This window comes from Abramis brama (genome assembly GCF_963993115.1).
Source record: "Abramis brama genome assembly, chromosome: 16".
NCBI classification, from domain to species: domain Eukaryota; kingdom Metazoa; phylum Chordata; class Actinopteri; order Cypriniformes; family Leuciscidae; genus Abramis; species Abramis brama.
This window is the reverse complement of record NC_139978.1, coordinates 4,585,893-4,694,083: the sequence shown is the minus strand read 5'-3', so window position 1 is coordinate 4,694,083 and position 108,191 is coordinate 4,585,893. Positions and strand designations below refer to the sequence as shown.

The 108,191-nt window shown below is 38.5% G+C and overlaps 3 protein-coding genes across 9 annotated transcripts; 2 read left to right on the top strand and 1 right to left on the bottom strand.

The window, feature by feature from the left end:
* Nucleotides 1-38,563: 38,563 nt before the first annotated feature.
* Nucleotides 38,564-48,614, top strand: fgf17 (fibroblast growth factor 17). Of its 4 annotated transcripts, none has more exons than XR_014603026.1 (6): nt 38,564-38,930; nt 39,409-39,445; nt 40,182-40,362; nt 42,012-42,118; nt 47,693-48,038; nt 48,253-48,614. XR_014603026.1 is itself a non-coding variant. In XM_084087137.1 (5 exons), the coding sequence occupies exons 1-5, from the start codon at nt 38,899-38,901 to the stop codon at nt 47,972-47,974; spliced, it is 603 nt and encodes a 200-aa protein (XP_083943263.1). In that variant the 5' UTR covers nt 38,564-38,898; the 3' UTR covers nt 47,975-48,614. The 4 variants fall into 4 exon arrangements, 2 of the variants coding, with proteins under 2 accessions (XP_083943263.1, XP_083943262.1); XR_014603027.1 differs by having other exon boundaries at nt 40,218-40,362; nt 48,253-48,613; XM_084087137.1 differs by having other exon boundaries at nt 40,218-40,362; nt 47,693-48,614.
* A 2,895-nt stretch (nt 48,615-51,509) lies between these two features.
* Nucleotides 51,510-81,991, bottom strand: b3galt4 (UDP-Gal:betaGlcNAc beta 1,3-galactosyltransferase, polypeptide 4). Of its 2 annotated transcripts, none has more exons than XM_084087112.1 (2): nt 81,720-81,991; nt 51,510-56,383 (listed from the first exon to the last, which is right to left on the bottom strand). In XM_084087112.1, the coding sequence occupies exon 2, from the start codon at nt 56,251-56,253 to the stop codon at nt 55,141-55,143; it is 1,113 nt and encodes a 370-aa protein (XP_083943238.1). In that variant the 5' UTR covers nt 56,254-56,383; nt 81,720-81,991; the 3' UTR covers nt 51,510-55,140. The 2 variants fall into 2 exon arrangements, with proteins under 2 accessions (XP_083943238.1, XP_083943239.1); XM_084087113.1 differs by lacking the exon at nt 81,720-81,991 and adding an exon at nt 59,475-59,677.
* A 2,334-nt stretch (nt 81,992-84,325) lies between these two features.
* Nucleotides 84,326-94,644, top strand: LOC311065795 (uncharacterized protein). 3 transcript variants are annotated; one of them, XM_084086544.1, is made up of 11 exons: nt 84,326-84,656; nt 84,963-85,088; nt 85,252-85,407; nt 85,557-85,644; nt 85,721-86,295; nt 86,503-88,149; nt 88,906-89,062; nt 89,774-90,756; nt 91,790-91,889; nt 92,267-92,382; nt 92,481-94,644. In XM_084086544.1, exons 8-11 carry the CDS (start codon nt 90,514-90,516, stop codon nt 93,255-93,257), a joined length of 1,236 nt encoding a protein of 411 aa, XP_083942670.1. In that variant the 5' UTR covers nt 84,326-84,656; nt 84,963-85,088; nt 85,252-85,407; nt 85,557-85,644; nt 85,721-86,295; nt 86,503-88,149; nt 88,906-89,062; nt 89,774-90,513; the 3' UTR covers nt 93,258-94,644. The 3 variants fall into 3 exon arrangements, with proteins under 3 accessions (XP_083942670.1, XP_083942669.1, XP_083942668.1); XM_084086543.1 differs by having other exon boundaries at nt 88,586-89,062; XM_084086542.1 differs by having other exon boundaries at nt 86,503-89,062.
* The last annotated feature ends 13,547 nt before the right edge of the window (nt 94,645-108,191 follow it).

The window sequence follows — 108,191 nt, the reverse complement described above, 5'->3', positions numbered from 1 at the left end:
TTTTTTTCTTAGCGTGAAGAACATTAATAATCTGAAGAACCTTTTTCCACAATAAAAAAAGGTCTTCTAAGGATGTTAAAGGTTCTTCATGGAACCGATAAAGAACCTTTATTTTTAAGAGTGTAATGAATTGAATATTAAGAGATTTGACTTGTGGTCAACTTGGTGTATTTGTAATGGCACTTTCTGCTTGTTATAAACTTTTCCATGTTTTATTTGTTAAATCTGACTTTATAACAAAATAAAATAAAATATCACCCCTTCATGGAAAAGATCATTTCTGCCACTGATTCACATATTTGTTTATTTGTATATAATTAGAAAAAAAAACATGCCTCCCAAAATGTGAAAAAAAACAAAAACAATTGTAAATATATACAAAACAAATATTAATTTCTGACATGTTAACTATGAATGATTAGAAACGTTTGCTGTTGTTTTACTTTTGATCCTCCACAGCCATTAGAAATTAAGATTTAAATATTTTTATGTTTTAAGTTGTTTCCTTCAAAACTACTTCAGACAGGCATTCAGAAACCCAGCAGAATTCCCCTTTGCACATAATGTATGATTCCCCTGGGCCTCAACAAAAGCTCTCACACCGCAGTGACCACACACTCGGCCTCTGAATGCCGGCACCGTGCCACAGAGTCAGAGTTATGTGCCAAGCAGAGAGAAAAATGGAGGACTAGTTACTAATGCAGTCAGGAACACGTAGAACAATACAAATATCCCAGGAGGTAATTAAGGTTTTGTGTTTGGTTGACCTTTATGAAGAACCTTGGTTCAAAGTTGTAACACCTACAGCTGGCAGCCATACTGGATAGAGTAACTTAAGTCACAGCAATGAATCCTGGCTCATAAAATGCAGCACATGAGTATTACAGCCTTAGAGGAAGGAGGAGAAGATCAGGCATTTTCCAAAGGAAACCCAGAGCAACAGACAACCGCAGTGTGAATAAAAGCGAAGAAGTACCTTTTAAACACTTGCTTTGTCATGGCAGATGCTCAATCATTCACTAAACAGCTGATTAGTGCTTTTCTAAAATGACTCAGACTGACCCCTTTCTAGCTAAAAGGGTTCAAAAGAAAGCTTGGGAATCCCGGTTAACAGGGAACGTTCTCAAAACGTTCGGGCAAGGTTCTCTCAAAGGTTATTTTATTAACATTAAAAGGTTAGTTCCCCCCTAAAATGATAATTCTGTAATTATTTGCACACCCTCCTGTCAGTCCAAACCCATAAGACTTTTGTTCATCTTCGGAAAACAAATGAAGATCTTTTTGATGAAATCTGAGAGATTTCTGTCCCTGCACAACTACACTATTGACGCTTCAAAAAGTGAATAAAAAGATTGTGAAACTAATTCATATGAATTGAGCGAATTAGTCCAAAATTTCTTAAAAGACACAATTGCTTTATATAATGAAAAGACTCTTTTTTTTTAAAAAAATTTTTATTACAGAGTAAATAACAAGACAAGCTTCAAACCCCCCACCCACCTCCCCATGCATTCATTCCACAACCACAATCATCCACACATTCATAGTGTTATGACAAGAAAGCAAAGTAAAAGGAAGCACAAAGCAAACAAAGTTAATAACATAAGAAAATGAAAAATAAAATAAATCAATACTACTGATCAAAAAAAATCAATAAACAAAAAACACAATAGAATTAGCAAAACATTTATGCCATAACACATGGCACACCTTTAAGAACGTACACCTAATATTTATATCTCTAACTCAAATAAGCAGACATTCCATTTATTTTCATGCTCAGTTATTCTGTTGTTATTTGTTGCAATAATTGTTTCTAGCATATACTGATAAAACACTCTATTCTTAAAGTGTTTTATACATAAATTTGCTAAAGTTTTAGCTTTAAAAATAAAAATTGTACCCATCAAAATAATCATATTCAAAAAGTGTATGCATTTTCCCTCAAAGACACATAACAAAATATTCTGAGGTGTGATTTGCAAAACAATATCCATAGACCTTAACCATAACTGTATACTGACCCAAAACTTAGCCACATGTGGGCAAAAATAAAACAAATGCATCAGGTCCTCCTCCTCATCCCCACAGAACCTGCAACAGGGATCCTTTTCTATCTGCCATTTAAACAGAGATTTTTTTGTTGCAATAATTTTATAAAAGATTTTAAGTTGAAATATTCTGGAATATGAATCGATTGTAGTTCTATAAATTGTTCTAAAGTAATCTTTCCACAAAATTGGATCATTAAATTCATCTTCCCAAAACAGGCAGGTTCTGGCTTTTTTTTTAGGCTTTTATTCACATATAAACATTAATCTACTCATGGTAAACAGAAACTCAAGCATGTTTGCTTGACGTGCGAGAACCAATGAGGTTCATTCTCGTGTTACGCAGCATGTTTGAGCTTCTGCAAGGACCAATGAGGTTCATTCTCATGTTACGCAGCACGTTTGAGCTTCAGAAAGGACCAATGAGGTTCATTCTCATGTTACGTAGCACGTTTGAGCTTCAGCAAGAACCAATCAGGTTCATTCTCGTGTTACGCAGCACGTTTGAGCTTCAGCAAGAACCAATGAGGTTCATTCTCGTGTTACGCAGCACATTTGAGCTTCTGCAAGAACCAATGAGGTTCATTCTCGTGTTACGCAGCACGTTTGAGCTTCAGCAAGAACCAATCAGGTTCATTCTCGTGTTACGCATCACGTTTGAGCTTCAGCAAGAACCAATCAGGTTCATTCTCGTATTTCGCAGCACGTTTGAGCTTCAGCAAGAACCAATCAGGTTCATTCTCGTATTACGCAGCACGTTTGAGCTTCAGCAAGAACCAATCAGGTTCATTCTCGTATTACGCAGCACGTTTGAGCTTCAGCAAGAACCAATCAGGTTCATTCTCGTATTACGCAGCACGTTTGAGCTTCAGCAAGAACCAATCAGGTTCATTCTCGTATTACGCAGCACGTTTGAGCTTCAGCAAGAACCAATCAGGTTCATTCTCATGTTACGCAGCACGTTTGAGCTTCAGCAAGAACCAATCAGGTTCATTCTCGTGTTACGCAGCACGTTTGAGCTTCAGCAAGAACCAATCAGGTTCATTCTCGTATTACGCAGCACGTTTGAGCTTCAGCAAGAACCAATCAGGTTCATTCTCGTATTACGCAGCACGTTTGAGCTTCAGCAAGAACCAATCAGGTTCATTCTCGTATTACGCAGCACGTTTGAGCTTCAGCAAGAACCAATCAGGTTCATTCTCATGTTACGCAGCACGTTTGAGCTTCAGCAAGAACCAATCAGGTTCATTCTCGTGTTACGCAGCACGTTTGAGCTTCAGCAAGAACCAATCAGGTTCATTCTCGTATTACGCAGCACGTTTGAGCTTCAGCAAGAACCAATCAGGTTCATTCTCGTGTTACGCAGCACGTTTGAGCTTCAGCAAGAACCAATGAGGTTCATTCTCGTGTTACGCAGCACATTTGAGCTTCTGCAAGAACCAATGAGGTTCATTCTCGTGTTACGCAGCACGTTTGAGCTTCTGCAAGAACCAATCAGGTTCATTCTCGTGTTACGCAGCACGTTTGAGCTTCAGCAAGAACCAATCAGGTTCATTCTCGTGTTACGCAGCACGTTTGAGCTTCTGCAAGAACCAATGAGGTTCATTCTCGTGTTACGCAGCACATTTGAGCTTCTGCAAGAACCAATCAGGTTCATTCTCGTGTTACGCAGCACGTTTGAGCTTCAGCAAGAACCAATCAGGTTCATTCTCGTGTTACGCAGCACGTTTGAGCTTCAGCAAGAACCAATCAGGTTCATTCTCGTATTACGCAGCACGTTTGAGCTTCAGCAAGAACCAATCAGGTTCATTCTCGTGTTACGCAGCACATTTGAGCTTCAGCAAGAACCAATCAGGTTCATTCTCGTATTACGCAGCACGTTTGAGCTTCAGCAAGAACCAATCAGGTTCATTCTCGTATTACGCAGCACGTTTGAGCTTCAGCAAGAACCAATCAGGTTCATTCTCCTGTTACGCAGCACGTTTGAGCTTCAGCAAGAACCAATCAGGTTCATTCTCGTGTTACGCAGCACGTTTGAGCTTCAGCAAGAACCAATCAGGTTCATTCTCCTGTTACGCAGCACGTTTGAGCTTCAGCAAGAACCAATCAGGTTCAATCTTGTGTTATGTTTTATGATTTTTTTGAAGCATCAAAGTGGTAGTTGCATGAATTCAATAGAGGAACAGAAATCTCTCAGATTTCATTAAAAATATCTTAATTTGTGTTTCGAAGATAAATGAAAGTCTTACAGGTTTGGAACAACATGAGGGAGAGTAATTAATGACAGAATTTGAATTTTTGGGTAAACTAAACCTTTAATAGAATGTCCGTTGAAAGTTATCTGGTCTTTAAAAATGTTCTTAAAACATCAGCACAAAAACTTTATTCATATATTTTTTATACAATGTTTTTTCCGAAACATTTTATTTGGACGTTTGTCTAACATTTAAAAAAAGTTCAGAGAACATTCAAAAGTAATATTTGCAAATTGATATAATGGAATGTTTCTTTACCATTTGTGTAACCAAGAATTTTTTTTTTTTACATGTTCAGAGGACATTCAGAAATAATGTTTTCATAACTTAATAAGAACATTATTAAAAGGTTCTTAGAACATATTTTGGGGATGTTGGGGAAATTGTAAAATTTTCAGTTCATCTAGAAAAATAACAGATTTATTAACAGATTTATTCATTTATTAAGTAACAAATTCTCAAAAAAGGCTATAAAAGGCTCAGAGTAATGTTTTTAAAATGAATTCAGTTTCATTGAGAGTGTTTCATATTTGCATGAACATTTACAGCCTTAAGCAGACGACCTCTTTTATATTTCATATGCTGTTCATGTTAAACCTCAAGAGGATTGAGTGGGACCTAAAACAACAAAACGACAAATCACGTCTCATCTTCCAGTAAGTCTCTCCCCCTTTTCGTTTAGGATCATCCACATGCCGAATGCAGCCAGCTGCTCCTTTTAATCAGCCTTGACCCATCATGCATCCAGAGCGAACAAAAGCATACAGGCATTTATCTTCCTTCCCTCAACATTACTTCAGTTCACTGACAAGCCCTTTTCTCTTCCCCTTCCCTCCTTCACATCCACTGTAGCCCACCACCACCATCGCTTGTTACACATTTCCATGGCAACATTAGCTTTCTATGAATGGCATGGCAACGTCAAATAGTATCTTGCCCTAGAACAGGAGAGACAAAAGAAGGATGACCTACATGTGGAGAGAGGAAGGAGATCTTCCCAGAAGAACCCGCAAATCTCCATCGGAAACATACAGCTGAGCTTCATGAGGGTTTCGCATCAGCATCTGTGGTGAACGAGACAGAGTTTTAACATCATGGAGAGAAAGATGCAACATGATCTAAAAACAAGCTTGTGGAAACATTTCCTTCTTAATCTCTCTAATTGTTTAATGGATTCTTAAACCATTAAGTTTGCCTTTGGAAATTATTAATGGAACTTTTAAGAAACATGAATTCATTTTTATCAAAGACGAAAGGGGTGACGGTCAGGGGGAGTCAGCTTTAGGAGGTGTGGGGTAAGATGTGCCAGTCTCATCATCTAGCAAACTGTGCCTGCACACGACTGAAGTTTCTAAAACCAAAACTTTTTGTGAATTTTTTATGACGGGTGGGACTTTTCCAGATGGACCGGTGGTGAAACTAAATGCCTTAAATAATAATGCCTTAGTTTATTCAGTCTTATTTATGAAATGACACAAGCTCATGATTTAAAAAAAAAAAAAAAAAGCAATCCAAAAATAATGCTAAAAAAAAATTTGTTTTATTTAATTTATCTATCTATCTATCTATCTATCTATCTATCTATCTATCTATCTATCTATCTATCTATCTATCTATCTATCTTTAGTTTCATTGGACAAGTAAACCCAAGCTCTGTGTGTATGACGACAGAACTAAGTGTAATTTTACAGTGCAGAAGCAATTACGTAAAACCATCATTCACAGCAGAAAGCCTTTGGTGTCATAAAACACCTCCTTATCAAGACATAAAGTGGACAGCACAAAAAAAATATCCTCACTTTTATACAAACTATGACCACTGTATTATTTGGATTAGATAAAATCCATTAGCATTGATTTGTGTACATTTTTTGAATGGTAAAATAATGGAATGTTTTCTCGTGAGCAAACATTCCTATCAGACACTTTGTTGGCAGCATGTTTGTCAAACCCTATCAGACTACAGCAGACACGCTTTATGACCGTTCTCCCTCTCCACCATCAGTACGGCCAACAAATCACCATAGAGACGCTCTTTAAGGTCTGCCATAAATGCTGAGGGTGTCAGTGGTGAAACAAAGAGGTGCGAGAGAGAAGAAAAAATGGACCAATCAGAGGATGCAATCAGTGTTAGGTGTGCAGGGTTTGGAACGTCACATGACCAATTTGTCCTAACTGACCCCAGGATTCAGACCGTCATGATGAGCCAGTGGGAGGACACATGTTTGATGGGGAGGGTTGGAGTGGTTTCAGCTTTCATTTGGTCATTCGTACGCATCGTCTATGAAGAGAATAAAAATAAAATGGTAAACAACACTACAGAAGCTTAAAATGAATGTAATCTATTAAAGTTTTTCAAAATAGATGTTTGGCACAGTATGCATGACTGGCTGACCAAATGTGTTAACTTTCCTTTTGACATATACTGACACCTTGTGGTCATTTGGTGCAGTGCAACATCGAAACTAGGCTAATATTATTAGTTCAGATTATCAGGCAATGACTTTAGTTTGTAAGCAGCTTTTGAGCACGCAGCCTAGGGCAGGCTAGCTTATTTATTTAGGGCACGAATGAGACCTAGGTATGCAACTAATTAAACTATTCAAATAAGTTTTAAAGCATCACAAAATAAAAATCAAACAATAAAACATTGAACAATAGCCCTAGGCTAGCATAAATTATTTGCTCGTGTTTGCTTTACGTTATCCATTAGGCCTACCTGAATGCCTGTAATCAATCAGGCATAAATGCTCAGACGATTTATCATATTACACAAATTATGCATTGTTTTAACCATGTGAATTATTGCAGTTTATGCTTATGCGATTTGAAGAGCATACACTATTTTCAGTTCCATTCTTCTGCTCGTTGTCTCAAGGTCACGCCCACAATATGAGTATATCATGACGGCGCCATCCAGTGGAACCGAATATTTTAGGAACTGAATTTATTGAAACACCTGTGCGCATTTAATAAATTATTCAGACGTCGTGCAAGTTTACTGCAACAGGTGCCGCGAACTTCAAATACCTTTGGAAATCAAGCAAGCTGGCTTTCCTCTTCCATGAGGGGGTTTGGTGGCACGACCGTAGATGATTTCTACGCTACACATGTCGATACATCCGCCATCTTGAAACGGTCAACACTTCAGATGCTGTCTTCACTCCGTAAAAATGAACAGTTTTTCCATGATGCCACAACACTGCGCAGTCTCTGGTCCAAATTTTCTGAAGAGACATAATCGCTTATACGCTAAACAGATTAAATTCGGGCTTTTATTCACATATAAACATTTATCAACTCACACATTAGTTGTGGTTTAAACAGAAGTTCAAGCATGTTTGCCTGACGTGCAATAACCAATGAGGTTCATTCTGGTGTTACGCATCAAGTTTGATCTTCTTCAAGACTTTTGTTCTTGCATGTCGAGCAGGTTCGGTTGAGCTTTATGTTCGCTGATCAAAGTTTATATGGGTGAATAGAAGCCTAGATAAATCTGTTCATCATATAAAATTAGGACTAAACTACTCAATGCATATGGATTAGTTTTATGATCTCTTTATGAACTTTTTGAAGCATTAAAATGGTAGTTGCATAGCTTTCAATGGAGGAACGGAAATTTATCAGATTTCATAAAAAAATATCTTTATTTGTGTTCTGAAGATGAACGAAAGTCTTACGGGTTTGGAACGACATGAGGGTGAGTAAATGATCGCAGAATTTTTTGTTTTTGGGTGAACTATCAGTTTCTATCAGTTTATCAGTTTGACAGAATGTTCTACTTTAAATTGCCATGGGAAGTAAAATGAACTTTACTTAACATTTTCCCTTACTGAAAATGTCTATATCATACTCCTTCATCATTCATCATGCCCTTACTGATGTATATGTCATACTTGGAATATCTGAAGGCCAGGTTTTCCTCATCAGTCATCATTAGGACAGAACACAGTTTACACATGGGGAAAATGGATAGCTTAGTCAATAAATCATGAAGGTCCAAACTTTAAAGCTATTGATTCTACTTTTGTCTACTTTTCCCTTATGAAAATGTAACATAGTTATTGTTATTGTTATAGCATTTGTTACAATAAGGCTATATAAGTAAAGGTAAGACCATTGATAATGCTTAGGCCACTGTAGATGTGTTTTTTATTCTTTTATTTTTTTATGTATAACGTCTTGTAGTTCGCGAGCAGCCAATGAAGACCTATGTGCTGGGATTATGCAAATTTGTATTTAAAATATTAAATAATACTAATAATACATTGTCACTCCACATGGACAAGTTTTGATAATAATTTAGGGTGCAATACATTGTCTGTCCACAAGAGGCCATTGCTGAACAACTACTCTCTTTACCATTTGACATGCTGCACTTACTTGGTTGAAATCAGTCAGAAACAGTAACCTAATTGTTACCTCTGTTTTATTTACTACCACAGGTGAATAATATTGATCTTTAACTCTAAAACATTTGATATTAATCTCATTCTAAATACTGCCAAGTCCAACCCATAAATTCGCATCAATCTGGTTCCCTCGATTAAAAACCCAATAGGATTTTCCATTGGCTTTTGGATTATTGGAGAAAATAAGCTCTACGACCAGCAAAAGTTTATGATTCTTACATGTTTTGTTCATCATGATAACTTTACAAATTAACACTATGAATTTTGAAGCATCAATCGGCTGAAGTAAAAAGCTAATAACGTAAAAAGCTAAAAACTGGTCACATGACTTCAGCATCACACTAATCGGTGAAAGCGACTATAGTGAGTAGATGAGTTCAGTTTAAAAGCTTTAAAAATCTCAAGAGGGTGTTACTGATGTATTTTATGTTGTAGAATAAAACGTGAAAGTGTCTTGAGCTTGTTCACCACAGACCTTATTTTAAAAACGCATTCAAAAAACCCATTGACTTTTGGACGATGAAACCAGAAGTGCTAAAATGCAACTCGTTTAAAAAATATGTAATTCCTGTAGCAATCTATTGATAATTGAGTGAATTCCGATAGAGATAAATCACATATTAAAAATAATTTGAACCCATTACATTTCACATTCCATTTTTTGTGTGGCAAAACTGTAACATGAAAAATGAACATTACAAGATTGAATGTCAATGCAAATATTTCTGATGGCTAAACTGTTTTGACTGACTGTGTTTTCATGGCATCTCTCTTTTGATCAGGTGAGGGTGTTCACACACTCCGTGTGGGGTCACCGTGTGCTTTCAAACAGGTCCCAGGATGATCCATAAAGAAGCAAGTGACGTCTTTGAGTAAGTCATTGAATCATTTAAATCACATTTCAACCCCTTTAACCATTGTTTAAGAAAAAGGGATGAGTCAGTATTATTATTATCCAAATTATTTTGATTTTTAGAATGCACATTAGCTTCTCTTTCCCATAAAACTGGATTCACCTTTAAACATAGATGTGTTTAATAATTGTTGATTTTCAATGCACTGAGCTGAGGTTCACCATCCAAACCTTTTTAAAGTTTTTTTTTTTTAACCTGAGGACAAATGTTTTTTTGTGTACCCTGTTAAATTCTGACAAATATGCAGATTCCTACACCAAGTATATACAATGCATAAGACCATCAAATATAATTTCTGGTTTCTTTATTTCACATTGTGCCAACAGTCATTTTAAAACAGTATCTATGGATATAATGTTACATTTGTAGTGCCTTGTTTTCGGGTTTGTCAGGACACCGGCCCCATCTTCGGTGCTCGTGTCAAAACTGTGTCTACAATAATCCGGATGCATTTGAAAAAGGTGTTTTTGTTTCAAAATGCTCTCTGTCCACACTGAAACATCTGAAAACGCTCAAATCATCTGACCTCACATGTGTAAAACACAATAAAAGCTCACTGAGATGATACGAGAGACCAGACATGATAAAGTTCTGCCATTCTTCTGCCATGTCTGGTCTAAAACACAATCACTCTCATGTTTTGACGCAGGTCATTTTTCTGTCGTCTTTGCAGGAATGTAATATGAAATAAAACATTTGTCTTTAGCAACACTGTGAAAGTGAACAGCACATTCTGGTCTAAACGGATATCTGTGTATATGCATCACATGACCAAACACGCGCCATCGTTTCCAAATACCCTAGTTTTCACAGTCCTCAACGTTTTCAAAATGTATCTCCAAAAAGCTCAGTTTCGCAGAACAGAAATGCCGTCTCAGTGTGAACGCAAGGCCAAAACGCAGATGCTTCTCAAACAGACTTCAATAGGTCCGAACATCAAATGTCCTGCGACATTAATGAAGTATTTCTCCTGTGAGAAGTGATGGCGTCATCAGTCATCAAAAGTCTTTAAAACGCTCATTGATCAGCGTAATAACCCCATTAACATTTCTCAGCGCTGATTCATGCTTTCACGGCTGATCAATCTCGCCTGCTCCTTTTGTGTGCAGAGTCTCGTGTCTGTGTCGTGGCTTCCAGTTTCAAAGCGTGTGTTGGGGAAGGGAGAGAGGTGTTTTCTCTGTCCTGAAATGCACGGTTCGGGTCGGGGAACCGGACGTTGAACTGTGGGTGACACCGGGGCAGGGGTAACGCTCTGGAGGTGGGCAGGGGGGTGCAGAAACATGCTTGTTTTATGGCCTGAACAGAGCGGGGGGAACAACACAAATGGCACTGAGGTGAAGAGGTCGGGAACATAATTCTGAAATGCACAGATAAATCAGTGTGTGCAAGCACAGACAGAGCTGCTTCAAACACCTGATGTTGCAGCACAATCTCATGAAAGGGCGTATCTATTGCACGAATTGTATTTATTGTGCAATTTATATGCAAAAAAGAGTTTTTACGTGCATATGATACGCAGTTTTCGCGTGCATATGATAGGCACTTTATGGAGTGTAATACGCACAGACTCCACACCACTAATCCTACCCAAGGGGTTTACAGTGTGTATCATATGCACATAAAAACTCTTTTATAAATTGCACGATAAATATAATTCGTGCTATAGATATGCATTTTCATGAGATCGTGTTGCTTTACATTTGCCCCCCACCCAGAGCCGTCAGCTTTCTCATACGCAACCTCGCACGCACAAAACACAAAAATGCACACATTCCAAAAACAGCAAACCTCACTTGTGTCAGGGCAACATGAGGACGTTCACACCTTGTTAAGTTTTACTACTTGTGCATTTGTTTGGCCCAGGTCTCTATTGCCCCCTTTGAAGTGAACGGCTGCTGGAGCCGCAGGGAAACGGACTGAAGATCAGTCGTGCCGAATGCACTGGAACAGGACCGAGTGGAAGGGATTGCAAAAGTTTGCATGCATCTGAACTGGTGCGTCGGTTTAGAATCCCACTTCCTGGATTTGAATTGAAGGAAATAGAATTGAAATTAAAGAAATGTATACAACTGCTTTTAATTCTAGATTATATTTTTGATATTAACCATTAATCAATCAATAACCACTACCATTTCAAAAGTTTTAATTAATACTTTTATTTAGCAAGGACACATTAAATTGATCAAAAGTGGGGCATCAGTTTTGAATCCCGGCTCCTGGATATCAGTCGATAGCAACAGGCTGAAGAATTTGAATGGAAGGAAATAGAATTCAATTCAATTCAATTCAATTCAATTCACATTTATTTGTATAGTGGTTTTCACAATGCACATCGTTTCAAAGCAGCTTTATAGAATTTAAAGTATATTAAATTAAAAGAAATTCATATAACGGCTATAAGTAGTTTTTAATTCTAGATTATATTATTGATATTAACCATTAATCAATTAATAACCACTACCATTTCAGAAGTTTTTGTTTTTTTAAATTAATGCTTTTATTTAGCAAAGACGCATTACATTGATCAAAAGTGACTTGTAAAGATATTTATGATTTCCATTTCAAATTAATTCTGTTTTGAGCTTTCTATGCATCAAAGAATCCTATAAGCGCAGCATGGTTTCCATAAAAATATTAAGCACCGCAACTACATAATATATAAGATATCATAAATGTTTCTTGAACATCAAATCATCATATTAGAATGATTTCTGAAGGATCATGTGACACTGAAGACTGGAGTTATGATGCTGAAAATTCAGCTTTGCCATCATAGATAATAATAATAATATTGTCACCAGATGAAGAAGACAGATTCCAAATATATAAAAGGTTTAATCCAAAAGCAGGTGCAAAAACGTAACAGTGTGTCCAACAGAAACACATACAACAACTCTGATAACAGAGGAATTAAATACACATAGAAAATGAAATAACGAACAGGTGTGATGATTAGATGAGTGTCCATGGCAACGGATGACTGGCGGGAAACTAGACGGAAACACATGTGACTGATGAAGACAAACTGAAAGTCCATGAAAACAGAAACTAAGAACATGCGTGTGGCAAATATATTAAAATATTATTTTTACTGTATTGTTTTTTTAATCAAATAAACACAGACAAAAGAGACTCCTTTCAAACACATTAACAACTCTTGAATGGTAGTGTATTGTTATCAAATCAGAATTTAGCCAATTCTGGAAAAAAAATGGCAATTGAATCAGCCCTTTAAAAATCTGGTTCTTGTTTTTTTTTTTTTTTTTTTTTTTTATTAATTTTTTTTGATCAATTATGTGATTAAAAAAAATACCTGTGAATTTTTTTTTAAAGCAAAAATATGCAAGTCCAGACGCAATAAAACAATGTCAGTTGTGTCACTCTTGAGTTTAGAGACAAAACGATGGCAGTGCAGAGAGGATTGTGCCGAGGACCTGATGTCAGCTGTGGCTTGCGTGGATTGCTTCACTTTTTTTGTTTTGGAAATTCTTTCCTTCTACCTGTACACGAAAGGCTTTCCTAAATTGCATGAAGGAATGCAAAGTCAAGTGATTAAAGGAGCAGAGAGCAGGTGATATTTCAGTGTAAGGGGTACTTAGTATGTGAAGCCTGACTAGAGGAGAGAGAGAGAGAGAGAGCGAGAGAGAGAGCGAGAGAGAGAGAGAGCGAGAGAGAGAGAGAGAGCGAGAGAGAGAGAGAGAGAGAGATTTCTGCTATAGGTGAAGCTGTAAGATCAGGTTCTGTGAAACACAGACACACATCTTTCTGTGTTCGGGTTTGTATGAATGGGTATTTAGTCAGCGTCCAAAAAGTGTGATAAGAGTGAGCATGAAGGAGCCAGCTCAGGTTTCCCTTCACAACGCCAGTGAAGAGAGGAGAAAACACCTGGCCTGTTCTAGTAAAAAATATTTCAAGTATCTGTACTTTATCAGAGTATTTTACTCCTCTGCATTCCAAAGCGTAATATTGCCATTTTTACTGAATTCCATAAAACATGTCGTTCCTCGTGAAGAAATGTCCACTGAGACGCAAGAGTGATGTTTGATTGATGAAGGATTTGAACCTGTTGATCCTGAAGGATTCGTTGGTGAATCTGACTGATCTCGAGTCAGCAACTCACTGATTCGCTGATGAAGAAAATTAATGCAATAGAGTCCCTCTTAAAATGTTTTTTGACAGCATTTTAACCTGTGACGTCTGTATTTTTACACTATTGTCACCACATATTTACACAAATTGTGTTTCCCTCCATTTTTAAAATATGGTAGCATATATTATTAGCACACTTGAATATTAAGAATTTTAAATGATTTTTTTAGTATATTAAAGTTTATTGTTTTGATAGTGTATAATAAGCGTTGGTAATACAATAAAAAGTTTGGGTTACAAGGTGTTACAGTGTAATTATACATTTGAGTACTGAGTAATAATTAACTACATGTACTTACTATAGGATTAAGGTTAGTTGGATGTAGTTATGCATAATCAATAGTTATTACTGTAGCAAGTAATGTACCAAAATAAAGTACCAAAAATAGCTTATTTGCGATACACATTAATTGCATGCACTAATCCTTATTAGTGTTGAACCCTAGTGCTGGCTAGAATAAATATATGGTGCATCGATCAATACTTTTTACTTTTAATACTCAAGTACATTAAAAATCAAAGTATTTTTTTACTTTTTCTTAAGTAAAACGTGTACTTTTTAAAGTAATATCTTAATAAGATATCTGTACTTTTCATCCACCACTGAGAATAATTATAGTTACAGCTTTTGTAAGACAAATTGTATTGCTATTCCTCAAACATTGTGGTTAGGGTTCGCTTTATATATATATATGTGTATATATATATATAATTCGTACACAACTTTGGTTGTGCTGAGTAGCCCCTCCCACACTGAAATTTCATTGGTCCAAAATCTTCCTCCACATAACTGTACTTTAACCATCAAACATCAGATGCCTTCTGATTGGCTGTGCTTGTGTGTATGATTGTCCATTCAGCGTGGACCAAAATTTTTTCTTGTCGCTGGAAACTGTAACGTGTCTTGTTAGGACACAGTGTTATACTTTTTGAGAAATGTTAGAAAATCTGACAATGCCAGGAATTTTAACTAGAATGAAACATGTTGTTATATTTGCATACTAAATTGTCAGTGGATTTCTTTCTTACTTGTGCTGGTAATATGAAACTTTCAAACCCGAGTTTTACAGAGGTACCCTCTGACCTCCTCACACATCCAGTGTTGTTTCTAGCTTCATATTCTGTTGTTTTTAATATTCTTCTTTGACTAATTTCTCAAATGAAAGGCACAGTTGCCAGTTAATCGACCCAGCGATTAGTGCAGTCAGGCTCATGCACAGACAAGTTCAGACACTAGAAGATTTAGCCTGCAAGCGAATAGTGCCCTTGTGGACCACTATATTTCTGCCTTTCCATATGCTGTTCCCGGCTTTGTTCTGAACAGATCAATTGCATGCGAAAAAAATAAAGTTCATAACCACAGTTATGAACGCCATCGGTTTAATACTCCCAAACACATAGCCTTTCAAAGTATCCTCCACTTGAGTATATAGCGTGTGCGAACACAGAAGCTCAACACATGCTGACTAGGAAGCTTCATGCTTGTTCAGTTTCTGCGCTATTTCTCTCCAGAAGTCATGAGGGAAATTTTTTTATTTTTACTCGTTTAAACTAGAGTTGCAGGCATGATGCACAGAACAAACACTGCGGTTTCCTTCAGGAAATACTAATGCCTTACGTCCCTGATATACTTCAAGCTAAATTGAAGAGCTTGTTTCTGGAGTTTCGAAACAGCTTGACAAAGCGAACCTTCCAGAAAAGTTCACTCCGGCTGTTAAACACCTTCGATCTATCATTGGTCGGTGTGGTGATGATGTAATAGGTGGGCGTGGCTCTGAGGCTCCGCCTTCTTTGAGGTGTAAATCTTCTCAGATTAATTTCTTCTGTTCAGTCCGTCGAGGACAGACGCGAGTGAAGACATGAACACACTGAGAGCCGCTTTATAGCAGAAACTGAAGCTGTAATTGTATTTGAAAGAGACGCTGATACTGTTTTTTCATGTTTAATACTGTAAAGCTGCTGCTTTAAAGCAATCTACTGTATAAAGTGCTTTATAAATAAACGGGCCGTGACTTTACCGGAGTGCTGAATCTCACATCCACATCTCTATGATCAGATGCTTTCTGAACGGCTGTTTTCTCACCGCTGGCCTGTTAGTTGTGTGTTTATTGTGTTATTGAGAGTATTCACATATTCATCTAAACGCCGCTCTCATCAATGTGGACTCAAAACAGAATCTGTTTACAGTAATCTCAAAACAGTGCATCACTGCAAAGGTGTTTCAAACTTCTTTTTACCCCTAAGCGAAGAACAAAAAAGAATTTCTCTGTGGGTTTATCGGGGCTTTGAGGACATAGTTTTTCAGTCTGGTGAGATGAAAACGTAGGCTTAGGTGTAGAGTGAGAGAACATACCTAAAACACAAGCGCTCCACCTCTCCTGTGTGAAAGGCCTCTCTTGTCCTGCCAGGGGTCTGAATGCGGGATTAACTCTTTTGAGATACCTGCTTTGTGGCACCTGAATGTGAAAGAAAGGCAGGCATTGTGAAGGCCTGACTCCATCTCTTAGCTCTCGCCCGTGCCGGAGTCTCTCGCCCGCCTCTGACTGGCAATTAACCAGCTCAATGGGGAAATCATTGTTTCTAACCGTGCTTTTGTAAAGAACGACATGCTGTTTCCTTGTTGCCCATTCAGAGTGGATTGTTTGGCTCAGCGTGTGTGAGATTTGGGAAGGAATACCTCGTTCTGCTGGGTTAAGATGGAGATAAACCAAACCCGTAATGATGCCCCTCACCCCAGAGCTCATTCCTGCTCCAGGCGAGGTGTGTTTGTGTGTTAAAACACAGTCGAGTGACAGAGAAAGACCGAACCAAAGCTGCCACACAAGATGACGGTGGCATTCAGCCCGTCTTTCATCATGGTTTGAATTGCTCTGCGTTTGTATAGTTGCATGAAAATACTTCTTTGTGCTGATAACTATCTAAAACAACTTACTTTTGTAAGAAAGACTCTTTTCAATAATTATTGTTGAATAGAGAGGAGCAACAGTTCATATTATATATATTTCTGATTATATTATAAAAGGTTGAAAATGTTTCCACTATATGAAAATATTCTGAATGCTATACTTTCCTTTCTGGTTTGTGGAATGTGAATTATTAATAGTTTTTTTGTTTTTATTATACAGTATTTTTTACATACTCGTGTATTTGAATTGAAAAATAAAATAAATAATTAATAGGCATGACAAAATATTTCCAAGAACATTTTGACCCATCACACACTCACACACACACACACACACACACACTCACACTCACACAGGAATAATCACTAACGGATGAGCTCTCATGGCTGATTTCTTCATGACAAGTTTATCATTTTGTGTACATGCAGCAGTAAAAGTGATCTGAAGTTTTTTTTTTTTTTTTTTTTTTGTGCATCAAGACACTGCCGGAGTGTGTAACGCTGTCGTCCTGGTGGAGAAAGACGCATGAACTTGCGCACACACACACACACACACCTCTGAATGGTCAATGGTTACGTGTCAGTCCTCTGTGACAAGAACATTCCAGAGAAATATCAGTCTCTCACATTGTTTTTGTCTACATGTCTTGCACTTTCTCTGTGTGTGTGTGTGTGTGTGTGTGTGTGTGTGTGTGTGTGTGTGTGTAGCACTGTGATACAGGGTAAAATCTTAGCTGTCCATCATACAGTCCTGTTGTTCTTTGTGTTCTGTCACACTCGGTTTCAAACACACAGAGACAGAGACTGTCGAACTGCGGATTCTCTTCATACTGCATATCTCTGATACTCCTGCATGCTGATATCAGCTATTACAGTTTTTGCCCATTGTTTACGCACTAAAAACGAATGCTTAGACCAAAGCCTCAATACCTAAACTTCTTGTAGCATACCTTAAACACAGTGTAACCATAGCATAAACACATTGTCAACTTTGCACTTTGTTTGCAATTCTGTAACACACTTATTGCGAAACACTACAAACGTTTTCGTACATATTGTTGATGTTGACGAACAAGCATGTCTAAAGTTCATTATTTTAATTTGAATATTGAGATAATATATTTTAAATGTACTAAATTGCAACTTCATCGTTTAATTACTAATCTATCTAAATACATGACATTCAAGTTTCAATAGAAATTACATTAAAGTATATTATAGTTTATCATAAATGCTTGTCAGTACATTCTGCAGTCCACTTTAACCATATTTCAATGAAAATAGAAGTAATAATGAAATTACATATAAGATGAACTTGAGTCCAACTTAACTGGATACATAAAACACTGTATTTAATATAAATTTAAACTAGTAAATGTTTATTCAATTGCAAATAACTTGCAATTAAGTGTCCGAAAACATTACATTTAGTACTTTCACACTTAAGATAAGCCTTTTAAAGTACATTATTTACATAATAATTACTCTTTTTAAAAGTATGCTAAAGTGCACTTTTTCACAAGTGCTGTGCTGCTTTTTCTCTGTTTTCCTCTGTAAACGTGCTCATTTGTACTAAATTTGTTATAATTTCAGGCAAGGTAATACAACATAAATATACCACACTTCAGAGGCTAATTTGTCGTAAATTTACCCTAGTGAAAAAAAAATATTTGAAATACAATTATTTCATGCTAAGTATACTAGAAAAACATTTACATATTTATGTACTAAATAGCCTGCAATTGTACTGCTGGTGTACTAAACTGATATACTAAAGTCTGCTAAACTGGAACAACTAATTTTGTACTTAATAGTTATAGTGCTGAAGTTCATCTAAAGATATACTGAAGTGTATTTGATTGTGCTAAAGTGCATTTTTGTGCATTTTTTTTTTCATCATACTATCCTTTTTAATAGTGAAATTAATTTGTTTGTGCAATAAAGAAGTACTCCAAATAAAGTTGATTTATAATATTTATATCAGTAAGTCTCAAGCGATATGTCAGTAAATATTTTAATGGATTTGGTGTATACTGTACTTAGTATGAAATAAATGTATTTAAACACATTTTGTTATAGTTTTTTTTCACTAGGGTATGTATCTCTTCGAGCTCATCAGCAGTAGGTAACCTCTCTCTCTCTCTCTCTCTCTCTCTGTCTCTCTCTGTCTCTCTCTCTGTCAGGATGAGTGTGGCCCCTGCACCGTCACTGTTGGGGGTCCTGTAGAAACTTGCAGAGCTCTCCTCCACACACACACATCCACACAGGTGACTGAAACAGGAGCTGAGAGAGTGTCTCTCGCTGAGTGTTTAAGTGCTGTCTGCAGTGGTGTACTGTTACCCTGCTCTCTGTCCGACCTCACACACACACACACACACACACACACACACACACACACACACACGCGCACACACACACACACACACAGGCACACAAGGACACACACACAGGCACACAAGGACACACACACTCAAATAATGTGTTAAAATTAATGCAACAATTTGCATACATTATTTTGAGTTATGACAACTTTGAGTGAATTTACGTTTACAAGCTACATTGAGTTAGAGGAACTTAATCATTTGTAGCATAAACACAAATTTTTAAGTTGATTACTCAAGAAAATTAAGTCGCTCCAACTACCAGAATTGTAGCCGTGGAACCAATTAATCTTGTCAATTTCAGTACACACACACACACACACACACACACACACACACACACACACACAAACTCACACACACTCACTCTCTCTCTCTCTCTCTCTCTCTCTCTCTCTTTCTCAAAATGACAATTTGGTTGTCACGAAAAATAAAATTGAATGATGGTGGATCAACTGATGTGACATGAAGTCAAATGCTAACGTTTACATCTTTCTCACATTTCAAATAGAACCTATCACCTAGAACCTCCGCGTCCCACCCAGGGACCAGACATGGAGTTTCCAGAGGTCTGGACGCAGGTGCCATACGGTGCCCCGTCTCTGAGAGAGAAGGTCCTCCCTCAGAGGAATGAGCCAGGGAGGGGCTGTCGAGAGGAGCATCAGTTCGAGAAACCAGGTCCGGTTGGGCCAATAAGGGGCAACTAGCAAGACCTGCTCCTCTTCCTCCCTGACTTTGCACAGTGTCTGTGTGAGAAGGCTCACTGGGGGGAACGCATACTTGCAGAGGCCCCAGGGCCATCTGTGTGCCAGTGCATCCGTGCAGAGGGTCCCCTCGGTCAGGGAGTAAAACAACTGGCAATGGGACGAGTCCGGAGAGGCAAACAGATCTCTCTGTGCGGCCCCGAAGTGGTCCCAAATCAGCTGGACCGCCTGGGGATGGAGTCTCTAGTCTCCCGGGGCCACAGGCTGTCGTGAGAGCTCGTCGGCGGCACGATTGAGCAGGCCGGGGATATAAGTGGCACGAAGCGACCTCAGATGCTTCTGACTCCATAGGAGGAGATGGCGGGCGAGTTGCGACATGCGACGGGAGCATAGACCACCTTGTGGGTTGATGTACGCAACGGTCGCAGTGTTGTCCATACGGACCAGTACATGCTTGTCGAGCAGTGGCGTTTTGAGGCGTCTCAGAGCAAGGTGTACTGCTAGCAACTTGAGGCAGTTGATGTGCCAATGCAGTTGGGGGCCCGTCCAGACCCCCGCTACTGCATTAGCATTAGCAGCCAGTGTTGGAGGCATCTGTGGAGACCACAGCATACCTGGACACTTGTTCTAGGGGCACTCCGGCCCGGAGAAACGAAGGGTCTGACCACGGGCTGAGGGTTTGGCGGCAGGCAGGGGTGATAGTCACACGGAGTGTGCCGCTCTGCCATGCCCATCTCGGGACTCGGCCGTGAAGCCAGTGCTGAAGCAGTCTCATATGATGCAATCCGAGCGGCGTTACTGCGGCTGCGGATGTCATATGCCCCAGGAGCCTCTGAAAAAGTTTCAGTGAGACCACTGTTCTGTTCTTAACAGTGTTCAAGCAGTTCAGCTCCAACCAGACACGATCCACTGCGAGGCGTGCCGTCTGGTGGACCGAGTCCAGCTCCATACCGAGAAAAGAGATCCTCTGCATGGGGGCAAGTTTGCTCTTTTCCTAGTTGACCCGAAGACCCAACTGACTGATATGCCGGAGTAGCAAGTCCCTGTGCTCACACACCTGCTCACGAGACTGAGCTAGTATCAGTATCATCGAGATCGTTGAGGACACGAACATCACGCTCTCTCATCGGAGCAATGGCCGCCTCCGCGATCTTCGAAGTGGGATCTGAGTGTGCAGTGCAACACTTACCCGTCTCCACAGGTCGGCAGGAGGTGCGTGAAAAGGCGTAATCTGGTTCTCGAACCGCACCTGGCTGTCGGCTGGCGATACAAGAGGGGGCTGAGGGTGGCCAGGCTTTACAGGAGGGGGCTGAGGGTGGCCAGGCTTTACAGGGTCGCACATCGCCAGTCTGGCCCTCTTGGGACCCAGGAACAGAGGAATTTTCTCTTTCTTTGAATATTTGGGTGCCGCTGGACTCTGGGGAGCAAGATTCACAACCATCCACAAAAGCTGCTTCAGCGTGCTGAATGCCCAAACACGTGATGCATCTATTGTGACCGTCAGCTGAGGATAGGGAATGACGCATCCAGAAACGCACAGGTGGAATGACATCTTGAAAATGACGCAGACACACCTGTGTTGCTATTTCAGGAAATGGGACTCACCAGTGCCGGAGCACACAGGGGAATGACCGTGGCAACACTGACAGGAGATGGTGCAGCCTGTACCAGTGAAGCACTCACCTTCTTCGCCCTCTAACCAACCATCAGAACAAACAAACACAAAGAATGCTGTTAAAACAGCAGTTGAGGGCTCAGAAGGTTTGTGATCACCGCTGCACTCGCACTGTAAACACACCAGCACCGGGAGAGACTTCCAGAAGAAGCACCAGCACACTCGCTCATTGGACATCGACATCCGATCGGCTCCGAAGCGAAAGACAAGTGGTGCGTGCATCCGCTTCCGTATTTATACCCGCGCTGCGGGGCGGAGCACGAGATGCAAATCTCACACGCCAATGTGCATTGGCTTGTTTTTTCAATCCTAGAAGATGACAGGCTCCCTAAGCGTGATCCCAATCGGTACGGGACGTCCGACTACGTCGAACGTGACCGAACTGAAAGGGAACCATGACAGAACAGTTCCAGAAATACCAAGAGCGAGAAATTGTGAGATGAGAATATTGTGAGAAATAGTATTAAATGCAGTGGAGATGACAAGAAGAATTAAAGTGCAGATGAATCCCAAATCAAAAGTCATGAGAAGGTCATTATCTACCACTGTTTCAGTGCTGTGAAGAGTGCGAAAACCTGACTGGAAGCATTCATAAAGGTTGTGCGATGACAAATAGCTTGAGCAGCGACCACTTTCTCTTGTAGCTTTGAGAGAAACGGAAGATGTGAAATGGTCTATAATTAGCCATGTCAGAAGGGTCAAGACCAGGTTTTTTTAAGATAGGGGTGACCACCACAGTTTTTAATTCTCGAGGAACAAAACCAGCACTAAGTAGTTGGGAGATGAGAAATGAAATGGGCAATGAAATTACAGAAGCACACATTTAAAGGGCTGATAGCCCTTGAGAACCACAAGGGGGATCTTCATCACAGACTATTGTCATTCTCTTACGGACTTCATTCCCCATCTGAGTTGGGATTGGTAGCAATCATTGAGTTCATAACAATAAAAGTCAATAAGGGCAAAATAAGGAAAGTCTGTGAGATACTCAAGGTCTAGGAAATCTCGGGTGTGGTCCTCGAGTGATCTGTTACCTTGCCGCAAAAAAGTCACGAAGGTTGAGGATCCAAACGCAGTATTTATTAGAAGGGTAATCCATGATCATAATCCACACAAACAGGCAAAGGTCAAAGCACAGATAAACAGTCCAAACAATAACAGAGTCCAGGGGAGAGGCAGAACAGACAAATCCAGGGCAACCGGCAGAGAATCCAAAAACCAAGAGACATGAAACCAGGGAGTGAAACCAGGGAGGGAATGCCTAGAAATGCAGTACAGACACATACAAGACTTCGCAATGAATGGCAGAACTGACCAGGCTTATATAGGGTGAACAAACAAGGTAAATGAGACACAGCTGAAAACAATGAGTGCTGATTAGTCCAGGCAATGGATTATGGGAAATTAAGTCCGTAACCCCTTATTTACGTTTCAGAAGCGGCCCAGAAGCGACTCTCCGCGCCGCTTCGCTAAAGATAGGCGTCTAGGCTATTTTTGACGGACGCCGCATCCAAGCCGCGTCCAAAAGCCAGTGTTCTCCTCCTGCTCACAGGCACTGTATATGAAATATAGATACAAGATCATTGAGGATGTATTTTAAAAGACTAAAACACACAAATCTTTTATCCTTGTCGTTCATAACGGTAAAGTTTAAGTGTATTAACTTTGTCTGTAGGCTACAGTACAACAAAGTAGGACATAGCAATAAACACTACAATAAACACAATTAAACCAGGCAAAACATAACAATTAAGCCGACTTAACCATAGTAGAACCCCAAAAATCAAGAAAAAACTACATCGGACATGCGAATCACGTGGTCTCGCGGATCCAGTCGCATCGCTTCTGAAATGCTCCTGGTGTGAGTTGGCACCGCGTGGAGGACGGAACAAAACCTGGGCGGAGTCGTAATGTGTCGCAGACGTGTGCAGTGTAAGTAAGGGGTCAGAGAATGACAATAGTCTGTGATGGGTTGCCCCCTGGTGGCTCTCAAGGGCACTCCAGCTGGTGATCGGGACAGTATCAGAGTATGTGAATTCTCTGTTTGCATGGACTGACCTACTAGATTTGTGCACAACAAAGGACAGTATTGCACACAGTGGCTGAATACTATATGTCATTTAAAATATGGCAGAAATAGTGTGATTGGTATGGTGGTATGTTATTCCAAATTCATCCACTGTGAATACTGTAATGCAATGCACTTGAGTTGACCTTAGTTTTTCCAGATAAAGATTGATCTGACTTTGAAACATTTCTATTTTTGTAAAAGTCTAAAACTCTATTAAAATGTAAAACAACCAGTTTTAAAATGTCTATTATAATATTTAATATTCTTATTAGTTAGTAATATTTTTTTCAGAATTTCATTTCTCAGTGAATATGATCCTATTGTTTTGGATCCACATTTTGATTCCAATAAGAGAAAAGATACATTTCCAATAAATCCATGTTTATTTAATTTGTATTATTTTTTTAAATTGGGGAAGTCTAATTTCATATGTGAGTAACGCAACATCACACAAAAAAAAGCAGGTGTGATTGAGAGGTCACTGCAGTGAGAGATGCGGCTTTAGATTGTGGAGGTAAAGGAAGAAGGAATGAGAGAAAAGGAAGGTGAAGAGAGATTGACGGGGAGTTCAGGGGTCGGGGACAGGTAAGAGGGCATGCTGAATGACCCGAATAAAACCACACAATTCCCACGCTAAAGGACCTCCTCAGGACAAGATACTTCACTGTCAAAAATCACCTGAACAATTAGCAAAAAATAAAGTAATATCTCTATACTTATCTCTATCCTATTATTTGGAAGAACCTCTTAAATGATATATATGCTGCTTTTTTAAATGAAGGGCTGGTGTGTTCTGGTGGTTTGTTAGAGAGAGTGAACACATTTGTCTTTGTGGCGGCTGTAGGGGCCGTTGGGGGTGGAAGGAGGGGCGGGACGAGCTGCAAGAGAAAATAGAAAATGGAAAATTCCTGTGTGAAGTGCAGTGGTTCGGGATCAGGTGTGAACTACAGAGAGATCAGACGGAGACAGAGTCAAAGGCTAGACAGACAGCTGCCCCCGATACACAAGCCTGAGGCTCTTGCCTGCGTGATTGTGGGTGGTTGCCAAGGTGTTGCTATGCAGTTGCTAAGGTGTTTTTTAACGTGGCCATCAGTTTCTTAAGTGCTCAGGATGGTTACTATGGTGTTTCAATCTGGTTGTTAATGCATTTGACGCTATTTTCAGTGTGTTTCTATACATTACTAGGGTGTTATGGTGGTTGCTAAGGTGTTGCTATGCAGTTGCTAAGGTGTTTTTTAACATGTGTACATCAGTTTCTAATGTGCTCAGGGTGGTTACTATGGCATCTCAGTGTGGTTGATAACGTGGACCACTATCCTCAAATACGACTGACAATTAGCATACAGTTAGGATTGACGGTATGGTTCTGTTCAGGACAAGAATTCCCTCCGCATCCATGCAGTCTAGCATAGATAAGATCAGGAAGAGCAGAAATACCCCCCCCAAGAGACATGAAACCAGGGAGTGAAACCAGGGAGGGAATGCCTAGAAATGCAGTACAGACACATACAAGACTTCGCAATGAATGGCGGAACTGACCAGGCTTATATAGGGTGAACAAACAAGGTAAATGAGACACAACCCCCCCCCACCCCCCCCCCCCCCCCTTAGGGTAAACAGAACAAAACCAACATTAATGTACTGGTTTACTATGGCATCTCACTCTGGTTGCCAATGTGTTTGAAGCTATTTTCATTGTGTTTTTATACATTACTAGGGTGTGTTGTGAGTGGTTGCTAAGGTGTTGCTATGCAGTTGCTAAGGTGTTTCTTAACTTGTGGCTCTCAGTTTCTAAGGTGCTCAGGATGGTTACTTGGGTATTTCAATGTGGTTGCTAAGGTGTTCTAAGTGATTTTAGTGTGTTGCTATGCGTTTGCTAGAGTGTTGTGGGTGGTTGCCAAGGCATTGATGAAGTAGTTGTTAAGGTGTTCTGAGTGTTGGTTTAGCTGTCAGTTTCTAAGCTGTTCATCATGGTTACCATTGCATTTCAATGTGGTTGCTAATGTGTTTGTGGTTGCTAATGCAGTTACTATGGAGTTGTGGATGGCTGCCAGTGTGTTGCTATGTAGATGCTAAGATGATTTTAGTGTTTTTTCTAATGTGTGGCCATCAGTTTCTAAGGTGCTCATGATGGTTACTATGGAATTTCAATGTAGTTGCTAAGGTGGTCAAAGTTATTTTTAGTGTGTTGCCATGCATTTGCTAGGGTGTGGTTTGGGTGGTTGCCAAGGTGTTGCTATGCAGTTGCTAAGGTGTTTTTTAACCTGTGGCCATCAGTTTCTAAGGTGCTCAGGATGGTTAATATGCCATTTCAACGTATTTGCTGAGGTGTTGTGGGTGGTTTCCAAGGTATTGCTATGCATTTTCCTAATAGTGTTTTTTAATGTATGACTATCAGTTTCTTTTCAGTTTTCAGGATGGTTACTATGGTATTTCAATGTGGTTGCTAAGGTGTTGCAAGTGATTTTTAGTGTGTTGCTATGCAGTTGCCAAGGTACTGCTACAGTATGCAGTTGTTCTGAGTGGCTATCCATTTCTAAGGTCTTCAGGATGGGTACAGTTACTAGGATGTTGCATTGTGGTTGCAAAGCGGGTGATTTTTAGTGTGTTGCTGTGTGGTTGCTAGGGGTTTGGGGGTGGTTGCCAAGGTGTAAGTGAATGCTTACTGGCTCACTTCAAAAGAGCCCACCTCTCAAGTCTCTGCACTATTTTGGTCTCTAGAGTTGATTTCCTTCAGTGTAAATCAATGGGATTTTTTCCTGCAGTTTTATTGTCCACCAGGTTAAAACATGTATTTAGAAAAGTAAAAGTTTCTCCTCAACATGCTGCATTGTTTGAGGTAGCATATTAAAAACAAAGCCTGCAAAAATTCTTTGCGAATCATTACTGATCGTCAACCATGTCAATTTGAGTCTCATTTATCTTTCTTGCTTTAAAGCACTGCTTACGTTCTCTATCAATTTTGGGGTTTATATATGGCATGTTCTCCTGCTGGATCAGTAACTAATGTGTTAATGTGTGAGCAATATGATGAGATGCTTCACAGGCTAATTTTACCAGATACAGCTATAGGTCCACTTGCTACTTGCTGAAGAAAGAAATGGACTCCCTTGGAGTAAAAGTACTAGCACTCTTCAAAAGCACAGAATCAGGAACTTTAAGTGGCTCTATAGAGCGGAATAGAACTGTTAATGGAGAGGAGTGTTGAGCTGTGGGTTTGTGAGTGTCTGTGTGTATGTGTGATATGAATGTGATGAAGTGTTTGTGTTGGCTGACGACAACATGAGTCCTCAGTATGACCGCTGACGAGACCCTGAAACCGCAGACTAGACTAGTGATATAAACGGATGCATGTCTCTATTGGGACACAGAGGTCACGTCAGTCTGTATCCAGAACCAACCGTTAATAAATGCTAATTTATTATAAAGCTGTTGCGGCTTTATCAACATCTAAGCTAATCAAAAAGTATATATATATATCTCGATTAATTGTATCTAACAAAAGTTTATTTATATATGCCCGTGCTGGAAAAATTAGTTGCAATGAGCACATTTTCAAAAATTAGTTGTTGTTATTTTCATAAATGAGTCAGCAAAGTAAAATTTGAGAAAAATCGAGTTAAAGTGTTTTGAAGGTTCCAAAACCAAATCACCTAAAAACCATACCTTAAAATCACTGGTAATGACACCAAATTTGGCACACACCAAGTCAAAACCAAATATTTCCTACATATCTATAGGAAAAATATATATTCAATATTTTTTCCAGCATTGGGATTGATAGACGAAGGCTTAATTAACTAATTTTTGTGAAAACTTCAAAATCTACCTTTTTCACTTGCATTGTCTGTAGCTCTAAATTATCCCATGTGCATTCCAACTCCTTTTGCCACCACGAGTCACACACACATACATATATATATATTAATCGCAATTAATTGCATCCAGAGGTGCAAGTTAGGACAATTCTAGGGGCACAGACACTTTTGGGGCCCCCAGAGATCGATTTTATTAATTGAATGGGTGTGGTAAAGGGGCCCAAACTCATATTCTTTCATATGGCCCAAAATTTCTAGTGGCGCCCCTGACTGCATCTAACAAAAGTTTATGTATACCCGGTGTACCCGAAGGGAAGGAGGAGCCCACTGTAGCCGTAGTGACGACTGACCAAGGGGGAGCCGGTGGGACGAGGGAACCCGGTGGAACCACAAGGCCAGGGGTTCTCAGGTGGAGCCGAAGGTGGGAGGAGCCAAGGCAGAGCCGTCAGGTCGACGGGCCGAGATGGAGCGAAGGCATCAGAGGCAGGAGGCGGAGCCACAGGATCCTCTCGCTCGGGTGAGGCTGTTGGTTAGACAACCTTAGGCTTAACGTCACAACAAGCCGTACCCAGAGGAGAAGGACTGCAAGTATCCAGCAGAGGCGGGGCTGGAGGACTGGCTGAGCTCTGTGGTGATGGTGATAATGGGAAGCCTGGCGGGATCAATGTAGGCAAGACACAGTCCATGCAGGTCAATGAAACAGTTTCAGTGCTGTCCATAAACAAGTCAAGTCACGCTTTTAACAATATAGATTATTTCAAAGCAGCTTTACAGTGATAATAGTAATTAAAGTAACAGAGATTGTTTTGGCTTTACAGCAGCTCTAGAATAAAGTTATTGTCCAGCTAAAGTTAGTTTTGATTGATTCACTTCCATTGCAAAGATCATTAGTTATTAACTTAGGGGTCGTGAACATGACAACAGTGCCTGGCGGCTCGAGAACGCAAACCTTGAAATAGGTTCCAAGGTGCAAGCGCTGAACATTTTTTGAAAAGCGTTATCATCTCTGCGCAAACTTCAAAAACGTGAATCCGTGAAAACGCTGACGGCGTGCTCATGCGTATTACATGTCTAGCCTATAGGTATGCGTGTTTGAACATATATGTGTGCAGGTGTGTAGTCTTTCTATACAAATTGACCTCACCAAATTACTTGTCCGGCCTTAAAAATTCATAATACAGAATTTTTTGTCGCTTCCGCGTAACCATATGAATTGGAATCATTTTGACAACGTTTTATTTGTAAACTTTTTAAACAGCGAAGGTTCAGAACAAAATACCAGGTGGTAGATGATATATCTGAATTGAAATCAATCAGCCAGTCCTCAGTGCCCATCTTGACCAGTCTTCCTTCAGCTGCTGGTGTCGTGGGCTCACACCCCGGTTAGACTCACTCTGGGGTTCACTCATCGCGGTAATTTGCCCCGATCCAGAACAGTGACTTCAGGGTCTCGTCGTCGAAGGGGCAGGCGATGGCAAGACGGCAGAAACTTTCAGTGGAAGTCAGAAAATCAAAGCTCTTTTGGGCAACTGCAATAAAGTTGGCAGTATAATCCATTTTTGGAGGTCCGGTCATTTATCACGGGTGTTTGCACAGACAGAAGACAAAACTGATGAATAAAGTTCCACACGATGCTTTAATAATAATTCACAGGAAAACGATGGCAGCAAAAATACTAAACACAAACGTGACCAGACATCAAACAGAGGAAAAGGAGGAACTTAGAACTTATGTACTTGTTTACACGTACATGGTTATTTTGAAAAACGGAGACATTTCCCTTCGGTTGTGCCCCTCGTTTACACGCAAACGGAGAATTCGCCTCTGAAAACGATTCTTTCTAAAAACTCCAGCCAGAGTGGAGATTTTGGAAAACTCTGTTTGCACGTTTGCATGTAAACTGAGAAAAACTGAGTTTTAGGCAGTCGATGTCACAGTATGCGACAGAACTTGCACTGCGTCAAAGGTACGACTTATATTTTCGGGGTTCTGATTGGCTAACATGGGCTTGAGCTTCTCGTTACACTGCCACCTACAGGTTTGGCATGCTCTTGACGGCATATACACGGGTTTGTGTAAATGAACACTTTTCTGAAAACGGAGAGGGTGAAATGTCCGTTTATGAAAATAACCGGCCATGTGTAAACGTAGCCTCAAGTACAAGCCAAATTAATGAAATAATGATATACACCTGTGCTGATTAAATTAATTACTATGACAACAAAAGTGTGACGGGAAACATAAATAAGGTGCACGTGACTGAAAATAACAAACTAGAAGTTTATGAACACAGAAATTAACTGAACATAACTGTGACAATATGTGTGTGTATATATACACACACACACACATATTATTATTATTTTTTACAAACTTTTATGTTAGACTATAAATCGATTTGACAGCACTAATATATACACGACCTTTCAAAAGTTTGGGGTCAGTAATATTTTTTAATGTTTTTGAAAGAAATCTCTAATGTTCTGCATTTATTTGATCAAAATACAGTAAAAACAGTAATAATATGAAATATTATTACAATTTAAAACAGCTGTTTTCTATGTGAATATGAAGTCAACTGTAATTTATTCCTGTGATCAAAGCTGAATTTTCAGCATCATTACTCCAGTCTTCAGTGTCACATGATCCTTCAGAAATCATTCTAATATGATGATTTGATGCTCAAGAAACATTTATGATTATTATCAATGATGTTATCCATGATAAACCTTTTCAGGATCCTTTGATCATGAGTTAGCAATGTAGCAATATAGGGGTGAATTCAGGATGAATGGGACACTTTTTGCCATTGATATTACTTGGAAAAGGTGTCCCAATCAACCTGAATTCTCCCAGTCTTTACTGTCACTGTCACTCCCGTTATGTTTCCTAGTGTTGGTCACTCCAGTCCGGAGATAAGGCTTTGACCGGCCCCGGTTTCAGCCACACATGGTCCATCTTTCCGCCTGTTCACTGCACGCTGACATTTTGCCTCTTAAAAATAACACAGATGTTGGAGAGCTCCTGGACAAAGGCTTGTCAACCCCCTCCTCACTGTCCAGCAGGCGGATATTTTAACCAGCCGTGCGAGAACGACCCGAGACTGAGCGACGTGACCGGATTCAGGCAAATGAAGCAATAGATCCTGGGTGTTCATTGAGCTGCACAAACTGACATTCAGAGCATCACACGCATACTTTAATTCATGCATATCATAATTCAGTGAAGTACTAATGTAAATAACTGAGGTGCTTTGAATCTGGCATGTAAAAATTATATTATTAAAAATGTCCAAGCTTCTGCTTTCCATAAAGGAAATTGGATGGTTTACACTGACATACTCGGAAAAATTAATCCATATGACTATCCATGTGCATTATTAAAAACCACTTCTTCAGAATCTAAAACAAAACGAGTTTGACACGAAAGTAGGGAAATTATGAAGAAAAGAAAAAACATTTACAAGAAATATTTGTGCAGTTATGTGAGAACATATACAATTTTTGCTATAATTCTATCTATAAAAAATGTATAATAGCAAAAATTATTTATTTTAATATTAATTATTAATCAAAATATATAAAATAGAGTAGAGAATACCATCATAACTTTATGCTTATTACTCCTGTCATTAAAAATGGCTTGCAAAATGATTGTTGTACAAAAATAATATACAATAGACAAGTCTCACAACTATTCATAACACTGAACATTCAAGAGACAAAGAATATTGATTGATAGAACTTTCGGTAAGACTTTATTTTAATGGTCCCATTTAGACATTCTACTAACTGTAAGTAACTTTGCAACTACATGTCAACTAACTCTCATTATAGTATTAGTAGACTGTCTGCTTAATATCTGCTTTATTTTGATGTTATTATTACTATAAGCTTTCCTGTAGCTCAAACAGTAGAGCGTTGGCGCTTGCAACACCAAGGTCATGTGTTCGATTCCGACGGAAAGCAAGAACTGATAAGAATGTAAAATGTGAACCCTGCAATGTAAGTCTGCCAAATATGTAAATGTCAACTTATTCTACTAACCTGAACTCTTAACAGTCTATTAATACTCTAATTAGAGTTAGTTGACATGTAGTTGCAAAGTTACTTATAATCAACATTGTTCACAATCAAAATAAAGTGTAACCAAACTCATGTGCAAAATGGTCATGTGACTGGACCCTCTGTCAGTGAACTGGTCACATGATCTCCACTCTGGGAAAATCCAACCGCAGTTTGATTCAGTTTTACCAGATTTCCAGTCATTAATTCCAACAGCCAGAAAGTGCGATGCGCTCTTAAATGTTGGAGTGCATCCTAACCGGAGTAATGTGAAGTAGTGTGCTTGTTGTGAGGGTGAGGGGCCGCAGATCAAGGGGGAGGTGGAACTAGTTCAAATTTATTGCCTGTGTCAGCTGTGTCAAATTTGGCAAGCTCAAATGGTCAGCTTGCAAATGGCTGGGGTAAAACTAAGGGTCAGCGGACAGTGTAATAATTAGCCATTAATCCACACTAAACACTGCATTCTGCATGAGTTTCTGCTCTCCAGATTCTTGTTGTTCGGGTCTCCTGATCGTGTGTCTCAGTTGGTCAGGCCAGGTGTTTTAGACACCAGAACGCTACCTTTTTTTTCATAGAGAGCGGACCACCCACTTCCCAAAGCTTTGTCTCTATTTTTGTGGCGTCAGAACCGAGTAGCCAGTTGTTCTTTATGGTCCAGTTTTTTTTACGATGTGGTTTAAGCTGTTAGGGAGACCACCAATCGACCTTTCACTTGCAGCCCACAGTACACTAACACGCAGCTAAAGGCTAATGTTGTTGACAAAAAAAACTGAGAGCAACTGAGGTCATTCGTTCATTTTAGGGTCAGTGACATGTATTGTATCAATACAGTATTGATTATAAATGTAATTCATATGGGAATACAGCTAGTTTTGCATAATTAGGAGTGCTTGCCGTAAGGCAAAGCACGCTATTATTATCTCATATATTTACTCACATATTTATTTCTTGCATACTTATTATTATTCTTCTGGACAAAACTTCAGCACGTAACTCGTCCCGCACTGTTTGTCGTAGACCTATGAATGATTTTCAAATCATGTGGATTATTGGGGAGAGCTAATCATGTCAGTATCTTGCTTAGCATCATGCTAAATGTGTAAGCATCATGCTAATAGCATGTTAATTATGTTAGGATTGTGTTAGCAACATGCTAATTATGTTAGCATCTTGTTGATCATCATGCTAGCAAAATGCTAATCATACTAGCAACATGTTAGAAATTAAATGCTAAATCATTGAAGTAGAATGTTAATCATGTTAGGTTAATCCCAGACAGCAACATAGTGTCGGCCCAGATCGGGCCCTTATCTTGTACACGTGGATTCCACACATACCAGATGTGGGGCGGATCTGGGCCAACACTATGTTGCTGTCTAGGATGGTAGCAACATGCTAATCATGTTATCATCTTGTTAAAAACATGGTGTCAACATGCTAATCGTGTTAGCATGATCTAGCAACATGCTAAATGTGTTCGCATTATAACAAATTATTGAACGTGTTAGCATCATGCTAGCAACATGTTAATAGTGCATCATGCTAATCATGTTAGCATCTTGTTAAAACATGCTAATCATGCTCTCAGAATATCGTAAAGACATGGGTGTGAGCTTTTTTTACTTGAGGCAGTTGCACATGGCAAGCACCACTCACATGGTCTTCAGAAAATGTACGTCTAGTATTTCTATTATTATTATTTCTTATTTCTGCTTATTAATACTTGTCTGCCAATCATAGTCATGCAGAACAATCTTAATTATCATAGAGACCCTGCAGACCCTCATCACTGTGTGTCAAGGTCAATAATTATTTTAAAATATCAGATGATTTGACCTTTTTATGACAAGGCAAGGCTAGTTCATGTAGTTAAATGTCATGTGGTGCAACTCCCAAAAAATGTATATTTATGGATTAATAATTCATAATAATTAAAAAAAAAATACAAAATACATTTTAAAACGTTTTTAATAAATTGACTAAAATGCATACAATTAAAAGTATAAAATTTTTTTATCACTTTTTATTTGACGGTTACACCACATGACATCATTAAGATCAAATCACGTTTTTGGAAAATGGTTTAAACGTGTTTGAAAGCAATAAAAAACTACAAAGAGTACATTTGGCACGTGTTTTAAACATTATTATTAAAAAAATGTCATCATGGTCACTATCAATGGCGATGATGTCTCCAATGAATCCTGAAATGACATGAACGCAAGTAAAGAATGAAGTGCTCTATAAATCCCACATGCTCTAATAATACAAGGATGACCAAACAACATGTGGTTCTTACACACAACATATGCATTGTCAATTAATAATCACTCAATAAATAGATTAATGTGTTATGTTTTATAAGTAGTTAATTTTAGAGCCTGCTTATGTTGGATCTGATCCATTCGGACACAGAAATGAATGGCTCAACACGTCTGTGCGCTGTCATCACATGTCAGCACTTTGACATTGAAGCTCTGAACCCAAACAAGATCTCACTCACGTCCACTTGTCATCTGTGACTCTCCGGGTCTTTATTTAACGGGATATCCGTGTGTATATTCTGGGATGGGGCTGTGGTTGGGTTATTTCCATCACAAAGCTCGAGATGTGAATCAATAAGATCATGTTTCAGGCCCTCAGATCTCACCGCCACTTCGCAGGGGAGGGAAGAAAAGTGTGAGAGGGTCGTGGGGGTGCTAGACGTGTGGCGTTTCATTAGGACACACACATCCCTCTTGCTCTGAGCCGCCCGATCCCAGAAAAATGTGGCCGACACCCATGGCATCCCACTGGGCCGATGGGAATCCGGTCTGGGGAGAAGATCCACTGCTTAAGCCCTCTCATGCTTGGCATTCTCACACACACACACACACACGCACACACATATATATATACACACACACACACATACGCGCACACATACACGTTTTATGAGGACATTCCACAGACGTAATGGTTTTTATACTGTACAAACTGTATATTCTCTCCCCTTACACTTAACCATCACAGAAAACTTTCAGTTATTATAGATTTTCAAAAAATATAATTCTGTGTGATTTATAAGCTTGTTTCCTCATGGGGACCAAAAAAATGTCCCCACAAATTCAAAATTTACTTGTATTTCTATACTTGTGGGGACGTTTGGTCCCCATAATATAGGGAATACCAGGACACACACACACACACAAACACACATTCACACACACACACACACACACACACACACACACACACACACACACACTAATCCAACCCCTAAACCTACCCATCACACACACACACACACACACACACACACAGACTAACCCTACCCCTAAACCTACCCATCACACACACACACACACACACTAACCCGACCCCTAAACCTACCCATCACACACACACACTAACCCGACCCCTAAACCTACCCATCACACACACACACACACACACACACACACACACACTAACCCGACCCCTAAACCTACCCAACACACACACACACACACACACAATAACCCGACCCCTAAACCTACCCATCACTCTCACACACAAACACATACACACACACTAACCCGACCCCAAAACCTACCCATCACACACACACACACACACACACACACTAACCCGACCCCTAAACCTACCCATCACACACACACACACACACACAAACCCAACCCCTAAACCTACCCATCTAACACACACACACACACATACACACACACACACACACACACACACACACTAACCCGACCCCTAAACCTACCCATCACACACACACACACACACACACACACACACACACACACACACACACACACACACACACTCACACACTTACACACACACATTACCTCTGTGTGTCTTCAGTTCAGGCTTTTAGGGTGTGTCTGCTTAAATGTCCAGCACATGTCAAACAGTTCTTAGGTTCAAATCACACTTAATAGACATCTGTCTTCCCTCGGTTGTGTTCACATGGACCCTAATAATCCGTTTGTAATCGGACAAGTAGTGCAGTCTGAATAAAAAAGTCACGTCAATCGAAATGAATTGGTCAAATCCAGTATAAATTTTATCCGGATTATAGGGGTTGGTTTACACTGTTCGACAGGACATGTAAACACTTGATTGGATTGAAAACCAAAACAAGATCTGCACATGTGCAATGACGTTGAACGGTGTAATGGAACGAGCTTTGGTTGAATAGTTTTGGCCGTGATTGCGCAGGTTTTGAATAGTAAGTCAATAGTAATTGAATAGGAATTGGTTTTGGTTTGTTGGTTTTGTTACACAAACCTGGCAACCATGTTCCCAGCAGTCCTTGATTCAGACTTTCATCCACAGATGCCTTGATTTGGTCGCGGGAAGCTGGATGATAAATATAAGCAGCAGTACGGCACAAAGCTTTTGCTTGTTGTCTCATTAGGAGAAATAGATCAATATTAAATCTGAACAATGTAAAGGAGGATGGCAATGCAACAACAGAGGGAAACTCTGTATATTTATGCGCATGTCAAAAGATCAAATCCAATTTGAAGATTGTGACATTGAGGCCACATTTACACTGCAAGTCTTGATGCACAATTCCGATTTGTTGATTATATCAGATTTTTTTAGACGACCGTTGGTGAAACAACCCAAGCTAGATGTACTGACCCGGAAAAGCTTAGGCCGGAAAGGAAAATTTCATGATTTGCAATGGATGCAAATGAAATGATAATACAAGGTTTTTCTGTCTGTACCATCTTTAAAGGTCAAGAAAGCTTTGGGTTGAGACTTCGTCCTCCATTGCACCATTGAAAAGAGTCATGTGACTCTTGGTGTCCACCCGAGTTTACATCATTCGCCACCGTGGCTTTTTCAGTGACGTAAGACTGATGAGAATGTCTGATCTGTCCGCTTACATGGCAGACGCAAATGCATATATCCCATTAATTTATTTCCACAAATGAATGAGGCCTTAAACCCGATCTGAGAATATCGGCTTAATAATTTTATCCCTTAAAACTAATCTTTTATCACCAAAATTACATATTTAAATGTTTTTTTCCTTGAAAATAAATTCATGTCTTAAAATATCTTGAATGTAACTCAACACCCTCGACTCATTTAGTATACGCGGTTCTATGAATATGCAAATGAGCCCCGCCTCCACTCACTCACTCAGCTCAGAGATCCACTCGCTGACGATCACACGTTGATCTGATTGGTTACAAGGTAGTTTGTGACGTCAGAAACACCAGCGATTTCAAAGCGTGTTTTTGAGACTGTCTTTGGTTCACTGCAGTTTTAAGGAGAAAATACTCAGCAATGGCATATTTAAAGCATATTAAACACAACACAAATACATATAAACAACATTAAAAGCTTGATTTCCACCTCAGGGGGACTTTAAATATTTTGCCTAATTTGATGCATCCAGCTTCCAATGCTCAGTATCTTAAAATCCAGTTCACAGATTTCTCCTTCCAAAATTAAAGCAGAAACAAAGTTATGTCTGGACTTGCCCATGAGCAACAAAAACAAGCAACACCAGAAAAAGAAAAAAAAGAAAACAGACTAGATTATAATACATATAATAATCTTATTAGTTACATTTTGAAAATCTTAAATTAAGAATTCAGTGGATAAAACTTGTGCAGATTTTGGACTCCTGCAAAGACTTGAGCTATTCAGTCTTCCAGTTATATTGACTTCAAACACACACCTGTCTCGCTCATCTTTATCGCCAATAACTATTCACACCCTTCTGACTATCTGTCCGTCGTTAGCAAAATACAAACTGATGGGTGGAGAACACTTTGCAATAAACGCCAAGAGTCAAGTCCACGTCTGTCACCATCCTGACCAGTCAGATGGACGGTTCACAAATTTAAATTCATTCAACAAGTGAGACAATTCATAAACTGAATAAAAAATGGCCTAGATGTGATAAAATAGAAGTATCTAAAATTCTATACACCTTTTATAAAAATCATTATATGCAACTAGGAAAGCAAAATAATTAGGATCATTGACTTTTAAAAGAGAAGAAAAAAAATTTCTTTCCATATCATTTATTTTTGAAATGCAAGGTGTGCATCCAATAAAAGACACACTTCAGCATATTGTGGCACAAACTTGGATTTTGGTGCATCCAATCAAACTTGTATTTTCACAGTATTTTTCATTTGTTAACCCTGTTGACAAATGATATGCCAACATGAGCAGGTTGTGAGACAAAAACAAAAAAAACAAAAAAAAAACATGACATTCTACATTAAATATAGGGTTTGGCCTTGTGTCCCGATGTGCAACATGTTCCTGGATCAACTTTCCAATCAATCAATCAATCAATCAATCATGTTTGAGTTTACAGTTTATATCACGTTTAGGCTTACAATCAGGGTTTGGTGCTTCATCATCAGTGTTATTCACCCATAATTCCCTTATTTTAGGGATAATTAAGGTTTAGGACAGGAATGTTGTTCCAGGATCAACAATCATGGAACATGTTGCACTTGGTAAATCACGGTGACGGTATAATCCTTGAGTTTCACTCTTCTAGGTGTGGAAAAAGTTCACACAAATTTTGATTTGAGGGAACCAAGTGGCTCTGCTATGGTCACACTTGCAAGACAGCACTAATTGCCCCGATGCGACTGAACTATGCGTGGGAAAGCGAGCATCCTGTTGACGTTATATCGTTAGTGCTTGATGTGGATTCTGCAGGAGCGAACAAAAGCCCGCTGGAGGCCTGTGATTAAAGGACACCATTGTTATCTCATTAGAGCCGCCAGGTTAGCAAAAGGTGTGAGCCGTGGCCCCTTCGTGGGGATAGACCAACACTGAGATGGGCCCTAACACACACACCCCTTTCTGAAGAGCCTCAAAGCTTTAAATACAGAGGATGATCTGAATACATCACAGTTCTTTTGGAAAGATTAATCATCCGTTAGATGGGAGTTTGAGTGAAACTGGGAGACATCAGGAGAGGCTTGCTTTTTGCCATGTGGATAGTCACATGGTCTCTTGGTGAAGTTAGTGATTTGATTCATTTACATGGATGTTAGAAACACCTCCAGGTGTGCATCTAACAGAACACAGCAAGGCTTGAGGGTTTTTTTTTTTAAAGTGCATGAGTCTGTAAAGGGGAAAAGGGAGGGATCTTGACGTCTATCCCTGTGGCGCAGTGAATGATCCAGACGCACAAGTGACAGTGCCAACACAACATCAAGACCACACTGCACCCTTACAATCAAATGATCGCATTGCTATAAAACATATGATGGAACTCCATACTCTTCTGGACTATATGTGGATCGTTTTTTTCCCAGTGGGATTTATCCGCGTGTGTGTTTGCCAAGACGCGCATCTGAGGGGCTTTTGAAGATCTCGCGCTCCTGAAGTCGCGTATATATTTATATATTTATACTGGCATATGGATTTGACTCTGTTCATTTAATCAGGAGATCACAGCGAGCTGGATTATCATTCTGGAGAACCCTGGATAAAACTTTTGACTTTGCGTTTCCACAATGTATGGAATAAATCAGCGCTGCTTGTACATGTGAGTAGGCTACTGATATTTGGCGATATTTAGATCGTTAATCTTCCAAATTAATGTTGCAGATGGACATTTTACAGTTTGATGCTTTATAAGAAGAATGTGCAAAAAACAACAACTTTATTTTCTAGTTCTTTGGAAAATGTTTTGTTTTGGTGCTTCGGAGAAAAAAGGTCTTTTAATCCCCAAAGAACCATACAAGCAACGCAATAATTATATTAGCCTAGTGAACATATGTGTATTTGTTTGATAAGAAAACGGTCTTTGCTGAACTGAAAGTAATGCAAGAGAACGATAGAATTACATTTTATGTGTGTATTATGTAGCCTACATTATGTGATACAGGCATTAATCAAATGTACATTATACAATGCTATTATATGTTGCCTATTACCTAATTATATTATGCTATTATATCTAATATATCATTATATAATGCATTATAATGATTTTCTCACTTTTGATTTGTTTTATTTTGTAGCTCTTTTCACTTCTTCGTGGTGTGGTGTCACGCGCAGGTAAATAGCTGTTTATTACATTTTATTTTGTTTGTGTTTTTACTGGCCTAATAAGCATTAGTATTTCATTTAAACTGCATGCATATGTCAATTACATTTAGTTTAAATTTGATACTTTGAAACTTGTGTAGTAAGCAAGGTTATAGCCTATGTCAAGCTTCAAAATCGATCAAAAGTTTTTTAATAACTGTAGCCTGTGATCTTGATGGGGCATCTAGTTTACATGTCTAACGATTTTTAGCATCGATTACTTTATTGTAACTCATTTGAAATCATTGTAAGTTTGCTGAGGCCCTCTAGTGGGCCCCAGGCCCTAGCTGGAATAGATGAGCCTAAATCAAATCTAACTCTGTTGAGTTCAAATCAACACGAACTCAGCAGCCTACGAATTGTATTTATCGTGCAATTTATAGGCCTACGCAAAAAAAAAAGTTAACAGTTTTAAAAGTTTTTACGTGCATATGATACACACTGTAAACCCTTTGGGTAGGATTAGTGGTGTGGAGTATTACACGCCATAAAGTGCGTATCATGTGCACGCGAAAACTGCGTATCATGTGCACGTAAAATCTCCTTTTTGCGTCTAAATTGCACGATAAACACATGAGATCGGGCTGCAGAGTTAGATCAGTGCTCTTGCTGGCATTTACAAAAACGAAACAGGTTTTCTATTCCAGCATTAGAGAGAGAAAGAGAGATCATATATGTGATCTTATTTTCCCTTTGCACCGAAAAGGGGGAGAAGAATCACCCTTCTCCTAATTTTAAGCAGTATGTGAGGGAACAGGGCTCGCTGACGGACCAGCTGAGCCGGCGGCAGGTTCGGGTGTATCAGTTGTACAGCAGGACCAGCGGGAGACACGTGCAGATCCCGGGCCGCAGAGTCAGCGCCACCGCGGAGGACGGGAACGCTTTCGGTGAGTCCGCGTCAAATATTCATCCGCGCCACGGTGATCCACTCACGGGGAGTTTCGGTGCAGATTATAGGGCTGTTTCGAGGCTGATTGCTTTATTGGCTGAAAAGGGACTTGCTGATATAGTTCAAAAGACATTTCTTTGCTTAATCGTTTCCTCTTTGTGTTGATTAGGATGTGATAATTTCCTTCAAACAGCAAAGGGAAATGAGACTGATTTGACTTGTGAGAGTCATCTTGAACATCATGATACTGCACTATGCATTTGAACTTAATATACCTGAAATCTTAAAAATATTGACCTATCACACATTACACACACTCCAATGCTTTGTGACTGCTTGGCATTTCTTTCTTTCTTTCTTTCTTTCTTTCTTTCTTTCTTTCTTTCTTTCTTTCTTTCCAAAAATGTATTTCATATTAACATTAAACAAATAATAATAAACGTCACAATTCTAATTCTCGCACTAAACATTTGGACTTTTTTAACCATTCCTAGGATATGAATTCTTGTCAACAAATATCAACAAATACATTTTTACTAGTTAAAATGTTAATTCTTAATATCAGGAGTTAAATTTCTAGTAACAATGGCAAGTTTTGATATCAACGATTCAATTTCCACTAGTAAAAATTTCAATTCTTGATATCAACAATGATGTCATCACTTGCAGAAATGCAAATTCCTGATATCAATAATACAAATTTGAACTATTCTTGATATCTGTAAATGTATTTTCAATAGGCTGCCATTAAAATTCAATTGTTGATATCAAGAACTCAATTTTCACTAGTTGAAATGTTAATTGTTGATATCTTTAAATGTATTTCAACATGTTACATTTGTTATATCCGATATCTGAAAATGTATTTCTGATATCAATAATTAGGAGCGTAATTTCAGATATCTAAAATGGCTCTTACTAGTAACAATCACATTCATGATATCAGAAATTAACATTGCCACTAGTGACAGTCGAATTATTGATTTCAAAATTTTTCTTTTTTTACTTTTCAATTGTTATATATTATAATTATATTTATATTTATTTATATATATATATTATAAATATATTTATATATTTATAATTACTGATATCAACAATTATGATTGTTACTAGTAAAAAAAAAGAAATTCTGATATGTTAAATTGGAATTTTAACTATAAGAAATCAATTCTTGATATCAACAACTGAATTTGAATGGCAGACATTTAACTGCCGAAAATACAATTTCAAAATTTGTATTTCTGCGACATCATTGTTGATATCAAGGATAAACATTTTTACTAGTGGAAATTGAATCGTTTGAAATAAAAAAAATTGCCATTTTTACTAGAATACTAATTCCTGATATCAAGAATTAACATTTTAACTAGTAAAAATGTAATTTTTGATATTTGTTGACAAGAATTCATATTCTGGGGATGATTAAAAGTCAAAATGCCTTGCCATATCATCTAAGTGTAACAGGACTGAATCAGCTTAATTTCATTGATCAAAAGTGTAGAATTACTTTTACTCTGCTCTCAATAATGTTGAGCTAAATTTGGTGTGTTTTCATTATGATTTCGGTATAGTTTTATATGACATTGATAGATGGCTGGATCTATGCAGTATTTTGTTTGGTAAAACACTTGTCCTGCATTACAGCCAGACTGTATGTGGAGACGGACACCTTCGGGAGTCGAGTTCGGATCAAAGGAGCGGAGACTGGCAGATACCTGTGTATGAACCGCAGGGGGAAACTAGTGGGCAAGGTACGTATCCTATCCATCATCCTGCTCGGAGATTCCTCGGGGAAGCATGTTTTATTTTTGTTGGGGCAAGTGTATTTTGAACTTCACAAAAAAATGGATCTTTGATAATTAGGTTGCATGACTTAAAACATGAGATCATCCAATAGAAAACAACAACCATCCAATCAAATCCCCACGGACAAAATCACAGTTTCACTCGGATATACAGTAGTGAGCGAGGGGATATTTGTTGTTATCATCCCATCCTTCCTTCGCACTTTATAACACATCTTTCCCTCGCGGGACACAATGACCTGAAGCCAGAAGAGTTATACTTAATGTTTTTTTGTTTTGTTTTTCCAGAATGCTTATGTTATTTCATTTTGATAATATTTTTAAAAAAATGTATGCAATTATTTTGGAGATTTTTTGTTCGTTTTTTTTCTTTTTTCTTTAAATTACTAGATTTGATCAATAAATAATAAATAAATAGTAATTTAGTCATTTCAGCACATTCTTTCAACTTAAATTAAAGATAACTCACAATTTCATGCATAACCCTTTTAATTCAGCTCAAAATATCTTACATTGGGTGTCTTTGTCGACCTCTTGTGGAAAACAAATAATATAACATGATCTTTCATGACTTTTGCCTCTAGATGGCCTTATAGTTCTATGGAGGAACGAGGTGTTCCGCTGGGTCCTAAAGTCCGTTCCACAGCATTCAGACACACATGTAGACATTATAAAATCATTTTTTTGGTAAAGTTTTCGCATTTTTAGATTGAATTTTGAGCGTTTTTAGGTTTTTTATTGTGTACTGAAGCATTCTTCGCTTTCCATTCATTCCTAAGGGGGTCAAATTGACCCGCAAGGGAAGGATTTGATCATTTTTTTAAATTTCAACCATAAAACTCCTCAAATCCATTCAATTCTTTTTGTGTGTATTCATGGTTTAAGTGCGACAAAAATCCTGGGGTCTTGGACTCCTCTTATGAACACTCAATGTTTAACTTTTTTTTATGATTTTTTATGATTTTTGAGGTTAATGACCCAAGAAGTTCAATTAAAACATTAAAATATGTGGAAAATATTTTATATTTTTTAATATTTTAAACATGATGGTAGAACAAAACACTTTATTTAATATTTTGTATTCTTAGGGGATTTTTTATACTAAATTATATTTACTCTGTATTTATAATCCATTTATTCACTTTTTGAGCATATAGACCTGCAAATTAAATTTCCAACTTAAACTGTCGTAAATCTGTTTTCTAAGACGACACTTGGCAGATTATTACTGAAGTGAAAAAAGTTTTAAAAAGTAAACTTTAAAAAAGAAGCAGAATTTTACATGTATTGTTATGAAAAATGCACAAAAATACTATTTTCAATTTTGACATATATTTGAAATATATATTTTCTAAATCACGTTTTAATCTAAAACTGCAACAAAATCTAAACAAGTTGTGTTCCAAATTTAAGCCTGATATCTCAAAATATGAGCTTTCAGTAGAAATTTTCTAGATGAAATTCGTCTCATTCATTTCCAATGCGCTCGTTTTTGACCGCGAGGACCACAAGTGTTTCTATTTTTTACAGGACCATTTAACCTGTTCGAATCATGTCCATGTTTTTTGTTTTGTTTTGTTTTGTTCACATAGCAAGTGCCAAAACCTTTCGCACCATTCCAATGAAGTAACAAATTCTAAACATAAACAAAATGTAAAAAACGCCAGTGGGTTAAAATACAAATCTGCACCCCCCCCACCCTTAAGTCGCTCCAGACTCATATGTTTGTTTCATGGGAAAGACAAAAAGAGATATCAAAATTCTTTCACACATGCACATAGTCAGATGTCAAGCACTTCTTCCTTCACGGAAGTGGAAAAAATGTCTTCAGCGCGATGAGTTTGCCATGAGACAAAGTGCTGGGACAGATGGAGACAGTGAGAGCATCGGGGCCGTGTTGAGAGACGAGGACTCGAACAATGCTGGAGACAGGGCTGCCAACTTTTGAGTTTAGCTTGGAGTGAGATTTTTTTTTTTGGCGAGGGTGGTGGGCGGGGGGGGGGGGGGGGGGGTATGTAAAAACAAATATTGCATCACAATAAGTGTAATTGTGATTGTCAAAACATTTGGTAACTAAATAGAATTTTATGAAGTTTAGTGACAACATGTTACAATGTTTACATTGTACAATGACTGGTATAGGATACAGTTTTTATTATTGCTTGACAAAAATTTCAAGATTTCAATTCCATTCTTGTGATTTGATTCCGATTTTGATTCAATATTGACTATTTTGGATACATGTTTATTTTAAATTTTATTTTAAAAAATAATCTCACCTAATGCTGTAAACATAGAGGGCCCAATCTGCTGGTATTATTAAAGGTTAACAATAATATTAAATTAAATATAATGCAGTTTTTGTTATAATAACAATTATTTAATGACATAAGTAAAAATATAATAAATGTGTAATATAGTGCTCAGCAAAATCTCCTCTCTAGCTATTTTTTCTATTTAATTAACATGCTATGGTCGTTAAATGGCTTTCCTGAGGTAAATGTAACGTTATGTGACATAAATAATTGTTCTCCTGCTGTTATATTGACCTCTTTCCGTGGTTGAAAAACACTAATTGGTCGATATTATGTATACTTTCGGTAAGTTGTACTGCATCTTTAAATAAAAAAGTAACAGGTGATCGGTTCACGTGCACTTGAACTGAGGCGCTCAGCGATCTGTCACGTCACATTTACAAGCGCCAAACGTATTTTTGTCTAAATTTCGTAATAAAATTGACGGAATCTAAGAGCTGAGAATTAGTTTAATATTAAAAGTACCTCTTTGCTCCACAATTTTTCTGTGCGTGAGAAAATGGATGTGTGGCGTGAGAGCGTGTGAAAAGTGTCAATTGCGTGAGTCTCACGCTCAATGCGTGAGAGTTGGCAGCCCTGTGAGATCACACTAGATCAGATACAAACCATTAAAAGCACTTTCAATTCCTTTTGGAATTATGAAACAAAGTCTGTCATTTAAATAATAAAAGCTGGTTTATTCTGCAGGAACAGAGGTCACATGCTGTTCAACTGAGATAATAAACATAAACGTCATATTCATCCGTAGGTATCAGTGTGAAGTCCATATAAAAAAATCTGTACTTGCAAATGTTTCCTAACACACTTAAGGAACTTAAACTTGAGTAAAAAAATGCACTTTGAATTAATGTCAAATGAAAAGACAATTTTAAATAATGTTTTAATGCTCTAAAGAAGTGCACTTATTTTGGTAGGTAAGGCTTTACCAACACACTAAAGCACATGTGAAATACTTTTAACTGTAGTGTGTTATTTAAAGTTAATATATTTTAAATGTACTAAATTGCATCTTCATCATTACAAATGTGCAATTACAAATATATTTAAATACAAGCTCCAATCCAAATTACTTCTTGGTACATTTGTCAGTACACTTTAAATATATTTTAAAGACTAGAATTATGCAGTTACATATAAAGAGGAACTTAAGTCAGATTTAAGTATGTCAAAAACACTCTAAACTAATTGAATTACATATAAATTTAAACTATACACTATATAAAAAAGTCAGTAAAAATAGGGCACAACGTACTGTAGAAATATTCTTTTTTTCCAGGTGTTTTACCTGTATTTTGAATTATGCATTGCATTGTGTTGCATTTTAGTGTTAGTGGAAATTTCCTTAAAATTACTGTCATTTTTATTTTTTACAGTGCAATACAATTTAATTTAATTGCAAATACCATGCAATTAAGTGTATCAAAATATCTTGACTGTAACTCGACACCCTTGCCTCATTTAGTATACATGGTTCTATATGCAAATGAGCCCCGCCTCCACTCACTCACTCAGCTCAGAGATCCACTGGTTGACGATCACACATTGATCTGATACAAGGTAGTTTGTGACGTCAGAAACACCAGCGATTTCAAAGCGTGTTTTTGAGACTGTCTTTGGTTCACTGCAGTTTTAAGGAGAAAATACTCAGCAATGGTGTCGACTTATGAATTTACACATGGTTTGTCTTAAAGCATATTAAAAACACCACATAGACACATAAACAACATAAAAGCTGGATTTTCACCACAGGGGGACTTTAATTTCACAGTTATTTTCCTGTTTTAAGTCTAAAGTCGGCATGAAACAGAAGTTGCAATAAGCTGAAATATTCCATAAAAAAAGAAAGAAAAAAAAGAGCTGCCCATTTTGATTTCATGGTGACTTTATGACATTGGTGTATTTTTATTTATAAAGTCCTGTTAGGTCTATTACCCAAATATCTGCTAGAGTTGCTGCAACCACATGTTAGTACATATTCAACCCAATCATCTAATCATATTCGTTTGATTATCCCTAAAAAAAAACTGTCTATGGTCGCTCTGCTTTTAGTTTCGCTGCTCCGAGTGATTGGAATGTGCTACAAAAGTCATTTATTTCAATCTCTGTATTTAAAGCAACACTAAGTAAGATTTTTTACCTTCAAATAATGTTTCCAAAATCGTTTCAGTGGTTCATCAAGTCGTGACAGGGTGAACGGCACTTCTTCCTCCGCTTTGCGGTCCTTTATCTGGTATATCCATGCTCTGTAAGATTACCAGATCGGGTCGCGTTTCTGTAGTTCTAATGAGACATAAGAAAACTACAAATTTGACTTGCTTTACGGCAAGCGTTACAATTGCTGATTCCAAAGCCGGTGCTGGATAAACAGCGAGCGTGCGCGAGCGACAGTAGGATGCGCTAGGCTAAATTATTTACGACAGCGGTAATGGACAATTCCGCTTCCAACCTGTAGGGCGACCGCAGAGGAAAAGTTCCTTAGTGTTGCTTTAAAAAACTGTTAGGGAGTGTTTTTATCACAGCTTGTGAATGTTTTAAATGAGTGTGTGTGTGTGTGTTGTAATATGTTAGTAGGCCTAACTAATGTATGTAGAACTAATGATCTTTGCAACGGAAGTGACTCAATCAAAACTATCTTTAGCTGGACAATAACTTTATTCTAGAGCTGCTGTAAAGCCAAAACAATCTCTGTTACTGTAATCTCCTATTATCACTGTAAAGCTGCTGTGAAACAATCTATATTGTTAAAATCGCTGTATAAATGAAGGTGAATATGTCTTTCTGGAGATCTTGATTCTCCTGCCAGGCTGTTGTTGAAAAGAAGAACTTGTTCTTAAAGTGATAGTTCACACAAATATGAAAATTAGCCCATGATTTACTCACCCTCAAGCCATCCTAGGTGTATATGACATTCTTCTTTCAGATGAATACAATCAGAGTTATATTAAAAAATGTCCTGGCTCTTCCAAGCTTTATAATGGGAGTGAATGGGTATATTTTTTTGGAAGTATATCAAAGCCTCTCCATCCGTGATAAAAGGGTTAATAAAGGCCTTCTGAAGTGAAGCGAGGTGTTCGTGTTCGAAAAATATCCATATTTAAAACTTTATCAACTAAAAGGTGAACTATCCCTTTAAGGGACTTGCCATAGTTAAATAAAGGTTGATGTAATAATGTAATAACCCGTGATTCTTCTCTCTGTGTCCCAGACTAACGGCAGGGGACGGGACTGCATCTTCACGGAGATCGTTCTGGAGAACAACTACACCGCGTTCCAGAACGCTCGATACGAAGGCTGGTTCGTGGCCTTCAGCAGAAAGGGTCGACCCATCAAGGCCTCCAGAACCAGGGAGAACCAGCGGGAAGTTCACTTCATCAAACGCCTCCACCAAGGCCCTCTTCCCTTCCCCAACTCAGACCAACCCAAACACTTCGAGTTCATCAGCTTCCCTCCGACCCGACGGGCCAAACGCAACAGAAAACCTTCCTAACACCGACACTTACACACACTCAGCGGACTATTCCCCCAACCGGTCACTCTAAATGCGTTCTATAGCACGCATTGTGTTTATCGTGTAATTTATACGCGAAAATGAGGTTTTTTTACGTGCATATGGGTAGATTTAGTAGTGGTGTGGGGTGCGTGTGTATTACACGCAATAAAGTGCGTGCACGCGAATTAATCATGCACGCGAAAACTGCGTATCATATGCACGTAAAAACTCATTTTCGCGTATAAATTGCACGATAAACACAATGCGTGCTATAGCGACGCATTTTCACGAGATCGGACTGATTTCCCTGTTTATACTAAGAAGAGGCTGCTTTATTTTTATATCTTTTCGTACTTAATGGACTTGAACACTGAACGGATGCTCGTTGTAAAGGGTGACCTGTAAATATGGTAAGATAGTAAAAGAGAATGTATATATTTAATTAAGGTGGTATTTGTATGTGTGTTGTGTGGGCGTTTTTAGACAATATGCTCAATATTAAACACAATAAAAGAGACATTTTCCTTTAAGGGGAATGTAAATGTAAAATAAAATATAAATCCACGTCGGTTTCAGCTGAAGATGTTTTACATTATACCTCATGTGAAATGGAAAGAAAAATAAATATGAGTCTCCGATTGATTCTCATTTTTAGCAACAAATGAGAAGAAATTAATACTTTTTATTCAGCAACAGAAGTGGACAGTAACAAAGTACATTTACTTGAGTACTGTACTTAAGTACACTTTTTGAGTATCTGTACTTTACTTGAGTATAATTTTTTCTGGAAAATGTTACTTTAACTTCACTACATTTGAAAGACAAATATCATACTTTTTACTCCACTACAATTCTGTCAAGGTCCTTGAGTAGAAAGTAACATCAGTCAGTGAATGATTTTGGTTGCAGGGGTTGCATTGTGGTTGGAAATGAAAGTCGGGTTGACATCAGAACCCGACATCAGATTGACGTTGGATATTGATTGAAAATAAAAGTCGGGTTGACGTCAGAACCCGACTGATGTTGGTTTCTGACGTCAACCCGATTTTCATTTTCAACCACAATACAACGTCTGTCCAACGTTGGAGATCAACGTCAATCTGACATTGGATTCTGACATAAACCTGATTTTCATTTTCAACGTTGGGTTTGGTCTTATAAATGCGACTTTTGTCACTTTTTTGGAGCACACTAGCTTATAGATAACAGTAAGGCTGACATATTCATACTAAAAGCCAAAAAACTTTAAATAGGGCAATATTTGAGGGAACAGCCATTTGTGTGTCCGAAACCATTGTGGACGTTATTGAGTGACTTATTCAATCTCACATTCAATCCCACTACTGGAACTGTGCTCTAGAAATAAATGTGATATTGCTATGAGGGTAGGAAGGCAGGCATAGATTCAGAGGCATACGGCACTTTAAGTATTACATACAACAATAATAAAACAATGCACTGACATTTACTTTTTACTTTTGATACTTAAGTATTTTTAAAAACGAGTACTTCTGTACTTTTACTTAAGTAAGAATCAGTCTTTACAACTTTTACTTGTAACGGAGTAATATTTGACCAGTAGTATCTATACTTTCACTCAAGTAAGGAAGTTGTGTACTTCGTCCACCTCTGTTCAGCAAGGATGCATTTAATTGATTTAAAAAAAAAAGAAAAGTAAAGACATTTATAATGTTCCGAAAGATTCCCATTTTAAATAAATAGCTATAATAAAATACATTTTATTCATAAAATAATTCGGGGAAAATGTATTTCAGTTTCCACAAAAATATGAAGCAGCACAACTGTTCTTTAACACTGATAAAAATCATAAATGTTTCTTAAACAGCAAATCAGCACACACACTATCTCTCTCTCTCTCTCTCTCTCTCTCTCTCTCTCACGTCACACACACCATCTCTCTCTCTCTCTCTCTCTCACACACACACACACACACACACACACACGTCACACACACACACACCATCTCTCTCTCTCTCTTTCTCACACACGCACACACACGCACACGCACACACACACTATCTCTCTCACACACACACACACACACACACACACACACACACACACACACACTATCTCTCTCTCTCTCGCTCTCTCTCTCTCTCACTCACACACACACACACACACACACACAAATCATAAATGTTTCTTGATCATCAAATCATCATGATTTCTGAAGGATCATGTGACACTGAAGACTGGAGTAATGATCACAGGAATAAACACGTATTCTCTGCTGCCCCCTGCTGTTAATGCAGGAGAGGGGAAAGATGTTGTGACAGACTCTGCACTTTATTACATAAGTGTGTGTGTGTGTGTGTGTGTGTGTGTGTGTGTGTGTGTGTGTGTGTGTGTGTGTGTGTGCTCTTAAAGTAAAGACATGTCATGCATGGAACATCATTCTAGAAGCCAGAATGTTGTGACACTGCTGTACAATGAGCCCCTATTAGAACTATGATATTCTATACTTTTATCAATTCTATTGATAAAAGTATAATAACCAAATTTTCATGTAGTAGGCCTATGTAGTTCATCACACCCGATGTCATAGTGTAGCCTATCAGTTGGGTGACACCTGTTTACTTCATGAATGGCTGATGTCATACTCTAAATTATCATAATCTCGTTTGTTTTAGAATTTATTATATCATTCTAATATGATGATTTGATGCTCAAGAAACATTTATGATTATTATCAGTATTATAAACAGTTGTGCTGCTACTTCATTTGTGTGTGTGTGTGTGTGTGTGTGTGTGTGTGTGTGTGTGTGTGGAAACTTTGATCAATTTTAATATGAAAAGTGTTGCATTAGGAGGGCTATTTGTGTGTTATCTGTTATCAGATCTGTTGAAGATGCGGTTTCTATTCATGTATGCCAAGCCATTTTAGAAATCCCGACCAGGCGATCTTTTACGGCCATGTCCAGGATAAAGAGCAGTCTATGTATGGCCACCCAATATACATACAGTTAAGGTGATATTAAATTACTTAAACTGTGATATAAGATTTTGGCCATATTGCCCATCTCTATGTCATTCATTCCCTGTGTGACTTGCAAAGGCTTGCGTTTGGTTTAGTCTCACCACAAGGTGTCGCTGTGGCATCAAGGCTTCAGCTCCACTGATGATGTCGGAGGTAAAACACGCCCCCCTCATTAACATACTTTTTTTTTTTAAATAAATGAATGTATAAATAAATATACGTGGAAATAAAATAAATGTATAAATAAATAATAATAAAAAAACATGGAACAATACAATTATGCATAAGGAAATAAAAGTATAAAATACTTTACTTTTACTTTTTTTTTTTTTATATATATTTATATATTTATTTATTAATTATTATGTCAGATTTGGAACTCCATATCTGAGGGAAGACGTGATCAAAACGTTGTCTTTCATTATTGTAAGTTAATGTTGTTAAAATTGAGAAAAACTTTTTACATTTGACTTCTATAGCGTATTCAAACACAAAATAACAGATATAGTCTCAATCACCAAAAGCAGCCCATACTAATTCGAATTTCTCTTTTATTGAAAAATGCATTTTCATTGATTCATACATGGTTGCAACAACATTTAGATAAATATTATCAGTGCCATCTTTTAAAAATGCTTTATTGACTGAATAACATGTTCAGTTGTTATGTGTATCTATGGATCTTCCTAAAAAACAACAACATTTAAAATAGTTTTGAATAGAGGTTGATGATGTATGTTATGTATTCACAAACCCACCTCCTGACTTACAATCAACTGCATATGTCATTTCAACTTAAATTACATTAAACTGACTTTAAAAAAATGAGTTGAAGACTGTTTAACTTGTGTAAGTCACAGTTCTATAGTGGCACAATTTGCTCAGACCAATGGTTTGTGTGTAACATGTGACTTTTTTCGTATGACATTAAAATTCTTTTTAGAATAAAATTGTACATGAATAAGTTAAGCAAATGTGTTTACGTCTGAGAACCTTTTATAGGAATATAAAGACATACACTGTGTGGTACAGTACGAATATTTTCACTGTCCCTTATTTTCATAATGAACCATGGTTGTCCTTTTTTCCCCTTTTCTGCCGTTGGCAACTCTATTCATGACTGATTTCAAAATGGTAAACAAGCGCTGCTTTGTCTGCAGTTTGTCTGCAGTCCTAGCTTCGGTTACCCTTTCAGGAAGACGAAAATAGACGATTGGCATCTGATATTTCCATATTGGCGTTAAACAAGGACAAACCTGAAACTCTAAAGCAAAAAGAGAAATGCTGTTTAATAATTTAGCTATAATTGGTAGCCTTGATTAAATCTGAGGTTACGGGTCAGATATAAAGCTTCAAGTCTCATTTTAAAGCGATGAAACTGTTTTAGTTGTGCTTAGTTTAGTTTCACTGCTTTGCTCTAGCTTAAGGTCCTTCTCTCTGCATAGAAAGCCTGTAATGGGCAAGGACTACGCTTCATTGTGCCTTGAAGAACGCTGAGATCTTCTGCTGATGGTTTACTGGTCTCCTGAACAGCCGAAAACACGCACATCAATCCTATATATATATAATCCTAAAAAGCACGCAAACCATTGAGGTTTGTTCATGTGTGCAGAAGTCGAGCTTCTGTTTGATGTGCACTATGTTTGAGTGTTGATCAATGTTTATATGTGAATAAAAGGCTAAATTAAATCTGTTCATCATAAAAAGTGATTGAGTCTCTTCAGAAGATTTGGACTTTGCTTGATTCATATGAATTAGTTTTACCATGTCTTTGGCCCTGTTTACAGCTGGTATTAAGATGTGTTTTGGTCGATCGGATCACGAGTGGACGACTCTAAATACAGGAGTAAACGGGTCTAAAACGCTTTGAGCTCGTCCAGTTTCCTCCACTTCCAGAGTTAGTTGAAAACACATTCGACCGGATTGCTTTCGTAGTGTAAACGCTCATGTGACCGAATGTGTTCAAACAGCCTCTAAAGACCGTCTTCTCTCCGTCTACTGGTCTAATGCGGGAACATTATGGGAAGAGCGATAGAGCGGGATTTAAGCTCTGTCGGCTGAAGACTCAAGTTTGGTTTGAAGACGAAAAACGTACGAAGCTCAATGTTCTCTCTCCATTCCTGATTTCTAACACACACTCACAGCGTTCGGCTGATCTCGCGTCTGTCAGAGCAGAAACTGAAGATGATGTTCTCTGTGTGTTTCTCCGTCGTCTCCGATTGCGTTCATATGTTAATTACATGAGCTTATTTCGTCCATTATATCATAAGATCTGAAAAGCCCAAACATTTACTCACCCATAGACCCTCCCCTCGAAGAAATCAGGACAGAAGTGTTTGAAAGTGGACAGAAGAGACGGATTAAAACACCAGGTGTAAACGGGAATGTGTTTCCCTCGTCTACTTGTGATCCGATCGACCAAAATGCATCTTAATATCAGCTGTAAACAGGGCCTTTATGTGCTTTTTTGAAGCTTGAAAATAACCCTGCATAGTCTTCACTTTATAAACGGTATATAGATTAATCCTTATTAAAATCACAAAAGTGGCTCAGTCAAGAACAGTGAGAGATTTTCTGTCTTTTGTTCTTAGATTAATGTTAATGACACAGACAGACAGAAGGTTTATTAGGCTACTGTCCCTTTAAGAGTGAATGCATGGATCCAATATGCTGTTACACACGTTTTCTTTCTCAACTGTTTACGTTCATAACTGTCATAACCAACAGGTTACGGGGATATTTTGACATGATTTTGTGTGTATTTTTCCGTTCAAGCGCAAAAAGATCTCAATTCAGTATTCACACATATGAGAGGCGGATTCACAGAAAACAGCGAGCGAGTGCTGGATTTAATTCTCTTTTGCGTCTTGAATGCACGTTTTAAAATCACATGAAAATTCACAAACAGGAATCTAAATTTTAATTTTATATTTCAAGTATCCGATTCCTGAATTTTATTCACTAACATTAACAAATTTAATTATTGCTGTAAAAAGCAAATGAGACCTTATTGTGAAGTATTGCCAAGTTTTTCATTGCTAGAATTCAGTGTACTGTTAGCCTATGAGAATCTTCAGATTAATAATGAATCAATAATGTCAGTTAAACTTAAGTATACTTAAAACACATTATTTAGTTTATGAAAGTACACTTTGAAGTATGCTCACAGTAAACTACTAGTTAAGTCGTTTTATACTACAAGTATACTTAAGTGAACTTGGCATCATACTTGTAGTTTTTATATTTTATTATTGCACTTTGCACCCCAAAGCTGACTTGTTACTATATATATAAACTTGAACATGAAAGTATACAAGTATTGATACGCTACTCAATCAAAAGAGTTAACGCAACTACAAGCTATGGATACCCTAGTGAAAAAAACTATACCAAAATGTATTTAAAATTATTTTTTTCATACTAAGTATACTACAAACCCATTAACATTTACTGGCATATTGCCTGAGAATTAATGATATAAATATTATAATTAAACTTTATTTAGAATACTTCTTTATTGCACAATGCACATTTCTTAATATTAAGCCTGAAATGTGTTTTAATATCACTATTAGTAAGGATGGTGTGATTTCTGTTTAATATCAGTCTTTAAATGCAAGATATTTAAAGTGTATCTAAAGTATACTTGCAATAGTTCCACTTTAGCACAATCAAATATACTTCAGTATATCTTTCGTTGAACTTCAGCACTATATCTGGATAACTAAAGTACATTAAGTGCAAAATTAGTTGTTCCAGTTTAGCAGACTTTAAGTATATCAGTTTAGTACACCAACAGTACAACTGCAGGGTATTTTTATTAAGTACATAAATATGTAAATGTATTTGTAGTATGCTTATATAGTATGCTCATAAAATAATGCATTTAGTATATTTATTTTTCACTAGGGTACTTAGACTTTTCTATCAGTATAAGTTAAGTAGACTTAATTTTACGTATATTTCTGAGAAGAACATAAATAGTGTACTTTCTAATTTTTTGTTTAAAAGATGTACACTAATAGCACACTTACTTTTTTTTTTAAGGGAAGCAGTGAGAATAAATTCAAGTATTGCATGATATAAAATCAAGTTGCAGTGCATAGTATTCTTGCAACCAAAGACGTTCTTTTCCCTTTGGCTTTTCAGATGATGTTTCATTTCAGGAGTCTCTCCCCAACAGTGTCCCGATAAACGCTCTCAATTTACAGACGCCAAGAGATGCCCGCGTACTCAACCATGAGCACGGGGCTGTGGAGTGCACTTGTGTCCAGTACTGCACCATGTCCCCCGGTTTGGTGTGGTGGACCGACACCATAGTTTGATAGCAACAACGGCTGAATGGTACAGCGGGTCCTCCGGAGAAGAGTGGGGAATGGGTCGGTGTAATCCCTGCGGTGTGAGCACAAATCCCTACAAACACATCCTCAGGTGGCAATGGACTGGGTAATCGTATGGCAACCGCTGCTAATGAAAGCTTGAGCAACGCTGGTCGAGAAAGTACATACGCCGTCCCACTGCAGTAATCCGGAAAAACCACGCCAGCGTATGCCGTTTCTGACATGAAGTGTTTACTGGAAGGATTGCGATCCGGTGCGACTTGCATGTGGACACGACCCAAATAAAGCTCAGCGAGTTCACTTTCTGCCATTTTAAAGCTGTGGTTGAGATACTGCAGAAGTGCACTGGGGTTAAACAGCACATCATCATCTACTTTTGCCAAATAGCGAGCCTGTGGGCAGAAACGGCGAGCCCATCCCAGCATAGACAGAGTTTTAAGGGTTAAGTTGGCGTAGGAGTCAATGAAGCGACCCTGTATGAGATCCCCGCGCTCCTTTGACTCTTCCACCAATTCTTTCCCGAGAACTGGGTCAGATGGCTGACCGACAATGAAGAGGGTCATGACTCGGTGACCCCTGACTTGTATTTCCCCACCCCAGGTGTCCCGAATGGCTTGGCGGGCCTTTCTGTTGGGAGGTGCCGATACAACCAAAGCGATGAGGAAAGGTTTGGCACGTTCGCAGACGTGGACGCTCGGCATAAGCAGATACTCTTCTGAACGGGTTGGAGGAATACTGTGTGGAAGAACCAGTCCATGAAACCCTTCCACTTTGCTCATGCCCAGCGAGGTCAACCATAATTCAATGACGTCGATAAAGAGTAAAGCAAGTAAAGAGCCACAGAAGACTATAATGCAGAGGTAATGGATGAACCCTAAATGACCTCCTCGCTTCCCAATGCGACCCTTGCAGATCCTAAAACTAGGCCCTACCATTTTTTACAGATCACAGGACAAACTTCTTTACTCCTTCTTTTTGGGTATTATTATACATTTAGATCCAGTGAAGGGATAAAATGATGCATGGTGTCCAGTTGTGCTTTTCTCTGCTCTGTTGCACCGCCAACTGCAAGAGGAAATAAAGATGAACAGTGTAGATTAGTGGTTAATGTCTGATATATAGCAAAAATTATATTCTTTATCTTGTACACAACAGTTTGGGTTCTGTAAGATTTTTTATGTTTTTGAAAGAAGTCTCTTCTACTCACCAAGGCTGCATTTATTGGATCAAATATACAGTGAAAGCAGTGAAATATTTCTATGTGGATATATAGTAAAATGTCATTTATTCCTGTGATCAAAGCTGAATTTTCAGCATCATTACTCCAGTCTTCAGTGTCACATGATCCTTCATTCTAATATGATCATTCTAAAATCATTGATGATTTGATGCTCAAGAAACATTTCTGATTATTATCAATGTTAAAAACGTTGTTTTAAATTGCAATATTTCACATGATCACTGTATTTCATAAATGCAGCAATGGTGAGCAAAAGAGACTTCTTTCAAAAACATAAAAAATGCCATGACGCTTTAAGCTTGACGTCGACTAGTTGCTGACCATGGTCTATAGAGGGCGTAACAGGATAAGAAATCTTTGAAGTCCACTTTTTCACTCTGTTTCCAACAATTAAAATGACAAATTTTGAAATGCATATTCTGAGAGTGCACCACAACTTTGATTATACCATCTGGATGCTTAAAATTGATTACAGCCTCTGCTAATGCTGTTGGATATGCTTGCATGTTTAATTTGTAGTCAATTATTATGACCGCCGCTAGCATAGTTAGCGAAAGCGGTCATATAGGGATTGTCAAAGTTTTTTTTTTTTTTTTTTTTTTCGTCATCTACTGAATTTTTCGTCAACGATACCAGGGACGCCGAAACACCGGGGAACATGAAATTTGGTGGGCATGTAGCCCCACTAGACTTTTACGGAAAAATTTCGTTTGGTCCCCGGGGGCCACTCCCCCCCCGCGCTGGGCCCCCCCAAACCCAAAAAATGCAGTTTTTCCTAAATAACTACCTGAACCGTGGCACCGAGGATGAATAAATTTTTATGGTATGTTGCTCTTAAGGGCCCACATCAACCTAGCCCATAATCACTCATTTGTGATTTGCGCCCCTCCCATAAAAAATGAAAATGCAATATTATTCTGCTTTAATCGCCCCTATCTTCAGTTGAGATGTTCAGAACTGCACCATATTTCATGTGTATGATTAACTTGACATCCTCTGGGGGTATGCTAAGTTTCGTAGAATTTCATCCGTGGGGGGGTAGGCCTATAAAATAAATTCATTTATGTGCACATTTAGTGACTGTACACTCATCGGCCTGTAGATGGTGGTGTTGAGCGAAGGGTTGCTGGTTTAGGATGATACTGTCACTAAGGTTGCCAACTGTCCCGAATTAGGCGGGACGTCCCGCATTTTGGGCCTAATTTATTTGTCCCTTGCGTGACCTCCCGTGTCCCGTTTTTTGACAAGCTGATAAACCACTGACTGATACAACAGCAACAGTGCTGACCACGACACTTGAGAATGATCACCGACACCTGTCATCATCCAATCACAGCTTTTTTTAATCACTGTTTTGAGACAAATCATTGTTTGATTTGCGAACATCCTCTGCCGTCTGGTCGCTTCCGCTTCAAGCCGGACTCGTCTCGCGCTAACGGTAATTTCCTTTCACTGTCCACGTTTTGATTTCGGCTAATCAATTTTGGCGAATGCAAACAACGTGATTATTGTTCATGAGTCTAACATCCAGCCACGCAAGAAAACATGTAATCTACCTGAGGGAATAATATGCTCAAAAAACATTTCTGATTATTATTAATGTTTTAAAGCTTTTAGAAAGTACATAGAAAGCTTTTGTAACATTATCTTAACTGTCACTTTGGATTAATGTAATGCATCCTTGCTGAATAAAAGTAGGCAATTACTTTCTTTATTTTTTTTCCCAAAAAATAATCTTACTAACCCCAAACTTTTGAACAGTAAGCCTAGTGTATAATGTTAAAAAAGCTTTCTATTTTAGATAAATGCTGTTATTTTGAACTATGGTTTGTTTGTAATGTGACTTTTTTCATGTATGACATTAAAATTATTTTTAGAATTAAATACATAAATAGGTTAAGCAATACAAATGTGTTTATGTCTGATAACCTTTTAAACACAAACTTAACTGCAGACACTGAAATGACGTACACTGTGTGATACAGTACAAATATTTTGAGTGTCCCTCATTTTCCTATAAATAACCACGATTGTCCCGCATTTTCCTTTTCTGAAGTTGGCAACCCTAACTGTCACACACACACACACATGCAGGAATACAAACAAACGCAAGCATGCACACACACTGACATCCACACGCACAGACACACACCCATACACACACACACACACACATACAAATCCACATGCACAGACACACACGCGCACACACATGTACGCACGCATACATACACGCACAGACACACACACACACAGACACACACATACACAAACACACACACACAGACAGACATGCACATACTACTACTTTTTTTAGGTATATACATAAACACGCAATACAGCCAAATTGCTCCACGTCATTTCTTTTTGAAGAAAGCCAGTGCAGGCCTGAGCGGCGGTCATATTTTGTACCGCCATGCGGTACATCTAGTTTTATATGCAGTCAAAATATTTCAGACATTAATATATATTTATATGATATGTCTCTAAATCAGCATGGCTGTGAAAACCTGTGTGTGATATTGCTCATATACAAGTTTAATCCTTGTCCAGCATTTGCTATTTCTCTCCAAAGGTTATGAGTGGTCATTTTAAGCCAAAATGGGGGTCAACCTTGAACAAATTGCAACAGAAGCAAACTCAACTGATTTTGTATCCTCAATATGTCCTGAGTAAGGAAGAAAAAGTCCTGAAGAATATCATTAGGGGAAAGTTTCGAAAAAGACCCAAATATAGCCTATTCATACGCCTATTCATTCTTTTTCTTACGTGAATAGGGTAAAAAATTTAACCTTTAGATATCACCATGAAAATTACTGAGTTGATTACTTACATCAAGACAAACAAAAAATGTATTACAAGTTTTTTTTAATTGTTTGTTAACATGGACAAACGGTGCATAATCTAATTACGTACATTAATACTGTCACGATCCACACAAGAACAGCAGAGAGGTAGATCCAATTTGCAGTATGTGGTTTTTAATGTAGGGTAATCCAATCTCATAACAGTCCAGGCAGGGGTCAAAACCAAGGTAGCAATCCAACAAACACAAGAACGAACGAACGAACGAACGAACTAACAGGTCTAAAGACAGTACTCAGAAGTGGTGTGAGATACAAGGACTCCGTGACACATAATAAAACAGACGGTTATATACACAGGGAAATGACAATGCTAATGGGGAACAGGCTGAGTGCAATGATCAGTGATAAGGGACAGCTGAGTGCAATATAAGGAACATAAACCAGACACTGTGACAAATACATAGAGGCAGGAAGAAGTACTTTAAACCAGCCTTTATTAATTATTATTGCAGAGATGGGGTTTGGGGCTGGGTCTGTGGGACTGTTTCTGGGGATTCACTTTTTATTTTACTTACCTTTTGTCTTCTGCATTCTCCTTACCATTGTCTCCTGTTCTTCCCTCAGACTCGTCCCCCAGACACAATCCCACAGACCCAGCCCCAAACCACATCTCTTAAAAATCTCTTAAAAATTAATAAAGGCTGGTTTCTAAAGTACTTCTTCCTGCCTCTATGTATTAATGCTCATGGATAGCCTAAATGGGTTCCATTCAGACCTTAACATCAAGTATTTTACTGTTATATGTCAACAAGATTCAACAAGACATTTTCACCTGGCTATACCCAATGTTTAGATCTGTTGTGGTATTTATGCAAATTAGCACATACAGTCGAGCCCAGAATTAATCATACCCCTGGTAAATATGATCAAAAATGGCTGTAAAAAATAAATCTGCATCGTTTATCCTTTTGATCTTTCATTCAAAAAATTGGCAAAATCTAACCTTTCATTTAAGTAAAAGAATTGAAAGTGGGGGGAAATCACATTATGAAATAAATGTTTTCTCTAAAACACGTTGGCCACAATTATTCATACCCTTTTATTAAATACCTTTTTGCAATCTCCTTTTGCCAAGATAACTGCTCTGAGTCTTCTCCTATAATGCCTGATGAGTTTGGAGAACACCTGACAAGAGATCAGAGACCATTCCTCCATACAGAATCTCTCCAGATCCTTCAGATTCCCAGATCCATGTTGGCTCTTCTTCTCTTCAGTTCACTCCACTCATTTTCTATATGGTTCAGGTCAGGGAACTGGGACGGTCATGGCAGAAGCTTCATTTTGTGCTCCCTAACACATTTTTGTGTTGATTTTGATGTTTGTTTTGGATCGTTGTCCTGATGGAAGATCCAACCACGGCCCGTTATAAAAGCTCTAGCAGAGGCCGTCAGGTTTTGATTTTTTATCTGTTGATATTTGATAGAATCCACAATGCCATGTATCTGAATGAGAAGTCCAGGACCTCCAGCAGAAAAATATGCCCACAACATATAAGATCCAATGGTATATTAAATTGTACACATGGGGTACTTTTTATCCCTGTGTGCACCAAACCCATCTAGCGTGTTTGCTGCAAAAAGCTCTTTTTTTAGTTTCATCTGACCACAGAAGCCTGTGCCGTCTGAAGATCCAGTCGTGTCTGACCACTGAATATGCTGGAGTTTGTTCTTGGACGAGCGAGGAGCATTTTTCTTGAAACCCTCCCAAACAACATGTGGGGATGTAGGGGTTGTTTGATTTTTTTTTAATAGGCTTTCTGACCCCAAGATTTAACTAATCTCTGCAATTCTCCATCTGTGATCCTTGGAGAGTCTTTGGCCACTCAAACTTTCCTCCTCACTGTGCATTAAGACAATATACGCACACGTCCTCTTCCTGGCAGAATCGTAACATTTCCTGATGATTAGAACTTCTTAATTATTGCCCTGATGGTCAAAATGGGGATTTTCAATGCTTTAGCCATTTTCTTACATCCACTCTCTATTTTGTGATGCTCAACAATCTTTTGATGCACATCAGAACTATTTTCTTTGGTTTTACTCATTGTGATGGATGATTCAGGGAATTTGGCCTTTGTGTTTCCTCATATTTAAACTCCTGTGAAACAATAAGTCATAGCTGGACAATTTCATGTTCCTAGTCACCCTGGTGTGCTAAAAAAAGGTAAATATTAATGGGAATATACTTTAGAGATATTTTATTCATAAAAAATTCCAGGGGTATGAATAATTGTGGCCAACGTGTTTTGGAGAAAAACATTTATTTTATAATGTGATTTCCCCCCCATTTCAATTCTTTTACTTCAATGAAAGGTTCGATTTTTGCCAATTTTTTGAGTGAAAGATCAAAAGGATAAACGATGCAGATTTATTTTTTACAGCCATTTTTGATCATATTTACCAGGGGTGTGATTAATTCTGGGCACGACTGTACGTAATTAGATTATGCACCGTTTGTCCATGTTAACAAACCATTTAATAAAACTTGTAATACATTTTTTGTTTGTCTTGATGTAAGTAATCAACTAAGTAATTTTCATGGTGATATCTAAAGGTTAAAATTTTTACCCTATTCACGTAAGAAAAAGAATGAATAGGCGTATGAATAGTCAAGTATATTTGTATAGCGCTTTTCACAATACAGATTGTATCAAAGCAGCTTCACAGTATTAAATTAAAATAATACAACAAGGTTTGTTTCTAGTGGAATTTATTGATTGATAAAATTAAATTAAATATTCCCAAAATATCCCCAACTGAGCAAGCCAAAGGCAACAGTGGCAAGGAACCGACCTGAAACTCCATCAGGTGACCTAATGAAAAAAAAAAAAAAAAAAAAAAAACCTTGGGAGAACCCAGGCTCAGTCGGGGGCCAGTTCTCCTCTGGCGTTTATGAACTAGAGGCCGGATTGTAGTTTGAACTGTAAGATTAAAAATATTATATGAATGCCTGGCTGAAGAGATGCGTCTTTAATCTAGTTTTAAACTGTGAGAGCGAGTCTGAGCAACGAACAGTATCAGGAAGGCTATTCCAGAGTTTTGGAGCTAAATGTGAAAATGCTGTCCCTCCTTTGGTGGATCTGGATATCCTAGGTATGACCAAAAGCCTCAAATTTAGTGATCTTAAAGAGCGCGATGGATTATAGGGCGATAGAAGATCCGTTAAATAGACTGGAGCTAAACCGTTTAGGGCTTTATAAGTCAGTAGCAATACCTTGTAATTAATACGGAACTTTATAGGTAACCAATGTAGTGATGATAAAATCGGTGTTATATGATCATATTTTCTTGATCTAGTAAGAACTCTAGCGGCGGCATTTTGGACTAACTGTAGCTTGTTTATTGAGGATGCAGGACAACCAACTAATAAAGCATTACAGTAATCTAATCTCGAGGTCATGAATGCATGAACTAAGTTTTCTGCATCAGAAACTGATAGCATATTACGTAGCTTAGCAATGTTTCTAAGGTGGAAAAAGGCTGTTTTTGTAACATGAAATATGATTTTCAAAAGACAGGTTGCAATCTAGTATAACACCCAGGTCTTTTACTGTAGAGGATAAAGTAACAGGACATCCTACTATGTTAAAGTTGTATTGTGAGAGGTTTTGTGGGCGGTTTTTTGAACCGATGATTAGTACCTCTGTCTTGTCTGGATTTAATAAAAGAAAATGACGCGTCATCCAATCTTTTATATCTTTAACACACTCTGTCAATTTGGATAATTTAGTGTTTTCATCCGGCCGTGATGAAATATATATCAGCATAACAATGGAAACTAATTCCATGTTTCCTTATAATATTTCCAAGTGGCATCATATATATTGAGAATAATAGAGGACCTAACACAGATCCCTGTGGCACTCCATAGTTTACTGAAGTTATGATCGATTTTTCTCCATTTAAATAGACAAAATGGTAGCGGTCAGATAAGTATGATCTGAACCAGCTTAATGCTTGTCCTTGAACACCAGTATAATTGGGTCTTTTTCGAAACTTTCCCCTAATGGGATTCTTCGGGACTTTTTTTTCCTTACTCAGGACATATTGAGGATACAAAATCAGTTGAGTTTGCTTCTGTTGCAATTTGTTCAAGGTTGACCCCCATTTTGGCTTAAAATGACTGGACTATCATGCCAATGAAGTCACTGGTTCCTTGAGCTTCTGCCTTATCTCTATCGTTGACCAGCCCGTTCTCCTGTTGTGTGTTCAAGTTCAAACCTCACCCTCCCTGGCCTTGTCAATTGTTAATAAAGGTCACCCCTCAGTTCTCCCTCTCTCTCTCTCTCTCTCTCTCTCTCTCAGAACCTTGACACGCACACTGTACGCATACCTTAGAGTAGATGTTTAAAAGGCAAAGCATACTTTAGGCTTACAGTTTTTTTTTCAACTGCTTACACACATTTTCAAAACTTTGCCTCTTTTTTCCCCAAAACTTTACACACAAATCCAAGAATTGCACACACAAAATGCAAAATGCCTCACATCTCTTGCAAAATGAAGCACTGCATTAAAAACAATATACACACATATCAAAAGCAAACATTTGTCTTATATTATATTTTTGGATATACCATATACACACAGTTATTCAAAACCTAAAGCTCTTCTTTCATGAGCTCGTACATTTCTGTACAAGATTGAAAGTAATTGGCAGAGAGATGTTGAAAAATTCACGGTAAACACGAAAGCAAGATTGAAACCAAACTCTTAATTTTTTTACTGTAAGCATTTGTGATTGTGAATACAGTATTACACAGTCCAAAAAACCTACTTGACCTTTGGCCTGTTTATAGACCTATTCTAAAGCAATCTATTCTATTCTTCTATTCTAGCAATCTTGTAATATGTTACCTGCTGAGGAGCCGAGACTGAACGCCCGGCATTTCCAGCAGTACAGCGGTTGTGGCAGGGGGATGTAACATCTCCGTTCCCTCCTTCAGGGAACGACGGTTACATACGTAACCGAGACGTTCCCTTTCAGTCAGTCACTATGAGTGATTGATGAAATGGGGGTCCCTATTTAATCACGCCACAGCGGCTGTCTTTCAGTGCCCTGCGCAAGTCTGAGCTCCCTGTCATGAGACTAGCACAGACGAAGGGCTAGGCTTTACGCAGGAATACCAAGGTACACTGGGAAGCATATCCACGTGGAAATATGCAACACAATACATACCCGCAGGGAGGTCTTACAGAATACACATATGACCCGCGAACGGGATGCATATGGAAAACTCTAAGGTATCCAGCCTGCAGGGTGGAATGTTTTAACCCCAGGGGTGGCAAGGTGGTCTTGCCAAGGGAAGAGACATACTCAAAGAGACTTACCGTGGAAATACACATGTGGGGGTTGCCCAACGGGGGAATCATGCACACAGAGGCACCTGGCCTGACACGAGGGCTGCCGCTGGCATGCACTCTGGTGTCGACATCAACAGTGCTGGAGGAGCCCAGGGCTTCACTGAGAAACTCACCTGAGTAAAATAACGCACATATCCAGTCTGTGGAGTGGAATGGCGAAGTAAGCGATGACACCGAGCAGGTCCTTGTAGGAGATTGTAGAATCTCGCGAATGTGTTAGGTGTCGCCCAGCCTGCAGCTCCACAAATGTCTGTTAGTGAGGCGCCATGCGCGAGAGCCTAGGAGGAAGCCAGTGTGTGCAGAGTGTGCCTTCACCCCTAGGGGGCATGGCAGGCCTTGAACCTGGTAAGCCAAGACACTAGCATCCACTATCCAGTTAGACAACCTCTGCTTGGAGAGAGCCTTTCCCTTCTGCTGCCCACCGTAACAGACAAAGAGCTGGTCTGAGGTCCTGAAACACAGCGTTCTGTCAACGTAAGTGCGAAGGGTGCGTACTGGACAGAGCAGTGCCAAGGCTGGGTCTGCCTCCTCCAGGGGCAGAGCTTGCAGGTTCACCACCTGATACCTGAAAGGAGTGGTGGGAACCTTGGGAACATATCCAGGCTGGGGTCTCAAAATCATGTGAGAGTTAGCCGGCCCGAATTACAGGCACGCTTCGTCAACCGAAAATGCCTGCAGGTCCCCTACCCTCTTGATAGAAGCCAAAGCAACCAGGAGCACCACCTTTATAGAGAGGTATTTAAGCTTGACTGAGTGCAATGGCTCAAAGGGAGCTCTCTGCAGCGCAGATAGTACCACTGCAATGTGGTAGACCAGCGTAGACCATGTGTAGACCAGCCTGATGACCAGCTCATGCTGTCCTACCATCTTAGACTCCACAAGGTTGTGGTGTGCAGAGATCACAGCCACATAAACCTTCAGGGTGGAAGGAGACAGCCTTCATTCCAACCCTTCTTGGAGGAAGGAGAGCACAGATGGAGTCTCCATTCCCCGGGACATGAGCATAGTTGTGAGAGCTCGAAGCGACCTCAGAGGCTTGTGACTCCATAACAAGAGATGGCGGGCGAGTTGCAACATACAGCGGGAGCGTAGACCACCCTGACGGTTGATGTACGCTACTGTTGCTGTGTTGTCTGAATGGACTAGTACGTGCTTGCTCTTGAGCAACGTCCGAAAACGGTGCAGAGCTAAGCATACTGCCAGCAATTCGAGACAATTGACATGCCAAAGGCATTGGGGTCCTGTCCAGGAGCCCGCGAGAGCATGTCCATTGCATATGGCACCCCAACCTGTGGCTGAGGCATCTGTTGACACAACAACATGCCTGGACACTTGTTCTAAGGGCACTCTGGCCCATAGAAAGGATAGGTTTGACCACAAGGTGAAGCTCTGATGGCAGGCCCGAGTGACTGGTACCCAGAGCGTGCCCTGTTGCCATGCCCATCTTGGGACTTGATTGTGAAGCCAGTGCTGAAGCGGTCTCATATGAAGCAGTCTGAGCGACGAGACTGCCGCTGCGGACTAGGGTGGTCCTTATTTTTAAAGTCTCCAATTGTCATGCTCTTAACCCTTCAAATTGTTCCTTTATATAAGAAAATACAGCATGCCAATTTTTATGGCAGTAACATAATAATTACTGGTAGCTCAATAGCTTTAAACTTTCTGAGATTTTGATGATTTTCATAAAAACAGATAATTTTGTCATGAGGTAGAAGGAGAGAACCCAATCGCAGACGATTTGCAGACATTCAAGGCTTTATTTAGACACAAAACAGAAAACAAAACCCACGAGGGGGCAAAACAGGACTGAGGATAGAACACTTTGACTAAGACAAGATTATAAACAAAGACTAGATTCTGACTTGACAGGAAACAAACTCACAATTCTCATTAAACAGGAATCAGACAAAGTACTCACAAGACTGTATAACACGCAACATTACACACACCAAGTTTGACAATGAACCGACACAGGACAGAAAACATGAGGGGATTAAATAGGGAGCAAACTAATCAGGAACACAGGTGAAAGCAACAATCTAATCAGGAACACAGGTCAAAGCAACAATCTAATGATAACAAGATGAGATAACAAGGGGGCGGGGTAAGGTGACAAGACAACGCAAGCACATGGCCCAAACAAATGGCCATGTGCTTACACATGAAACATGGGCCTGTCATGATCCTGCCTCAAGACCAGGGAAAATCAGAGACAAGAAGGCAGAATCATGACACATTTGAATTGGTATTGTACCTGGCTAGTACAATTCCAAAAAAAATCTCCATAAAAGCATCTAATGCACCATATATTCCTAAATATGTATTTTAGATACATATTTTAGATACATATCTCAGTTTACTTATTGTAGAAACTAAATCCAAATTAATCCATCCATGACCCGGTTTAGCAGATTTACCTTTCCTGGTGGAATCAATACATATTTCTATTGATGATCACCTTGGTTATTGTTTGGGTTTAGAGCACATTTTTTTGGTTTAAAAAATTACATTACGTTCCTTGAAATTGACCCGGAACTTTGGCCGAATCAAGCAGATTATCAGGAGGCACAGGCAACCATACATTCAATGAAAGTAGTCAATGATCACGCCGAGAGAGGAGTGGCTCTGATTCAAGAATACAATGGCTATCTCACACACTCTGAAGAACAATTGCAGTTTCTCCTTCATGTGGTGGAAGATCAACGATGGATCTATCCAGACTGCAAAAAGTCAACACTGGCTGCTGAGCATCAGAAATGAGGCATTGTTGAAAACTTTGTGCTTTTTTTTAGATTGTTGTCATTGTTGTCATGTCAGTGTTGCTCTGATTTCAATAAAATGTAGTTAATTTGCAGCAACTTTTAATATTACTTGCATATCACAATAACGCCGCACAGCTTAACATAGGCAATCTTCCACATGATTGAGCTACCTCTAAATATATATTTTTTTGTCAACATTTTTGCATATTTCAAATTTTGAAGTTAAAAGGAACAGTTTAAGAGGTTAAGACACAAACATTTTGCAAAAAAAAAAAAATTGGACTTGATAAGGACCACCCTACTGCGGACACCATATGCCCCAGAAGCCTCTGAAATAACTTCAGTGGGACCGCACTCTTGCCCTCGAATTGACTAAGGCAATTCAGCAGTACCTGTGCGCGCGCGCTCGTAAGCTGTGCGTACATGGCGACCGAGTCGATTTCCATACAGAGAGAAGAGATTCTCTGCACGGAGGAGAGTTTCCTCTTTTCCCAGTTGACCCAAAGGCCCAGATGGGCGAGGTGCCGGAGCACCAGGTCCCTGTGTTCGCAAACCTGTTCTCGAGAGTGCGCTAGAATCAGCCAGTCGTCGAGATAGTTCAGGATGCGAACCCTGTGTTGCCTGAGTGGCACAAGGGCTGCCTCGACGACCTTCGTGAAGACACGAGGAGACAGGCCTAACCCGAGTGGGAGTACCGTGTACTGGTATGCCTGCCCCTCAAAAGTAAACCGTAGAGAAGTAAACCGGTCTGTGTCGAGGAAGAATAGAGACATGAAAGTACGTGTCCTTCAGGTCGATCGCTGCAAACCAATCTGACGGACGAACGCATTTGAAAATGCGTTTGGCTGTCAACATCTTGAATGGAAGCCTGTGAAGGGTTTGGTTCAAGATGCGCAGGTCCAGGACTGGTCGTAACCCACCACTCTTCTTGGGTACAATGAAGTAGGGGCAGAGTTGCGCTATGCAAATTCTGCAGACCCATGGCATTGTTTTGGTTAGTCTTGGTAGGAAAATGTTAGCAACGTGTCCATTTCAGGTTTCTAATTTCTGCTTCCTTTGAGTAATTCATGTAAATTAATTACTCTTACTTCCTGCTTTGCTACTGGTCGGACGCTTTTGCCTACTGCTCCGCACTTTGCTCTATCGCTTTCGTTATTATTACATTTTATCACCTAATTTTAACTTCAGTGAATCAGCACAGTGCTCAGAACGCTTGGATTACTATAAAAAAGCAGAATTAGTTTCATTCCTTCAGAATTCACTGAAGCTTACATTCCGAGGAAGAGAAAACTGAACTGCTTACATTCCGGCGGAAGAGAAAACATTCACAAGGATAAGAGAAAATGCGTCCTTTTGATTCTACTTGCTGTACTAACTGCCAAAAACTTTTACAAAGGATTACAGTTCTTGAAACAAAGCTAATGGTAGGATCAAACCAGACGGAACCCACAACAGAGTTTCATCATGGACAAATACAGCGCACAGCCGGTGAGTGTCATGAATTTAATGCTCCTCAACAGAACATACCTAGTGCAGAGAAACAAGCCGATCGACCTACAAACCGTTGGTACAAAGAGGGGGCAAAACCCAAAAATAGAGGCATTAGACTCTCTCAGGCAAAAATAGTTTCATCTACACCATACACAGCTACAAGGATTACAAACACTGGTCGTCTTCCACAACCTATTCATCTTAAGAACAGATTTGAAGTATTATTGAATGAGGAATGCTCAAATTTGTTAAATGTGGATGAACACAGACAGCCAGGAGCTCACTCTGATACTAACAGGCGCTCAAGGTCAAGCAGACAGCGGCACTCAGCTCAGAGCGCAGCCGAGGTCAAAACATTGATAGTTGGGGACTCTACGATCAGAGATATCAGCTCGAAAGATACAACTACATGCTGCCTTCCACAAGCAACAACCTCTGACGTAAACAGAGAAATTCAAAACATTTTGATGAAACATAAGACTGCAAATCGACTCATCGTTCATGTGGGGAAGAATGATATCCATAAAGAGCAGTCAGAACAGCTTAAGAAGGATTTCAATGAACTTTTTGAAACACTCAAAAGACTGAAAGTACAAACGTTCATCAGTGGACCACTTCCAGCTAGAGGAAGTAACAGGTTCTCACGGTTGCTTGGGCTTAATTCATGGCTGCAAAAAACCTGTAATATAAAAGGAGTGAACTTCATAGACAACTTTAATCTTTTCTGGAATCAGAGGCCACTGTTTCAACAAAATGGCCATCTTCCAAACAAACTGGGTTCAAGAGTGCTAAAGGACAATATCCTTTTCTCCCTTCATCATCCTTCTGCCAATCCAATCAACCAGAATGGCACACACTCACCTGGACACAGTTTGAATGACCACAGGACTTCACTTCAGGACTTGAATGGACATGCGGCTGACACATCTCACAAAGACAATGATAACACCATGCAGCCAAAACATCTTCTGCTCACGGACACAACTTCAGCTGAGCCCTGCCCACTGAGCTCACCAGAGTCAGACTGTGACATATTAGAAATGTCACAAGATTCAGCTCCCAAGGACAGCATATTACAGCCTCGAATAACAACAGATTCAGCACCCAAGAATGACCAGGGAAGCCAGGACAGCATATTACAGCCTCCAAAAACAACAGATTCAGCACCCAAGAATGACCAGGGAAGCCAGGACAGTACATTACAGCCACCAGTAACAACAGATTCAGCACCCAAACACGACCAGGAAAGCCAAGACAGCATATTACAGCCTCCATTAACACCACAGCCACTCTCACCGCTATCACTATCTCCTACATCCCCATTGATGTGTTTCTCAGAGAAAATGGAAAAACTAGTGTATGCTGGAACCCAATTCGCTGGAAGCCCCCAGATATCAACCAGAAAAACATCACTACCACCAAAGTCTATGGGCGCAGCTCGCCCTCTCCCCCCTCCCCCTCTTCCTCCTCCTCGAGCATTAAGGCCCCTTCCACAACGCCAGGGCCCACAACTTCCACCGTCTGCTCGAGGTGTTACAAAATCAACCAATACCAGCTCCAAGTGATTTGTGCCGGGTCCCCGCTGTGATAACAGTAACTTTCTCAAATGTTTACAGAACAAGCGGGAACCCAGTGTTCCTGTATCATCTGTTCATTCACATGTTAGAAAGTCTAAGGCCTTTAAAAGCCGTACAGCAAACCCATCTAATCTGGTGCCTATCACACGACAAACTAAGATTGTGGACACAAAAAGCAAGACTGTTAAGTTAGCACTTTTAAACATCCGCTCACTTAAAAATAAATCACTTCTAGTCAATGACTTTATAAGCACATACAACCTGGACTTTATATTTCTAAATGAAACTTGGCTAGAAGACAGCTGCAGTGCAACAATCCTCAATGAAACATCTCCTCCGAACTTTACCTTTATGAGTGTCTCCAGAGCTGGAAGGAGAGGTGGGGGTGTAGCTGCTCTTTTTAAAGATGTCTATCAATGTAAGCAAATATCATTTGGTAATTACCCGTCTTTCGAACATCTGGGTATTGTGTTAAAAGGTGCTCCACGGATTTTACTTATCACTATTTACAGGCCTCCAAAATACTCTTCAGCCTTTGCTGAAGACTTTACAGAACTGTTATCAATAATTTCCTCAGAGTTTGACAGTTTCACTATTGCTGGAGATTTTAACATTCACATAGATAATGCAGAAAATAATATGACAAAAGAAATCAATACTGTTTTAAAAACTTTTGATCTGATTCAACATGTACATGGACCCACACACAATCGTGGACACACTCTAGATTTACTTATCAGTAAGGGTCTAAACATTTCATTGAATGATATTAAGGATGTCGCACTCTCTGATCATTACTGTATTTTCTTTGATTTATTGATCTCTCCTGCCATTGAAGTTAGATCTGTGTCTGTCAAGAAGAGATGCCTAAATGAGAACACTAGTGTACTATTTATGAAGGCCATATCCCTAAGACCGAGCATATCTGCTGACTCGGTTGATTCTCTCCTTGATTCTTTTAACTCAAAGGTTAAAAATGTAATTGATGATATTGCTCCTGTGAAAGTCAGGAAGAATGGTAAACAAAAAGCACCTTGGAGAAACTCAACAGCAGTGCAAATTATGAAAAGACAATGCAGAAAATCAGAGCGCATGTGGCGAAAGACAAAACTTATAATCCACTATAACATCTATAGAGACACCATTCGTGCTTTCAATATGGAACTAGGCAAAGCTAGACAGACTTTCTTCTCCAATATCATAAACAGAAACCTAAATAATACTCGAAATCTCTTCGCTACTGTCGACAGACTAACAAATCCCCCAAGCGAGATTCCCAGTGAAATGCTCTCCGACAGCAAGTGTAGTGAGTTTGCTACCTTTTTCTCTGAGAAAATCAATAATATTAGAAAGGTGATCAGCACATCCTTGAGTTGCGCTGGGGTCAGTCAGATCAGACTACATCCTGAGAAAGTAGTTACTATGTCTGATTTTGAAGAAATTGATGGCAAAATTCTGAAAGAAACCGTTCAGCACCTTAAAACATCAACCTGCGCCCTTGACACACTTCCCACATCTTTTTTTAAAAGTGTGTTAGACTGTTTAGAAGCAGATCTCATAGAAGTGGTAAATGCCTCACTTTTCTATGGAAGTTTTCCAAACTCCCTTAAAATTGCTGTTGTCAAGCCCCTCCTGAAAAAGAGCAATCTGGATAAGACTATATTAAGCAACTATAGACCGATCTCAAATCTTCCTTTCACAGGCAAAATCATTGAAAAAGTTGTCTTCAACCAGCTGAACAAATTCTTAAACTCAAATGGATACTTTGATAATTTTCAATCTGGCTTCCGATCGCATCACAGCACAGAGACAGCGCTCATTAAGATAATAAACGATATTCGCTTAAATACAGATTCAGGCAAATTATCAGTGCTGGTTCTACTCGACCTCAGTGCTGCATTTGACACTGTCGATCACAAAATACTTCTTGACAGGCTGGAAAACTGGGTGGGGCTTTCTGGGATAGTCCTAAAATGGTTCAGGTCATACTTAGATGGGAGAGGTTATTATGTGAGTATAGGTGACCATAAGTCTGAGTGGACGCCCATGACATGCGGAGTCCCTCAAGGCTCAATTCTTGCGCCACTCCTGTTCAACCTGTACATGCTCCCAATGAGCCAAATAATGAGAAAGAACCAAATCTCTTACCACAGCTATGCAGACGACACACAGATCTACTTAGCCCTATCGCCTAATGATTACAGCCCCATTGACTCTCTGCTTCAATGCATTGATGAAGTCAACAGCTGGATGTGCCAAAACTTTCTACAGTTAAACAAAGACAAAACTGAAATCATTGTGTTTGGAAACAAAGATGAAGTTCTCAAGGTGAACGCATACCTTCACTCTAAAGGTCAAACAACTAAAAATCAGGTCAAGAATCTTGGTGTGTCTTTAGAGTCAGACCTTAGTTTCAATAGTCATGTCAAAGCAATAACTAAATCAGCATACTATCATCTGAAAAATATTGCAAGAATTAGATGCTTTGTTTCCAATCAAGACTTAGAAAAACTAGTGCATGCTTTCATCACCAGCAGGGTGGATTATTGTAATGGACTCCTCACTGGCCTTCCCAAAAAGACCATAAGACATTTGCAGCTCATACAGAACGCTGCAGCCAGGATTCTTAGCAGAACCAGAAAATATGATCATATCACACCAGTCCTCAGGTCATTACACTGGCTGCCAGTTACTTATAGGATTGATTTTAAAGTATTATTACTAGTATATAAATCATTCAATGGCCTAGGACCTCAATACATTGCAGATATGCTCACGGAATACAAACCCAACAGATTACTCAGATCATTAGGATCACATCAGCTAGAAGTTCCAAGAGTTTACTCTAAGCAAGGAGAGTCTGCTTTTAGCTATTATGCCAGCCGCAGCTGGAACCAGCTTCCAGAGGAGATCAGATGTGCTCCTACATTAGTCACATTCAAATCCAGACTCAAAACACATCTGTTTAACTTTGCATTTAATGAATGAGCACTGTGTCACTGTTTGTCCGACTGTTTATACTGTGTCTTATTTTAGTCTTTATTCTAAACTGTTTTAATTATTTTTAGTTCTTTCTCGTTTCTTTATTTTAAACTGTTCTTTATTCTAAACTGTTTTAATTATTTTTAGTTCTTTCTTGTTTCTTTATTTTAAACTGTTTTGTATATTCTTATTTCTTCTGATTATTTTTAATAGTATGTAAAGCACTTTGAATTACCATTGTGTATGAAATGTGCTATATAAATAAACTTGCCTTGCCTTGCCTTGCCTAAAAATCTGTTTATTTAATACATTTTTGGTAAAGCTGCAAGTCACTTGTCCTAGCTGTCCTGGCATACAATATTTTGCACAACTTCTAATTTCCTTAAATCTTTTTAACTGAGGTGAAGACAGTGCATGTTAGCATGACCACAATAGACACGTTCATGGGAAATACCCATTTAAATAAACCACAATTATCAATATACAACACACCCTCTAATACTCACAGGTTTCTTTATTGCTACTAGGGGTGGAACGGTACATGTATTCGTATTGAACCGAAACGGTACTGGCGTCACGGTTCGGTGCATAAATTTACACAGAGAGAGAGAGAGAGAGAGAGAGAGAGAGAGAGAGGGAGAGAGAGGCGCGGGCGCGATCGAAAAGTCGCAAATTGTTTACTTATATTTGTGTGCGTGTCTGTGTGTGATACAGCGCAGGCGCGATCGAACAGTGGAAACATAAAAACATACTCCGTCATTTTGTTTATACAGGACATCATTCAAACTGCAGAATGTTTAAGTTACTGTTAATTAAAATTTTAAGGAAAACAAATATATTAATCTGAAATGTAGCAAATTAATTTTCAATTCATTCAGGTACAATTACCAAACATATCTCAAGATCTTTTTGTCTTTTTATTAATTTAATTAATAAACTAATTATATAAAACTATTGTCAGTGCACTACAAATAAACTGGTTCTATGCATTTACTTTATTAATAAAACTTATTTAAAAAATACAAGGCTTAAGTAATTTATTTTCCTTTGGTGGAGCAGCCTGAGACATGCACAAGCCTTCTGCATTTTTGTTTTTCTTTTTCCTCCATTGTACCGAACTCGTACCGAACCGTGATGTCTGAACCGAGGTATGAACCGAAGCATGAATTCTGTGTACCATTCCACCCCTAATTGCTACAAATATAGCAGTGACTTTTTGATTGAACTTTGCTCACTGTAAGTTGTGTTGGGCTTCTTCTAATCTTATTTTCAATGTAACTCATAGAGTGCTGTATAGTGACGACAGACAAGAGGATAAAAATGGACACTCATGTCTAGCTTGATGAGGATATAGTCAAAGCTTTGAAAGGTAAACTGAGAAGTCAACGGATTTCTAATGCAAATTATTATACATATATTCAAACATGGATACAAATGTTAATCATGGGTTAATTTAATTTTCACAGATCCTGTGACAAAGCAGTCTTCAAACACTACACACTTTATTTTTCATTTTTCAGAAAATTGCATTGTGATGCTTATTTATATGTAATATTGAATTTGAATTTGAATTGAAAAGTTTATTTGAACAATAAGACAAATTAAAAAACAACAATCAAACGATACAAATCGATATGTACAACAAAAAAAAGAAAAGAAGAAGAAAGAAAAAAAAATACGTCATTGTTCTAAAAGGAGTGGGAAGAAGCTAGCGCTTATTCAATCCCACCCCCTTGCCACACACAATTAACTACCTTGTATAATATTACAATATCTATGGATTAATAATTAATAGTAGTAATTAGTATAACAATAACAGTTACACCATTAATAGACTATCAATTTAATAATAATGTATTTAATAATAATGATATTAATAAACATCAATATCATAAAAATTTCAATAACTAATCATTATCACTACCATTACCACAATAACTATAATTAATATAATAACAATGATGACAACAATAATCAGTGAAAATCACAACCCCTCATTCTTGTATCTTTCAAAGACCGTATTCTTATATGATGATTTAAAAGAATGTATATTAGGAGATTGCCTGTGTTCGTCCTTCATCCCATTCCACAGTTTTACCCCACATACAGACACACAAAAACTCTTCCTGGTGGTTCTGACCAGATGCATTTTAAATTTTGTGTCCCCCCGTAAATTATAACCCCCGTCTCTCTGGCTGAAAAGATTTTGGATGTTGAGTGGTAGTAAATTCTTACTAACTTTAAACATGATCAGTGCTGTGTAATATTGAACCAGGTCCTGAAGTTTAAGTAATTTTGACTGTAAAAACAGAAAATTTGTACGATCCAAATACCCAGCTTTGTGTATGACACGGACTGCCCTTTTTTGCAATACTGACAGTGAGTATAGTGAATTTTTATAATTGTTTCCCCAGATCTCTATGCAATAGATGAAGTATGGAAGAACTAATGAGCAATACAAAATATGAAGTGAATTGTAATCTAAAAATTGCTTTATTTTATTTATAATTCCAACATTCTTGGCAACTTTGTTTTGTATGTGTCTGATATGGGGCTTCCAACTGAGTTTATTGTCTATTATCACACCCAATACCTTAATTTCCTTTACATTTTCAATTATTATATTATCAATTTTAATATATTCATTATCCTTATTTCTATAATTACCAAATATTATTACCTTAGTTTTCTCTATATTCAGTGATAATTTATTACTATCCATCCATTTTTTAACTTTATTTAATTCATTATTTATAGTATCAATTACTTTACTATACTCATTTCCAGAATAAAGTATATTAGTATCATCAGCAAATAATATTAACTTTAGCAGTTTAGAAACTAGAAATATATCATTTATATATATGTTAAATAATTTTGGACCCAAAATCGACCCCTGGGGGACCCCACAAGCAACCTCCATACACTCAGACCTATATTCACCCATTTCCACAAACTGTTTTCTCCCAGATAGATAACTGGTAATCCAGTCCAGTGCCACTCCCCTAACACCATACAGCTGCAGTTTATTAATTAGTATTGAATGGTTTATTGTATCAAATGCTTTTTTTAAATCTATAAATACACCAACTGCATATTTGCCTTGATCTAATGCATTTATTATTTCCTCCTTTACTTCCATTAATGCGAGTGATGTTGTACTCTTTGCTCTGAATCCGTATTGACTCTGGTTAAGTATTTGATGTTTATTGAGGAAGTCTTCCTGCTGTTAAAAAGTTTTTCCAGGATTTTTGAAAACTGTGAGAGGAGTGACACTGGTCTGTAGTTTGTATATAAGTGTTTGTTCCCTTGCTTGAATAATGGAATCACTTTTGCTGTTTTCATATTTTGTGGAAATGAGCCGGTTTGTAACGATAAATTACAAATATATGTTAATGGTTTTGAAATGCTGTCGATAACTCTTTTAACCAATGCCATATCAATATCATCACAGTCAGTAGAGAATTTATTATTACAATTTCTAACAATTGTCTTAACCTCCAACTCATCTACTGCCGAAAGAAAGACTGAGTGAGAGTTGTTCTTAATCAGTGTTCCAATCATGGTATCTCTTCCTTGATCTGAAATCCTTGCTGCCAACTCTGGTCCCACATTCACGAAAAATTTATTCATTCTATTAACTATGTTGTTCATATCAAAATTATTATCCTGGTTATCAATAAAATATTCTGGATATATAATTTTCTAATATTCATAGTGTACTTTTCAGTAATACAGGTATAACTGAAATGTTCTACAAAAAATGTATAAATATAGCTCTGCCATAGCAGTTCACTTATCTTTGTTATAATGTATTTTGTTCAAGAGATTATATATGCTGCTGTACTTTTTTAATGTACTCTTATGTATTTATTTTGCAATGTACACAACAAAAATACTATATTAAAGTTTTCTTGATTTCAAAGTGTGTGTATGTAACATTTATATTTAATTATTTTTGCACTTTTAATATACTATTTTGAATATGGAATAAAACAGCTTTATAATAAACTATTAGTGTAATGCTAATACATTTTTAATGAGCTGAAATGCTATTTAAATGTTCTTGAAGTACATTAAAATTAAGCTTCAAATATATTATAACTGTAGTTTAAGACATATGAAAGTATATTTTAAATGACCTGTAAAGAAATACACTTAAATGCACTAAATGTACTTGAAGTGGTTCCATTTTAGCACAATTTAATATATTAAAATATATTGCAAATAGCTTAAAACTGATCTTAAGCATCTCTTGAAATACACTTAACATACTTGAAGTTGTTTTAAAATAATACATTTAATATGAACTTAGTATAGTACAATTTAAATATATTATGTCCAAAAAAGCACAATTTAAATATATTTCCTTTTCACCTGGGTCAGTTGTGAAACTTTCATTGTCATTGTCATTATTGTGAAATGCAATGACTTGTATCATCATATACTGTAAGATGTTGCTCAACCCTTCTCAGAACTGCAGTTTCTTTCTTTTGGTTTTAAATGTGAGCCGAAGTCTGATCTTATCCTCTCGACCAGCATCAGCGAGAGAGACAGCTTTTTGATTAAAGTGAAGCAGATATCATGTAAACACTGTGGCTGTTGTGTGTTTTAAAGAATTTGAGATGACATAAATTAATCTGGAAATAACCCATGTTTGAGGTAAAAAAAAAAAAAGAAGCTAATCTTGTAAAAATTACACTTTATTTAGTAATTTTGCAACTACGTCTACTAACTCTCATTAGAAAATGAATAGACTGTTAGTTTCAGGTTAGTAGAATAAAATCACATGTAGTTGCAAAGTTACTTATACAGTACAGTAGAAAGTCTGTTGGAAGCATCAAAATAAAGTGTTTATAAGACATTAAGCAGAGTAATACTCTAATGAGAGTTAGTTATTGTTATTAATAACTAATAGTTAGTACATGTTATTAATTTCTTTAATCATGTATATATTTTCTACTATATGCTCTGATATGTTTTGTTCCCCCAATGTAAGATCTTTGGTGTCTCTTCTGTGCTGTATGATCGAGTGTGTGTGTGTGTGTGTGTGTGTGTGTGTGCGCGTGTGTGTGTGTTTTCCATCCGAATTGATCACATGATGTTTCTTCGTATCAAAATATGTCAGTTTCCATCCTTGCAGACATGAGATATAATGCAAGATCTGCGAAATTCTCTTAAAGTTGTCAAAACAACACCTTGTATCTATATGTTCATTCATCTATCTTCGACATCTGACTGCTCACGCTGACCGGGCCGTTACACCAACTCTGACATAGATCATTCTGTTTGAGCCTTTCTTATCTGACCAAAACACAAGTTTCCTGCAAATATATTCGTTGCTCTTATTTTGCTCTTTTTTTTGTGTCTTCTTCTCTTCTACCTCTCATTTCATTCTGCACATTTCCTACTTCTTTTGGCTCCTTCTTTCTCTATACTCTATACTCTGATCTTCACAATCTTCATCTGTTAGATACAATACTCTGGTATTATAAACTATTATTTACATTATATACATTTTTACTTAAAGGCAGGGTAGGCAGGTTTTTTCTAAAAAACTTTTTCCCAAATTTGTTTAAACTGTCTTTATGTACCAATACATAATTAAAATGTAAGTACTCTGAAAAGTAGAGTATAAAAATCGAGCTGCACAGCTACTTATTTCCATTCGGAACGAATGAAATGATTGGCTGGGCGACTGTCACCCTCCCTCGCTACCATGGCTACCACCCCTGCCGCTACAGGAGCTGCCCACATGCGCGCGCCCGTTTGACTCGAGGAGGCGAAGAGGCACGGAAGCTAGGAAGAATCACAATTATGGCAGAGAAAGAGCAGTCAAAATTCCCAGTACCTGCATATACAGTCAGCGAAGGCAAACAAGGCAAAAAAAGGAAGACAGTATTCGAAAAGGCTATGACCAATAAGTCTTTGGATAAAGCAAGAAGTCAGACGAGAGTCAATATAGTGTAGTCCTCATCAGAGCCAACAGTGCTTTCATCGTGGAAGCTCTTACATGTAAAACACCGTATATGTTATGAATCTTACACGAAATTCACCTTCATCACAGTGTAACTGATGGTAATGGGAAAACGTGTATCAGTGCAACCTGTTTTTAGCTTTGCCTTATGTTACTAGCTCGTTACCGAATCAAACTCAATATATTTTAAACTTTACCAGTATCGATATGCTAGCTTGATAGTGAGCACTAACAGCCATGTTAGTTGTTTATATTCATAATGATAAAGTTAGGTATTTTATTACATGTGATTCTGACATGATGTCACTACCCACTGCGCAATGTTACGTCGGAGTGACGTCATTTTCATGGCTGTGGATCGTGTGTTTTATTAGATAAGTCTTTTCCAAACAATAATCGCGCTCAGTGCGCTCTCTCACACACTCTTCAATAACTTTCTCCTCAAACAAAACAGCAGCTTCTTCTCGTGAGACCACACACACAGATCACTGAACCACACTCCACTTTTATCCAAAGTGACTTACATTGCATTACACATTTACATTCCTATCAGTTCTTGCTTTCCCTGGGAATCGAACCCATGATCTTGGCATTGCAAGCACCAACGCTCTACTGTTTGAGCTACAGCATCACACCTTTGTATGTGTCTCCAGTTATCACCTGATGCTGAGACGATCAAATAGAGTTTTTGGAAAATGATTTTAAATAATTATAAATAATCTGTATTCATATGTATTAATCATGTTGATAATAACAATGTTGATATTCGTAAATAAAAAAATATATATTCATGTAAATTTCCTGCACCTGTTATAGGACGTCCAAATGAGGTCCAAAAAAATTACCCAGTTCAAAGGTCCAAAGTTGAACGTCAATATAACGTCCAAGTTGGGTCATGGTTGGACGCCGAATAGATGTCCAGAATTGGTCATGGACCAACGGACCCAATATAGACATGATCTGCACATCTATCCGACGTCCAATGTTTAGTGGGTACATGCACTGCGCTCCTCTCCGCTCGGCGCTGGCAAACGCGTCCTCCAACTGAGCGGTCGCATCGCGCGTTCATGTGTTTTGGGGGCGTGGCTTTGGAAGGAGCCCAGAAGGGAGGGGGTGGGAGTGAATGGAATAAGTAGCTGTGTTTATTGCAGTCCTGAGAGGACTACAGACACTCGATTTTTATACTCTCTTTTTCAGAGTACTTACATTTTAATTATGTATTGGTATATAAAGACAGTTTAAACAAATTTGGGAAAAAGTTTTTTTGAAAAAAACTGCCTACAATTGCTTATTCCTTATTCAGATTTGATCTTTAACATAATCATTACTCGTCTGCCTGGATCGCAGTGTCCAAATGTGCAGCAGGATCACCCAGTTTTCAGTATTTTACCAGATTAGTAAGAAGCATTTATAAATCTGTTGTCAGCTAAACACAGACTTAAAGCTTTCCCTCAAATTTTCAACCAAATTAAATGCATGAGGGTTTAACGTTTTGAAAGTGAAGAATTTGAGACATATTAGTATTGTATTACTTGTAGAGTAAAAAGAATAATAATTATTATTACATTTCATGTTTTATGCAATTGTTTTATTACAATATGCAAGTATATTTATATCCCAATTTTTATCATTAATAAATCAAGCAAAGACTTTGTTTGTTTGTTGTTACTCTGTTTAGGTGACCCTTATACATAGCAACTAAAAGGCATTTAAAATATGACTAAATAATAGAATTAATGGACGTACAAGAACCAGTCAAGAGCTTCAGGTTAAATGTTGACTTAAATCACAGATAAACCTATCTCCACTAAACATACCTCGCCTCTCTGAAACACTGACCACATTACGACAATGCTGAGCACAGAGTTGCTCTCCTCTTACAGAAGCACAATGATGTTATTCACATGACAGCAGACAGTTATTTGTTTGATTACTGAGGTTGGGTTGAATATCGTATTTGACTTCAATGATAAATAAACACAACTCGCCCTTGATATGTTTACTCGCGCGTTTCCGATGTCTCGTATTCGAATGAATATGAATCTGAAAAAATTCAATGGAACGAAAAGTGTGACCGCCCTTCAAGAATGTGTGTCGTTTCTATCAGTGCGTGCTATTCTTTATAGTTTAAAACAGAAATGTTACCTTTCCAGCGCGGAATCCTCTGAAATTAAAACCACCATGCAGTTTTCTTGTTTTTGCCATGAAGATGATAAATGCATCATTTATTCAAGGCCTTTTCGAATGTCCGTTTCTCCATCGCGGTTTAGTGTAATCCACTGAAGTAGGCTAGGCTATAATGCAGATGATGCGCGAGCATTTTTAGAATATGACCGTCGATTAATAAGCGTTATTGCAATCCTGACGTATTATGCCCGCATAGAAACAGTGCCTCCATTGACCGTACGGTTAAATCTGATAGTGATGGGCAGAAATACAGGCTGAGTCCTGTAGGAGGCTCTCCAACTCAAACACTGACGATTTAAAGGGTCCATAACTTAACAAAGAAAGGCAGCTAGATTACGATATAACATAAATAAATAAATAGAATTTAAAATACATATTCAAAACAGACGTTATGTAGGCCTATCTAATAAATGTGATCAAAACGTATATGTTTACTTGCATGACTATTGCAGCTATTACAGTTTTTTTATTCGCTTTGGTGCTATTTTCACAAGTAAGGTGTACATTTTCAAAACGTTTAGTACAAAAATCCAAACTGATCACACTTGTAACACAGCTAGTCATTCTTTCAAAACCTGATCCCATGCTTTCATTACAGTTATACACATTTCATTCCACATAATCATTGTTTTAAACAAGATTATTGTAATATGTAATGAGGACATTTGGTTTAATCACAGAAACACAGCAGTATAATCTTCTTTCAGTTTAGTACTTTTAACAATCAGTTCATTCAACAGCAAACAATGCAATACATGTTTCAAATCACCCTTGTTGTTGAAATAATTACAGTAATACAGGCTATAGTTGCCACATTAGAAAATATACTTACATTACCTACAGTTTTTTGTTATTCACTTTGGTACTATTTTCACAAGTAATGTGTACATTTTCAAAACTCTTAGTGCTAATATCGCAACAGATCATCAAAAGTGCACTTTTTTCATCATGTTTTCAACTGTGTTAGTACAATACACAGAATCACAAAGTATCCTTTCACTACACAAAATAACTGTTTCATCTATATATACATAATGTTTGTAATAGTATCTATCTAGTGTGTTATCAAAAGGTGTGATGAAGTTATGAAACTGCCATGAGGTTTTGTGCTAGAACAGATATCCTGGCAATACAGTAAATGTTTTCCACTGTGCCATATGACTGTGTACTGTAGTTGACCTTTACAGATGAAGGTTGAGTTACAGTGATTTATGGGGACTTTCCATAGACATAATGATTTTTATTCAGTAACTGTATAGGTCTATTCTATCCCCTAATCACAGAAAACTTAATGTATTTTGACATTTTCAACAAACATCACTTACAGTAGTATGATTTATAAGCTGTTTTCCTCATGGGGACGTACAGTATATGTCCCCACAAGGACAAGGATTTCAGATATTGCCATCTTTGTAGAGACATTTTGTCCCCATAATGTAGAGTGTACCAGGACTCACTCATAAAGACAGTCTTCACCGCCATCTAATGGAGAAATAATGTAACTTCTGTTGCAGGGTTAGGATTAGGGTTAGTGTGTGTGTCTCCGCTTCGCGTTGTGAATAACAACGCCCTTCAGCCGATACAGCATAGCCTCTCGTACCTTATTGCTTACTTAAGTTGAAATTACTTAATCATCCAAGTTGATTGTACTTATATTTAAGGCAGCAACTTTTTTTTACAGTGTTGACGGTAGCTATTGACCTTCCATAGTAGGGGAAAAAAACAATGGAAGTCAATACCGTCAGCTGTCTGGTTTCTGACATTCTTTAAAATACCTTCTTTTGTCTTATATAATATATAATAATATACAAAAATATAATATAATAATAACAAAATGTATGAATTGGCTAATCAAACGTATACGTAAACTCCTCAATCACAGATCAGTTGAAAAACGTCTCGGGTTACGACTGTAACCCTTGTTCCCTGAGAAGGGAATGAGACACTGCGTCGTTGAAAACGACTCTTTGGGGACGCTCCCTTAGGTCCACAGTAGACAATTAAGTAATCACGGCACAATATAAGCTTTTGTTTTCCGTAACTTATTTTAAAGGCAGTCGACAACTGACCAAATTATATAAATGTGTGCCTTTATCTTTTATGAGTCGCTTTGATCCTACAGTGCTATACGTGCTATTTCTTTTGCTCTTCCCACTTGTTTTCAGGGTTTAATTTCTGTTCAAATGCTTTTTTGCTTCTTATGTGAAGTTTTATAAAAACTTGATTTGGTGATATACTTAATGCCATGATAATAAAATAAGAATTATTATGTTTATTTATTCCATACTAGTATTTATTATGATTTTTTATAAAGACTCTGCATTTAGAATACTGTACCTGTAGCAAAACAAAGATTTGTTTATTTTATTCCTTGAAATGTTTAAAAATGTCAATGGAAATTGATGTTTTAAGGAAAATGTTAAAAATGATGGAATTTGATGCAGGTCTACAGTAGACAATTAAGCTAATGAGAGATTTCTTTCCTAAATATTATCAAGACAAAAGTGCTTTTATTTGAAGAAACAGTCAAATGTACTGGCAATAAAGTTCACAGTGAGGTGATTAATTTCTTGTTCTTGTTTTTCTTTCTGTTTTTAGTTTGTTTGACAGAGAATGGATATGTCTGCAAGATGCTTGTGGGAAATACAACCTGCACAAGATCTGAGTTTTGAACGGCTGTCTTGAGTCCTGCCGTCAGCTACTCTTCAGACATCAGACCATGCAGCAAACGACACCGCTACTGTGAAGGCTGAGGACATTCATGCGGCATGACCACTTTAAGGATTACTCTTCTCATTACTGTTATTGTTCCACTTTACTATGAACTTTGCTTTTGTCGATGTAATCCTGCTGAATATGAGATAAATGGGGAATGCTGTCCATTGTGTGCTCCTGGTAAGACTGATAATAAAAAGTTATACCATATACCTTACATATTTTACACAATTTGTATAATTTCAAAGTTTCTAACTTTAGATTTTTTTTTTAATTCTTTATCAATATGTTTTTTTTTTACTGCAAGTTTGTGACGTTATTACTTCAGTGATGATAATCTGCTTTATTCTGCATTAATGAATATATTTTTTCTGCATAAAAGCATTTGTTTGGTTAGAGAATAAAAAACTAAATTATAAAGTCAGTATACCATGACAGTGCATTTCTGTTGAAATTCAATAACAAATGTTATGTGCTGCTTTTTAGGAAACCGTGTTTATTTGGACTGCACACATGATGCCAGCACAACTTGTGCTCCATGCCCTGAATCCACTTATACTGATGAACCCAACAACTTCACAAAATGCCTTAAATGTACAGAGTGTGATTCAAGTGAGTGTTTCCCCCTTTAAATTTGTTCATCTCAGAAAATTAAAAAGTTGTTATAATTTAATGGAGGTGATTTAGCATCTAAAGAGATGCAAGCTATTTGGGTTCATGGGTTCCTAACAGTAACTAATGTAATATGGTTTCTGCTGACACATTTCTATCTTAGAGCGAGGGTTAAGAGTGAGTAAAGCCTGCACTCGGTCGTCAGATGCTGTGTGTGAGCCACTGGAAAGATTCTTCTGCACTGAAAGAGAGAAACACACCTGTAGACTCGCTGTGCAACACTCTGAATGCAGACCTGGACAATACATCAGACAAGCAGGTAAATGATCACATGATATAAAGATGCATGGACAGTGCATGAAATGCTGTTTATTGTTATCTGTGCTGCATTAGTTGCAGTTAATGAAACAAGAGCCTTTATTTATTTTAAACAACATCTTTATGTAACTATATGTCCATTGTCTACAGGCACTGGCTCCACAGATACAGTATGTGCCGACTGTAAAGCTGACACATATTCAAATGGCTCTTTATCATCCTGTAAACCACACACAAAGTAAGTGTTCACTTATACACTGTTGGTGTGTGCTGTTGCTCATCATTTTACATCTGATCCTGGATATTATTCGCAGGTGTGAAGCATTGGGACTTACTGAAATAAATCCAGGAACACAGTCGTCCGACACTGAATGTGGAAATCTCCCTGATACAGAAATGGCTCTTAGTGTTATAGTTACTGTAGTAATAATTACAGTGATAAGTGTTCTTACAATCAAACATATGCGAAAGAAGAGACGATCTCGTCAGTCAGGTAAGCTTTAGTCAATTTGTTCAGAACGTTTTTGTAGTATGAGATATAGAGTTGGTTTTCATATAATTTCTATGTAAATTCAGCCAAATTAAATAAATAAATAAATACAGTCATGGAGCTGGAATACTTTTTGACAATCATTCATATACACTATATTTGCTACAATTAGAAAAAAGAGGCTGATGCAGTGAGTAATATAATGTTGATTAAATTATAATTTTGTCTCTCTTCTTTTCATACAGGAATGCAGGTATTGAAAGTTTATTTCTTTTTTCACATTAAAGAGAAAAAAATAAAACAAATTACTTTTAATTTGTTTTAAATAACAAAATGTATGTTTATCTGTTTTCTGTTAAAAGGAAACGGGAAATGATCTCAATGAAAAAGCCAGAATGGGTAAGAGTAGTAATTCATATTGACATACAACACAGTTAATCAGCTCATGTACATGATGAGAAACTTCAGTGACATAATATTAGATTTTACTTGTGATTTATTTAACAATATGTTGGTCTTCTGTGGTTTGACTGTGAGAAAGCAATGCAAAACATTATTTGTGCCTGTGCAAGTTGGAAAGTAATGCTTTCATTCATGTGTTTTCAGCTGTTCATGACCGGAAAATACTGATCAATTCGGATTGGAACAACCCGTAAACGACTAGGAATAGCTACAGTTTCCAGACTACTCAGAATTGTCTCCACATCAGGACCGGTGCCGTGCCATTACACATACTTCAGAACAAATGCAGACTATTCCCCCACTCGCAGGAATAGTTGCGTCTCTCTCCTTTACCCAAACCAATGAAGAGAGAACGCCAACTCCTGTGAAGACTTCAGATGATGCAAACTCTGAATCAACATCACCAATGCTACATTTTTCTAAATGTCATAATCATTTGTTTACAAACAAGTATTTTTTTTTACAATTATAAAATCGTTTTTTAAAAATTTATTCTAGAATCGATATTAATTAAAATTCAATTGCTTTATTTTTGTCCTTGCTTATAGACGAGGTTGACAGAAGTTAGCCACTTTTGTTCCAACAGAGGATGAAATGTGTCGTCATCTATGAGTGTTGAGTGACGTAATATCCCTATTAGTGGACACATGAAGGAGACGTGAGACTGAAAGCACTGAAAAGCCCTCGCGCTGCTCATATGCTGAGAGTGCGATAATACAGTAGAGCTGTGCGATTAGTCTTTAAAAGATTGTGATCTCTTTTAGTTCTCCTTTTTTATCCAAAGTCTGCTTGCCATGGTCCATAATGTTTGAACGAAACAACAACAGCGTGCAGATAGACATTGCGAACTACACATTTGTCCACGTCTGTCGCTTTGGTTACTATCAGACGGCTCTGGTTGCTATGGCAGCACGAGCGGAAACCAGGGACAACGCGGATATGACGCCATTGACGGCGACAAAACGGAAATAAAGAAACGGGACGTTTCTCGAATTAAATTACAAATTTCTCCTGGTTTGAAAGTTGTTGGAAACAGTCGGGATAATGTAAGTCAACCCAGTCTCACGGCAGTTCGTGTCATAGTCACGAAATTTAATCTATTGATTCGTGTTCGTGAACACGAATTTCCCCTTTTTTTCGTGTCACTCAGCACGACTTTCAATCCAATGTATTTCAATGGGAAGTACATTTCGTGTCTGCACCACGTTTTTCTTTCTGCCAATCTGGAGCATTGTTTTTTTCTCATTTGTCATTATTTTGATTTTTTTACTTTAAGCGCTACATTACTCAACATTTAATCAGACATTTTTTGTCCTTGTTTTTATTGCTTTATATTCTGTAGGCTTCTCGCCATTGTAAACCATCGTCCGTGGTTCCTTCCTTCCAGTCAAAATATAGTAAATCTATTCATTTAACGAGACTGAAGAGTTGCTACGGCTATCGTTTCTAAATGTTGCTGTTTATTTTTTGAGAAATACCGTTTTTCCATTGGTTTGGTGTGTCATCTAACGGTAATCTACAGAGCCTGATCGACTCATATGACCATAAGTTGAAATTGTTTCTCCTTCCATTGTGAGAACGGGGATATGTTTTGGATATTAATTAAATATTAATTAAATTAAATACATTCATTTAATTTAATTTAATTAAATTTAATTAGTTCACTCCAGCATTACCCATGAACCTCGACATCCGTTGCTGTGGAGACGGAGCCAGCTAGTCCGCTTTGCGATTGGATGATTTCTTCAGTGATGTCATTGCTGTGTGCAGTGATCTCAAACCACCGTCCAGGTAAATTGGCTGAATGAATACGTTTTGCTTAAATGTCATAATTCATGCCTTTCTTTGTCATTAAACTCACATGGTTTACATGTTAGGGCAACGAATTAAAGCCCGACCAATAGTTTTCTCGTTATCAGCAAAAAATAAATAAAACTCTTGTGAAATTAGGCTTGCTAAATGGTTAGTTAACTTCAACATAAGCTAACTCTCATTATCTAGAGACGATGTCATTTTCTCTCGAACGATTGTAAAGTGTCACTGTCAGTAATAACAATATCACTTGGCCTAACGTTACTGCACATACATCTTTAAAAACAATATTTTTCTATTCATTTTAACCTTAAGTATTTATAAGGAAATGGGAATCTCTCACTATTGGGAACACTTTTTGAAACTTATATCAACTAAGCTAGCCTATAATTAACATTTTGTGTTCTCCCTGCAGATTCTGTCAAACTTCACCTTTTCGAACCAAGATACACCTGTTTTCAACACCCAAAGGCACTTTTAAGAGCCAACCTCTTTCTATCTCTGTCTATCTCTCGCAAACTATCTGTCCATCTATCTCACTATCTGTATTTCTATCCATCTCTCCAATCTATACCTTTATCTATCTCAGTCTTTATCTATTTCCTTAATCTTTCCTCTCTGTCCGTCTTTGTCGACTTGTCTGTCTTATCCGTCTTTGTCGGCCAGTCTGTCCTAGTTTGTCAGTTTGTTATCATTTCTGGGGGGTCTACAAAAAAGATTTGTCCCTTTTGTCAGAGCACAGAAGATCGGTTCCCATTGTAAAAAGGAGCAGCCTCTGAAGCAGCGCCTCAAGAAGAAGCTTCAGAGGTTTGAGGAGAAGCGAGAGGAATGGGTGGTTGGTCATAAGAAGAACCACAACATTGCATCCATCAAGGATGAAGCCATTGTCATGGTATGTGCAATTTCATCCATGACATTAAACTGTCCTGATCATCTAATTGAGAATATAGATAAAGTTGAATTCATTTTTTCAACAAAATTGGAACACGCATATATAAGTGATACTCTGGAATTCTGAGTTCATAAATACAGGCATGCATTATGACAGAATCACAGGTACAACATATTAATCAAACTTTCTTGTCAAGTGAATGAGAAATAACAAATGGACTGCATTCATACTACTGCATTTATATACTGTACTACTCAAAGCACTTTTCAATGTACACTCATCAACTGTAAATGTATGTGCAGCATTCACCCATTTGGTCATATATTCACACAGGTTCTGCCTTTATTTTGCATAAATCTTTAGACTGTCACTGTCCAATTGCACAGAGGTTACACAATCTTATCAGGTCCCAAACCCAAGTTACTAATGTTGCAAAAAGTTCTATTGTACCCTTATGGTGTCAGATTAATCTTTTTTGCTTTTTTTATATATATATATATAGAAAAGTTAGTTTTTGCTATTGCTTGAGCCTGTCCTGTTTGCACATTGGTTATACAAAAGCTAAACTCACCATGAAGTTAAAAATCCTGATGGCATTAAACTGGATGCTGTCATCAATAATGTTATATTTTGTCAATAATTAATATGCTTAGATATTTTTGCTGTTGTTTTTCTATTACTTTAAACAAATACATAATCTTGTCATTGCAGCTTGAGAAACTCCATGCCATTGGATACAAGCCAGTTCTGCTTCTAGGAAAGGAGACCAAAAAGAAAGAAAACAAGTGTGAAATATTAACCCCTCGCTGCACACTCTCCGCCTATGCCCAGGACTACCTTCAGAAGATAGGTTCATTTTATGAATACCTGTGAAGGTGAGATGCATGCACTGTATTTTTAAAGTCACAGTTCACATCTTGTGTTGAGTACGCAAAATAATTTATCAATGTTTAAATCTTAAAGGGATGGTTCACCCCTAAAACTTAAATTCAGTCATCAACTCCTAACCTCCTTGACAGTAGAAACTTGGGAGAGGTTTCCATTTTTATATAACCAACACAGAGTTTGTTAGCCCAACACGGGATCTTTTTAAATTATTTCAATATTTCTCTAGCCTTAAGCCTGGAACACACCAAGCCGACGCCGACGAACTAGTGGCGACGAAAGCAGACTGCAACGTCGGCTCACGTCGGCTCACGTTGGCAGCGTCTGGGTCCAAATTTGCCCTGACACACCAAGCCGATTCTCAACACCCGACGGCCAACTAGCAGGTCCGTTCTGCGCCTGCGTAAGATGAAATACCTTTCCGTACCAGCAGGTGGCAGTAGTCTGTTTAGTTACTCAAAGCGGAAAACCGGAAGAGCTACAGGGATACAAAACATATACAAAGAAAAGGCATATCAAAATCTCGCTATCTCGCTATCCACAGACGGGTTTGTGATATTTCGGAAATGTCTGACACGTTGCAAATGGCACTGGCGTTGTCAGCCCTTGGTATTTTGCTTGTGGAAGAGGAAAGGAAGAATCGGGCGCGAAAAATACGCAGAAAGCGCACTAAATGGGTGAAAGCATGGATTCTCCAGAAACAGGCTCATGGGGCTTTCCCGAACCTGTGTAGAGAGCTGGAACTAGATGAAACCTCCGATTTTAAAAATTTCGCACGGCTTTTTCCTACTCAGTTTAACACGTTAAAGACCCACTCCGATGAAAATCATGTTTTTCTAGGTGTTAACATGTTCTTGTGGCATTTTTCTGATGTTAGAGGACATATCTTGAGAAAAATAAGTTCAAAGTTGTATTTCTGAGTATTTCTGCATTCAAATGGCTGTGAATCAGTAGCAGACGCTAAAATGCCAGCTAAAATAGACTGGAGTTGTGACGTAGTAACTCCACTGGGCGGTGCCACAAGCTCATACTCCCCTCCGCCCCCGCCCCCGCCCGCGCGGCTCAGGTTCTGAGGAGTAGAGAAGACGATGGCGGATCAACACCTATGTGCGGTAGCGGGTTGCAATGCTAACTGTACGTTCACACCGCCGCCGACTTGAGCGGCAAAGAAGCTCTGGCCGCCCTGTCAAGGACGCTTGTCAAAAAGTACGAGGAAGCTTGTTGACGCTTTGGCCGCTCTGACGTAGCAGCATTCTATGTTCGATCATGGGAGAAGAGAAGTGTCACACCATGAAAAGTAAACAAAATAAATAAGCAATACATTGACACTAGAAACCTTTTATAATGACAGCATTTGTATAACCGTTTTGGTCACATTATTATTTATTATTATTAATAGTGAGTGCGCGCGCGCGGCCGAGGCTCTCTCTCTCTCTCTCTGCTATCTCTCTGCGTTCTTATATGCCCTGTCAAGCGCGCCCTGTTAAACTGGCAGGACTTAAAAACACATGCAAATGATAAACTTTCACTCTGATGGTTAAACTGCAATTAATCCGATAATGATAGGAAACCCAGCAACGGCGATGATCAGCTTCTCCTCCGTTTTCTCGGAAGCTCAAGTCGGCGGCGGTGTGAACGAGGGGGAGGGTCGTCTCCGTGCCAACGGCTCCCCCCACAACGCAGAGGCGAATTTCTAATGAGCTACTGCCGCTCTGCTGAAGCAAAGTCCCAGAAAACGGCACAGGTTTTGTGATTTTGGCTAAAAACGGCATAATCATCATTTAAAGACCACTGAGAATGTTTAAAAATAGCTCAAAATATGATCGGAGTGGGACTTTAAAGGAACTTATCAGTCCAATCATACAGAGGAGAAACACGAACTACCGGGATTGTATCTCCGTAGGGGAACGTCTGATGATTACACTACGGTTCCTGGCAACAGGTAAGCAAGATAAAGGTTATTCTTTGTTTTAACATTGCAACACCTTTTCAGTTGTGTACATTTTGGTGTATTATTAAGCTTTATAAACTGAAAAGAAATAGATTATTTCGGATGGCAATTGTAGCCTACTTAAAAAGAAACAGCATATACAATATAATAATATGAAAATGCATTAAAAGTGTTTTGTTCTTGATGATTGATTCTGGAAAAGGTGTGGAAAATTGATAATGCATTTTCATATTATTATATTGTATATAATATAATAATATATAATATAATAATATGAAAATGCATTAAAAGTGTTTTGTTCTTGATGATTGATTCTGGAAAAGGTGTGGAAAATTGATAATGGAGTTATGTGATTGTAATCTTTGCAGGAGAAAGCTTCAAGAGCCTTTCTTACCAGTTCCGAGTGGGAATGTCTACAATTCAGCAATTCGTTCCTGAAACCTGTGCAGCAATCTACCAGGTCTTAAAAGAGAAATACCTGAAGGTTTGTACACATTCGGACAATGAAACATCCCAAAATGACTACGAGTTATAAAGGGTCTGACAAATAAACCTTTTTTTTTACATTTTGCTGTTTTTCAGTGCCCAGACACAGTGGAAGAGTGGCAGCGAGTTGCCATTGGATTCCAGGCTCAGTGGAACTTCCCAAACTGCCTGGGTGCTCTGGATGGGAAGCACATCAACATTCGTCCCCCACCAGGAACTGGATCGACATTTTACAACTACAAGCGTACATTTTCCATTGTTCTAATGGCACTGGTTGACAGCAATTACAGATTCCTTTATGTTGATGTGGGCTGCAATGGGCGCGTTTCAGATGGTGGAGTGTTTGGTGGATGCTCTTTACAGGATGCTTTGGAGAAAAGAACATCGAACATACCTGCACCTGCACCACTTCCTGAATCTGACCAGCTGGCCCCTTACTGCATTGTGGCAGATGAGGCATTTCCCTTGAAGGAATACCTCATGAAGCCATATCCGAACCGCAGGCTATCTGTTGAGCAACGCATATTCAACTACAGGCTTTCGCGAGCTCGGAGGGTGGTTGAAAATGCATTTGGCATCCTGGCAAATCGCTTTCGAGTTTTTTTAACTACCATTAATATTCAAAACACTGCCAAAGTGGAGGACATTGTGTTGGCTTGCTGTGCACTGCACAACTTTCTGCGTACAGAGTGCTGTGAAGCATACATGGCAGGAATCGACCAGGAAGGACTAGATCAAGACCCCGGCCTACAGCAGGCCTCTCTGCCACACACAACCAACAGTACAACACACGCCAAACAGCTCAGGGATAAACTGTGCCAGTACTTTAATTCAGACATTGGTGCAGTCCCCTTTCAATGGGACAAAATATAAGTCACAGCAGAACACACACACACACACACACACTGACAGCAGAACACTGACAGCAGAACACACACACACTGACAGCAGAACACACGAACACTCACAGCAGAACACACACACACACTCACAGCAGAACACTCACAGCAGAACACACACACACTGACAGCAGAACACTGACAGCAGAACACACACACTCACAGCAGAACACATACACTCACAGCAGAACACATACACTCACAGCAGAACACTGACAGCAGAACACACACACACACACACACACACACACACTGACAGCAGAACACATACACTCACAACAGAACACTGACAGCAGAACACACACACACACACACACTGACAGCAGAACACATACACTCACAGCAGAACACTGACAGCAGAACACACACACACTGACAGCAGAACACTGACAGCAGAACACACACACACTGACAGCAGAACACACGAACACTCACAGCAGAACACACACACACTCACAGCAGAACACTCACAGCAGAACACACACACACTGACAGCAGAACACTCACAGCAGAACACACACACACTGACAGCAGAACACACACACACTCACAGCAGAACACTCACAGCAGAACACACACACACTGACAGCAGAACACTGACAGCAGAACACACACACTCACAGCAGAACACTGACAGCAGAACACACACACACTGACAGCAGAACACTGACAGCAGAACACACACACACTGACAGCAGAACACACGAACACTCACAGCAGAACACACACACACTCACAGCAGAACACTCACAGCAGAACACACACACACTGACAGCAGAACACTCACAGCAGAACACACACACACTGACAGCAGAACACACACACACTCACAGCAGAACACTCACAGCAGAACACACACACATTGACAGCAGAACACTGACAGCAGAACACACACACTCACAGCAGAACACTGACAGCAGAACACACACACACACTCACAGCATGAGTTCATGATCGCGTGTGTTGAGTCACATTGAGAGATCACGTCACACGCGGGTCACGTGACGCTGTGTTTGCTCATGGAGGCGCAGCTTTTCTAATTCAAAATATAATTTTGTATTTTGTAATATTTTTACTTGGATTAAAATGCATGTTGTTTGTGTTGCGAGATTCTCAACTTTCTCTTTTTGTAAACTTCAGTTGCTTAGTCATGATTTGAGCACAGAAGAGCCTCCACACACACGTCTTAACACTTCTCTATGTGTTTGCAAAGTTCTTTGTATTTTTTGTTGCTGATATTTGATATCATATTTTATCATACGCAGTAATATGCTTGGAGCTAAAAAAAAATTTTTAAACAAAAAAAATTGTTTTATGACGATGGTATGAATTTGCTAAATAAAAGTCAGGATTTTACATCATTGTGTTTTGTGATCTCTTTTTGCATAAAGAATTGTGAATGCAAATACTTTTTTATCCAAAGTCAAAGTGCTTTATTTCCAATGTTCAGAAAAATGGCCAAAAAATTAGCTAGAGGGTAAATGATATAAAATTACCAAAAATAGGAGAGACTTTAAATTCTAAATAGAATTGTGCAAGCACTATAATATAACTATAATATAAATTACAACTGTGCATGTACTTGTACAACTTACAATATACTACACACATGTTTACACTTTTGCAACATAATACATTACAGGTGTGTATACTGATTGACAGATGCATCCAGTGAATGGTTGTGGCCCACTGAATATTTGAAAATACAATCATCAACCTCGTGCTGGAAATGTGGCAGTACATGTGGTGGCAAATTCCGCATTCTGTGTTCTAGATTTTTGCAGAAAGCTGAGATGGCATCATTGGTGTTTTCCTGTGATGCCAACTTTTCCAGAGTTTTGCCGATGGTGCGCATCAAGTATGTGGACTCCTCACTGGAGGATTCATCCTGCATCTTCCTGCGCTTCCCCGGAGGCTTTGGAGTATTTGGTTTCTTTCTCATGGCTGTGGACTCAGCTGTGGATTCAGGCAAGGGTGTACTGGGCCGTAGTTCCGCCTCAATGAAGCTGGGCTCTTCATGGGTGCCAGGCCAGGTGTCACTGATGGTACCATCTGAGGGTGAACAGGAATCACTATCAGCCGAAGGTTCCTTAAAAAAAATAAAAAGATAAAAATCAAAATGCAAATGATGTGATACCATAGATTCACCAATCTGTTCACCCATATCAAAAATAACAGGGCAAAGTTAAAACAATACCCTGGAAATTGGTGAAATGGCTCTATTTAGATGCACATTGTGGAAGATAATGTGACAAATGAATTTAACAGCTTGAGTTACTATGCTGAATTACTTGTACATAGACCCATCTGAACAATCAGTGGCCACTTTAAAAAAGCAAAATGATTCATTTTATTCTGGAAAAAAAAAACATATAGATTTGTTTATTTACCCTGATAGTTAGATTTGAAGTGCTCTCATTCCTTTTTGTGTGAGGCTCTAGAAACTGCAGGCGGTTCAGGATCCATTGCTGCCTGCCAGTCTTCTGAGCTCCAGAACTTCCTGAGGGTCCTTGTTTCTTATAACGCATGTACTGGGTTCGCAATGAATCCCACCGCTTCTTGAGCTCTTTCTCTGAGGGATAAAGTCACATTTTGTAAGCATTATGCCTAGTTATTTGTCAATTTCATGATTATTTGTAACGCCAACAAATGTTACTTTTTGCTCTACTGGACGTATACTAGATGCTAGCACATAATATTATTAAATGCCTGTTTCCATAAAGCAAATTATTTTTGGTACACACACACACACACACACACAACTTTAACACGTCATTATTTTAATATGGACTATTTAAAAATAACAAACAAGTTTTCTAAAGACCTCGATTGTCAAAAAGGAAATCTTACCTGATATGACAAGTTTATTTTCAATCTCTCGCCACTTTTCAGCTTTCGCCACACGGTTGGCATAAGATTTTTCTGTAATGTCATACAAGGCCGGCCTTTCCTGGATCATGCTGATCAATGCGTCTTCACTTGCCTCGTTCCAGACAGCCATATCTTTTTAAAAATAATCACGAATAATATTCACGAGAAATAATCACGAGAAATGAGAAAAGCACGTATGTCCCACGTTGACTTCGTTGTTTACTTGCTTCGTCACCTCCGTTTTTTTCTTCTAGAGCACTGGTTCGCTGGCTGAACAGCCAATCAGAATGATCAGATGGCCCGACTGACTGACAAGCCCCGACGCCGATTCAACATGTTGAATCGGCCGTTACAAAGCCGACGAGGACCAATTTCAGCCGACGGTGCAGAACACACCGAGAAGATTTAGTCGGCCGACGCACGGAAACTGCCCGACGGCCGACCGTCGGCTTGGTGTGTTCCAGGCTTTAGACACAGCCAAACAGCACTCTCTTTGGCAAACTACAACTTAGAAGACAACTGACTCTAAAACCTTTTCTACCAACCTGTCCACTGCCAATGTTTTTATCTGCATAGTATTGGGAGGTTTGTAAGCAATTTTGGAATGAGGAAATATGACTGTTTATTTTGATAGTAATAGCGAACCACTGATTTTGTGATTGATCATGTAGATTAATGAGACATGGATAATACTGCATGGGGGACTTTTGAGGACATGTAACTGTTATTGATCTGGAAAGAAGTGGCCACCTTTTATTTCTGTTTGTAAAAACGTTCACGCAGTGTTATGCCAACACAATGTGTCGTATGAAAATGGCAAGTTCTAAAGTTTATCCTGTCAAAGAGGCGAGTCGTTGATTACTGAAATGTAGTTTTTGGGTGAACCATCCATTAAACAATTTCCTTAATCAGTACCCAAAAGAGAGCAAGCTTTTGAGAGTGATGGGAAGGGCACAACACATGTATGTCGAATTCCAGCTTACCACTTTTGCAGTTTGGCACTGAGTCAATGAATAAAATGATAATGAATCTCAAAATATACTCTGCAAATGGATCAATATTGAGAACTGTGTTGAAATGTAGAACATTAACGGAAATAGCACAAAGAAAAAGAAATCAATATTATGGATCAATATTGAGAACTGTGTTGAAATGTAGAACATTAACGGAAATAGCACAAAGAAAAAGAAAACCATCAAATGTTGCCTGGACACACCACACTTACACTGCTACTAACATGGAGACATAAAGTCCAAAGTTTTTTAGCACACACAGTCCAGTCTGAACTAAATAGTTTGACCTGTCTGTATTCAAACTTTACACTTGGTGTCATTCGATGAATAGATATTATGAGCACTCTGTTTTGTTTGTTTTTCTGAATAAAAGATATATTGTATTTGTTATAGTCATAGAAAATCAATCAAATATAGATCTGTAGATATCTAATACATTTAGTAGACTATCAATAGTTCTCCTGTAATCTTAAGTGCCCACAAATCTGATTGGGAAAAATTGGATTATATGATTCAAACAGATTAACAATTAAAACAGGTACAGGTCAAGCTCATGGTTAACCTCTATGCTTTAGCCTCTCAACACTTGTTTAACTTGCACAGGTTGGACCCAGGATTCCAGTGGCAATGATGATCAGCTGATTACGCTGCACCTTACACCATGTGACCCATTGGAGAGCACAAGCAACCGGGAGGAGGCGAGCACCATGGGACAGGTGGAAGAGGCAGGAACTACGGTACAGGTGGAAGAGGCAGGAACTACGCGACAGGAGGAAGAGGCAGGAACTACGGGACAGGAGGAAGAGGCAGGAACTACGGGACAGGAGGAAGAGGCAGGAACTACGGGACAGGAGGAAGAGGCAGGAACTACGCGACAGGTGGAAGAGGCAGGAACTACGGGACAGGAGGAAGAGGCAGGAACTACGGGACAGGAGGAAGAGGCAGGAACTACGGGACAGGAGGAAGAGGCAGGAACTACGGGACAGGAGGAAGAGGCAGGAACTACGGGACAGGAGGAAGAGGCAGGAACTACGCGACAGGTGGAAGAGGCAGGAACTACGGGACAGGAGGAAGAGGCAGGAACTACGCGACAGGTGGAAGAGGCAGGAACTACGCGACAGGAGGAAGAGGCAGGAACTACGGGACAGGAGGAAGAGGCAGGAACTACGGGACAGGAGGAAGAGGCAGGAACTACGCGACAGGTGGAAGAGGCAGGAACTACGGGACAGGTGGAAGAGGCAGGAACTACGGGACAGGAGGAAGAGGCAGGAACTACGGGACAGGAGGAAGAGGCAGGAACTACGCGACAGGTGGAAGAGGCAGGAACTACGCGACAGGAGGAAGAGGCAGGAACTACGCGACAGGAGGAAGAGGCAGGAACTACGGGACAGGAGGAAGAGGCAGGAACTACGGGACAGGTGGAAGAGGCAGGAACTACGCGACAGGTGGAAGAGGCAGGAACTACGCGACAGGAGGAAGAGGCAGGAACTACGGGACAGGAGGAAGAGGCAGGAACTACGCGACAGGTGGAAGAGGCAGGAACTACGCGACAGGAGGAAGAGGCAGGAACTACGGGACAGGAGGAAGAGGCAGGAACTACGGGACAGGAGGAAGAGGCAGGAACTACGCGACAGGTGGAAGAGGCAGGAACTACGCGACAGGTGGAAGAGGCAGGAACTACGGGACAGGAGGAAGAGGCAGGAACTACGGGACAGGAGGAAGAGGCAGGAACTACGCGACAGGTGGAAGAGGCAGGAACTACGCGACAGGTGGAAGAGGCAGGAACTACGCGACAGGTGGAAGAGGCAGGAACTACGCGACAGGTGGAAGAGGCAGGAACTACGCGACAGGTGGAAGAGGCAGGAACTACGCGACAGGAGGAAGAGGCAGAGACACCAGGAAGAGGTGGTTGAAGTGCTGTCCTATTGCGTGCAGAGGGAATTTGAAAGACAGCCGTTTATCCCGCCCCTCGGATTGAGCCGTGTCTATGGTGAGTTGCCAGACCCAACATCTTGATGTAGGTCTGGCTTGCCAGGCTACATTTATGCAGACCCTCAGTTCATCGAATGTCTGAAACAAGCCGCTTTAGACAGAGAATTCTAGAAGCCTACTGTGGTTACTACGGTTACTATTCTAATGAGCTTGCACGTGATGTGGAGCCAAATATAAATGGCGTGTTTGCACAAACATTTACTGAAAGACAGAGGATGGTCTTTTCTCATATTTTGTGGGTCTCTAGATGCACCAGGGACACACATTTATGTTGAAAAGACATTACAAAGTGCTTTTTTCCCTTATTTTATAAATATATTTTTTTCTGAATGGATATATGACTGGACTGTAATCTTCTATCCCGCAGGGGGACCAAGGCATATGCCTGAGGAAAAAAAAAGCCACAAAAGAGTAAGTGCATGCATGTAAACACAATGATGGATGCTTCTACCAGTGTGTTGACATTGCTATTTTTACACCTGTTTATTTGTTAGAGTTCCATTGCTTATTTTTTGTAACTACTTACAACAGGTAATTAGTCCTAACAGACAACCTTTAAAATCCAACAGGCTTAATGTGTCTTAATTTGACAAACTGCTGTGGCTCAGCAGTAGTATGGTTATTCAAGCAAGCATACCATATTGGAACTGAAAATAATTTGGTTCCATGGTACAAGTTTTGATTAGTGATAAACATCACTTCTCATCTTTGCAAGTCTGGTCGCTATTTAAGTCTTCATAGTAGTTTATTTTGTTCCTAATCTAAGAAATATGATATGTTTTTGATGTTCACAGATTGCTCCTATCACACTCGCCTTTCACACTCGGCTTTCCTCATCAGGAGTGTAGTAAGAGAAAGAGTGAGAAAGGTTAGACAGTCAAAAGAAATGCATAGTGTAGACAGTATGCAGAGTGTAATATAGTATTTAGAAACTTCCTTGTGTGTTGGCAATACATACTATACATACCATTATTGTTAGGTAGATACTGTTTATGTGTGTAGTCTATTTGAAGGAGCTTGTACTGAATCAGATGCTGTAAATACCAACAATGACCCATTGTATCAATGAAACTCAATGCCTATAACAAAACATAATAGCCTTATGCTAAGAATGGAATTAATGTGTTTTTTTTCCCTTTATTTTTTATTTTTCTTGATAGGGCAAAGCAGAAATGTTGGTTGACTGGGAGCCCTGTCCAGTATGGTATGTATTCTTTTGTTTTTTTCTGCTTTATCAATTAATGCATGCATTATTAATTTACTTTAACTTTGTTGATGTTTTGTTTTGTTTTTTTTGTGTGTGTGGCTACAATCATTTCTTATTAAGCTGTTCTGTTTCAAAAATGATGGTGGTCCTTCATAGACTGGAAAATGTAACTGTTATACATATAAAATACATGTTCTGTAATGATGCGTGCTTCACACTTGTTAAAAGGTTTATGTTTATTGGAAACACAAGTACCAGTAACAGAAAAAACTTCCCTTCTGTTTTTAGTGGTGAGGAGTGGGCCCATTCCTAGCAGCCAAAGGATTCTCTTCAAATTAATGAAAAGAAATAAAATGTATGTTTTGAACTCCATTTGGGTTTCTGCTTATTTATTACATTGTTTCTGTGCTGCATTTGAAGTCATATCTCATCTTTCTGTAGTGGTGGAAAGGTACTTGGAAAATCTCCAATAAATGTGACACATGGAGTTTAATCTCAAGTAGGCTTAAATAGAAATGTACTTAATCCAACCCAATCTCCTTTTCAGATGTTCTTCAGAAACATGTTTTAATATTTCATTATTATACATTGCACTATGTTATTTTATTACATTTGACATCACTTGATTTCATGTTCTGTTGTCTGTGCTTTTCAAGTTAACTCAAGTTAACCTCACAGCCCACTGTTCAGAAATACAGCCTTATGGCTTGTTTGACAATTGTGAAGCTTGAATATGAAGTTCAACAAGTAAGACTGACCATCTTCATACTCACTCATTACATCATTTCTATTACATTCTCTCTGCTGCTCTCTCGCTTTCTTCCACTCCAAACTCATCCGCTGACTGTGGGCGTTTTACTACTTCAACCAATCGTATTTTCGTTTTAACCCTCTTGAGCCAATCATGTCATAATTGTTAAAGTTTAAAGCTGTTTCTTTCTCTGCTGCTGTCAGTTGTCATTTCAGGCAAATCAATGCAGCCGTCTTCCACCCCATTCACCTTCAGTCCGCATTGCATTCAGCTCCCAGGGGTCCCTCCACTGTGCTCATCAGGAGCTGAGCTCCACATTCATGCAGATCTCAGCATTGCTACTCACCCCTTCACCACCACCAGTGTCTGAACTCCATGGGGGAATATTCCTTTTCATATCATGCATTCTCTACACTTTTAAAATAATGAGTCTTGATGTGGACAAATACTTTCAACTTGTTATGCATCTTGTCAATAATTTGTTTTTTGATCACTCTTTAAGTCTCTAGTGAATAATTAAGTAATAAATCAAAGTGGTGTATTTTCACTTGTATTATTGTGAAAAAACACAAATGGACTACGACAAACACTTGCAAAAGTTAATCATTTTTGTTTTTACTTTTCCATACATCATGTATAACACAATATGATGGTGATATGGTTAACGAAAAAAATAGACCAACCTACATTGAGCATATGTGAGGAATTTTTTATTTATTTATTATTATTTATTGATTGTTTTAAGTGGGTTTTGAAATTACAATTTGCATACTTAAATTTGTCTAAATCCTACTGCTGACATATTGATAAGCTCAGGGGCAGTTTATTACATTCCTGGGGGGCTAAACGAACATGTGGAGGCCATAATTACAAAAAAGGGTAGCATAAATCACGACATTGAACACAGTCATTTCTACAGTACCAGATGGACTGACATCCTGGCGATCCCTGCGGTCTCAATTCGGTATAATGTATGCTCCGCCAGTAGGAGATTGTTGATATAATATAGTAGACATTTTTATAACCCAATTCAGACTCTGGAAACCGGAAGAACTACAAGTATGTTGGCTGATTTGTACGCTTAGTAAGAAGTTCTATGGTGCGTCCCTTGTGGGAATTGTATCGGCCCTGATACTTGTTCTACAATAACAGTTAAATATCCGTGATTGACTGACATCCTCGCGATTGTTTTCATCCTGTTCATCTAAATGCAGTACAATGTGTGTTTATGATGTAAGAGATTGTTGATATATATAGTAAAGGTACCTTTTTATAACCCTAAACCTAACCCTACCTTTGGAAATTGGAAGAACTTCAAGCATGGACGCTGATTTGTACGCCTAGTAGCAAGTTCAATGGCGCGTCTCTACTGGGAATTGTAGTTCTTAAATACATTGGTATATTCCACATAATTAGAAGTTGACAGTATTAAACTGTGGGTACTCCTAGGGGTTTTAGGGGGTGGGAAAGACATTTCTGTTATCAGATTGTAAATATATAATTGTTAAATGGGTGAAAATTGCTTGTGGGCTATTTTTGACAGCGCCCCCAGTTGGTGCCCAATAGTAACTATACTCACATGATAGCTGAGGTCCGGAGCTCTCTATAACAGTTGGTCCCATGTCTGCAGACCTTCTTGTTGTCAAAGGTTTAAAGGTCAGTATTTAGAAAGCTGGAGCCATGTAGAATCTTCATACTGACATAATGTTATTCTCCAGGTCGAGACCTTTCTAATGATGTATTTGGTTTAGCTCTACGGCAAAGTTTTAATTTTCTCATTTCATTGACAAAAGCAGTCCCAGGCCTAGTTTCAGACAGCACTTTGAAGGCCAAGATGAGTCAAATGAGTCAAACCAGAGTTTACAATGACATTATCTGTTTTTAATGACATTATCTGTTCTGACAGGTTTAATTCTCAGTTTCATGGACATGACTTTGCCCAGGCATTTCTTCACAGAACCCTTTGACAAAAATTACTTGAGGTAAAACTGTTTGACATGGCCTAATTTTTAACCTTAAATTCATGATGGCATGCAAGATCTATGTTTTCAGCATCAACCCAAGTATTTAAGGCCTTCCTCAACACCTGTAGTAATGCATTAAAGGTTAGCAGTATTTTAATTTAAAAAGGTGATTAATTTTGGTCACTATTTCTGTAAGTTTATTAAAAGGATAAACCCCTTTAGATGAACCATCTAATTTTCAAGGGGGTCCTTACATATAAAGAAACTACTGTACATAAAGCAAAACAATACAAATAGTACACTCACACATACACAGACAAAAACTATCCCAGGTCTAGCCACTCCCACCACACCAACTTATTCCCCTAAAAAGGCCAAAATTATGCAGTAAATGTACAAATACTAATACAAAGCTATGCATACATTCACATGCATATACACCTTAGATACACATTAGTTATTACTTACTATATCGCAAGTTTAATTACAAGACCAGGTTGTTTGAAGATAAGTAAAAAGACATGCCTTAAAAGTAATGAATTAATAATGCAGTGTGATCCCACATATAAATATGCTTAATTTATTTTTCTTTCAATTTTTCTCCAGCTATCGCCTTTTATCAACCACAAAACCATCACATTTTGTTCTTAAATAACCATAAAATGACCAAACCTCATCTTTGTAAATACTTTATTTCTTGTCTTTCACAACAATACCAGTGAAAATACACCAAATGCATATTTGTCAAACGAGCCAGAAGGCTGTAATAATACAATAATTACATAAAAGTATAAAAGTTAATAACACTGGACTTTGAGGGTAAGATAACTTGAAAAGCACCAACAGAACAGGGAATCGAGTGATGTCAATTGTAATAATATACATTTACATTTATGCATTTGGCAGACGCTATTATCTAAAGCGACTTACGTTGCATTTCAAGGTACACATTTGCATTCTTATACAATATAATTATACAATTCTTATACAATATAAAGTATAATAAAAAAATAAATAAAACTGTATTTTTCTGTGACATACTGTCTAATGCATTATAAGCAGAATAAGCAGTGTGGGAAAATGCAAGTTTTACATTTTGGCCTAAATGGGGTGATAGAGAAAAGGTCATGAAATCCCCAAAGTCATCCTCATAAATGTGACCCTGGACCACAAAACCAGTCACATGGGTCAATTTTCTGAAATCGAGATTTATACATAATCTGAAAGCTGAATACATAGTTTACTTTCCATTGATGTATGGTTTGTTAAGATAAGACAATATTTGGCCGAGATACAACTATTTGAAAATCTGGAATCTGAGGGTGCAAAAAAATCGAAACATTGAGAAAATCGCCTTTAAAGTTGTTCATTTATGTTCAGGATTGTGCTGCATTCACTCACAAAAATAAATCAGCATACTAATAATACATAGACATAGGACAAGTCCATTTCCTTCAACACGGTCCTTTGTGCAGCTTCCATCTGGGGAAATGCAGAAAAACAAAACAGTAAGATGTAGGATAAGAAGGTGAAGTTCAGCTGTTTTAGAATTAGCAAGGTGTGTAAAGCATTAATAAATACACATAATTATATTGACAGGGTTTTTATTCAACTTACCCTCCTCAGCCATCTTGTTCTTGAGAACCACTGCCAGGCTCTGCAACCATGTGCAGTGTTGTGCCGTCTCCAACACCAGAATGCTTGTTTCCTCTGGCAGTCGCATTGTCAACATCACTTGGTCATGCAATGGTTTCTTGATTGAAATGTTTGCTAAGAAATCAATAACAGTTATACATGAGACAATCTTGCATAATAGCACTGCAATGTTTTGTAACTAAACATGTACTTTTTTATCCAATTCATTTATAATAAAAAAAATGAAAATACACACACAAACTACCGGTAAATTAATATTACATCACTCAATATGCTACATGCATGCCTTAGTTCATTATACTCTATACGTGACCCTGGATCACAAAACCAGTCTCGAGTCGCACGGGTATATTTGTGGCAATAGCCAACAAAACATTATATGGGTAAAAATTATCGATTTTTCTTTTATGCCAAAAATCATTAGGATATTAAATAAAGATCATGTTCCATGATGATGTTTTGTAAATTTCCTACCATAAATACATAAAACATTTATTTTTGTGAGTGAATGCAGCACAATCACGAACATAAATGAATAGTATCTCGGACAAATATTGTCAAATCCTAACACACCATACATCAATGGAAAGCTTATTTATCCAGCTTTCAGGTGATGCATACATCTCAATTTAAAACAAATTACCCATGTGACTGGTTTTGTGGTCCAGGCTCACATATAGCAGAGTAGTAAATAAATTCCTGTGAAGCATCTGAAAACTTACATAGCAGTGCCATGAACCTCCCACGGCCATATCTGAGACACGGTGCTCTCTCCAGTAAGGGAATGCTCCACCACAGCAACGTCAATGTTTGTGGCAGAGTCTAGTACAAGACCATTATATTTCTTTTTGTCTTCTGCCAGCTTCCTTCGAAGGCGGTGACGAAGCTTGCTGCTGTCTAGAAAGACAAAGTACAGGGGTAGAGGTTTGTGACAGAACTGTTCAACAAGAAAAAATGTATTGCAGGCAAAAAGTGAAAGCACGTTGTGCTTTAATTACTTTAGAATGGGCAGTTTTTAAATAAATATATATAATAATATAACTCTATAGTTATACCATTCTGACGGTAGAGAGTTTGCTTCCGCTGCCTCACACTAAAGCCCCTCAGTTGACTGCTGAAGTCCTCTGTGTGCGGTGCTTTGACTGGCATGAGATGTATCTGGTGTCTCTGTAGTGAAAGCAAATTCATTGTTAAAACAACACAGAACCGTTTCAGAGTTTGAATTTGTATATACTGTAAAACCTCTTTTAATCTTTTTAACTTCATTATACTTGGTATGTGCACTTCCAGCAGGGAAACTGGAATATATATAATAGCATAACATCTGATGGTGACATGTAGTTGGCTTTGGTGGCAGTTGATGTTACCAACTGTTGTAATCCAGATGATCAGCCTACCATCTTTGGCTGCTCTTGAATATCAAAATTAAAATTTCAGATAGCAGTGGAAAAGGATTTTTTTTTTGTTTCTTTTATCTGGTCATGCTTACCACCAGCTGCCCATTCCTTCCCATCAGATAGCCACTGTGACACCACTTAATCTGTGCAATGTAGCTCTGTTTTTAGTTCAGCTAGTCTTGCAGTCTCATCCTGGAGTCTCTGACAAGTCTGATGAAAAGTGTTATACAATAATCAGGATTAAAACTTTGTATGATTAACAACAGGCCAAGTGCACACAACAAAAGGACACACAAAACAATTAATAGGAGACTTACCTTCACATATCTTGTGGAAAGTGCCTGATGTAGAGAGAGACTTTTTTTGTGATTCCACCCCATTGCATGTCCACCCGAGCTGTTGAAAGCAAATAATGAGGCTATGATGCTCAATCTAAATAAAGTATGCAAGAATATTGCAAACACTCTGATCACCTGCTTTGGACATATATATATGGTCGTCAGGGCACAACGTGAGACACCTCCTCACCGGCGGTTGTCCCTGCTCCTTCCTGGTTTCTCCCACTCCATTTAATCTGACAGTAAAGAGTGAAAGAAATTCAATTCAATTTGATTTATATAGCCCAATAACACAAATCACAATTTGCCTCAAAGGGCTTTACAATCTGTACAAGAAATGGTTATGCAAAAAGGCTACATAGTATAGTGTAGCCCTTAACTTCATATTATTAATGTGCTTGTAAACATTACAAATGTGCATATGATGCAAAAATATTATACATGCCTCATACTTAGTTGCATGGGCTCCTGCATGCATCACACTGAGGAAAGGTTTCATTTTCGTCAGCTCCTGAAGAGCAAGAAGGACACAAGCAGCTTTCTCCAAGTATGGCCAATATTTGCAAGCCACATCCATTGCAAAGATTTGTGCCTTGGCTGGCATGAGCTCCTACTGAAGATACAGAGGGTAGGCAAATATATCCCTCCTGTACATGTTAAGGGCTTTCAGAAGGAATCCGTGGCGACACACAGCAACCTCCATCCCCTCTTCATCCAATTTAGAAGCCCTCCTTGAAGTCTCCCTCGCTGCTGTCCAATGGGCGTCCCCACATGTGCCTCTTCCCTGTGTCTATGACACACAAAACAAACACAACAAATCAAATAAAAGCAATGGTGTCATACAATATAATATATCTCATTTATTCTCTCAATTTGATTTTGGAGTTGTTGGTAGGCAAAAATAGTTGAAGTGTGTGTGTGTGGGGGGGGGGGGGGTATATATGGTTATTTTTGTAACTATTTTGTCAAGTTATAAAACTTGCATTTCTCATTGCTTTCTGTATGGTGTCGACAAATCTAGACACTGCACTGTCTTCAGCCACAAAGAGCCCCTCAAAAAAGCCAGGATCATCAGAGCTGAGGAAGAAAGAAAAATAGGAAATCCATCAATTAAATATATTAAGTAAGAAAATAAATCAATAAAAAGACCGGAACAAAGACCACCTTCTGGTCCGAGAAAGCAATATAGCTTTCGGTTTCCATCTGCTGAAACAGCCAACATTTCTGGCGTGCAGGCTGGGCAGGTGAAAGGAGCACTACAGCAGAGCTGGGCTTCCTCAAATGATGCATATGAAAGCTGTAAGAAGCTGCGCTGCAGTGCATCGCCATTGATATGTCCAGAGAAGATTTATAGAAATATTATTTGTAATGTAGTGTGTTTACGGAAAGAAACTTTATAATACAGTAATAACAATTACACTTACTCTTCCTCCACACTTAGTGCGATGCTCCAGCAGCTTTGCGAAGGCTTGTCTGGAGAATCCCGGAGAGATGATCTTGAGTTCCTGAAAGGAGTTCTAGAGGTCCAGTGTATAAAGCGTGGAATTGGTGACAGAGGCTGGCCAATATCCACTGCTGAGGAAGTCCTTCAAGTCCGGGGTCCACTGCTGCTGGCACGTTTGACATACATATAGTGGCTGATGCAAGTCAAAACGCCCTTGGAACAAAAAAGTAAATATAAAAAATTATAAATACACATTTACCACATACTTATTTTTA

Coding starts and splice junctions, on each gene's coding strand:
- fgf17 (XM_084087136.1), top strand. CDS start 38,899: ATGTATGGAATAAATCAGCGCTGCTTGTACAT. Junction 39,446..40,181: donor TGGTGTGGTGTCACGCGCAG/GTAAATAGCTGT, acceptor TGCACCGAAAAG/GGGGAGAAGAATCACCCTTC. Junction 40,363..42,011: donor GGAGGACGGGAACGCTTTCG/GTGAGTCCGCGT, acceptor CCTGCATTACAG/CCAGACTGTATGTGGAGACG.
- b3galt4 (XM_084087112.1), bottom strand. CDS start 56,253: ATGGTAGGGCCTAGTTTTAGGATCTGCAAGGGTCGCATTGGGAAGCGA.
- LOC311065795 (XM_084086544.1), top strand. CDS start 90,514: ATGTCTGACACGTTGCAAATGGCACTGGCGTTGTCAGCCCTTGGTATT. Junction 90,757..91,789: donor CTCAGTTTAACACGTTAAAG/ACCCACTCCGAT, acceptor GGGACTTTAAAG/GAACTTATCAGTCCAATCAT. Junction 91,890..92,266: donor ACTACGGTTCCTGGCAACAG/GTAAGCAAGATA, acceptor TAATCTTTGCAG/GAGAAAGCTTCAAGAGCCTT.